Raw genomic sequence first — 110,296 nt, 5'->3', positions numbered from 1 at the left:
TCATATGAACACTTTCCCTCACAATATAAATTCATCTAGATTAAAAAAAGGTTCAAATGGAAAAACAGTCTCCTAAGACATCCACTTACAAGCTTGGCAGTAAAGATAATCTGAGAATCATTGTGGCCAAATAAAATCAATTTTACAGCCTTCACAGCCTTCTATTCGATTAGACAAAGGAAGACAAGTTCTGATCAAAAGAGGTGGATGGAGAGCAGCCAGAAAAGCAGATGCAGAGGGGAGCTCTGCAAAGAAGAGAATTAAAACTAAATGGAAAGACTGGGAGAGTGTGAAATCAGACAGAAGCAGACTCTGAGGGGGTGTAGGTCAGGCTGACTGAGTGTTGAAGTGTGGAAGAGTCTAACCCTCCCAGAGGGACTGGTGCAGTAGTTAAAGATGGAAGATTGTGGTATAGCTTCTGGAAACAAGTGTGTATGGGTGAAAGAATGCAGGTTGTAGGACAGGTGTCTCTTTTACTCAGCAAATAAATGTATTTGGCAGTTAGGCTCATTAAACATTTGATGACTAACAAAAAATCCTTAAGTTTTAAATATGATATATCTATAATAAATATGATATATACAGATGCAGCCATTCAAAGTGCGCGCTACAGACACGTACCGGAGGTAATTGGCTACGGCTTCGCGCATTGTGACGCAAGATGACGCGCAGTACCGCAGTACGTGATTGGTTGACCAACAGGGGCACTCGTGGTCTGTTGTTCTGTCGTAGAAAGACTTACAGTAAACGTCTTTGCTGTGCCCATTGTAGATATTGAATTTTACCACTGAAGGGAAATCTTAGTAGCTGAGCATAAAAAGAATAGGAGCATACTGTAACGCGTGTGAAGGCCATAAACGATATTAATTTTGGAACATAAACATACAGTATATGGCTGGTCTTGGTACTTTAAAGAAAAAATACACACCAGTATTCCATTTCTCCCTAAACATTTTAAGCATCGAACTCTTTAACTAAAGAGATACCGGAGTCAACAAGCATACTTTTAGAATTTGATTAAAAGGGAATATAATATGGAATCGCGTATCTAACGAAATTAATAACGATATAATTATATTCATATACCGCAACACAAGAATAGTACACGCTGTACATTGTCTGTCGATAATGTTTCTGTAGTGCTTTTTCAGCACTCTGCATGTGATTGGGTTAGGTTCCTGACTCCCATGTCACACGGTCTGTGATTGAATCCCACTGGAACTATGAGTTTTTTTTTAACAAACATTTCTTTGAAAAAATGAAACGTTTCCCTTGGTCAGAGATTAAATAAAACCTCACTCGCACCAAACAAATTTATATTTCTAAATATCACAACATGATCGGATTTAAGTCTTTTTAATAACAATGAATAGTCACCTATGCATTACAAAATAAACATTTATATTGATTTGAATCGCGTTTTGATTTAAATCGTAAACGCGTGTTTAAATATATGTGTTTAAAGGCGATATATAAAAGCGCTGATTCTTATGGAATGTGTTCCGCCGGGGATTCAAAAAAATTATTTTTTTTAATCGCGTATCTAAGGAAAATAACAGTATAACTTTGTTCATGCACATCATTATACAGTATCTCATTTTGTATTTCTATAAAAAAAATCGTTTGCCCAGCCACTATTGTTGTTATTGTTTTTATCCTGTAAAGCGCTTTGAGGAGCACAGCTTTCTCACCACTTAGATTACTTTTTGACACCATCCTTACACAAAGCAGAAACTGATTGTATTTTCTGATGACATACTGTACAAGTGCAAAGATTACAGATTTTAATGGTCTTTTTTCTGAACCAGGGAAAATCTGATCATGTTTCTCTATAACAATAATAAAAAACTTTATTTTACATATCACCTTTAAAAGTGGCATCTCAAAACAATACAGTAGATGTAAACCACAGATTACAAAATAAATACCCAGACAAACGCAAACGCGTTTTTAATAAAATGCTTTCATTCATTCAACAGAGAGAGAGCGTAAAACCTGGGTGTAACAGCTGTTCCTTTTTCTGATCACTCGCTCTCTGAGATACATGAGAATCCAGGCCTTTTTATCAACGCTTTCTTTTCCGTATACCAGATCTTATGGAACCACTTCAGAAGGGTGTCAGCCAGTCAGATTCCAGGAATCGGTACTTTAAAGGAAAAATACACACTGGTATTCCATTTCTCCCTAAACATTTTAAGCATCGAAGTATTTAACTGACATGTGAAATAGCGTGTGAAAAAGTGATAGTTTTAAGCTTTTCTGCTAATATAATATGGAATCGCATATCTAAAGAATTTAATAACGATATGATTATATTCGTGTATATTTTGATATTTACACCCGGCGCGGCACCGAGGGAGCGTCTGCATTTATAACTTAGTTTTTAAAATTAGTCAAGCAATATGAAGCATCTCCTTTTACTTTTAAGTCTCTTAAATACATTGAGCACAGCTTTCTCACCACTTAAGATTACTTTTTAATACCATCCTTACACAAAGCAGAAACTTTCCGATGACATACAGTACAAGTGGAAAGATTACGGATTTTAATCGTCTTTAATTTTGTTACATTATGCGTTTTAGGAACGTTTCATCTAAACAAACACCACAAAACTATTCTCGATTGTATTTCTGAATGTTATGTTACACCTACAGTAGTTCACTGCTTTAAATACATCAAATTAAGAAAGTAAGGTGTAGCACTTTAGATCTTTTTTTCTGAACCAGGGAAAATCTGATCATGTTTCTCTATAACAATAATAAAAAACTTTATTTTACATATCACCTTTAAAAGTGGCATCTCAAAGCAATACAGTAGATCGAAAAACAGTTAAAAGGGACCAAAGTAAATACCAGACAAACGCAAACGCGTTTTTAATAAAATGCTTTTATTCATTCAGCATTCAGATTTTCCCTGGTTCAGAAAAAAGACGATTAAAATCTGTAATCTTTCCACTTGTATGTCATCGGACATTAACGAGTACAACCCCCCTCTCTGCCGGAGTGCTGGCTGTGACGAATTAAACCGGTTTCACAGGTATTTTCAAAGTAGGAAGTACAGTACTTACTAGTTAAAAAGCTAGGCTCCTCAATGGAATCGCTTTAACATGCTAATGCGTTGGTATAACAGTCTGGGCGTGGCAAGCTTCCAATGTCAACTCGACTCGATTGGAAGACAATGAACGTATTTTAGCCCTAAATGAATTAATAGCAAACATGGTTTACATAAAAGACATTTTTCCAAGAAAGTTTATAATAATACGATCTATAGTTGAAATCTGAGCCTAAATATAAAGGAAAAGCATTTTCAGAGAGCAATCACGCTGTGTTTATGTAGAAAAAGCGATTAGGTTTATGAGCAATCTAATTACCTATTCGCTTAAAACGCTATATAAAATAAAGTTTATTTAAAGATGAATGATAAGTGTCGCAGTTTAAATAATTTTCTAAGCTATAAAATAATGTAATTAGGCACAGAACAAGTTTACAGCACAGTACAATAATAAATGCTGACCATGACTTTAGAAGCATAAATTACCTTACACTCAATTTAAACACAAGCTGTCTTTAGCCCTCTAAGCTGGTTCATACAGAAATGTAGAGAACCGGGCTCAGAACACACAGCTTCATTAGCGAATACATATGCAGTACCGTTTCGCGCTTCTTATTAGTTGCTCAAAAGTAATTTGACCGTATGAAATGCATAATATAAACCTAGAAACATATACGTGAGCAGTATTTACGTAGTATTGGTGTCAAGACATACCTCTCAAATACTGTAAATCAAGTTAAAAATATCTCAAGACCGATTCTGGACATAATGAAACCATGTTTCGTGTATGTTTTCTTTAAAGTACCGAGAACAGCCATATACTGTATGTTTATGTTCCAAAATTAATATCGTTTATGGCCTTCACACGCGTTGCAGTATGCTCCTATTCTTTTTATGCTCAGGCACTAAGATTTCCCTTCAGTGGTAAAATTCCATATAAATATTCAATACTTAAACAGGCACAGTTAAGACATTAAATATACATATACATACTGTATACAGTACAGATTGCATACGGTAATATGTTTATGTTCCTAAATCAATCTCTTTTATGAGCATGTGTAAGGCATGGTGAATCGATTCTCAAAAATTACTGTACTTTGCATGATTGGAAAAAAATGCGTGATTGCGAAATGCTGTGGTGTTACTTTTACAAAGACGGTAAATGAAAAAAAGAATGTGGACCAGGGCAATACTTTGAGTTTACAGCTTGTCCAAGGTCATTTATTATTAATACTATTAGTAATATCTTCGTTAAAGACTTTGATGGCTACAGCTCAAACATGAGAGGTTGAGCTTTATTAGCGCCACCTTGCGGAAATTCCGGATACTATTATTTTGCTAGCGGTATTTACCGGTAATTCGCGGTAGACTGCGTACAGCGTACCGGAAAATAATGCGGTATCGCCCGCGCATTTTGAATGGCTGCATCTGTATATATATGAAATATGAAGTATGAAGCATGTCTGTCTAGACATGTCACTTACTGTATGTATTCACTTTTTATGTTATGTGTTAGGAATATACTTTTCCCTCAGAATCAGAATTGCACCTGAACTGAAAGGGGGGAGATTTACAATACATGCATTTTCAACCTCAGCAGTGAGGAGCGGATGGGGAACTCCACAGCCCTCTTAAGTATATTAGAGAGAATTTTAGAATACCATTATTCAAAACCCATGGATGGAAAGCAGCCAGAAAGTGGACTCTGACACCAAAAGAGTACCAACCCACCAGAAAGGCAAATTTCAGACATAATTTAACACTGTTTCCTATTGCAAAAGAACAGGTGTGTATAAGTCAGAGAATGCATACTGTAGCTTGTTCCAACTTGCTCTACCAGAGCCCAACTGTAGTGATTCTGAAGATTTCAGAATAAAATAATCTTCTAGGTCTCCTCTGCTAGGTTGTGTCTCTCAAAGTAAAGAGTGTACTATGAGCAACAAGAAGAAATCAGAAAACCTCAAGCATAATGTTCTGTAAAGGCACAGAAAAGGATATATATTGAATATATACAGTATATTGATATAAAATGATTTAAAGGTCTCAAATATCATTTGGAACAGTCAAGACTATTTGTTTAACTGTACTTATTTTACTGTAATGTGTTCAACTGTAATGTGACTACTTTGACATTTATGAAATGGTTTCACAAAACATTATGAGACAATAGTACAAGACTGTATTAGAGAGATGAGCTGGCAAAGACAAGAAATCAAGACAGCGTCCACACAGTCATGATGGAACACAATCAGCAGTTTGCTTCTGAATTTCTCTGTCTGACACACCCTGCTGATGGACCACACAGATCAGCACACTGGCTGCTCAGACACTCATCACTTATTGTTTCCAGAATGGAATGAACCTGAACTTTTTTTACTTGCAGGCCCCACACTGATAACTCATTTCAGAATATGATGCTTCTCAGAAGTATTCACCCCACTTCCAACTGTCCGTCCCATCAATTTTCTGACCACTTCATCCAGTACAAGGTTATGAGGATGCTGGACCCTATCCTGGCAGAAATGAGCACAAGGCAGAGTACACCCTGGATTAAATGCCCTGAGTTGAGCTGAGCCAGGCGGGGGGGATAACAGTCAGATGATGCTGTTTTTTTATCTGAATACTTAAAATTATAATGTGAATCTCTAATATCGTAAGCAGGGAAATGTTGCACAAATGAAAAAAAAATGCTGATTGCATTAGCATTCACCCTCCTGAGGAAATATTTGATGGAAGCACATTCAATAGCTATTGCATCTTTGAAACCTCAGAGAGAAAAAAAAATGAAATGCTTCAGCTACGCTAATTTTTTTTTCTTTCATTACTTCAAGCAATTTGCATTTAACAAAGCCACTGCTATGATCTATGATCCAGGAACTATGATATAAATCTGTGGGAAACTTGACAGGTGCACTTTCACTGAAATCAGGTTAAACCAGTTATGATTATACATAGAATTTGTGTCCATGACTGGTAATTATTATTTTTCAGGTGGGTAGCTGCGTCAGCATGCGTAGGCTGCAAAGGAACAAGTAATAGGTTTATTCCAGGCTGAAAAAAAGAAGAAAGAGAACACAACGTTTCGGCCGTGGAGCCTTCTTCAGGTGTGAGAGAGACAGGGCAGTAGGCAAAGGTAAAGTAGCAGGAGAACAAAGGTTGGGAGGGAGGAGGAGTGAGAGGCGGGAGCAGGGGACAGAAAGAGAGGCCAATCAAGAGGTGTGAAGTCAGAATGGGTGCAGAGAGGTGTGAAATGAAACTTCCAATGAATGGAGAAAATTTAAAAGAACAGTAGTCTGTCGTTAAGGGAAGGGAGAATGTGTGATCCTAGCTGCAGAATAATTTTAGTTTCGGTGGTCTTTCTGATGTATGAGTTCGGAAAACCGTCTTTGAGAACACAGACGGAGAGATTAGAGTGGTCGTGGCCGTCAGAGGTGAAATGAGAAACAATGGGCTTGGAGAGATCTTTAATCTTCACAGCCCTGACGTGTTCTCTGAAGCGGTCTCCGAGTCTCCTTCCTGTTTCTCCAATGTAGATGGCTGGGCATTTACTACAAGAGATACAGTAAATAAGGTTGCTGGAGGTACAAGATGCTGTCTGGGTGATCCGGAATTGTCCTGAGGGGCCTTGAATGAGTGTGGTCGTGGCTGTGTACTTGCAGGTGATACAGCGAGCTCTGTTGCAAGGGAAAGTGCCTGGTGTGGATGGTTGTTGAGGGCGGTCAAGGGAGCTGTGAACAAGGAGGTTACGCAGATTAGGTAGTCGGCGATATGAGATGATAGGGCGATCAGAAAAGAGGGCCCCAATGGAGGGATCATCCTGTAGGATGGAAAAGTTGTGGTTAATGGTCCTGGGGATAGGAAGTGTGTTAGGGTGGTAAGGAAGCACCAAAGGAATGCGGTTGTTATGGCGGGAGTTCCTGATCGGGTTGATGGTCCGGGGGGTGTTTTTGGCTCGGGCAAGGGCCCTGTCAATCACACTGCTGGGGTATCCTCTGTTGATGAAAAATGAGTACATTTCGAGGGCTTGGTTCTCGAAGTCGATGTCGTCGCTGCATAATCGTCGTAACCTAAGGAACTGTGAAAAAGGAAGAGAGTTTTTAGTGTGGTTGGGGTGAAATGAGCTGTACAGGAGGTTACGACGATTATGCAGCGACGACATCGACTTCGAGAACCAAGCCCTCGAAATGTACTCATTTTTCATCAACAGAGGATACCCCAGCAGTGTGATTGACAGGGTCCTTGCCCGAGCCAAACACACCCCCCGGACCATCAACCCGATCAGGAACTCCCGCCGTAACAACCGCATTCCTTTGGTGCTTCCTTACCACCCTAACACACTTCCTATCCCCAGGACCATTAACCACAACTTTTCCATCCTACAGGATGATCCCTCCATTGGGGCCCTCTTTTCTGATCGCCCTATCATCTCATATCGCCGACCACCTAATCTGCGTAACCTCCTTGTTCACAGCTCCCTTGACCGCCCTCAACAACCATCCACACCAGGCACTTTCCCTTGCAACAGAGCTCGCTGTATCACCTGCAAGTACACAGCCACGACCACACTCATTCAAGGCCCCTCAGGACAATTCCGGATCACCCAGACAGCATCTTGTACCTCCAGCAACCTTATTTACTGTATCTCTTGTAGTAAATGCCCAGCCATCTACATTGGAGAAACAGGAAGGAGACTCGGAGACCGCTTCAGAGAACACGTCAGGGCTGTGAAGATTAAAGATCTCTCCAAGCCCATTGTTTCTCATTTCACCTCTGACAGCCACGACCACTCTAATCTCTCCGTCTGTGTTCTCAAAGACGGTTTTCCGAACTCATACATCAGAAAGACCACCGAAACTAAAATTATTCTGCAGCTAGGATCACACATTCTCCCTTCCCTTAACGACAGACTACTGTTCTTTTAAATTTTCTCCATTCATTGGAAGTTTCATTTCACACCTCTCTGCACCCATTCTGACTTCACACCTCTTGATTGGCCTCTCTTTCTGTCCCCTGCTCCCGCCTCTCACTCCTCCTCCCTCCCAACCTTTGTTCTCCCGCTACTTTACCTTTGCCTACTGCCCTGTCTCTCTCACACCTGAAGAAGGCTCCACGGCCGAAACATTATTATTTTTCTACTCTTCCACTGATTTTCAATGAAACTGCCACTGCTATGAAGAACAAATGCACTGTGGGACCTATCTGCTCGTTTTTGCGCAATGAGCCCTGAAGAGTCTCCACCCAGGTGATCACCAGAGGGAGGGGAATTGTTTAATCTTACATTTCATGAGTGGAGTACTATTACAGTCAAGTTATAAGAGCTCATTAACAAATATGGGCAGATAAGATGGCCATCTGTCCTGTGGTGGATATGTATAGCCAAAGTCAGGAATCTCAAACTCAATTCCTGTAAGACCTAGCAAGTCCTACTTTTTAGCCACCTTAGCTCTCAGTTGCATAATTGCCAGAAGCTATATCGCCCTGCAACTTACAGCTGGCAACCCACTGCAGCTAAGCAGGTATGATCCTGGTTAGTACCTGGATAGGAGACCTCCTGGGGAAAAACTAAGGTTGCTACTGGAAGAGGAGTTTGTGGGGCCAGCAGGGGGTGCTCACCCTGCATTCTGTGTGGGTCCTAATGCCCTATACACTATACTGAAAAAAAGACCGCTTTCAGATGAGATGTAAAACTGAGGTCCTGACTCTCTGTGGTCATTCCAAAGACCATGGTGTTTCTTGAAAAGAGTAGGGGTGTTACCCTGATATCCTGGCCATATTTTGGCTTTTACCAATCATGGCCTCCTGATAATCCTCATCTCTTCACTGACAATCAATCGTCAGAACAACTAGCAACGCATACAAACACGGGTTCAATACATGAGATACATTTATTAAACATTAATTGTGCACCAAACATATATCAGTCTGCCTGGATACAGGTGGCAGACCTTACTGTGAGGGTTATCAAAAATACAAAGTATATAATCTCGAAGAGATGCAAACACAAAGAGATACACAATAGAGAATATACTTCAATATACCGTTCGGCTATTTCATATCACTAATCAGTGTCATTACCCACTGTTACACTAGGTAAATACATTACTCATGAATTAAATTGATAACAACTTGTGTTGTCGACAAGGGTCCAACTGTAGGCTGCCGTTGATCAAGCGGAGCATTCATGTTGGTCGTTGCAGAATTCTCGGCCTCGCGCTTAGAACAAAGTCCAAGTCCCAGTGCAGACAACACTGGTTGTCATGTGATTGTCCCTGAGATTATGCAAAAATGGCCAAAGAGAGCAAAGACCTGAGCTTGTGCCAGTGTTTTAACCAAGACACAGATGTGCGATTGGTTTAGAGTTTAGCGGAAATTGATGACTTACGTGGGGTTACCAAACCCTGCAAGTCCCTCATTGGTTCACCAAGGTGAGAGATGTTAATGACCCCTGACACCTAGGACAGCAATCCAGATGTCCCTAGGGATGACCATTTATCATGATGACCAGGCATTGCTAAGTGCATCCCCATTTGGGAGCTGCTCCTTATCAGAAAGAAAACACCTTAAATCAGACTGCATGAATAGCTTCTCTGTGGCTGCACCACAGAGATGAAGAGAGAGAGATGGGGCCTTATTTAGGAAAGCACAGCAACGCTTAATTCTGTCTTATTAACAAGCATTGCCGCTACATAGTTCAAGTAGGTAGCTGCGTCGGCATGTGTAGGCTGCAAAGGAACAGGTAACAGGTTTATTATATGCTGAAAAGAAAGGAAACACAACGTTTCGGCTGTGGAGGTTTCTTCAGGTGTGAGAAAGACAGGGTACTTGGCAAAGATTAAATAGCACAGGAGAACAAAAGCTGGAAAGTGGAGGGAGAGGGGAGAGTCAGAGAGGCCACTCAGGAAGTGCAAAGTGGAGAAGGGTGAAGAAAGGTCTGAAGTCAAAACCTATATGAGAATAGAGAAGATTACACGAAAATAAGTCTTTCATTGAGAGAACGGGGAAGATGTGAACCTTGTTTCAGGATGAGTTTAGTTTTTGTTGTCTTTCTGCTGTGGGAGTTGAGAAACCCTTCTTTGAGAACAGACAGAGGGATCAGTGTGATCATAGCTATCTGGGGTGAAATGAGAAACTATGGGCTTAGAGAAATCTTTAATCTTCACAGCTCTAACATGTTTTCTGAAGCAATCTCCTTGTCTCCTTCCAGTTTCACCAACGTAGATAGCTGGGCATTTACCGCAAGAGATACATTGATGAGGTTGCTGGAGGTACAGGATGCAGTCTGAGTGATCCGGAATTGCCCTGAGGGACCCTGAATGAGTGTGGTGTTAGATATATATTTACAACTCTTTAAGGAAGAATTTTATTTTTTGAATCAAATCACAGAATCCTGCCAAAACAGCGAACATCAGTATGAAGAATCACATCAACTGTAATTACTTTCATCTCCAGGCATCATGAACAAAAAATTCAACCTCCCATGATGGAGCATTCAACACTTTGTTCACTTCACTTGCCATTTTCCAGAAATAAGAAATTGTAAGAATTAATATGTATTACCTACCAAGTCCTACATTTTGCCACCTGAGCTCTCAGTTCCTCCAGTTAGGAAGTGTGACGTTGCATCTAAGCAACTATCTTTAATGCTAAGATTTTGAACAATCAACTGTGCATGACCTCAAAAATATATTTGCATCTAAATGATAAAACAATAATACGTTTTGAATTGACTACTCAGGTTAGAACAAAGCTAAGAAAAATATTAGAAGAAAGGGTGAGACGAAGCTGTGTTCAGGGATGAAACCAGGAACTACTTTTCTGTCTGGGCTTGCCTTATTTGTCACACATTTTGATGAAATAAAGATTTAAAGGTTATGGTGCAAATCACAAACTGGCTTTCAGCCCAGGACTTCTGCCTTGTATCTCGTAACACATTGACGTCCACAGCTGGGAGTGTTTCAGCCTCCAGATCAGTATAAATGATCTGTGTGGAACAGTTGGACTACATCTCGCTCCTCAGGTACATCAGAGACAGGTGAGTATGTACTGCACACATTATTATAACCTGCTACTGTAAAACTGATCACATATGAACCTACTGGAGCAACATTTCTGAGATTGTCTGTGACTACTACTGTATTCTGTATGTAATTTCTATAGTTTTATAGGCCTATACTTTAACTTACTGATTAATCTTCTTGGCAATTAAAATCAATAATCTTCAATATAAATTGGGTGTTAAATACTGTCTGGTTCAAGGTCTTTTTTGCAATGTGCAATAATTCATGTCAGATATCTTAGTGGAATATATTAAAAATATTGCACAGGTTTTTAGGGAAACTGATTTAGAAGTGACATTCTAATGTGTCTTTAAATGTAATTCACAGTAACAATGTAAATATGCCAAATATACATTTAAATAAATGCAATTATTAAATACTTCAGAAATTGCAAGATGGCATTTTTTTTGTTGTCAAGCAATATTTTTTTAATATTTAAGATGAGAAAATGATCTTTTTAAAAACTGACACGGAGAACTAGGCAGTAAATTTCAGAAATGAATGCATCTAATGATTGAAGGTTCTGGTTTATCATTAATTTCATTAATTGATAAACTGCATTACGCTTCAGAGATGTAAAACAAAACATCATTTTTTTGTGAAAAGAAGTCAAATTGCCAGGAGACACTTTTCCTGCACCATGTTCAGTCCAGACTGAAAGCGAAAGAATATGACATGGAGGGCCATCTTTCAATTATGAGGCACTGGGAAGTACTGTATGTGGTTGAAAATCAGTGTCGGGAAGACTGTGTCTCTCTTTATTCTGGTCTAAACCAGCCTGTTCTTGGGTGCTTGTATCCCAGTGTCCTCTAGATGTGTAGAGTCGTCTCCTGACAAGTTGAATTTTTTCTTTGGCAGATCCAGTGAAGCAAGCAAACAGCACACTTTCTTCAAGAACAATATGGAACTCCACACGGTACATTAGTATTTATCATCTTAATTCCTAAAAGTTAATATTGGAAAAGATCTAGCAAAAAAGCAAGGGATCAACTTACTTTGGAGGCTTAGAATGTGATATTAAAATTATTACCTGATGCTTCAGCCTTCTACACTGATATGTACTTTTACTTTTTTAGAAGTACCCAGAAGTGCCCTTTAATTAGGCTTTGCACACAAGCAAGGATGTTATTTGCTTTTAAAAAATGAGTAACATGATACAACTCAAATTTGAAGGCTGATAAGAGTGCCTTGGTAATGTGTTTGGGGTCATTTTGTTTTCTTGGACAGTCCGATGAAAGCAAACAAAAACCAGCGATTCTGAAAAGCACTTGCACCTTCCAGAGCTACTCAGACACTGTGGTAACAGGGTCTAATAATAATAATAATAATAATAATAATAATAATAATAATAATAATAATAGGGTCTGATAATGTGTACAGTACAAACACACAGTGAAAGACACACGAAATGAACCACAACTTGCATTTCTCTCCCTCTGACCTAGCAGTGCTGAACTCCCTGCATCCAACCTGCCTTTAAAGAGTTTTATTTTTTTAAGTTACCTTTTAAAAATTCACTGCAGTATAAGGACCACATATCAAAAAGGAAACCCAAAAAGCAATGAAAAATGGCATCAGATGCAGGATATAAATGTACAGCATATCCATGAACACTCCACTCCACTGATTGAGTGTGGATGTACAGTATATCCATCCACACTCAATCAGCAGAACAACAGGACTGCAGAAAAGCTGTTTTCGTTGTGGAAATAAGAACTATGCAATGTTATGCACCCATTTCTCTCCTATCCTTTAATACAGAAGCACAATTACGATTCCACACACACAACTGTATGTTTTGCTCTCTGTATTTAGTTTGTTATAGTCAGTCATAAGTGAAAACTACACAGAATTACATACATTTAAAATTGAGAACAGGAGTCATTTCTGTACACAAAGTGAGTATGGGACAAGCTACAGATCCATGTATTTGAGGCCAATAGCCTGACTTCATTTGAGACACGGCAGAATAAGATCCCCCAATCAAAGAACTACTGACTATGACATGGTAGATGGGCTTGACTCCTCTGATTTCTTACCTTAAAAATGAAATTTGTTATCTAATTTTTAACTTTTCTGATTATCTTGTGTCAATGAAAGACTCTCTGCTCCTCTAACTGGTACTAACCTGTGATTGCCAAATCTATTTGACACCCTACCTGTAAGCAGGGTGTGAAATACCTCTGACAAGTGGACAAGTCAGAACAGTGAGTCTGCAGGTTCTCATTTTCCCAGTGTGAAACAGAGGTTGAATTACGAAAGTCAGAAGTAACTGTCAATCAACACAGGTAGGGGAGAAAAAATTAAAATATACATAACCATATACATTTTTTTCCAAAAAAATAATATTTAATAAATATAGAAACTGCAGAAAGTCGAACACCTTAACTCTCCACTGAGGTCTGGAAATAAGATTAAGAACTGTAATAATAAGATAAGATCACTTTATTGCCCATATACAAGTTCTTCTATTAGGAAATTGCCTTTTCACATACCTCAACTTGCTCTTCATGAGATACACAGACACGGGGAGAAGCTTGGGGTCAGCCATTTATACAACAACGCTGGAGCAGTTGGGATTAAGGGCCTTGGTCAGGGGTCCAACAGAGTAGGATTCCTCTGCTGGCCGCAGGATATGAACCAGCAACGTCCTAGCCACAATCTGGGAATAATAATATGGAATAATAAGAACTGCTTCTTTATTTGTGTACCATTACAGGCAATGAGAAGGGAAACCACACCAGTTGAAAAGTAAGTTTCTTTAAATTTAGCAAAAATATAGGAAACTGTTACCTGGCAGTAGGGCACTTACCTGTATATGTATCAATTTGTTCACTGTGTGTGTGGAGTTTATCACAGTGATGTCACTGTGTTTATGTTCAGTGCTGTACAGTATATCACAGAGATGTCATTGTGTCCATTACAGTATATCAACAGTGAGGTGGAAGGGGGGTTTGTGTGTCACACATGTGACAGTCATGTTTCCACAGTATCTTCTCACTGTCACTTCACTCATTGTTTCAGTGCTTCTTACATCCGAGTTGCTCACACTCTCTGTGAGGGGGAGAGCAAAGCCATTAAAAAGAGAAAACTCAAAATTCAGAAAGCCCTGAGCAGCCTACAGATTGTTTGTGATGGGGTAAGGAGTTTTGATATTCCATTGTGATAGGTTTTTTTATCTGTATTGTACAGTACTTCTGTTTTACAGTGATTTAAATTGTGATGTGTAATGACTTGACATAATCTCATATATAGTTATTAGTCTCACAATATCTTGAAGTGCAAAGGCAGGAATGGTATGTTTTTTTAATATGGAATTAACCTACTGTATATTTATTCCTATACAGTATTCAAATTCTAATAATATTTCAAGTAAGATGATTTGATAGATTCCAATAGAGTTCAGTGTCATGAAATGTGATAGATGGGCAACGTGGGAGTCAGGCTGATACAGAAGAATGTACAGGAATTAATGTCAACATACAAGTAACATACAGATACTGTACATGTAGCTGATTTATTTGAACTCCTAATCAAATGTTTTTTTTGGCATTTGAAAATAAATGGTTTATGAGAACGTTGTAGAAAAATACCAACAAATATATACGTATATATTAATAATAAAGATACTAATTATTAATTATAATCCGCAATATGGTACAGCTACAGTATAAACCACAATGATACTACAAATCTTTACACATTACTCCAAACAACAACCTGAACTTCAGTCATATCAGCCCAAATAGAATACTGCCTTAACTACGCTCAAAGTAGTCAAATGAGCAGTTTAAGAAAATAAGGATGCACCTCGCTGCATGTCTAAAAATCATTTTACAATATTTGCTTCTTTAATCACTCCAGAATGTACAAATTCTGTCTTTAGACAATGTAAGCACTCTGTGTGTTATCTGAATAAATGTAAAAGAGACAGTCCATCCCAGAGCCACAGCAGCTCACTGGACCAGTTCTCATCCTGCTTTCTATAGCATCAAGCGGACTAGAAACTACATGACTCCCCTACAGGGAGGGTCAGCTGTGGGATGTTACCCACAGCAGTGCAGTGCTCAGAGTGAATGTACGACAGCAGTGTCTGCATAGAGGATTCAAACCCACAACCTGTCAGTAATCAGTCTAAGGGCTTACCCTCTACACTACACCACCCTATACTGTATGCGGTGAGATAAAGTTCCCACTCTAGTCTAACAGCTGCTCAGGCTCAAACTCCCCCTGGTATCCAGACTGATAGAAGGTCTGAAGGTTCTCCTCCTGGACTGGAAGCCAGTCTGCCGCAGGGTCACCCTCAGCAATGCTGCACCCATTTGTACAGCTGGGAGGACTGGAGCAGTACAGGTGAAGTATCCTGCTCACATATAGCAGCAGGACAGTGCAGTAATGGGACAGTGATCACACAACCCTCTGTTTGCAAGACCAGAGACTTTGCTGCACACTGACTGTGCGAGATATAGAGGCATACTGAAGCAGAACAGTAAGACTTCAATAATAACCAAAGTTTCTCCTGGTAGAAGTGTTTTTGGGAGAAAAAGAAAGATAAAGAGAAATCAGATTTTAAGGTTTACAATATATATTTTTTAATTATCAGTATTTTAACACAAAGCATCTATAAGAATCACAATGGGCTGCTATATCTGAAAACCTCAAACTGAAAGAGCGAGTAGCTAGCAAAAGAGCAGTCACTATCCTGGTCCACATAACCTCCCCTGTGTTAGATTCTGTCTTCACCTCTCTTCCTCAATCAGGCCTGTGTTCCCCCCATCGCTGTACTGGGCTCTGGGGGGGGTCTGCGCGCCATGGTGGCTCTCATGGGGACTTTAACTGAGCTGGGGGCTCAGAACCTGCTGGACACCATCATGTACCTGTGTGGAGTATCAGGATCCACCTGGTGAGTCTGAGACACTGGGCTGCGAGATCAGCTGTGAGCCTGTGAATTCAGCTCAGATTTAGTGTAATGTAACCAAGGATATTCAGAAGGTAATCCAGAATGTTTAAAGAGAACTATAGAATTAGCTGCACAGAGTGGATACCTTGGTGAAATGTTTTCAGTTTCTTTCCTAATCTGTGTGCTTGTGTGTCTAACTCTGCAGGTGTATGTCCTCTCTGTACCGTGACCCACAGTGGTCCTCTCACGTGGAGGAGGCAGAGACAAAGATGGTGGAAACACTCAGCACGGACAATTTCAGCTTTTTAAAAATGAGGCAAAAACTCCACGAAGCAACAGAGGATGAGAAGTTTTCCTTAACAGATGTATGGGCTGCAGGTTTTGTTTACAAAGTGGTGAAAGAGGTCAGTGTTGCTTCTTGTGTGTATCGGTCTCTATGTGAGTCCAGCTCTCATTCTTTTCTCATTCCTCAGTGTCTGTTTGTATCTGGCTGGTTGTGTTTGTGAACTGGCTTTACAGAAGTCCTTAGGTAATACAGCTTGTTGTAGGAGTCTATTGCCTATCTCTACTTCATCAATACTTCTTTTTCCTAAAAAAATTCACAAATTTGTCTGTGAAGGGAAGGGATTGATTAAGTAATCAATTGCATGTGTTCAGAGATAAAATGAACTAAATAAAATATCATTAATGATAAAATAACAATGAAAAAATGATGATTCCATAAAACACTGCAGCAAAGTAAGACATTTGGACAATGAGGGAAAGGGTGTTCAGTATAAGAGAGTGCAGTAAACCAGAATAGTCACTAGATGTCAGCATGAGACAGTTCTGTGTAGATCAGATTCTAGAGAGTTAATCATTCAAGAGAGATTTGGCTTGCAGGGAAGCTGGATTGAAAAATCGCAGTTTTGTGTCCCTCATTTACACCTTAAACAGATTACCTACCTGTAATCTAGCAAAACGGGATCTCTAGCTGAATTTGAAGTGTGAGAATCCCAGCTACCCTACAGATATCAGAAATCGTAGACACACAGTAGACACTGATTGCAAAATACACAACTGGAATTACTGGTAAAAATGTATATTCCCGTTAATGCAGAAAAATACAAAACTAATTTTCTGATAGAGACAGTTATTGTTCAGGAAACTGCTACAATTGCTATTATTGTATTAACAAACACAGCTCATACATTTTCAAGCTGTAACATCCATTAATTGGATGGATGCTAAATTCGAGTTGCATTTCTTGCACTTAATTAACAAGTTAAGATTCTCTTCAACCTCACTGTCATCGCTGTTCACCTCCTTGAATGTGTGCCTAAGCCAGACCAACACCTGCAGCATTGTGCTTTGAGAACTTCATCTGGTTTACAGTAAATACAGTGTTGTCATGTCAAACAAAATGGCAGGAATTCAGATGTCTATGTAGCAGAAGTCTTCTTTGTTACATATACATATGGGAGCCCAGCTCTTGCAATCCAGACTCAAAGAAAAACAGTGCAAAGGTGATCTTTTATACAGTGTAATCAAAACAAGTTAAAAAGCACTCCCACTACTTAAAGTATGGCTATGTATGGTCTTATTGTGTGAAACTTCTATGCAAAATTCTGTAATGTGGGATATTCAGTACACCTCCCATGTGATTGATGACAAGCTGCCTTTATGCTAGAGTTCCTTCGGTTAGCTAGGAGGATGAGTACAAGGCACAGTGACTCAGTCATGTCCCTGGGCATACAGCCAGGGTCAGGTACCGTCTTTCTGTTCTGAGCGCGTAGACACAGATAGGAAGCAGCTGCACTAAGCTATAGCAACAGGAAAAACACATTATAAAACAAAACGGGACAGGACAACCCTTTATCCCTTCAGTACTGTATATTCATGAGGACAGAATGAGACCAATATATAATAAGACACACAAATACTGTAAAATGACATTTACTTTGATGTTGTTTTAAGAACAAAGCTTTCTATAAACACATTGTTTTGTTAATAACTATCTTCAGTGCTCTTTAAGTTTTCCAAAGTTTAAAAAAAAACAGTAAGAAAAAAAAGAATGCAATGTGCGTATACAGTATAACCATTACATAACATATAGTTCGATGCTGGGATGCTTGCAACTTCTTCTGTATTTTAGGATCACACATGCCTTGTGTAGTTTGAGAAAAATACTACTCAAACTGTGAACTGTGAGATGTTTTGAGAATTATTAATATTGTGCCAAAACCAACCCAAGCAGCCATCATTTTGAAGTACTTGTCACTTTCAAGAACCAAAACACATAATAATAATAAACAATAATAATTATTATTATTATTATTATTATTATTAAGAGTGACAAACCTGATATAATGGCATGGTGGTAAAATGGTTACCACTGCTGTTTTGCAGTGCTGGGGTGCTGGGTTCAATTCTGGACCTGGGGTGCTATCTGCAAGAGGAAGGGAATGTTACTCTGACTTGTCTGAAGCGATGAGTATGGTGATGAGGAAGTAGTGTTACTTGGAGCTCCTGAGAGGAGCAAAAAGGAGAAAGGCCTGGTGTGTTTTTCTGTCAGTCTCCTTTCACTGTAAAGCGGTCTCCATCTCTAGGAGTTTCAAAACACATTGTATCCAAATCCCAATCAGGTCACGTGGCACCTTGTTGCAAAGTTGATTCTAGTTCTTCAGGACAGACAGCACCCTTACAGGCAGTTAAATCCAGATTTTTATCACCCACTGTCAGCAACATGTGGAATGTGTTTCTGGGTCTATAGGACGTAAGCCTTTTGAGACTCTTGTTTTGATAGTGTAGCTGGTGTTTGTGTTTTATTAGAGGGGTGTGAGAGCCAGCTGATAAACCACGTCACCCAGCTCACACTGAGCATATTGGTCTCCACCTTCATTGGCATATGTGTGTTTATGTCTCCATACCACCATTAAAATCTAATTTCTCAGAAAGCATATGCTGCATATTTGTAGTGTTAGTCCTCCGTAGCTCCTTCAGGCTTTTATCGTAACTGATCTTCAGACCTGGGACATGTCTTGTGGCTCATCTATGGACTTTAATGTTTATTCGCACATGCTCGTCTCTTCCCAGATGGATGACCGCAAACTTTCAAAGGAAGAAGATGTGGACATGACCAATCCCTACCCCATCTACGCAGCTGTGGACAAGTCACAAATGAAAAAGGAAAAACACAACAAAGGCACATATTTGTTCTAGAGGCCATAATTCTGTAATACTGTATATTTTATAGAATTATGATATTTTATTAGGATTAATCTAAGTTGCAAAGTAGACGCAACAATAGCAGTAGCGAGACATAACATCAATAGTAAATTGTTTTCCATAACATTTTGTGCTAATACAGCAGGGCACTGAAGAAACCTGAGTAAACTATCTTATTAAAGACACAGCTGCAGTGGCTCAGCTAGGATCTGAACTCCCAGTCTCCCTGAGAGAATTCCAGAGCACTAAACACTGCTCTACGCTTCCCTGGTAGTGCTTATAGAAGTGTTAGTAGCCAGTGCTTCAGAAGCAGCAGCAGTGAAGTAAGCTGTTTTGTGTTTGGGAAAGAAGGTGGATAGTTTTGAATTCACTATAAAACAGCCAACAGATTTCTTAGATCAGAGGAAGTGGCGTAACTTTACTTTAGTGAGAAGATTGCAGTGGACTGGTGATGTCTATCTTTAGAACTATTCTAGATTTGTCTGCCCCACTGCAACACAGTAAGGCGTTTTGCAGCTGCAGCGGCGGGCGGCCACATCTCCGCTCTGCCTGGAACGCTGAAGAGACAGGATATTGCAGAGCACCTGGCTGTAGTGAGAAGTCACACGGTACCAGGTGCTCTGGGCCATTACAACCTTTTCTGTCTCTCCTTGGAAATGATCTTTACAACAGTTCACTTCTGAGTTATCTTCCAGCTTCCCAGGTGGAGCCCTTCCTGTTCCTAGTTTCCAGTTCTCCTGGGCTCTGCTTGGGAGCTCTGCTTACAGCTATGATGTCCAGGGCTCCTCCTGGCTGCTGACTGTGGACCAGAGGTCTTGACCCAGCTTTGTACTGGACCTCAGCAGGTGAACCTTGGCCCAGCCTGACAGCATGCGCTGGCCTGGTCTCTGGAGAAGAGCCCGAAAGAGCGTGTGTCCTGGTCAGCCCAGCAATCAGCCTTGTGGATGACCTCCCTGACTGGGAGTATCCTGCCCAGCCCAAGGGTTGGACCCCTCAGATCTAAACTGTGCCCTGGAACAAAAAACAGTTCCAGGATCTGGTGGCCTTCCTGCACCTGCTTTCCCTACACTCCTTTCCTACATCCAGTTTCATCCCCTTTCCTGGGCAGTCCCAATGGACTATTCGATATCCGAGCGATCCCTGCTCCTGGAGCCTAGTTGTTAGGAATCCGGACAATGTAGAGTCTCCGATGAGTCAGGTGGTCCCTGCTCCTGGAGCATGGTCGCTAGCAACAGATCCACATCAGGCTGTCACTGCTCTGCGTGAGCCTGTCTACCACTCAAGGTGCAGTGACCAGCCACTCCCCCTGAACTGTTATGCCCTTAATCGTGGGTCCATTACACCTCCACATCATCCCCCGTTTCCTGGGGAGGGGGGGTGCGTGGTCATAACAATTCTAAGGAGTTTCTCTAATTCTGTTTCTCTGTCTTCCTTTCCTTCCTGTCTTTTCCCTTTGCAGGGATTTGGTTTGAAATAACCCGTCATGAAGCAGGGTACACTGAGTATGGAGCCTTTGTAGACACCAGTGTCCTTGGGAGTCTGTTCAGTGGAGGAAACAAGATAAAACACAAAGATGAGATGGACATTCTATACTTGCAAGGTCTCTGTCTCTTCCTTCTTGAAACACTGTGTCCTCTCAAACAGCTCATCTGTGAGATTTAGAGACAGAAATCTTACTGTCGGGCAGCTGATTCTGAGAGAGGTTTAGACAGAGTAGTGTCATGCCAAACAGATGGAAACTGTGTTTCACTTTATGGCTCTAGAGAGAATCTCCAGCTTTGAGTTCCGTGTTATTTCAATATCATGGTTTAGAGGGCATGTTCCGTCTGTCAGGAAAGTGCTTCTGGTGGGTTTGTAGATTATACTGGAGCAGTGGCTCTGTGGCTAAGGATCTGCACTTGAGGCTGGAAGGTTGCCGGTTTGTATCCCGTAGCTAGCAGCAGAGTACTATGCTGTTGGGCCCCTGAGCAAGGACCTTAACCCCAACTGCTCCAGGGATGCTGTATAAATGGCTGAACCTACATTCTAACCCCAAGCTTCTCTCCCTGTCTGTGTGTCTCATGGAGAGCAAGTTGGGGAGTGTGAAAAGACAAGTTCCTAATACAAGAAATTGTATATAGCCAATAAAGTGATCTTATCTTATATTGTTTACGTGACCTATTTTCAGAATGTTTTTTGTATAGGATGCCAGGCATAATGACATCTATGTGATGAACATTTAATAATAATAATATCAGGGTTTATTGTTTATTTATTAACCCTTTACAATTTCTTGCATTAGGAATTGTCTTCTCACATACCCCAGCTTGCTCTCCATGAGACACACAGAGAGGGAGAGAGCCTGGGGTCAGAGTGCAGGGTCTGCCATTGTACAGTGCCCCTGGAGCAGTTGGGGTTAAGGGCCTTGCTCAGGAGCCCAACAGAGTAGGATTCCTCTGCTGGCTGTGAGATTTGAACTGGTAACCTTCCAGCCACAGGCGCAGATCCTTAGCCACAGAGCCACTGCTCCGCCCCAAAATTTATAGTCATTGTCTATATTTTTATATTAAAAACTGATACTTACACTATTATTTAAAAATGTGACAGATACACACAATACAAATTTATAAGTTAAAGAGTTTTTATATATTTGAAATCTGTTCTGGACCTTTTCATTTGCTGCATCAAATTGAAATCCAGGGATTTATTGATTGGTGGTTAAATACATTTCCTCATTATGTATGTACAGTAAAGTGGCCTGCTGTTTTAAGAAGATTAGAATATAGAGGTGTTTAGTGCTTTATAAATACTTAGTAATATATCAGTAAATATAAGTGACACATTTCTCATGGGAAAAACCTATGAAATGATATAGCTAATAAAACTGAAAAGTGTGCAAAAGAATGTGAACAAATCCAAGTATTTCTTTAGGAAGGACTTTACAGGTATAATTGAGTGACAGCTTCAAAACAAGTCACTGCTGACCGTCACGGATTGCTAGCATTCATGTGGGGTGAGGAAGTCGAAGTTAGTTCAACTCCAAACCATCTTTGTCACTCAGTTCGTACTGTTCTCTGTTTTTTTCAGGATTGTGTGGCAGTGCAATAGGCGATATGGAGCAGAACATAAAATTTGTTAAAGGTATTTTTATTTTTGTGCATTTTATTAAGCAAAGATCCATGGTTTGTTTAATGACCACCCAATTTGTAATTAACGTATGTTAGTCAGGCTGACACACTTCTAAATCCCTGGTAGCAGCACAGCAGAAAGAGGGACAGTGGGCTTTCTTCTAAGCCCCACTATGAGGACATACATGTATTACACACCCCAGTGTCCAATCCACTCCACAGCGATGCACAGGGTATGACAGGAGCGGTGGTGCTGCTCTCAATTAAGAGCACAAGAACAGCTACAGTGGAGGCAACTGGCCCCTCCAGCCTGTTTGGCAGTTAGTAGCTACAGTATAGTATTTAATCCAGGAAACTCATCCAGCTTTTTCTTGAAAAAAACAGGGTATCAGCTTCAACACCATGGCTGATACCTCACTCCATACTTCCTGAATAGCAATGTTGTGGAGGCCTGTACCCCAGATTCCCTAAGGAAATAGCTGGATGAGAACGCTGGATCATTTAGAACAGAACACTGCAAACTTTCAGACACAAGGCAAATTCTAGTACCCTGCTATATCACTCTGCAACTCACAACTGGCAACCCACTGAAGCTAAGCAGGTGTGAGCCTGGTTAGTACCTGGATAGGAGACCTCCTGGGGAAAACCTAAGGTTGCTGCTGGAAGAGATGTTAGTGGGGCCAGCAGGGGGCGCTCTCCCTGCTGCCTAGGTGGGTCCTAATGCCCCAGTATAGTGATGGGGACACTGTACTGTATACAAATATGTGCCGTCCTTTGGACGAGACGTAAAACTGAGGTCCTGTCTCTCTGTGGTCATTAAAAATCCTAGGGCATTTCTTGAAAAGAGTAGGGGTGTTACCCTGGCTTCCTGGCCAAATTTCCAATTGGCCCTTACCAATCACAATCTCCTAATAATCCCCATCTATGAATTGGCTTCATTACTCTGTTCTCCTCTCCACTAATAGCTAATGTGTGGTGAGTGTTCTGGCTCACTATGGCTGCTGTTACATCACCCAGGTGGGGCTGCACATTGGTGGTGGAGGGGGAGTCCCCATGATCTGTAAAGTGCTTTGAGTGGAGCATCCAGAAAAGTGCTATATAAGTGTAAGCTATTATTATTATAAAATAGAGCAAGCTGAGGCTAACCTAGTAAATTCACTTATTTCTTCCAGTATCGCATCTGATTTGATTTTCCAGTAAAGCTCAAGGAATTCCTGGTCATATGTGGCAGACGACACAGACCTGATGGAAACTGGAACATCTGGAACACTGGATCAGACCTTGAAGTCTAATCAGAAGCTCTTTTTGTTCCAGATACAATATTCAGCTTCTTATCCTTCCATTCTGAAACCAGGGCGATGGCACGTACAAGATGCGCAGAGATTCCTGCAGGTGAGATGCTCTTATTTTCTGTTGCTTTTCCACAATTAGTGACCTGATTGCTTTTACAGTGGTACTGTAGCCTTTACATATTGCAGCAGGTGTTGGAGTTACAGTAGGTATTCAGTGATGTGGAGGGAAATGAGGATGACCGTGCTCCAGGTAAAGGGGGCTTAGTGCAGGTGTTGTTGTTTAGGGGAAGGTCTTCAGATAACCCTGAGCAATCCTTCACCGAGCCTCTCTCATTCAAGACCAGACTCCTTAGCAGTGGCTCCCACTCTTGTCTGTCCAGCAGGGTCAATACTAGCCAATAAAGACAGAATCTAGACTGGTACAAGGTTTGACCTAATATCCTTCCGAAATGTAAATCCACCCAGTGCCAGGCCCAAACAATCCTAAGTTAAAAGTATATTCTTCTGGATTCTGATTGATCTGCCTGTCCCTGAATCCTGAGATCTACATGTTGGCCCAGTGGTTCCTATTCCTGGTCACCTGCACTGAAGTCTTCACACCTGGATCAGCTACTGATCAATTCTGCTGGTTTGAAGACTGGAGTTCCTAGGTTACCTAGAATCCTAAGGGCCCTGTAATGATATTCTGTGGAGCAAGAAAGAATGCCAGTGAGGCTACAGTGCTATTAAAGCTGTTCTTATGTATTATGTAAGGTTTTTAAAATAAGCTGCTGTTTTTTATTTCCATTGACCAACTGGGACAAAACATGATAATTAACTGAAGAAGCTTAAGTAACTTTCACTGTCCAACAATCCACAAAATTCCAGAACACCACGGTTGTTTTGCTGGAATTTGTTTAGAAATCACCCTACAAGAGAAGAAGCCACTACCAGGGTTCGCAAATGCCTGGTCTTCTCCAAACACCCCATTAATATTGTGTTTTCTCTGGGACAGATCTGTACTTCATAATTTGCAGGCCCTAACCTGTTCCCAGATCTTTCTGGGAATCTTTTTTTTACCACATCAAGGCTAATTTATTTGAGAATAGGTCTGCTGTATCTAACATAACTGTAACTTAAACTCAATCTCCCTACTAATACTGTATTTCCCTTACAAATAATATTTTGTTCTGCCTACCCTAAACAATTGCAATCTTTTCAACCACCTCAGTTACCTCCTCAACACATGCCCAACATCTCTCTGTGTAAAATGTTGGAAACAGCAAGAGTGACAGTAGTCAAGTCAGCAGTAAGACATAGAAGACACTCTTAATGCAACTCCATAGGGAATTAATGTATTTGCTGCTTCTTATAACCAAATTTTTAAACATAAGTAATGAACTGACAGATTTAATTTAAATTGTGATAATTTGCAATTGCTTGCACATTTCATAATTTCATTATTTGCTTTGGAATTGTCAGGCCTATGTGTAGGTAGGCAGAACACTGACATTTCTTTTTAACTAGTCACTTTTTAGCTCTCCAGGAAAGTACACAAAATGTGACCTTTTCCTTTTCCATTCTAAAATTGTACCTTTTTGTCCTGGACGGTGGGTCTCATTCACAGGTGAACAGTGTAAATGTAAAAGGTGCAGTACCCTGCTTTGCCTGCTAGACCTCCATGAGAACCTCTACTGTGGCAAAGACTGCAAACCCATTCTCAACTCTATGAAGATCATTTTTAAAGGTACAATAAGCCATTTGTACATGTGAAATACTGCAACTTCAGAATATAAGGAGGATTACAAATCGAAGGGAGTCTTTTCCTCCATCTGACTCTTACAGTATTCTTGGCTCTTACCTCTTGTTTCGTCTTGATTTCTCTGCCTCCCAGATGAAAAGGTGGTATACGAGTTGATCTCGCAGTTGTACGATACATGGGACACTGATGGAAAGGATGTCCAGCAGATGAAGATTTCAGCTCTTTCAGATATTATCCTTCAACTTTTCCAAGGTACAGTAATTGGATCTCACTGGAAATACAGATTCCAGTTTCTGTAACACTGTCAGAGTTCTGAATCACAAAGTGTTTTTTAGAAGGTACAGTGCTGAGTAAATGCATGTAAATCCCTCAACCCTCTACGGGAGTAATTATTTGAATGTGTTTTTTTTCTTTTAAAGTGTACTTTTGCTTCTGTCATTTCTAAATGACAAAGTCCCATAGAGGGTATTTTCATGTATTTTACATATTTGAAAGCATTAAGTGTTATTAGAGCTCTGAATCTAAGTAACAGATAAAGTTAACCTGATTAAACAAATGATGCAAAATAAGATTTTCTTTCAACCTTTATTTATTCTCAAACTACAGTATGTAATATTTAATACCCAATAAAGGATGTGAACCTTTTGATTCAGTAACTGGTGGCACTCTCTTGAGCAGCAATGACTGTGACAATTTTTTTCCTGTAAATGTAGTTCAGTCTCTCACATCATAATTGTCCCATTCTTCCTTACTGTACTCCTTTAATTCTGTTACATTTGAGGGTTGCCTTGCATGGACAGATAATTTCAGATTCTGCCACAACGTGGAATTTCTTCTTCTGCAGAACCTAATATTTCTCTTTGAGGCCAAAAACTTATATCTTTGACTCATTTGTCCAGAGAACATGGTTTCAGATGCCTTGGGTATATAATCTTTGACGAACTTGGACAACAGTGTTCTTTTTGGAGAGCCAGTGGTTTTCTCCAGCTGTAAATGGCCTGCAGTTTCTTTGTTGTAACTCTGGGGTTCTTTGTGACTTCCTTGTTGATTTTCTGGTTTGTTCTTGGAGAGATTTGAAAGGATGGGTAGGGTGAAGATGGTCTTAAGAGAAGATCACAAAATTGGCCATATACAATTTCTTGTATTAGAAATTTGTCACTTCACATACCCCAACTTGCTCTCCATGAGACACACAGACAGGGAGAGAAGCTTCGGGTCACAGTGCAGGGTCAGTCATTTATACGGTGCCCCTGAAGCAGTTGGGGTTAAGGGCTTTGCTCAGGGTTCCAACGGAGTAGGCCAAGGGGATATGAACCAGAAACCTTCCAGCCACTGGCACAGATTGTTAGCCAAAGAGCCACTGCACCGCCTTTGGTCTTTCTCCATTTATAGAGTATCTGCTTGACATTGGATGAGTGGAGACGCAAATCCTTTGAAATGGTTTTATAACTCTTTTCCAGGCCGATGAGCATCAACAACTCTTTTTGTGAGGTCCTCAGAGATTTGCTTAGATTGGTGTATGGTGAAGACCAAACTCACAACTTTTCTGAATTTTACTTAAGTTGGAATCTTCGAGACTCAGTCCCCAAGATCTAATTATATAGGTATATAGGCACCTGATTCTATAATTCTCTTAATTCAGCTACTGAAAATAGGAGTTCCCTTACTTTTTCACATCCCCTGTACTTTATGTATTCATTGTTTGCTCAATTCATACATTATTTTGTTTCAAAAGGCACAGAACTAGTTAATATAATCCCTATTGGATATTTTAAGACTGTGAGGGATTTTAATTCAAGAAGGCTATTATGGCAATTTTAAATATTTATCTTTGGGGTTCACAAACTTTTTCTCAGCACTGTAAATCATTGTATAACACTTTCACACCTGTATTTCACATCTATATTCTGAGTTGGTGTTAGTGGAGATCACATGAAACTAGTCTGCCCACAGAGAAATCAGGTTGAGTTTTTGTTATTCTTTATAAAATAGAATATGTCATGTACAGTACTTTACCACATTAAGAACATAACTCCCAAATACACAAAAATGTGCAAAAGAGATAAAAAAAACATTCTCTTCCATTTCCTTATACATCAGATATATTTAGTTTTACCCCTCTTTTGATTTACAGTAAGATAAAACTAAGAGAAGAGACATTAAGAGAAAGAAGTTCTTATTTTATTATTTTAATATTTCCTATTGCAGACAGCTGGATCACCTAGGAGAAACTGACCAGGGTTTAAATGCAACAGTGTCAAGCTCCACTGAGGTGTATAGAGGGGGCAGGCATAGCAATGAGTATAACACAAATCTTATGACCTTTGAGAATCTCCATGGAGCTACCACAAGACACTTTAACACAGGAAGAATTGAATCTCAACAGCTAAAATACAATTATCTATACAGATAGATATTTTGCACACAGCTTACATTCAGAAAATAAATCATGAATAATCCTGACTGCATTTCTTTACATGAAACATGTTTGACCAGTCTTGAGTTTAATTTACAAACAGTATTTTGACATTTCATTTATTCCTTCTTCAGCATGATCTAATCAATAGAATAGTGGTACAGATTCAGCAATTCAGTTTCACTTGTGTCCTCTGATCACTGTTTATTCTGAAGAAATGTAATGAGTTGACTTTGCCCTTTAAAAATTCTGAATACTTGATCCAAGTTCCCTTTAAATTCTCGTGTGCTCAAGACTAAAGAGGTCCACATTCTTCAGCCTGCCAGTACAGGGCATTCCTTTAAGCTCTGGACTTGCATCTGGTTACTCTTTTCTGGACTGTTTCTATCACATAATGTGTTCGACTTTCCCTGTTCCAGGAAATCAATAATTCAGTCTCACATAGACACATACTGTATGCGGCAACATGTTTAGTCACTTTGTTAAAATTTCTTTGTTAAAACATCTTGCTGTTCTTTCTCGTCTTCAGACTGTGTTTGGAGTTTCTGACACTCAAAAGGTTCAAATCTTGCCTCACTGATCGCTGTCACTTTGTCTCTCTTAAGGGGTACAGGTCTGGTGTTCCTCTGGGCCCCTTGCTCTTCAGCATTTACATGTTTCCACTTGGTCAGCTTTTAAGATCACATGGCCTCAGCTTTCATTTTTAAGCTGAGGATACTCAAATATACATCCATACCAAACCTGACACTGATGTGGATGTCTCTATTCTATCTAATTGCATCTCTGACATAAAAATTGACTCAAAACTCCCTTCATCTTAACTGTGACAAGACTGAAGTCATGCTTATTGGCACCTCCCATCAACTTTGTGAAGCCAGTCCTGTAACAGTATCTGTAGATGGTTCTGTACTTGAGCTTCAATCTAAATTGAAAAACCTTGGGGTTAAATTCGATTCTGTCTTAACATTTGATGCACATGTATAGCATATTGTCAAAACATCTTTTTTTCACCTCAGAAATATCACTAGACTACGCCCTATGATAACACTAACTGTGGCTGAAAAGCTGATCAACACAGTTGTGTTCTCACGAATTGACTACTGGAATGCCCTACTCGCTAGGGTATCTAAATCTACTTTGAACAAACTGCAGTATGTCCAAAATTCAGCAGCCAGAATCCTGACCAGGTCTAGTGCAAGTAATCACATCCTATCCTGGAGTCCTTGCACTGGCTTCCGGTCAAATTCCATGTAGACTTTAAAATCCTCATGCTCACCTATAAGGCTCTGCATGGCTTGGTACCTGTCTCAGTACCTGTCTGAACTATTATTGCCCTACTCCCCACCTCGCAACCTTCACTCTTCTAACTCTGGTCTCCTTACTGTCCCCCAAGCCCATCTACATTGTATGGGTGACAGGGCCTTCTCCTGTTATGCTCCCAAGCTCTGGAACTCTCACCCCAAGTATTTTAGAGAGTCACCTTCTCTAAACTCCTTCAAATCCAGACTCAAAACCTTCTTCTTCAGAAAAGCCTTTACTTAACTGTTCCATTCTTCACCCCTCTGTTTTTCTTAGTACCACCATCCATGGTCTCCTCTGTATATTGTAATTGTGTTTTATCTTGTGCATTTTTTTATTTATTGTTGTTGTCATTCTGTAAAGCATTTTGAGAAGCCACCTTTAAAGGTGCTTTATAAAATAAAGTTTATTATTATTATTTCATGTTCATGTGTTTGCATATATATTATACAGGTAAATACAGTACATATACTATGTGTATATAGTTGGTACCAAATTGCAATAGTTAAAATGCCATTATTTAGGACTTTTTTGTATTTTTGTTATCAATTATTGAGTGTCTCATATTTTTCAGGTTTTCATTTCAGCAGTGTACACGTTTTGCTGTAAATTTTGCTGTTAAAAACAACTTTCAGGTTGCAGTCATATGTTTGTATGAAAAGTAGCACAGCAGAGAATTTTTTGTTTACAAAAAGTCAAATTCTGAAATTGCACCGATATTTCCCTTTGGTGTTTCCAGAGGTCTGTTGGAGAAAGTCCATTTTCAGAATCAAAATCAACATATTTTTTTCTGCTTTTTTCAAGCAACTGCTGATACACATTTGGAGGGAATAACTCTACCATGTAAGTGATTCCACAGAGAGTTTATCATGTATACACTCCCAAATGGACTGGGGTATTTCGGTTCAGCTTGCATCAGTACAGTTTGAGGTGCAGGACATTCTGGCTGAGAAAGAGGCTCTGATGATGTTTATTTGACAAAATGGCCATGTGTCTCAAAGAGTTTTCAAACAGATGTCTATCATGCAATGAGTAAACACAGTTAAGACAGGTAAGGTGTTGTATGAGTTAATTTCAAGGTCAATTTTCAGCGAGGCAGACATATACTTTATTAGCTTAAATGCCAATTGTCCTTATAGGTTGAAGTGAATGCTGCATTTTACTCACAGAGAAAAGGCTGCAGGTTAGAGGTCCTTATTGGTTGCACCAATAATTGGGCTTTAATGTCAAAATCAGACATTAAGAAGATTAAGAGACCAAGAGATTAAAAATTCCATTGGGAATAGTAATTGGTTACCACAGCAATACTGTGTACCGGATTAAAGCACTCACATTTTTTTCTCTTCTTCCAGATAATCCTGAATCTAGGGTGCTCCCATTCTTCAATTTCAATGCACATGCTAAACTATTAAAGGCCTCTTCTTCCTGGACCTGGGGATCCAGGTACAACTTCCTGTACAAGCACCCCAATACAGGTGAGAGTCCAGTACAGTGCAGCTGCACAGACGATGCAATACCTGTAAGAGTCCAATATAAAGTAGATGTTAACTTGTTGGCCTCCTAAGGCTCTGTACCTTTAATAGTGTTCGCTTAGTCCCCTCTGATCCAGTCATCATCATCCAGTGATTCAGGATTAGAGAAGCGGTGACAGCAGGACACAACTGGCCAGGGGCCCATGAAGTTGGATGGACTAGTTGGTTTAGGTTTCCATTGGGTTTCCATTTGTCTTTGGCTCAACAGCTACTCAAGACCTACAAGGCACCTCACAGAGAAACTCTTCTCCTCCCATCAGCTCAAACTATACTGTAAGGCACTGTGGAAAACTAGTTAAATTAGTGAATGGCCCCAAGGGATGGACATGTTAGAGGAGCTTGTCCATTGATCTTTATTCAACTCATTGGAGAGGAGATGATGGCTGAAACCCTGAACTGAATAAAATATATATATATATTTAACACCCCATAATATGACACAGTATTATGATTATTATTGTGGAATATGAAAATGTCATATGATGGTGAATTTATCCAGGACTGTCATTCAGTTACTATAAAATTGAGCAGGGAAATGTTGTACATCATAGGGTGGTATAGTCAGAGAACTCAACACAAATATAATAACAGACCAACCTGCAACATTATACTGAATAGTGTTAAACTGTTTTTCTTAATAAATTGTCTTGATACCAACCTTTTCTGTTTTTCAAAGTGTGAGACCCTTCACTCTGTATGTTTTTGTTTGTCTGTGTGGTTTTGAATTGAATAACGTCTTGTGTCATTATAACAGATCATGTGATTCCTTCTTGCCATCTCCTGAAAACTTTCTTGTTTACACATTCCCCAGATAACAGCCTCCCCAGTGAATTGCTCAGTGAGGACACAATCTACCTCCTAGATGCTGGTCTGTCCATCAACAGTGCCTACCCTCTGGTCCTGAGAAGAGACAGGGGAGTGCAGCTCATTTTGTCCTTTGATTTCAGCGCTGGAGACCCATTCTTGGTAAAGTACATAAAACTACGGTGAAGTCTAGCCAGTGCATTGCATGATATTAGCATGAATTTAAATTGTGCACTATTACCTGCATATGCAAACATTTGGTTGGTGTTTTAGTAACTGCCTTCAAAGCGGATCACACAGCCATGGGTCAGGCTCAGACTGCTTTGTAGGAGGTCCTGTGATCTACAGAGTTATTCCCTCAGTGAAGTGGGCCAGTGCCAGATCTGTATGTCACATTGCTTTAAACAGGGATTCACGCAGCCTGATTGTCTAATATTGGGTACTGGGATACTGAAGTACCTATTGCTAAGCTGTGTTGCCCACATGAGTGGCGAGGGCGGGCAAGGAGGAGATACGGGCCCAAGAGCAAGAGCTTCACAATTCCATGTAGGGGTAGAAGCCAGGGACTCTGAGTTGCTGGAAGGAGTGCAGGGAGGAGATTCAGGGACAAGACTGGGCTGGGTGCACCAGGAACCAGGCTGAACTGGGCAAGTGGTATCAGGACTGTGCTAAGAACATACTATCAAGGAGGTACTGAAGAGAGTGTGCCTGGGACTGGGCTAATCTGTGTGCACATTGATGATCGGAATCAGTGCAGAGTTCCACAGGCAGGTCAGGACAACGACAGATGGAGGGGCTGGCAGGCTGAGGCAGAGACGAAAAGGTAGTGTCCATGTGGTAAGCAGGTTGGTGGGTTGGTGGGTAAGAGGGCTAAAATGCAGGCAGAGAACAAGGCTGGAGTGCAGAAGAGCTGAAGGAATGAAGAATCACCAGGACCATAAGATGTCCTGTAATCCTGCGTGCAGGGCTGAAGATCTCAGCGATTGGGCCCACAGACAACAATAGCATCACACCGGGACTGTGGGTCTGACGCAACACCGGGGGAACTGAAGTGTGTGTCAGGGGACAGAAGTGTTAATTGCGGGCAGCTGCCACACCAAACCCACAGAGAAATGTGGAGCCGCAGCCATCTTGAGACCCAACCACACTGCCACATTCAGCAGGCAGGATCAGATCAGGGGAACACAACATCAGACAGTACAATCCTGGCAGGTCAGGAAGCAGACAAGCAAAGGGGGAAATCCAGACAGGCAGGGGAGTAGTATAAAACGGGCTACATGAGGGATTCAGGGAGAAAAGGAACAGGAAAAAAGCAAGAAGAACTCTGCTGGGAACTATGGTGGTTTGTAAGTGACACAGTCCCGAATTTCTGAGCAGAAACTTAGCAGGACTTACATAACCAGACCACCAGATGCAATATGACTTCTAGGTGAAACAGGCCCTGAGGAAATAACACCCATCTTTTATGTTTTTGCCAGATACACATTTAAACATCAATCTCTGATAAACATGAGTATAATTTGTAAATATACTCTTTTATTCAAATCATGTTAATGCAGTACATATAGTACATACAGTACATTCCTTATGGTAACTTAACATTGAGTCTTTGCATTCATTTTGTTTCATATGAGGATTTCCACTATTTGCCAGGATAATAAGTGAGAAATAGTTTTTTTCCTTTTATTGGGATGTAATGAGACAAACAGATACTGTAGATTGATAGGTTGAGGACAATGAGGGTGGACTTTAATTTTTTTCTGTTCTCTTCACCTTTCCACTCCCATCTCAGACTGTCACTGAGACAGCTGAGTACTGTAAGAAGAACAATATTCCCTTCCCACCCATCCCACCAGTGAGTAACAAGGAGAAGAACTGTCCCTCAAGCTGCTACATCTTCCAGGGTGAAAACACTCCCACTGTCATGCACTTCCCTCTCTTCAACAAGGACAACTGTGGAGGCAAGTGAACCACAGCCAGCAGGCATTTTAGATTCCAGCTACAGGATTTGTGTCACCTTTGGTTGGTGAAGAATGCAAGGCGCTGGCAAGGTGGCACTGTGGGTTTACATATGGTTCATTGAGACTACTCAAAATGGGCACTGAGAGCTACCAAAGAAAAGTAGCTTGAGTCTGGAGTCCGACTGCACTCACTTAGACGTTTTGGGAATTACATGATGTAAGGAACTGGCAATGCTGTCCAAATTTCTGTGAAATGACTGAAGAACTCTTAGATACTGACACTCAGAGCCCTTTGCAAGATCATTGGATCAGGAGTCAATCTCAGCAGACTCTCAGCCAGTCTCCACTTCATCTTATTTTCTCATTTCATTTTCTAACTGAGGATCATGGTGGTGACAGGCTGAGTAGGGCAGACCAGACTTCCCTTTCCCCAGCAACAGTCTCCAAGGCCTCCTGGTGCTCCCAGGACCTCTGAGAGATACAATCCCTCCTTTGTATCTGAAGTCTGCCCTGATGTCTCTTCCCAATGATCCATGCTTGGTATGTCTCCAGCATGAGGTACTCTGGGGACAACATTCTCACTAGATACTACTCACCCTGTAACAGAAAGTAAGCCCAACAGCCCTACAGAGAAACCTCATTTCTGCTGCTTATAGCCATGATGTCATTCTTGTGGTCACTTCCAATATACTATATTCCAAAAGAGCATCCACAGATGAAGACATGGCCAGATTGAGTAGAAAACTGACAAGTTTATGCAAAAACTCAGCTTTCTTTTGCCACTGCATTATTGCTGCCACTAAACTCAAGAGCCACTCACAATCTCCTCTTCCCTCACCTGTGAGCAGCAGAGGAGGCAACAACATATACTGTATAAACAACAGAGATACAAACCGCAGCTCCCCAAACTTCCAAACTTTCAATCCTGCTGTTTCACTAATCCATACAGTCACCAGCCCTCCTGTCCATTCCTTCAGTAGATAGGTGTAATTAAAAAACAAAGGACTCTTAGTCTAAGACTATCCTCCAAACCTGTTCACTTATCACAGAGTGCATCAACTGTAATATCAAATTTTGCAACAAAATAGTACACACACATACCCCTATTCCCAAGGCATGGTCATGCTTTTGTTTTGGAAATTAATATGCTACAAACACTTAACCCATTATATATAGACATTAATTCACCATTGATTGTCATGGGTTAAAGTATATAAAAGCAAACAGTGTCAAAGACTTGATACATTTAAGGTATGACTTTCACCTTCATGTAAATATTGAATGACAGCAAACAGGACAACACCATTCTAACATTCTATTGAGACTACCTTCCAACCTTGTCCATAGCCCTGAAGAGATAGGAAAACAGACCTGTCTTAACTAATGATCTGCTAAGCTTCTAAAGTCAGTGCAGACTGTCAAATTAGACTACAGAGCAATGATGTCTGTGTGTAACTTTTGGGTCAAGATAGAAGATCCTCAGTCTTCTAACCATCAACATTCTTCTCACAGGTGAGGAAAAGGTCAAAGAGATGAGGAAGACCTACACAACCAGCAATACATCCTACAGCAAACAGGAGCTCCAGGACCTCCTGAAAGCAGCTAAGGAGAATGTCAGGATCAACAGAGATAAGATCATCGCCAAGATGCAAAACGCTGTGGATACTGAAACCAAAGATTCAGTGATTCGCTTGAACCAGTAGTCTAGAAGAGGCTGGGGTGCTAGGGGATGTTCAACATGCTGTATGGTATCATAACATGTAAGTCACTGAATTATTATTTTTCAAAACATTTAATATTTTTTCCAGCAATAAAGACAAAACACACAAAACACTACAAAACACAGCAGATAGTGAAATATAATGAATCAATTGCTGAACTGAGAATATTCTAAAGATTTTTAAAAGACAAGGAATCTGCATTTAACACAGATACCAGAAAATCTTTTTGCACACAAAAAATGATAAAAAAACAGAACTGGTTTCTGGACCATGTTGTAGAGAATGAGACACTCAAGCTGGTGCCACACAGAGATGGAATAACTAAGTGTAAGGAGATCCCAATGAAGAGATATGTGGATCCTGTGCAGACGTAGGAGTAGGTAATGTCGAGGTAGGCAAACAATCCAGAACGTCAGGCAAGATCGTGGTCAAAAGGAGAAAGGTGATTCGAAATCCGGGAAGTACAAATAGAGGCAAACAATCCGAATCGAAAGGCAAGGTCCAAGGTCAAGTGGCAAAAGGGGAGTCCAGTATTCAGAAGAATGCAAAGTACAGAATAAACGCTAGGTAGAGCTCTCAAACAGTAGACTCAATACCGAACAGCAAGAAGCGGGTTTGAATGGCTTAAATACTGCAGCCTGCCGCACGGTGGGGCATCTGGTGCTGAGTTAACACATGCGGCGGCACTTGCAATTATCGCCCCACTCCTGGCACTGGTTAGCTCTATGGCTGGTCTGGGCAGGTTGGCAGTTGTGACAGTACCTCCCCCCCTCACGGGCGGCTCCCGACGCACGAGACGTCCGCTGGGGAAAGTCACTGTGAAAGGCGTCGATGAGTGCAGGGTCCAGAATATCTCTCTCTGGGACCCAAGATCTCTCTTCTGGGCCATAACCTTCCCAGTCCACAAGATACTGGAGGGTACCACGGTGCCATCTTGAGTCGAGGATCTTGTGGACCATATACACCAGACAGAATAGTACGCGGGGGTGGTTGGCAAGTCTGGGGAGCCACGAGGGGCGAGCGGTGGAACGGTTTCAAGAGAGAGACATGGAAGGACAGGTGGATTTTGAGGGTGGCGGGAAGTGCGAGACGATAGGTGACCAGGGTGATCTGGGATAGGATCCAGAAGGGACCGATGTATCTAGGACCTAGCTTCTTGGAGAACAGGCATGGAGGTAGGTTCTTAGTGTCTAATCAGACAAACTTTTCTCTCCGAAAATGAGGGGCTGGTCCTAGCCACTTTCCAGGTCCTCCGTAGTTTTGAAATATATTGTCGCAGAGAAGGGATTGCCATAACCGGAGGGGTGTCGGGAATGAGAGAAGGTTGATATCCCAAAGAACATAGGAAGGGAGAGAGGGAGGGAGTTGTGGGCATAATCTGCCCAGGGGAGCAGCGACAACCAGTCATCCTGTGAAGAGGAGGTGAAGGCTCTGAGAAAGGAAAGGAGACTTTGGTTAGTTCTTTCTACCTGCCCATTGGCTTATTGGGTGATATCCAGATGAGGGTGGATCCAGAGGTTAGAGACACATGAGTCCCCAGGGCTTGACAGAAGGCTTTCCAAAAGGCCGAGACAAATTGTGGGCCCCTGTCGGAGACCACATCCCTGGAAAAACCGTGTATACGAAAGACCTGCTGAACAAACAATGCCGCCATTTCCTGGGCTGTGGTTAATGCTGGAAGAGGGACAAAATGGGCCGATTTGGAAAAGCCGTATTGCCTTGACTGTTGGGGAGATCCGTGATGAAGTCCACAGCGATATGAGACCAAGGGCGGTAGGGGATCCAGAAGGGGGTGAAGGAGACCAGTTTTCCTGGCCCAAGGAGTCTTGGTTCTGGTGCAGATCGGACATGCCCGAATATAATCAGCGACATCAGTTCTCATGGTAGGCAGGTTGGCGGTCATGACACTAAATAAACAGCACAACTGGAACATCTGTGTTCAATGTACTGTTATTTTACTTTTATTATGTCTTCTTGTGTTAGACATCTCACCAGTCTGTAAAATGTATAATGTGTGTGGGGTATTTGGATATACATTTTATCTGCATCTTCATTGTTTTCTTGTTTTTAATGTAAATTGGCTATACTGTGAGTGTGAGTGAGTTTGTGTGTGTCCTGCAATGTCCAGAGTGTATATTTCCTAATACTGTATGTTAATAGGCTATGACAATCATGGGCGAAGGTATCTTCTTTTTTTTGTTCTTCTGAACAAGCTAATTGACCTTACGTTTGTATGTACAGCATATTTAGAAACTGGCATTCAACTCTGAATGTTGAATGGAATCTGAAATTGTAATGGGTTTTGTCAAATGGGTTCTGGAATAGTTACAGAGTTTCAAAATATCCCCCTCCTGTTCACGTGGGTTTCCTTTCGGTGCTGCATTTTCTTCCCACAGTCCAAAGACATTCTGGTAGATAATTTGGTTTCTGGAAAAAAAATGGCCCTTTTGTGAATCTGTGTGCCCTGCGATGGACAGGTGTCACATCCAAGGTGTTCCCTATCTTGTGCCCGTTGCTCTCCAGCAACCCTGTACTGAAAAAGGGGTTTGATGATGGATGGGTGGATTGAATTATCTCTATCTAAGAATTTTCCGAACAGGACTAAATAGATTACAAATAATAATTAGATGTGTTCCAAATATGACATGATTAAAATGTGCCTGAAACATTAAAAATGGTTGGGACTCAACAATTCACAAAAATAAATTTACAAAAAGCAAATTAATGGCCCAATTCAAGCATTGCTTACTGCAATAAAAGACTGACATTTTTTTACTTACAGCTTATTTGAATTTGTTCAATGATTTTATGAACTGGCAAAAGTCATCCCATTGTTTCAAGAGAGTGGGATTCATGTCAGGAAATTAGCTCTGTTAAGTTGGTCCCCCACAAATGGCACAATCAATGAAACCAACCTCATTTCAGTTTTTGCTGTTGAAAGTAGCATCTACAAGTATTTCTAGTATTTGTAGTTATCATGTATTTTCAATTACTTTGCTTTCTCAGCCTGTCCAGAGGGGTGGTGGTGGATATTTTGCATTTGAATACCAGGATTTTTCATGCATTTGTGTAAAGAGTAAAATTAAATATGTCTCCGATATTTTAATGTCATCACAAGAGTTAAAGATTTAGCCTAAAAAAAGGAACATTAGCATACAATTGCATTTCCTTAAAAAAGAGCTTTAACTAGCATGTCACAATACTTAGCTGTGTCAATATTTTTTTAAATGAAGAACTAATCTAAGGAGTTCCTCATTGTATTATAGCAGGTAGTTAGTAGTAGTTAGTTATAGCAGGTACTTATTTAGTCAAGTTAATTGCATGTTCTGTTGAATTTGGTTACACTATTTTACATACACTGTAGCATGTCCTTGTAGTGTAGAGTCTGTTTTGTGTCATTTGCTTTTCCAGTGAAGCTAGAGAAGAAAATGATATGGCATAAGATCTTGGTCTTCCTCTGTGCCTCAATTGTATGAAAGTATGCCCTATTTCTGGCATAATACGCACTCGCTTGCTGTTATATGTGGATCTCATCGCATTCATTAAAATCCACACTAACAGTATCTTTTTTAAATAAATAGGCAATTCAAAGGACGTTTAAAGTTTCAATCCCTCTTTGGAGCTATGTGTTTTAATAGGTTAGTATGTGCAACTTCCTGCATTAAAAGACCATTGTTGTACTATCTGATGCAAAATAAACGTATAAATAAGGGAAACCACGAGGAAATTGGATTATAAGGTTTGTTATGGGCACTACTATATGTACTACATAATATTTGAAAGTATTTTTAGTATTTTTATTTGTCAACTAAACAGTTTTTTAAAGTATCTTCTGTATTGTATTTGAATGGGAAAGTTTTTACCATTATACATCCAGTTTAAAATCATGGAAAAGCTGGAAACTATCCCAGCTAGCAACAAGCACAAGGATACACCCATTTGTCCTCTTTTAAGACAAGACAGATGCATTCTTTATGTGAAATATACTGTAGCACAAAAAGGCTAAGTGCAGCTTTTGTCCTTATGTGTTACATAAAAATCATTTTTCAGGATTAGAAAAGTGGAAGTTACTGAGAGATAGAATGACTAAGCATTAGAAAACTGAAAATGCATGAAAGTTTTATGTTTATTTGCTCAATATTCAAAAGATTTTATACTATCGTTACCTAGCACAAGGCAATTGTGAGTAATGCCATTATAGGTATTCAGATTCTGAAAGTATTGGTATGTACCTATCGCTTGTTATGGACAGTGGGGAAGATCACCTGATCCTTAAGGAATTCTTCTGTGTGAGGAGCAGTGTAAGCCAGGTTTTGTAGTTGATCCAGTGATTTTCAAGAGTGCAAGTAGGTCTGTTACTGACAGGGTTCTGGTTGGCGAATTCAAAATGGAAGTATTAATTCCCAGCCTTCAGAATCTTTTATTGTTTTCATCAAGAGATCTTTGCAGAATGTTCAGTCTTTGTTAAAACCTGTAACTAACTGGGTAATTAGGAGGATCTGCTACTGAAGGACAACATGTACAAACCTCTTGTTTCATATGGTAAATTAGTTAATAGGCTGTGATTGGATCATCTCTGATGTTTCAAACCTTTCTTCCTGGTTTGTTCCTCAACCTACTGCCCATTCGCCTACCCTGTTCTCTGCTGGCTGATCCTGCTTTGCCAGGTACAGATATCAAATCTGAGATATTGTGGCCCCTGATATAACAACAGTCAGTAAGACAAATTACTATTCTAGACCTAGACAACATTTAGTTTAACTTTGAAAGCTGTATAGTTTATAACCAGTTGATTTCTCACCGGGAGGCATTTATAGTCCTGCATATACGGTAGATCAGACAACCTGGCTTGTGCACTAACCTCTGCTATAGCATGAACTCAGCTCATTGACAGATGAATCTGATTTCAGATGTCAAGATCTTTGTTGAAGCAAATGTGCATGTTCTTGTGCTTTTTGTATTGAAATTGAATCAATGTGCCTGATCATTTTAAACACCATATCAAAGTACATTGCAGGAGATTATTTCTCAAAAAGGAGGCTGTAGGAATTCAAGATAATACAGTATTTATTTTTGGAGTGACATCTAGTTAATGGATAGAACAGAATACAAATAAGGATGCTCAAATGCTTAAATTAAGGTGTAAATAGTGGGGTACCACAGGGATCTGGGTTAGGACCATTGGTCTCCTAATTTTTAGCATTGATTTAAATTCAATTATAGTTAAAAATAGTCCTGTTTGTGAATTTACCAAAATACAATGATCAGCAGAGAATGTGTAAACAGTAAAGGAAATTTCAAAAAAAGTTTGGTAGAATTCAAGTTTGGGAAAACATCTCACAGTTATCTTTCAGTATATCTATATAGCTATATTCATCTTTAAAAAACTGAACATTTACAGTGTTTACCAGAGTATTTAAAGAGAATATTTAAAGAGAATATCACAAGTACTTAAATTCCTGAGTATCAAACCTCTAACCAGAGAGGTCAGAGAAACTGGAAGCATATACAAACCATAGTAATATAATCAGTATACCCGATGTATTGTTTTCATTCCCTAGATTTATTTAGATAGGTATAACAGAAGTTGGGTTGAACAAAAAATGTATATAAGAACCAGAAACCAAGTACTCTACAGCAATTCTGCTGCAGTAGTTTGCTGGTTATAACTGTTCCAAATGACTTTTGGGGGATTTTCTACAAAAGTTGCAGGAAATTAAAAGAAGGTTTTTTGTATCCCTATATCCAGGAAGACATTTATTCTACTTCAAATAGTAATATACTGTATAATGCAACATACGCTTTATTAAGATCTCCGTATTCTTTAATTACTACATCAATTTCGCTACTGTGTGTGCACACCAGGAAAAAGATTATTAAATGGTTAACAGCAGTGGACTAAAGAGAGTTGGTAAATGTGAGTGCCAATACGAACCACTCTTTGGCTTAAAGTGTGTTTATGAAGAAAAGTTGAGACTGGGTGATTTAAATCTATCATTCACTTCAACTAATATAAACTAATATAAATAATAAACTAGCTTGTTTCTGTTGAATCTATCAGAATCAGTAATCAGAGTGTTTGCATTTTTTTCCTAGAGTAACTTCTATTCTCTGACTTCCACTTGAGGGGTTCAAGATTGCCAGAGACAAGTCGTCAATTGTCACGATTGTCATCACTCCTCTAGGGGGCGCTCCTACCCTTTTGTATTTTAGTTTAGTTATTACATGCACCTGCCCCCTGTTAGTCGATTACTATTTAAGTGTGGCATTTCCGTAGCTCTCGGCTCAGCATCTGGAAGTGACCCGACGGCATAGGTTTCAGAACGGCATCCTGACCATCTGGGTCCGGGGCTTGGAGTGCCTGGTCTCGTTATCCTTTTAACCTCTGTGTTCCTGATTGGGTTCCCCCTTCCCGGTGATTTTAATCGTCCTTGACTTGGATGGACATCCCGGTTTTGGATTATGGACTGCGCCCTGGCTTCCCTTTTTTGGACTGCGATGGACTTGTTTGCCTGCGCCACGCCCCCAGAGCACCGGATCACAGCCGTCACACCGTCATGCCCCCCTGTCTGTCATCCCATCCCGTTCCTGCTGATGTCAGGTCCAGTCACTTCCGGATTATACTGTCTGCAACAACCTTTTCTTTCAACCTTTTATTACTTCCAAAGACTCTGGGAAGCTTTTGCCAGAGTAATTCTTTGTTATTAAATAAATAAAATATATATATTTTCTTGGTCTATCATTATTTTCCATGTGTGCAGGCCTCACAAGAGCGGTAGGTGTGTCTCAGCGACTGTGAGAGCCACATACATCTCCAGCAGACTTGAAAGGTTTTGAGAAGAATCTGCATATGAACATTCCTGTTCATCGACATTCTTGAGAATTCCTGTAAAAGGAATGAACCTTCCTTTAAGCATCTCAACCAAGGTACACCCCCTCCCCCTGCACTTTTTTACAGAGTACAATAGTTTCACTTTCAGTCTCAGACACACTCCACCAGAGAGCACTAATTAGAAAAAGAGTCTGACCATTGATTTTACACACCTCTGCCAATGAGTCTACAATATATTCTCAAGACAGAATGCCTGTCCTACCTGCAGTTTTACACACCTCCCACCTGAGTGTCCACACTTTGCAAAGGAGAGTGCCAATCTGTCCTCATGCACTCCTTACAGGATAGTATGAACTTTTCACCAGAGATGACACTCAGGCTATCAATTTAACACACTTCACGGGAGAGTATACTGTCTGACCATCCCTCTGAACATTCCTCTCCCAAACTCAGATTAAAACTCAGTTCTTTAAACTAATCCCTAAACATTTTGGAATTCAATTCAATTGGAGGATATTTTTAATTGACAGGAATGTGTCAGCTGGTTTTTCTTAAACTTCCTGCTGATCATATACAGATTTTCTCTACTGATCCACTGCTTCGAAGTCTCTTTTAAAAAGTAGACTGGACGTTTTGACGTTTTTCTTCCACTTTGCAAACAGGGTGGTGTTAAGACAGACCATGACTGGTACTGAAAAATATTATTTATCTTGACTTTGTAAGATTAGGACAACAGAAATTTAGCAACACATTCGAGTTTGACAAGATATCCCTTTCTAAATTCATGTTGGCTGACAATATATACAGTGAGTGTAGAACATATTGACTCCCTTAGAACTTCTACCACATTTAGCTGTGTTGCAATTTGAAATTCCTAAACAATTGAACAGGATTTTCTGTATGATTAACAATATATGGATAATATTTTAATGGGGATTAAACTTTTTCATTGTAAAAAATTATGAAAGATAGAAAACTGAAATATCCAGCTTGGACATGTCTTCATCCCCCTGAGACCTTAAGCATTCAACATTTAGTTTTTACCCCTTTTGCAGCAATTACAGCCTGAAGTTTTTTGCAGTATGTTGTCATCAGCTTTTCACATCTTGTAGATTTCATTTTCACCCGCTCTTCCTTGTAAAAATTGCTCCAGCGGGTTGTAGGTTACTTGGGGAGCACTGTTACACAACAAACTTTAGGTCCTGTAACAGATTTTCTATGGGATACTAAATCTGGAACAGCCTATATTTTTTTCCATCCACTCTGCCCTCTATTTTGACAACCCTACCCGTCCTGGCTGATGAAAAGCAACCCCACAAGACCATGCTTTAATGTGGCAATATCGTTTTGTGAGTGATGATCAGCGCTCTTCTTTCACCAGGCATAACACTTGGCATTAAGGACAAATAACTCAATTTTTGTCTCATCAGACCACATTTATTTCTACATTGTTTCAAAGGCGCCAACATGCCTTTTTGCATATTTATGTGAGCTTTCATTCCAAATATGGCTTCCTCCTCACCACTAACATACAGGCCAAATTTTTGAAATACCTACACTATTGTTGATTTCTCCCCGTGATACAGTTTCTCCCCGTGTCTCAATCATGAGATATTGTAGGTCATTGATGGTTGTTTTCAGGCTTTTGACTGCTTCTCTGATAGTGTCCTTCTTGCACAGCTGCTGGGTTTTGGAGGACAACGTGATTGTTGAAGATTTTGAATTGTTTTATTTGTCCTGGGGTACTCAGTTTTTGAAATCTTTGGTATCCCTCACCTTCTGTCTGTCCACAATTCCTTAGTTCCTTAGTTGTTGAAGATGCTGGTTGGTCTTTATATCTTTATATTGCTTTCTTTGTAAGTTCCAGTTTAACCTTACAAAGAGAAGTGTGCTCAATCTGAATGATTAACCAGTTTTATTTCACACAGATGGATTCCAAACAACATTTGGTTGAGGCAGAGATTATTAAGGAGTGCCAAATGGGTGAATTATTTTCCCATGAAGAGTTTTATTTTATATCTAGATATTTTTTTAGCTCCAAACACATTGATATTGTAGTGGAAGTTGTATGGATCAAAAGGGGAAAGGATACGTACATCTGTCAAGTTTTCTGGTTGTAACACAACAAAATGTGGAAAAATCCAGCAGGGAACAATACCTTCTCCATATATTATAATTCAGCTACAACTACTGCATAAATGTCCATAATTTCAATAGTTGTGTAGGAAAAAGAGACATCCTATAATCAACAAATGAAGTGGCTTCTAACTGCAATTTCATTTTGCCATTTTATTAAAAACTCCTTAAACCAGCCCAAGGTTCTAAAATAATTTTAAATGCAGACCTTGAGAAAAATATAGTACTTTTAAAAACATAGTAAAAGATGAATGGAAGTTTTAAAGGACCACAAAGCATGAGAGGAAAATGGTGACTTTACACTGTTCTTTACAATTTCACAAAAATTCTCATGATTCTTTGCAAGATGTTGTTAAATATGCAAGGCAAGACAGAGAGAAACTATGTGAAAAATGAAAAGGCCTAGAAGATCAATTTTTACATGGCGTGTGATAACTATAACTCTGTTTATCTAACACAATGCTGCAGTAATTAAACATGTGGGATGAGTTCTGACTTCTTGCCTTGTGTGGAGCTGCTGGTTCTGTTTGCTCATGAGGAGGCATGACACTGGGAAGAGTCTCCAAGCACAAAGTTTGAGAGGAAAGATAAAGCGGTTCAACTCTGGCAAGAAAACATAGACATTTCAGTTCCTATACATCCTACAGTATTTACAAGACCACTGGGAGCAGTAATGGATTGACTGCAAGACAGAGGGGTTGCATCATGAGAAATCAATGAATTATAATCCACTATAGTACTATTAGTGTTTTCCACCACACACCATACTTATATAAAAAGAAATAATTAGTAAAAATGACATTGTTTCAGGAATATAGCCATCTTAACCAGTGGTCATGGTAGTAAATTGCAAGTATACTTTTGTAGCTACAATTGGAGAGTCAGACAACACAACAAGCAATATCTGTGCATGGATATATTGTATATAAAATACAATTTAATTACTATAATAACAAAACATGCATAGGAAGTTAACACTAGTAATGATACAGTATTTACTGTACATGAATCATCCTGCCTTGAGTCTAATGGCTGATCCTTCACTCAGGAATTGAAAAAGAGATTAACAACATGAGGGTTAAGCATACCCCTGACTATAACATTTGATATGGTTTAATTTGTAAACTAAATTTCATTTTATTAATGTGACTAAATGTGATTAATTAATATAATTCATTTGATTAATAAGCCTCATAATACGTCAGAATCGATATTCTCAGAACCCAATACTGTTACTTACTGTCACAAACTAACCTTTGTAAAACGTGATTGGACAAGCAGTCTAACTCTCGAGGGTTATGTTGTGGACATACATTTTATTCTCATCTAAGCTACTCTTAGCGAGGCCAGTGTGTGAAGTTGAAAGTCCTGTGCCGAGAGTGAAACGATTGGCTTGGTTTATCAGGGTGGCATTGCATTTTCTCCCTTTGGCTGGACTCCAAAATCGTAATGCTGGTGTTGGGAAAAAGATAGAGAAGGCAGCTTAAGCCTCATCCTGGATGCAGAAGGGAAAGGAGGGATTTCTCACTAGCAACTTCTGGTGTTGCAAGGAAGCACTGAGTATCAGGCACTTCATCACTCGAGCTGATAAGACTGGCTAAGATTAGAACAATAGCAGGAGCTGTTGGAACACAAACATGCTTGTAATAGAGGCCTGTCACAAATAATAATAATAATTCCTTACACTTATATAGCACTTTTCTGAGCACTCCACTCCACTCAAAGCGCTTTACAGGTAATGGGGACTCCCCACCACCACCACTGTTCAAGCCCACCTTAATGATGTGACGGCAGTCATAATGCACCAGTACACTCACCACACACCAGCTATCAGTGGGGAGGAGCACAGAGTGATGAAGCCAGTTCATAGATGGGGATTTTTTGGGGGAGGCAATGATTGGTAAAGGCCAGTGGGAAATTTTAGCCAGGATGCTGGGGTAACACCTCTACTCTTTTTGAGAAATGCCCTGGGATTTTTAATGACCACAGAGAATCAGGACCTTAGTTTAATGTCACCTCCAAAGGACAGTGCCTATTTTTACAGTAAAGTGTCCCTGTCACTACACTGGGGCATTAGGATTCAGGTACTCAACAGGCTCGCACCCACTTAGTTTCAGTAGGTTATCAGTTGTAAGTTGTAGGCTGCTGGCTATTCTTTTATTATACAGATGCATTCTTAAGACTTGAAGCAGTGGAGCTCTGTGCTCTGGGTTTAATTGCAACTCAAGGCAATACTTGAAAAAGTATTCTGACAATTTTTTACATTTTGTTAGTTTAAAGCTTGCAGTCATATCACTTTGAAGTAGTATAAATATTTGTTATATGGTACAAACTACTTACTCCATACATTCAAAACATAAAACAAGAAGAAAGAAGTAAATAATAATAGGAAAGAAAAGGGGAAAATTCCTGATTTCATAAATATTCAAATTCTCTTTTGTTGCAATACAATTAAGTGTGTGTTTTAATATTGCTTCCCTAGATTTCCATAGACACTCCTGTATCTGTGAGATTCCTTGGTCAGGCAGTAACTTTTTGATCAACGACTTAAACAAATCCAGTATCTCAACATTGAAGCTCTATTGGATCTCAAAATAACAGTGTGTTTTGATGGAACAAATCATACAATCAGATATACAGTATGTGCATTGAAAAGGTGTCAATTTCCAGAACACTTAGTAACATTCACAATATTTTTTTCTAGAGAGAGAGGCTTTCTGGATATTCTATCAAGAAGTGATATCAGTGGAGTTTCTGTCTAAACCCCAACTGTACTGTTTCAAACAGTATGCAAAATAAATATACTGTTCAGACACAACCAGCATTTCCATAATTTCTGCACGAAAGACCAGGGTAAAAATCAATTAGTAGTTACTGATCAGGTTTCAACAATGGGATCAATTTACTGTAGTCATTCACTTCATGATTAAAATATAAAGTGAAAAACTTCATAGCTAAGGCAATATAAAAATATATTGAGTTACACTGAACAGACTTCTGACTTTTTTCTTAAATCTGAGATTTCAATTTTAAAATTGTCACTCATTTCAGAGTTGTAGTAAGTGTTTTTTCTTTCCCTGGTTGTGGACCACAGTGCCAGATGGAGACCCTTGTGAATGATGCTTGACTTGAACTTGTCTTGTCTGTGGTGCACAGAAGAAGATATTTCAATTTTCAGACCTGTCATAGTCCATTCATTTTGTTTTGATTTGGCCACACTGTTCTGATCACCAACATGCCGACAGAAGAGAAACAAGCAGAACAGGATGTGATTACCTTGGCTAACAAATCAAACTGCAGATTGTACCCAGCTTCCTTAATTTTTGTTCTTTATAATCTTCATATGATTTCCTTGTGCAGTTGTTGTCTGGTGTCGAAGGAGTGAAAGGCCAAGAGTTGTTGCTCAATTTGTTACAGTAGGTGAGTAATTCTGGTTGAAAATTGTTCCATTCATAAAGATTTAAGTTCAGGTCCTGGTTATAGAATAGAAACAGAACAAAAAATGATGTGTTTTAACAAAAAGAAGACTGGAAATAGCACAGTTTAAGTAATATGTCAAGTAATGCATTTTAACTGGTTTATCAGGTTATTAAATGTGGTCATCAATCTTATTACTTTTAACCTTAAATACTGTTAAACAGTTATCTAAACTATTTAAAAAATGCAATTGGATAAATTACACTTTTGGCATTAATAGGTCACTTCAAATTTAAAAATGAAGACATTAATTTCAGGCTGTTTGAAGAATTTACATGTAAAGCAGTTATCTGACAGTCACGGTGCTTTTCAAATTAAAACTTCTCTGCTGTCCAAAAATGAAGACGCTTGAGAAAGTAGTTCTTCTGCAATCTTCTGCAATCTGAAAAGAAAGGTTATAAGATGAATCTACATACAGTATAAAATTCCTGTTCCATTCCTGTTCATCTAGTTTCTCGAGACTTTCTGTATGCGCTGTTCACTTGCTTTTGAATCCAGCCTTCAGACATTGACTGCTGCACATTTACTAGTAAGTTCAGTGGCATTACCAATTCCTTCTGGATAGCTGTTGCCTTCTTAGTAGCTTGTCAAATCATTCCCTGCTATTTCAAGCAATCCAGAAACTGGCCTCCATCTCTCGCACAAAAATCTAATAACGATATTCTTCAACAAGCATTCCTCCATCCATAGTTCACTAGTGTTAGAATTCAGAATTTGTTTTCTCAGCTTTTTTCTGTGTTTTTTCCTGTATTATAATTTTGGGTGGTTTGTAGTTCTACTTTTAAGCCAAATCTTACAATGATTGAACACTCAACAAAAACTTTTCAAAACTTTTAATTCTTTGGTACTATTATTCTATACAAAACAATGTCTATAACAAACATTCAGGAGGGATGACATCAGCCATGTTCAATATGTCACTGCTGCTCTAACTCAATCATTTCTGATCTCATATTTTAAATGTATAAAGTGTATAAAGTGTATGCTCAAGCCGTTTCTCCTCCAAGCTAACTCCACCTTTGCAATGAGATTTTGTGCCAAAATGGATTATATCCATGGTTAAGACAATACATGCTGTATATGGAAGCAGCATACAGTACTTGCCATTGGTCTGAAGATTCCTAATGTTTAAGTGATAAAACTTCTATTTATTTGTAAATATATTATTGTGTTTGTGTCTGTGTTTTATTGTGTTGGTTAGTGTGCGGGGTAGCATAAGAGGAAGTAAGAACCATGACTAAGATCAAAGGTGTCTGATAAAGGAGACCTTCAGTTCAGTACCTGAATAGTCAATAATCTGGGATAACGTACAGTAGGTATCCTGACCGAGGATTTAAAGATAAGAAAAAAAAGGAAAGAAAAAATGTGTATATACATATATTTGTAATGGGTGGTGAAGTGAGGTTAAAATAAATAGTTTTTGTTTTACTAGACCTTTAAGCATTATTTGACTCAAGGAGACAGAACTGTTGAATGCTGTCTTTTTTGTTTTTTTATAAATTTTGCACAGACTCATGACTATGATTGGTTTTTAAACTCCTGACTACTCTGTTCAGAAAAATCAAAGCAGCTTTCCTTTGAAAAAGGTGGACTCAGGGTTTATTGTTGCACTCAGCAGACAAGCTTCCCAGCTACAAGGAAGTGATTCTAGCCTACTTGCCCAGGCGAGTTGAGCCAAATCATGCAACGACTGAATACTCTTTCAACACATGTAATTCCTAGGTGTCATTATTCCTCTTTAACTATGAGTTTTAGTACCATTTATGTTCTTCTGTTTAAGTATAAAGGTTTGGAATAAAGTATCTAGTTTCAAAACATGTATATGCATTTTTAGCTTCATAAACTGGGACATCCAAGGAAGAGTGTGAATAGATTTGCAAAACACTGTAGATCAGGACCATCATGGATCTCAGATGAATTGTTTACATGCATACAATCAGAGGCTCCTGACTTTTAAGATGGCATGCTGTTTCCAGTTCTAAGTAAATGTAAAGACTTCAGTCTGGATGACAGTTCATACAGTTTGGAAATCTATTGCCATTTCAAGTGCTTATTAGAATATTATAGAATATTAACAATAATGCTGCTGTATGGTAGTTTTCTATTCACCTGGTAGTCACAGTTTGGGATTTTTACTGTGCATACATCAGTCTGTTGCACTATGTTTTTAATTACTAACTTTCGAAATCCAGTTATTTTAGTTGTGTGTGAGAGTGTGTCAGTGTTGTGGTGCAGTACAATGTGTCAGTGTTGTTAATGTGCAGTACAGCGTGTGAGAGTGTGTCAGTGGTGTTAATGTGCAGTACAGTGCGTGAGAGTGTGTCAGTGCTGTTAATGTGCAGTACAGTGTGTGAGAGTGCATTGTTGTTAATGTGAGAGTTTCTCACTCTCTGTTGTGTGTTGGCAGGTTTTGCTCGTCTGGATCAGATATCTGTCCTTGAGTCCCTCTGCTGATCCTCAGGAGGGGAGCAGCTTCTGAAATGAGTCTGTCTTGGAGGTATGAGGATGAAAATGAAGTCATGGTCCCTGAAATTGAGAGGTAGGGTTTGAGGAACTGACTCTGTCAGAGTGTCTTTCTGGTTTGGTAGCTGTGGGGGTGTGACTGGGTAAAATAACACAGTCCTCTACTGTGTCATAATGTGTGGAATGCTGTTTATACTGTAATCAAATACAGTTTGTTAACACATATACTCTGTGTGATATTGTGTTCAATGGACAAAATAAAACAAGGGACAGACTGCCCGACACTCTGACGGAAGTCCATAGCCTTGGTGATACATGCCACTGATATTGTAGATGTAGGTAAACACTTAACACTGCCATTGCATAAAAAAATATAATTTAATTCTTCTAGGCCACGTGGGGAAACAAAAAGGCAAATGGAATGTTTGGTTACAAAGTTAAAAATAAAGAACTAATTCATGAATGTTCTGTTAAAATTGCATAACACACCAGTGAGGCTGCATTTATAATTCTTTACATTTTTAGTTATAGTTTGGTCATTGCATATAATTTTTTGGTTACAGGCACAGATTAGGTAATTATGGTACAAGCCTGTGTTCAAAGGAATGTTTAATACTGACATGTGAAAAGACCTTTCTGTTCTCATAAGAGTGATTAAGAGAAGTCTGATTCAAGTTCACAGACACTGGCATAGTCAACCCAGTGAACTGAATCAATATCAGTAGTAATACACAAACTGAGAGACATGAGTAGAAACTACACAGAATCAATTAGCTATTGCAGATCAATTAGCTTCTATTTACAAAAGGTAGTATATGCTGAATGGCCTTCTCTTACAACTGTAGATGACAGAAAATCTGGAACACTTTTTGCACCTGTTGGATTGCAAGATTTTTAGATTCAGGCTGTTTTGAAGACCAAACTACACACAAACTATGCTTTGTGTATATTGTGTATTTGTTTGCACAAACTATACTTGAAGTGGACCAGAGAAAGATTTTAATAGTCACCTTAACTGAATACATGATCTGACCAATGGAAGGTCCAGTAAGAGATGGAGAAGATCCCAGGTAAAATACATTACTGATTCATCACTTAGATCTACAACAGCAGCAGCAATATGATCAATGTGTGACTTCAGCTGAACAGCTCTGACTCTCCAGTAGAAAAGTGACTCCAGACACTCTGAGCTGCTCCAGTCTGGAAACAAGCAGAAACTCCCTGGAGTTCAGGCTCATGTTCACACACTGGGACTGTGTGCTGCCCCCTCTTTCCTTCAGCTCATGAAGAGGGAAAGGGGATGTGAGGACTGGAGGCGAAGAGAGAGATCAACCCCAATACCAGCACAGTCACACATGAACATAACAGCAGCAAAGAGACCCTTGAGCACTGAGCAAGTGTGACTGAAGGGTGTGACAGTGGGAAGGGATATCCCCCTAATCACCACTAGAGGGCCCTCTAATCTGTTCTCTCTCTACAGATGCAGCCATTCAAAACGGGTGGGGTATTTCGCGGTATACCCCGGTGGGCGTGTCACAGTATCACGCAGTATCACGGGGTTAATCGCGTCATTTGACGTCATGCCGGAAAGTATCCGGCATCACCTTGTAAAACCGCCAGGAGGAGCCAATAAAGCTTAACCTCTCATGTACAGCATTTGAGCTTTTAAATTTAAACTGTGTATTACAGCATGTTAATCATCAGTCATTAAAAAGCTGGTATATTTTATGAAAGCAAGATTGCTCAGTTTGACAAAAGTACACAACCTACCTTTATCAGAAATATTTATGCATCAAAGCCTTTACCGAAGATATTACTAACAGTATTAATAATGAATGACTTTGTACAAGCTGTAAACTCAAAGTATAATTTCTTTAGCACATTTGTACAAGCACTTGGAATCTGTCCAAGCCCTACTTTGTCAGGCATTTTCTTTTACTGCAACGGACATAAAAACTCCCTTGCTTTTAACAGAGCGTTTCAGAATTTCTAACTACAAAAATTATTTAAACTGCGACACTTATCATTCAACCAGAGCTCAAAATATCACAAGGATCCTCAAGAGCACAGCAAAGACTGTATTAAAAGATACTTGTATCAGATACATGAGAATCCAGGCTTTTTTATCAATGCTTTCTTTTCCGTATACCAGATATTATGGAACCACTTCAGAAGGGTGTCAGCCAGTCAGATTCCAGGAATTGGTACTTTAAAGAATACACCGGTATTCCATTTCTCCCTAAACATTTTAAGCATCGAAGTCTTTAACTAACATGTGAAATAGCGTGTAAAAAAGTGGTAGTTTTAAGCTTTTCTGCTAATACAATATGGAATCGTGTATCTAAAGAAATTAATAACGATATGATTATATTCACGTACTGCAACATTTCTTTGAAAAAATAGAATAGCAATATTATGGACAATTAATTGACTTTTATATTTCTAAATATCACAACATGATTGAATTTAAGTCATTTTAATAACAATGAATAGTCAACTATGCGTTACAATATAAGCATTTATATTGATTTAAATCACGTTTTGATTTAAATCGCAAACGTGTGTTTAAATACAGCATATGTGTTTTTTTATTCACAATCAGACAAATGCAACATAAATTGATATCTTTATCTTCTAAGTATCTTAATAAACTTTCAGCATAGCTTTCTCCCCGTTTAGATTTATTTTTCTTGGGATCTTGGGATCAAACGTGGAAAGATTAGATTGTCATCGTTTTTATTTTTTAAATACATTTTAGAAAAGTGTAATCTATACTAAAAAGCTGTACACCACCTGCTATAAAGATACATATTTAATACTTTTGGCCGTAGCCAATTACCTCCTGTACTGTCTGTACCGCGCACTTTGAATGGCTGCATCTGTAGGGTCCCTTATCACTATACTGGGGCATTAGGACCCACATAGACAGCCTGGTCCCACTAACACCTCTTCCAGCAGCAACCTTAGTTTTTTCCAGAAGGTCTCCCATCCAGTTACTAACCAGGCTCACACCAGCTTCAGAGGGTTGTCAATTGTGCGTTGCAGTGTGATATAGCTTCTACTTTTGTAATGTAAAAACGTTTCCATAAGTGTCTGCTTTTGAATTTTGAGAATTGTTGGTGAGGCAGCAGATTTTGTCACTGTTATTCTCCTGTTCTGCAAGGTGAATAAGACAAAGTTTGTTGAACTCTCTTTCTTAAGGCTCTGATTTCTGCTTTAGATCCTAAAATTGTTTTTCCATTAACCCCCTCTCTCAACACCTGAACACTAGGATAAAGTACTGTGACTATGTGTGTCCCCTGTGTGGATTTCTGGGCTGCCTTTTCACTGGCAGGAGTTCGATACTATGGGATGAGGTAGAGAGCTGGTGTGTAGTCACTCTGAGCTAAGTTTTTCAGTCTGTGAAACAGAATGAACGGTGTGGTTCTAAGCAAGTATAGTTTCTCTAAAGACATTTTAGAGGAGAAAGGGCTTCTTGTAGCTTTTCAGCTGATGCCGTTGTAGTGTTTCATAGCCGTTCAGGGACGCCAAATATGTAATCATAGTGGCTCTCTGAAGGCACCAGTTCTGTAGGGATTGGGCATTTACTGTGACAATTATCAATTGTAGCAGTAAATCACAAAGTTGATTCTTTTGATGGCTTTAGAATCCAACCATGCGACATAACTCAAACAACGCACACACACGGGTACTAATACACGAGGATACATTTATTAATACATAGAATATGCATGTAAACCTAACAGATCTTATCGAGAGGGTTATCAGAATACAAAAGATATATATTCAATCAGTTACGAAGAGTTACACATATCAAGAGGACATACGTTCAGTATATCATTCATTAAGACCGTTTCGTAAAGTGAACTTGGTTACAACTTCTACATTAGATACTCAAAACAAGTACATAACTCTTAGGAATTAAATTGATATCAACTGGTTGGGATAACAATTGAATTCTCGAGCTGTAATGCATTGAAGTTGAATACTCATCCAATTTCTGGGGATTCAGATCTCCTGCAGGCACAAACAATCAGCTGCAGGCTTGTTGCTGTCCAATCCGCGCTCTCTGGCTCCGTGCCAGGCTGTGCTGTGCGGCTTGCGATGGTGCGCTGCTGATGCTCACTGACCGGCTAGTTAGTGTTGGCTTTAACTAGCAAAGTTTGTGCACAGGAGAAAAGATGACTGTGGATCCCAGCAAGTCAGGAAGAGGACCGGTTCGTTCCTGATGAAGAGCTAGTTCTGAATAGTGATTCAGCTGTCCACAGTTCCGACCTGTTCACGAGGCCTGCTGCTGGTTACTCTCTGGCAACCTCCACTCTAGACTCTTAGAACAAAGGAAAGTTCTGGCACTCGGACACACTGGCCGTTCCGTGGTTGTCCGGGCTGAGTCTCAGGATGGTCAGGAGGCGCGCTGCGAGAATGTCCTGCCCTTGGGAGCCTTCTGCTCCTGGGCCGTCCTGCCCTGGAATTCTCCTTTGAATTCCCTTTAGAACAGTCCACAGAATCCTCTCCAGAATCTTGCTGAATCTCCCGAATCTGAATCTTGTTGAATCTGAATCTCCCCTTCTGAATCTCGTTGAATCTGAATCTCCAGGCCTGTGTTGCCTGTTTTTACCTGGAGGAACTTCAGCTCGTTGATTGGCTGAAAGTTCCATGGGCATCAGAGTCCCACGTGGGTTACTCGGCCCTACCAGTCCCTGATTGGTTGATCAAGGTGAGATATGAGTCACTTAGTCCTGACACTTAGTAATGCAGTCCAGATGTCCATCCGGCACTCCCTAGACTGATAGGCGCCAGTGGATGACCATTGATCATGATAGCCAGACTTAGCTAAGTGCTTCCCCCTTTGGGAGCTGTCCTAGGAAACCTTAAATCACCCTGCACTAATGGTCTCTCTGTGGCTGCACCACAGAGATGAACAGAGAAATGGGGCCTCATTTGGGAAGCTCAGAAACACTTAATTCTGCCTTATTATTAAGCCTCGCCGCTACACCGTGTTTCTATGGCAAACACAGGGAAATACAAGAGAATGTAATATAGGGTTTCTAAAAAAGAACTTATGTGGTGCTGATATACATTCTCACACGGTAGTTAGGTACAGATGCAGCCATTCAAAGTGCGCGTTACAGACACGTACCGCAGGTGGCGTCGCGCATTGTGACGCAAGATGACGCTCGGTACCGCGGTACGTGATTGGCTGACCGACAGGGGCACTCGTGGTCCGTTGGTCTGTCGTAGAAAGACTTACAGTAAACGTCTTTGCTGTGCCCGTTGTAAATATTGAATTTTACCACTGAAGGGAAATCTTAGTAGCTGAGCATAAAAAGAATAGGAGCATACTGTAACACGTGTGAAGGCCATAAACGATATTAATTTTGGAACATAAACATACAGTATATGGCTGGTCTTGGTACTTTAAAGAAAAAATACACACCAGTATTCCATTTCTCCCTAAACATTTTAAGCATCGAAGTCTTTAACTAAAGAGATACCGGAGTCAACAAGCATACTTTTAGAATTTGATTAAAAGGGAATATAATATGGAATCGCGTATCTAACGAAATTAATAACGATATAATTATATTCATGTACCGCAACACAAGAATAGTACACGCTGTACATTGTCTGTCGATAATGTTTCTGTAGTGCTTTTTCAGCATTCTCCATGTGACTGCACCGGTGGCGCTGTGGGTTAGGTTCCTGACTCCCATGTCACACGGTCTGTGATTGAATCCCACTGGAACTATGAGTTTTTTTTTAACAAACATTTCTTTGAAAAAATGAAACGTTTCCCTTGGTCAGAGATTAAATAAAACCTCACTCGCACCAAACAAATTTATATTTCTAAATATCACAACATGATCGGATTTAAGTCTTTTTAATAACAATGAATAGTCACCTATGCGTTACAAAATAAACATTTATATTGATTTGAATCGCGTTTTGATTTAAATCGTAAACGCGTGTTTAAATATATGTGTTTAAAGGTGATATACTGTATAAAAGCGCTGATTCTTATGGAATGTGTTCCGCCGGGGATTCAAAAAATTTATTTTTTTTAATCGCGTATCTAAGGAAAATAGCAGTATAACTTTGTTCATGCACATCATTATACAGTATCTCATTTTGTATTTCTATAAAAAAAAATCGTTTGCCCAGCCACTATTGTTGTTATTGTTTTTATCCTGTAAAGCGCTTTGAGGAGCACAGCTTTTTCACCACTTAGATTACTTTTTGACACCATCCTTACACAAAGCAGAAACTGATTGTATTTTCCGATGACATACTGTACAAGTGCAAAGATTACAGATTTTAATGTTCTTTTTTCTGAACCAGGGAAAATCTGATCATGTTTCTCTATAACAATAATAAAAAACTTTATTTTACATATCACCTTTAAAAGTGGTATCTCAAAACAATACAGTAGATGTAAACCACAGATTACAAAGTAAATACCCAGACAAACGCAAACGCGTTTTTAATAAAATGCTTTCATTCATTCAACAGAGAGAGAGCGTAAAACCTGGGTGTAACAGCTGTTCCTTTTTCTGATCACTCGCTCTCTGAGATACATGAGAATCCAGGCCTTTTTATCAACGCTTTCTTTTCCGTATACAAGATCTTATGGAACCACTTCAGAAGGGTGTCAGCCAGTCAGATTCCAGGAATCGGTACTTTAAAGGAAAAATACACACCGGTATTCCATTTCTCCCTAAACATTTTAAGCATCGAAGTATTTAACTGACATGTGAAATAGCGTGTGAAAAAGTGGTAGTTTTAAGCTTTTCTGCTAATATAATATGGAATCGCGTATCTAAAGAATTTAATAACGATATAACTATATTCGTGTATATTTTTATAATTACACCCGGCGCGGCACCGAGGGAGCGTCTGCATTTATAACTTAGTTTTTAAAATTAGTCAAGCAATATGAAGCATCTCCTTTTACTTTTAAGTCTCTTAAATACATTGAGCACAGCTTTCTCACCACTTAAGATTACTTTTTAATACCATCCTTACACAAAGCAGAAACTTTCCGATGACATACAGTACAAGTGGAAAACACCACAAAACTATTCTCGATTGTATTTCTGAATGTTATGTTACACCTACAGTAGTTCACTGCTTTAAATACATCAAATTAAGAAAGTAAGGTGTAGCACTTTAGATCTTTTTTTCTGAACCAGGGAAAATCTGATCATGTTTCTCTATAACAATAATAAAAAACTTTATTTTAAATATCGCCTTTAAAAGTGGCACCTCAAAGCAATACAGTAGATCGAAAAACAGTTAAAAGGGACCAAAGTAAATACCAGACAAACGCAAACGCGTTTTTAATAAAATGCTTTTATTCATTCAGCATTCAGATTTTCCCTGGTTCAGAAAAAAGACGATTAAAATCTGTAATCTTTCCACTTGTATGTCATCGGACATTAACGAGTACAACCCCCCTCTCTGCCGGAGTGCTGGCTGTGATGAATTAAACCGGTTTCACAGGTACTTCAAAGTAGGAAGTACAGTACTTACTAGTTAAAAAGCTAGGCTCCTCAATGAAATTGCTTTAACATGCTAATGCGTTGGTGTAACAGTCCGGGCGTGGCACGCTTCCAATATCAACCCGACTCGATTGGAAGACAATGAACGTATTTTAGCCCTAAATGAATTAATAGCAAACATGGTTTACATAAAAGACATTTTTCCAAGAAAGTTTATAATAATATGATCTATAGTTGAAATCTGAGCCTAAATATAAAGGACAAGCATTTTCAGAGAGCAATCACGCTGTGTTTATGTAGAAAAAGCGATTAGGTTTATGAGCAATCTAATTACCTATTCGCTTAAAACGCTATATAAAATAAAGTTTATTTAAAGATGAATGATCAGTGTCGCAGTTTAAATAATTTTCGTAGTAGGGCTTGGACAGATTCCAAGTGCTTTTTTGCAATTTACGTTGCATTGTCCAATGTGCTGCTGTAATACAGTTTAGAATACAGTAAGTCTAAACAGCTTTATTTATGGGTTGCAATTTAGAAAAAGTCAAAAACCGCACTCAAAATGCAATTTAGAGCTTTCTGGCAAGAGGAGACACCCAAATTAATAATGTAACATGCCACTGTTTGTGCATGAACAAAGTTATACTGCAGTTTTCCTTAGATACGCGATTAAAAAAAATAATTTTTTTGAATCCCCGGCGGAACACATTCCATAAGAATCAGTGCTTTTATACAGTATATCGCCTTTAAACATATATTTAAACACGCGTTTACGATTTAAATCAAAACGCGATTCAAATCAATATAAACGTTTATTTTGTAACGCATAGGTGACTATTCATTGTTATTAAAAAGACTTAAATCCGATCATGTTGTGATATTTAGAAATATAAATTTGTTTGGTGCGAGTGAGGTTTTATTTAACCTCTGACCAAGGGAAACGTTTCATTTTTTCAAAGAAATGTTTGTTAAAAAATAAAGTCATAGTTACATGGGATTCGATCACAGACCGTGTGAGATGGGAGTCAAGAAACTAACCCACAGCGCCACCGGCACAGTCACATGCAGAGTGCTGAAAAAGCACTACAGAAACATTATCGACAGACAATGTACAGATTTGATAAAGCTATAAAATAATGTAATTAGGCACAGAACAAGTTTACAGCACAGTACAATAATAAATGCTGACCATGACTTTAGAAGCATAAATTACCTTACACTCAATTTAAACACAAGCTGTCTTTAGCCCTCTAAGCTGGTTCATACAGAAATGTAGAGAACCAGGCTCAGAACACACAGCTTCATTAGCGAATACATATGCAGGACAACTAGAGAAGACGTTTTACAGAGGATGGATTTTTAGAAACATCCCATCAGTGACATCACTGAAGTCAACTCCTACTGTAGGTAACTGTCGTGTGGATAGTTTCACAAGAATCAGACAAAGGTTTAAGCATCGCTTGTTCTAGATAAAACTGCAAAAAAAAAAACAACAACCGATAATGTACTTCTTTGCGGCTCTGTTTGCCCAAATCATATATTCACAATGTGAAATTAGAAAATAATATTACGTAACCAAAATCCGCAATATGGAAACAGAACCTGTGTAATTGTTGACAGATGATGTTCTCGTAACATTTTTACAAGACGAACTACAACATTTAAAAATGACTTGTATGTACTTGATATCTCTAATCAATCCACTGCACTGCATTAAAACAAAACGAAAACTAAAACGCCCTGGGCATACCGTTTCGCGCTTCTTATCAGTTGCTCAAAAGTAATTTGACCGTATGAAATGCATAATATAAACCTAGAAACATATACAGTACGTGAGCAGTATTTACGTAGTATCGGTGTCAAGACATACCTCTCAAATACTGTAAATCAAGTTAAAAATATCTCAAGACCGATTCTGGTCATAATGAAACCATGTTTCGTGTATGTTTTCTTTAAAGTACCGAGAACAGCCATATACTGTATGTTTATGTTCCAAAATTAATATCGTTTATGGCCTTCACACGCGTTGCAGTATGCTCCTATTCTTTTTATGCTCAGGCATTAAGATTTCCCTTCAGTGGTAAAATTCCATATAAATATTCAATACTTAAACGGGCACAGTTAAGACATTAAATATACATATACATACTGTATACAGTACAGTTTGCATACGGTAATATGTTTATGTTCCTAAATCAATCTCTTTTATGAGCATGTGAAAGGCATGGTGAATCGATTCTCAAAAATTACTGTACTTTGCATGATTGGAAAAAAATGCGTGATTGCGAAATGCTGTGGTGTTACTTTTACAAAGACGGTCAATGAAAAAAATAATGTGGACCAGGGCAATACTTTGAGTTTACAGCTTGTCCAAAGTCATTTATTATTAATACTATTAGTAATATCTTCGTTAAAGACTTTGATGGCTACAGCTCAAACATGAGAGGTTGAGCTTTATTAGCTCCACCTTGCGGAAATTCCGGATACTATTATTTTGCTAGCGGTATTTACCGTTAACTTGCGGTATTTACCGGTAACTCGCGGTAGACTGCGTACAGGGTACCGGAAAATAATGCGGTATCGCCCGTGCATTTTGAATGGCTGCATCTGTATAATGGTAGTATTGGAATTAAAAACAAGATCAAGACTAGTCTTCCTTCCCGACTAGAGTAGAATCAGGAAAACTTAAAAAACCAGCACGTTCAATGTGTCATTGAAAATAAGTATGTAACATGTACCATGAACAACGTCAATGGAAAACAACCCTTAATATTACAACAACCGTACCACATGGATTGGTAAAGGAGTATTTGATTATAATTTATATTTATATATATTATATATATAGGAACAAGTAATAGGTTTATTCCATGCTGAAAAAAAGAAGAAAGAGAACACAACGTTTCGGCCGTGCAGCCTTCTTCAGGTGTCGTGCCTTCTTCAGGAGCCTTCTTCAGGTGCTGACACCTGAAGAAGGCTCCACGGCCGAAACGTTGTGTTCTCTTTCTTCTTTTTTTCAGCATGGAATAAACCTATTACTTGTTCCTTTGCAGCCTGCGCATGCTGACGCAGCTACCCACCTGAACTATTATATATATATATTATGATTATAATTTTCTCTGATTCTCCATACAAATATAGGTATACTCTTAGAAACTAGAATTGCCTCAGCAATACAACTCTAACGGATAACCAGATGTTTTTCAGGAGAAATAAGAACAATAATCCCAGTGTGATCATCAAATACTCCTTTCGGCGTGATTTCCGAAATCACATCATATTTCTAAATGAAATTAGCTAATGATATGCAGGAAATACCTTTAATATGACTTTTTTTACTCACACTTTTAAAGTTAACGACATTTTTATCACAGTCATTTTGTTCTTTGAATCAAATTTGATTTGATTAATGTAAACAGTAGAAAATCTTTCTTAAAATCGAAAAAATAAAACCCACTGATAGAAATTACCTAGTGTACCGGTATGGTCTAAAATGTACCACTGTACATACTGCTTGACTAAAGAACCACAGTTTACCAGTATACTGGTTTTACCGCGCACCCCTAATGACCTTGCATCTGTCCAGGGTGTACCCCAGCTTGCACTCAATGCTTGCTGGGATCCAAGCCACCATGACCCTGAACTGGATAAGCAATTATTGAAAGTGATCTGATGATGCTATTCCAAATCCGAACCACATGGATTTAGGGTCTCACTTGAAAGAATGAGTGATCCATCTACTGGTTAAATAAAGTACAACAACCCCAATTGCATGTAGAGTGAAATACAAATTAAATCAAAGACAAGATCACCCAGAATTGTTTATATTAAAAGATTGACTTGAAATACTGAAAATTGCCTTATATCACCATATTAAATAAATACAATATCATGTTCTATATTTATTCAAGAAAGAACCACAAATGCAGTCATCTAGAATGATTGTCAAAACTAGCATCAATAGTAAGAAAACTGATGTATACTGTGGTGTTTTTTGGATGTATAGAAGAGGTACTTGTAGTGCGTTAGATGGTAGAGAAATGGTTGCTTCCTTTAATCAGTTATACTAATTCTTAAATCCAGCTAATAAGAAATATTAATATGAAATGATGTAACTTAAGGTAAATTTGGGTTGCTGCAAATAAAAATAACCAAAGTATAATAAAATTTCTGAACATCATTAATAATATTGATTTGTAAATGTATATATAGGCAATATTGGTAACTGAAAATTTAGAATAAAGTACACATCAGTATTCCACCTTCTCCATAAATATTTTCTGCATTGTATTATTTAACTATGTCATTGTCTGTGATTATTTTGGAAAAGTTTTGATGTGCTATAACCTAATTTCCCCATGAATACTTGCTGTCATTATTATTGCAAAGATTTAACGTGCTTGTTTTAACTACATTTCCCATGGACACTTACAAGGTTCAAATTACACATAATTAATAACATTTCTTGAACAAACACAAGTTATACTGTATAGCTACTTATAAACCAATAAGGCTGAGTGGGCCTTTGCATGAACCAATGAAGCTTATTTCATGATGTTTTTTCCATTAAGTTTCTACTGGTTTTCTCCCATGTAATGTAAATTCCATATTTACATAAAAGTATGTAAATTCCATAATTTTGGAATTATCTGTTCCTTTTCTGATTGATTAACTTCTTACTTACATGTAAGTAATCTAATGAAAAATTAAACAAGAAAAATTAAAGATTCAATCCTGAAGCAAATGTATAAATCCTGCAATAGGTGGAATAAAGAAAAACAGTTTTACCATCAGACCAATCTCCAGGATGTTAGGAAAGAGTAAGGGAATTTAAAGATGCCCTTAAACAGAAATCACTATTTTTTGTGTATTTATATCTACAGTAATTACAGTATTAAAAAATAAAAACAGGTGTTGGCTGTTACCATACACTGTAATACGGCATATTCTTTGAGGTAGATTATGGCTAGAGCTTTCTGAATGGCTGTATCTGTATAATTAACCAAGATATTATATGGATTGTTACTAATATTAGAAATATCAGGAATAGGCTGAGCAGATAAATCAATAATTAAAATTAAAAAATGTCATCCTCAACTTATAACGATTTTGTAAAAAATATACCCACTTGGATGGTAGTAATTAGACGCACCTTTGTTCTTTGGTGAAAAGAGTCACAATTCAGGCACACTGGGTTCAACAAAGATTTATTAACAGTGACGATGACACACTAAACACCAGACTGCTACCAAGTATTCAACTCCCATAACATCTGCAAAAGTCAAAAGAAGAGATTAGAGCTGCATGGGAACCTAACTCCCTATTCAAATAATGCACCTACTAAGTAAAAGAATCAATTTATACCAGGAGATTCTCTATAGTTTCTCAAACCAACAGAATGGCCAGCTCTCTTAACAAGGTTCAGATACTGAATTCGTCTGTACAAGCCTGGTTTCTGCTGTGTTGTTAGACAGTTAATGACACTCTTAGTCATCAACCCAGAACTTAATCAACTAAGGTAAAACAAGGTAAACTTTAATAATAATTATTATGATAATTTCTTACACTTATATAGTGCTTTTCTGCACACTCAACTCAAAGCACTTTACAGGTCATAAGGATCCCCTCCACCACCACCAATGTGCAGCCCCACCTGAATGATGCGATGGCAGCCATAGTGCACCAGTTCGCTCACCACACACCAGCACTCAGTGGGGAGGAGAGCAGAGTGATGAAACCAATTCAGAGATGGGGATTATTAGGAGGCCATGATTGGTAAAGGCCAATGGAGGAAATTTGGCCAGGATGCTGGGGTTTACAAAGCAAACTTTATAATTGCTTTGATCACTGAAGTGAGCAGTTTAACATCAACACTCCCAGGATAACAGGACTAGATAGAGAGCAGCTCTATAAGGAGCAGGGGATGAGACACAATCAGCTGAGCCCCTATTGCACTGAACACAGCTGGAATGGAGTGAAGTGTGGAGAGTCTAGTTAACTCACCTTACAGTGAGCCCAGGCAGAATCCTTGACATAACATGACAATAATCGCACCCCAGGTCCAGATTTGATCCTGAATCCCAGCACTGCAAAAGTAATCACTGTGTCACTGTATTGGCTAAATGTTTATATATTTGTAATAAAATTAATTTGTAGATTAATGTTAGTGTTTATCAATTTCATGTAAATATGTTGTTAGTGGCGGGCTGTTACCAACACATCAGTGCTCCCCAGCTAGTGGGTCTTTTTGCTATCAGTGAGCCTTTTCAATCCAAACTGTTGTAAAGTCTCATGAATAACATTTTAAAATTCTTATTCTTTATGGTTTTGGCAACACTATCATTTTTTTTAGTTTTAGAGAGTTGATATAGACATGCTGACACTGCCAAAGTGACTTACTGTAGTTGAGGGCTAAACAGACACACTGATAGTGACAAAGAGAGGGATTAACTGAGAAACTAAGTGAGACAAAAACCTTGCTAAGCCTGTTTGAAAATACACCTACAGTATTCTTACACAGCACTGGGTGGTATAACAGGTGCTCACACAGGTAAAGCATACTTGAAGTGAAATATTGGAAGTATGAAAGATTTTTTCTGATGAAAACTGCAATGTGAACAATGTTTGTAATCTTGTATGAAAAGGGTGTTAGTGCAAAAGTACAAGAATTTTGTTTTTACAGATTCCAAAATGAAATGCCCCTGTCTACCCATCAGTCCTGTGCACAAAACATATACCTGATACTTCACCTGAAAAACCACTTCAGTTCCTGCATCTATTTCCCATTGTTTTCTCTTTTGTAAAAATATTTGTACATTTTAAAGAAACAAAAACAATTTAAAAATGCAAATCACACAATCTCCACATTTCTATAGCGACCTTCATGCCAAAACAGACTTAAAACCAAGCAGAGATAGGCAGATTCCCTGTGCTTGAGGAATAAATGTGTCTTAATTTGTAATTTTTATAGTTTCTATTATAGTTCTAGCAATGGAAATGACAGCATTTAAAAACTTTGACTTTCATTTAATGTAAGATGGATTTGATTAGGAAGAAATGCAACACTTTGTGTTATGCTTTTGGACTAGTAGAGAGTTTGGAAGTACTGTATATTGTAATGGATGTGGCCTTAAGTGGTCAATTTCAGAATTAAATTTCAATTTTTCAATGGATTGAAAAATGACAGCAACAAATTAAGTTTAATATATTAACCATACGGGGGACTTTACATTCCCTAATCACTGTGGTTTTCATACAGACATTATTTCCCTTGGCAACCTATAGAAAAAAAATTGCTTTTGTCATGTCTAATGACACACTAAACTATAAGGTATGTACCTTATGAGTTAGCTTTGTTGGAATACTCTGTTATCCATACCACTATAGAAAAAACTTTTTTTTTAAAAAGAAGAGTGAGCTACCCAGCTTTGTTACTGAAGTCAAGTTGTCTTTAATCTGGTGTCTTTCAAGAAACAGTTATATGAGTTTCTATAATTCACTACTATAAAAATTGACCTCATAGTCATCGTATGAGTCTTTTCTAATAAGAACATCATTTCTGGCACTGTTAATAATAATTTACTATAGTAACCTATCTCGTACTTACCAGATAGTACATTATTACTGTTGTAACAGAAAGAATAAGGTTCTGGATCCCGAGATGAAGTTAAACAGATGAGTTTATTGCATGCAAGGAACAATAAAGCCGAAGTCTTGTTTCCCGCAAGAAACAACAAAACCGAAATATTGTTCAAAGTGCTGGAACAAACTTTAGGTTTATATATCCTTTCCTTTCCGCTTCTGAAGTCACTGTTATTATGGTAAAGGGGGGAGGTCACGTGTCTTGCCAGTTTACAGCTTTTTGGCCAAATGGTCAGGGATTAAGTCCCCAGGGGGTTCCGTAGCTCTCCTAGCTCACATCTGGAATCCTTATCAGTTAACCCCCTTCCTGCCATAAACTCCAGCCTTAGAAGTCTAATCTTCATGCAGAAAGGACTTAAAATTAACCCCGTCTTCACATCTTACTTCATTCCACCCTTATAAAATATGGCATATGTCAGTATTGCCTATTTTTTACACATACAATGTCAGGGCAGATCTTTCCTTTCTAGATGTACAGGCATGCATTAACCATGACATTGTGCATTCCACTTTTACAACGAGATGTGATTGATGTTTTTATACAAGTGATAGTTACAATTATACATATAAAACAATCCTAATCCTACAAATACATAAAGTCCTACCCCAGGACCCAAACACAGACCTCAGCCATGTGGAGATCTATCGTCAGGATCTTGGAATAGCAATATTGACCCAACTCTGATTATCATTTTTTGGCCGATACAAATGCCAACACCTGGAATGTATTGATACCATATCCCCAATAATGCTCCTCAGCCCTAACAAGCACACTGTTGGTCCACCTTAGGAAGCATCAGACACAGAAACGGTAACAACATCCTTCTTTCTGTTCACTCAGTCTCTGGTGCAGTGGCTCGGTGAGAGTGCGATGCGTAGATCCATCGATCTCATCCTGTCACTCAGATGGCACAGTCAGTAGTTAGTGGCACTTGATATGGTCCCTCCCAGCAGGATTGCAACATCTGGCAGGGTATCTCTTCTTCACCTACACCCACTCGCCAGGTATCCGGTTGTGTCTCCCCTCTACTGGAGGACCCCAAGCGTCCAGCACCTGTTCACGAGCCCTGTGCACCGCTTCAGTTAACAAACCTACAATACTTTAATAGAGAGTTAGTAAATTCATCAGTGCATTAGCCAAACTTGGCCTCCAGGGAGTTTCTTTGGCTGCCCGTGATGATCTCAAATGGGCTCAGTCTCACAGTTCCGTTTGCTCCAGCCCGCAAACTGCACAGGACCGCAGGTAGAGCATCTACCCACAGTGTTCCTTCAGTTGATATTTCCTTTGTTGGTCTTTTAGACTGTGGGTGATGGGGGCAATGTGACTTCCACCTCACCCCTAGTGAGGGGATTACAGCCTGTCACACCTTCCCAGTGTAGTATGCCCCTAGATCAGTATCCAAGGGGCAGGGCAGTCCGCTCCACGGGATCATCTTTGCCATACACCTGGGTATCCGCCAGCATGAATTTCTGGCTACAAAATGTCATTGGGCTGTGAGAGCATGCAGGGCATCTGGTGTGCTGACGGCCCCACACCCCATCATCATAACACCCCACATTCTTTTCACATTTTTTCTAACCCCATCTATTAGAGGCCTGAACCTGAATTCTCCCTTTTCCCCAATAGAGGTTTCACAGGGGTCTCAGACTCCTGCTCTCCCAGTGCCTCTCGCCTGGCATCTGCATCTGCACGGTTGTTACCTTGAGTTACTGGAATTCTTTATTTATTGTGTTATTTACACCTTACTACAGCTACTTCAGTCGGCAGCTGCAAAACTACAAATCAGTTCAGAGAAAAGCCCAGTATTCTTAAATGGAGTCCCTGCCGTTGTGAGAGAATCCTATTTCTCCATAGCCATCCAGAATTGTGGCCTACATGCAACAAATACATACATTATATACATATACACTAACCCTTTAACACCTTTCTTTTTATAATCTTCCATCAGGGCTCTAAACTGGATTGCTGTGCTGAGGCAGTGGAGGGGCATTTTCTGGTCATTTGCACCTCGAATTCTGTTGTAACAGCTCAGCCTGTTCTCTGTTCTCCCTCATGCACCAGAAAGGACCCATCAGTAAACAGTATTACATTTTCTTAAATTTTAACGATCCCCCACCCTTTGGCTACAGCATCTAATGGTATAATAGTGCCTACCTCCATGCTCCTGCGTCAGCACAGCTGCCCAGAACCCTTTTTCCACACTTACATACAAAGGAATGGTTGATCCATCTGAGGAAACCCCAGTCTCAGCACCTGTAAGAGAGCTTATTTCAAATTATTACAGGCGGTTTTTGCTGCTGGAACCAAGGCAATCTTGTCCTTGTACTGCACTCCCCCCTTAAGCAGATCTGTTAAAAGTTGTGCTCACCCCGTAAAAACATTGCACCCAGGCCCTGTTAAAATTACACAATGCTAGACACAAAAGGGCCTTATCATAACTGCTTACTATTAGACAGTCTAAACCTGAAGCAACTCAGACTTGTGGGTTTCCTCGTCAGGGGAAGCACTCAGAATACCATCAACATACTGAGTGATCACAGTCAGTTGAAGCCATGTGATACCCTGTTCTGGATAGTCATTCCTTGTAATGCATAATATTCCAACCCAATAGATCTGGGATAAAACCACTACATTCGCGTGATAAGTGCACGTGAATGTTAAAATCTGGTACTCAGCAAGTAAAACTTGCTGCCCCAATACTCCTGTGGCCTCCTGCCGTCTCCCCATATACATTACTCTATAGCACACTGTTGAACAGAGGAGTGAAACAAGCATGACATTAGTGTTCCAGTATCCCATAACAGAGAAACCGACACCCCATTTACAGTACATTTTAGGTTTAACTATTTTTACGCACTGGACTGGGACAGACTACAAGGGATTTACAGGATCTAATCGTTAGGTAAACCGATCTCTCACAAGACTGTTTATTCTCCCCAGACAGAGCTCTTAGAAGGGTGATACATTTTTCACTGTTCTTCCCTGTCAGTTGAACCACAGGGCAGGTCCCTGCTTCCTTCATCCTGCATGTGCCCTCTGCAGTATCTGGTTTCAAGCCATTCAAATAAATTCAACTTTTGGTTAACCTACTACAACTAATTGTATATAAATACAAAAACTTGATCTAACTCCTTTTTAAGTCCACCTGTACTGTACTTATACGTTTCAGACGCTTTCATATTTTCCAATCTCTTTAAATTGATTTTCGTCAAGTCTCTTTAGTTACGTCTCTAGCTAGTCCGGCTGGCTAAACACCCTCATTTAGTATACCAAAACTCACAGTTACACACATACATGCCGGCACACAAATTCATAAAACACACATACACATCGAGAATATTTTTTCTCTTCGTACTACAATGCACTGTATTCTCGTTTCACTTCTACATGAATCCTTTTTCCTTTTAACAGCGTAACTTCTCATAAAACTTGACATCGCTAATTATCCGTCTGTTTGTTTTTTTTTACCACTGCTCAGACACTTTCCGACAGTCCTGCTCAGACCAAACACCCGTCTGACAGTCTGTACCCCTTTTTCAGCTTTCGATCCTCCTGCACAATCTCTTTTTGCTTTTGTTCATACTTTGTAGCGAGTAAAGTATCTTTTCTTTTGGGGTTTTTTTTCTCCCGTAAACACACTTTTTAGTAATCGCATTCCAATTTCTCTTTGGAAAATGGTCAGGGATTAAGTCCCCAGGGGGTTCACTAGCTCTCCTAGCTCGCATCTGGAATCCTTATCAGTTAACCCCCTTCCTGCCATTTCTTCACATCTTACTTCATTACATACCTTATGTAATAAATACCAATAACAACAATTGTCATACAATACCTACATTATCACTAATTTGATTCCACACACTCTGAGTTGTTCAAAGATGAACTTAAGTATCATCATGGTTATAATGATTGTGTTCACATGAAGTACATATTGTACCATTTCATTCCAAATAAACCCCAGTCTAAAGTACGTCCGTGTACAGCCTGCAGCATTGGACGTTGTCACGAACACTTACCCCAAAGCTGCAGTTGAGATATCAGTAGCTTCTAAGTGCTGTCTGTTATGTTGCAGCTGCACACTTGCCACAGCCACAGTCGGCCTTGATCAGAATCCAATCACAAGGAACCGGAGAGTTACGGAGTCACACCAAGGCCAGACTGCATGGAACACGCATTCTTTGGGAGTCTCCTCCCGAGCCCAGACCAGCTCATGCTGTAAGAGCTTCAGAGGCATGCCACAGACCAAGCAGGGAGTGTCAACTGCTGGGACCAGGTCCAAAACATGGTCTCTATTCCTCTTACTACTCTATTCCTCTTAAAACTCTCTTACAGCTACCTGAGATTACCCTGCACAGCACAGTCAGGGGCAGAACTCGCAGATGGAATCAGGGAACAGAATCCCAAAAACGAAGAGGGCTCCACTGGAAAACTGGAAAGTCCAGGACAGAGAGAGAACAGAAGAGGACAGGGCCAGCGGTACAAGTGGAAGGCTAGGGAAGTCAGAGCAGAGGCAATCAAAAATAAGGGCCAGGATTGTGCAGAGTGACAGCCAGGACAGCAAGTGGGTGGAGGCAGTCCAGGGTGAGCGCTGGGACTGCACAGAGCCAGCAGTTGGGTGGAGACGGTCCAGAGTGAGTGCTGGCACAGCGTGGAGGGACTGCTGTCTCAGTAGTTAGGTGGAGCCAGTCCAGGGTGAGCACTGGAACTGCTCGGTGTGTAATATGCTTATAGCAGGGATAAGGTCACCTGGACAGGGTGGAGGATTCCAAGGCTGATTGGACTGCACAGACGGAGAGCACTGAGATCTAGTCAGAGGAAAAGGTGGAGTGGTATGAAGGGAGCACAGTTCTAAATCCACTCTGCATGGTTAATGGTGAAGTGCAACAATAGGGACATTTCTGAAGTATTTAGGGGAAAGGTATAATAGAATAATTGGAATCTTGATTAGTGATGAAGGCCAAAAAAGAAATCCAGTGGTCGCAGAAGTGAACCATGTCAAAACAGTGAGCCCTCATGGGTTCAGTTTCCCAGGGCAATGGCACACTGACTTAGAACAGCGGATGTAACACTGTCATTGTGCAATGGAATGGGATGTTCATACACTCAAATTATCACTGGTACAGTATCTCCTAACTATGAGATAATACTGTATACTATCTTGCATTAACAATATATTTTTCTCGTATGATATACAGTATCACATGAAATATTTTTTTTCCCTTGATGGCAGCAAAGTGCTTCTGTACTACAGAATGTTGAATTCTGATAATACATTTTTTGGTTAAATAAACAGCTACAGTAGCTACACATTCAAACTAAATGACATAAATATTACTTATAATGTAGTTGCAGTTGTGACGATTACTCGTACCACTGGACCCAGGATTCTGAGGTCGGTCAAGAGAGTGGGACTGCCCCAGTACAATGGCTTTCCCATTTAAAATAAGCTCCGGTCGCAGTCATCGTCTGACACGACGGACTGCTGACCACGTGACGTTTTAAAATATTTTTTTGTGGTTTGAGAGTCATATATTAAATACTGCCAGACTCTAGGTTATTTCTTCCAGCTGAAAGCATGGAAAACTGCAAGAAAGTATTTACCAGTTCCCCATGGTTTTTCCTACTCCAGACACTCTAGTTTTAATCTTTAATCTAATTAGGACAATGTATACATCTTATTGGTTATCTGTGTGCCAATCAATGAACACACAATAAGGGTTCATGACGTGAGATGTGGAAAAGACGGACTTTAAATGAGGAACCAGTTCAAAATATGAGATAAAAGGAAAAAATGGCCAATTATCACACAGAGGTTTCTGGTTGAATTGAAATTGAAATTGAAATTTATGGTGAACAAAGTGTGTCAAAGTTCATTATCGTATCGAGTTTTAGTCAAACATCTTATTTTGTCTTGTCTTAATTTACTCGATCAAAAATGGAAAGCCACTTAGTCTTCGTTGTCATCATTGTGGATTATTTCTTTGCGTGTGTCATCATCTTTGACTGAAATGAAAAAAAGTTTTATTTTTTTTTGTTGACAGAATGAACAGTTGGGGACAGGAACTCTTCTTCCCTCGCCTCCAAGGAACTCCAGCATCTACGTCCTGTATCATTCAGACATTGACTGAAAAGAGCTCCCTGCAAGGCTTTACCATATTCTTCTGTTTATATAGTGGCTCACCAATAGGTTTCACTATACTCAATAAACTCCTCAAGAAGGCTGGCTCTGTTTTGGGGCTGAGCCTTGACCACCTGCAGGTGGTGGTGGAGAGGAGAATGCTGACCAAGCTCACAGCCGTCATGAATAACGCCCCTCATCCGCTACATGGGACTGTTACTAGACACTAGACCACTTTTAGTAACACACTACTCCAGCTACGGTGTTCAAGGGAACGTTTCCGAAGGTCCTTACTTCCGGCAGATGTCTGGGTGTATAATAAAAATAATAATTGCTTACACTTATATAGCACTTTTCTGGACACTACACTTAAAGCACTTTACAGGTAATGGGGATCCCCTTCACCACCACCAATGTGAAGCATCCACCTGTATTATGCAACGGCAGCTCGTACACCACAACGCTCACCACACATCAGCTATCATGTGTTAAATCTATCAGCTATCAGTTTTTAAAAAGACCAATCCAAGCAAGGCTCCTGGCCCTGATGCCATCCCTGGCCGCCTTCTGAAGGCATGTGCAGACCAGCTGGCAGATGTCTTCTCTGACATATTCAATCTCTCCCTAGCTCAGTCTATAGTTCCTTCCTGCTTTAAGAAAACCACCATTGTCCCTGTTCCTAAAAAATCCAGAGTCAGCTGCCTAAATGACTACCGCCCTGTTGCACTCACATCAGTTATCATGAAGTGCTTCAAGCGGTTGGTCAAAGCATACATCACCTCCTCACTGCCTGACATCCTAGACCCACTGCAATTTGCATACTGCCAGAACAGGTCAACAGAAGATGCTATTGCCACTGCCATCCATACTGCCCTCTCACACCTGGATAATAAAGGAACATATGTGAGAATGCTGTTTGTTGATTACAGCTCAGCATTCAACACCATAGTGCCCTCAAAGCTCGTCATCAAGCTCCAGGACCTGGGACTGAACACCTCCCTCTGTAATTGGATCCTGGACTTCACCACTTCTGCAGGTGGTGAAGGTGGGCACCAACATATCCTCTACCCTGACTCTAAACACTGGAGCCCCCCAAGGCTACGTGCCTAGTCCTGTCCTCTACTCCTTATTTACCCATGACTGTGTCACCAGGCATAACTCAAACTCCATCATCAAGTTTGCGGACGATACAACAGTCATTGGCATACAGGAAGGAGGTTGAAACCCTGGCAGTATGGTGCCAGGAGAACAACCTCTCTCTGAACATCAGTAAGACTAAGGAGATGATTGTGGACTATAGGAAACATCAGGGTGAAAACCACACACCTATTCACATCAACGGGACTGCAGTGGAGAGGGTCAGCAGCTTTAAGTTCCTGGGAGTCAACATCTCAGAGGATTTAACCTGGACCCACCAGACCAACACCGTGATCAAGACAGCACAGCAATGCCTGTTCTTTCTCCGCAGGCTAAAGAAGTTTGGCATGCCATCACATATCCAGGCCAACTTCTACAGGTGCACTATTGAGAGCATCCTGACTGGTTGCATCACTGCCTGGTATGGGAGCTGCTCCGCACAGGATCGCAAAGTATTGCAGAGGGTGGTAAAGTCAGCGTAGCTTATCACCAGCTATGAGCTAATAAGCATCCAGGAGTTCTACTGAGCTAGATGTCTGAAGAAGGCCAGGTCCATTCTCAAGGACCCCAGTCATCCCAGTCACAAACTGTTTTCCCTCCTACCATCCGGTAAATGGTACCAAAGCATTCAGTCCAAATCCAACAGACTATGGAACAGCTTCTACCTCCAGGCAATAAGACTGCTAAATAGCCAACCTGTAGCTCCTTAGCAAATCACTTGTAATGGCTACATGGACACACAATTTTCACTATATTCAGCATAACTGCACTACATGTATATATTGCATACACCATGGACACATAACAGCTCTAGTCACATTGAGTTTTATTCAATTGAAAAAATGTAACCTCAATTTTGTGATTTTTGTGTTTTTGTGAATTTTTGTGATTTTTGTGATTCTTGTAATTTTTGTGAGCTTGCTTGATATCAGTGGGGAGGGGAGCAGAGTAATGAAGCCAATTCATAGATGGGTGTTATTGGGATGCCATGATTGGTAAAGGCCAGGATATCAGGGTAACACCTCTACTCTTTTCGAGAGACGCCCTGGTATTTTTAATGACCATGCAGGACACAGTCAGGACCTCGGTTTTACGTCTCATCCGAAGGATGGTGCCTTTTTACAGTATAGTGTCCTCGTCAATATACTGGGGCATTAGGACCCACACAGACCACAGGCCCCACTAACATCTCTTCCAGCAGCAACCTTAGTTTTTCCCAAGAGTCTGAGTTGCAGGGTGATATGGCTGCTGGCAAGTGTAACACTACCCTAGGCTAGGCCTCTTAGCCCTTCATCTGCTCATCTATGGACAGCATGTTGCACTCATGTACTTTTTGGACACTGCATTAATATACGGTTTATACTGTGATACTTTCAATCTGTATATACCCATGCTCATTTTGCACATTTTTATTGTTTTACAGTGAACGTTAGCATATTTTGCACACACCAATTTTTTCTTAACTCTATTTTATTTTTGTATTCTATATACACTATAATTACTCTAATGTTGTAGTTATTTTAATTTTAGTCTATTCTGATGTCTGTCTTGCTTTTGTTGGGCCAGGCTGCTGTAACGTCTCAATTTCTCTTTGGGATCAATAAAGTCTTATCTTATTTTATTGCTCACACTTTGGAAATACTTAGAACTGAGAGTCCTCTACCTTTTTTAGTTTTACCAACAGCCTAGCTTTTCTGATGTGATCTGGCCAAGAATATTCTGTACTTTATACTGGAATTCATAGGTACTTACTCTTTGTACTCTGAGGAAAACATATGTCAAAATGTCCGTAAAGCCACTCTCATCTCTCTCTGCCACTGGGCCAACAAGTATTTCACAACTTCTTCCTTCATGATGAACCATAAAGCATACCTCATACTTCACTGGCTTCCAAGCTTTTCAAAAAAGGATTGATCATAGTTCCTTCGTTTATTTATCACCTCCAACAGGGCCTCTGTAGAGAGAACCCTTTTCTCCAGCTGTTTCTTCTCTGGAACAGCTTGGTTGACCTGGGACTGGAGACTGGCTGTCATTCACCTCCTTTTCTATACTGGACCCTTTGGACTGGAGCTCGGGGAGGGCAGCCATACCCTGCTCATTTCCAACCCTACCTGAAAGCTGTCACGGCTGATCTTGGATTAAACTGTGGTGTCTAACCTGCTTAACAACAATCAAACTATTCTGATGGCAACTAACTGCCTAAGGATAGTTATGACTCCTTTGTCTAAGTCCATGGAATAGATGTGTGAGTGAAGGAATGCAGATTTAATGGAACTGTTGAACATCTTTGACTCAGTCGCTTAGGAATGCTGCCAAGTAGGCACATGTCCTCTTTCTCAAACTGAAACCAAACTGAAACCATAAATTGTTTAGTTGAGATTCTGACATCTTGAGTGATGAAAGGCCAACTTCTACAGCATCGACATGGAGGCACACCAGTCTCTAGACCTCTTCTGTTATAAATCCACTGACAGGGCCAGAGGGATCCTGCAGTGAGGACGTCATGACCAATCAACACCTGCGCAAGCAGCTGACAATTTATCAAGTACTCTAATCCCGATCACCACTGTCCAAACCACCACAACAAGCAATTGCTGGGCTCAGAGAACATACATCAACCAGAATTCTACCTAAGGGTCCTCTCCAACAAGGAGACTTTGTGATTTTGTCTGATAATAATACTGTCACAAATCAGAGAGGATGGGGTCAAAATAAAGATTATTCTTTCAATTTAAATTAAAAGTTCCATCCCCTAAAGTTAGGGATTACACAGCTTGTGTTTTTATTCTCCGTACAACTTGATACTAGAGTAATAATCAGGTGTAATTTTAACTAAGACTAAAGCTCATAATGATAATCAACACATTTACTGTATATAATTAAAGAAAGCTTCACAATAAACACCTGATACACTATTGCCAGATATTTAAAACTCTACACATCTGTGGGCTTCTATAGATATAGAAAACCAGAATTCTTCAGACTTCCTCTTGGCTCACATCCAGCAATTGAAAACTGACAAGCTATGGCAGAGATCCAGCTGAACTTCTCTGCATTTTAAATCCACATTAGAACTCTGCCTGGCCAAGCATTTTCAGTGCTGATGAGAATGCATGCGATTTTCACATTTCACAATCAAGAATTCGACTCTTATTCCAAATAACACTCTCTCTGTGCATGTTTATTAAAGATTGAGTTATGTTAATAAAATATTTATTTTAAAATATTGCAAATAAATACATTGTGTTTTCCCACAAGAGATGAACAAAGGCATATTGACGTGCAGTAATTCCTAAAGGTTCTCAAGACTGATCTATGGAATTATTACAAAGCTATAATAGAATTCAGGAGGAAGGTTAAGCAAAGCTCATGTCTGCAACAGATGCCCTTTCTCTTGAACTCCACGCTATAGCAAACTTCTTTCAGCACATCTTTCACAGTGATGCATGTGAAATCAGGAGGTGGGAGCCCATACCACATTATGGCACTCCAGTGGCTCATATCGCCGCACACACAGCATAGCAAATTCCACATTGCCAAGATCTGTTAACTCGGGTGGAAAGCTGCTTCCTGAACACCACAGACTAGTTGTCCAAGGTCTGTCAGATGTTGAAGTCTCTCTACTTTTTGGCCACTGGATTCCATGTCCATGCAATTCTTTGCCCTAAAGACAGCCTTGTCATTGGCTATCACATCTGCACACTGCATGAGTCCTCCCTCTGCATGGTCTCAGAATTGTAATGGCACTGAATGGAACTCCACCAGGCTTTTCTACTGCTTGATGACTCAATGTTCATCCTCTTCGGAAATAAAACATCTGGATCAGTGCTTTCTAAACAGCACCTGCCACATTTGATGACAGACACAATTCTGCTGTCTAATGAAATTCGGAACCCTGGACTTCTCCAGGAACACTCATCACTGACTCTCTTTCACTGCGAACTACAGTACATATACAGTACCATATGAAACTTTTTCTATTGTAATGATCTAATAAGAAGAACACCTGAGTGACAGAAAAACCTGAGTGACACAAGTATTATGAACTAGTTTAGCCACATTTGCAGTTCACATCCTGATTGCAATACTCAAGACATCTGAGGATTTTCTTTACCATAATGAAGGTCAGACATTAATGAAAGCATTCATACAAAGAGACAGGAGAGACCAAAGAAGGAAGAAAAAAAGAGAGAATGACAGCAATGCTAACCACTGCGGCTCCCTGATTTATTTGTGATAATAGTCATCACAACAGGAAATATCACTAAAATATTTATTGGTAGAAAATTATTTCTAAAACCAAATTTACATTTACTTGGGAAACCTTTGGAAGGCTTTAGCTCAAACTGACTTACTTTCCTTTAGATTAATTCCTGTGCTCATGGAAAGCTTCACATTGCTGTAATGTGCCCCAGTCTTACAAGAATGGAAAGGGGAAAAAAAGTCCTGTCAAATATTAAACTTAGTATTTCATTCAGAATTAAAATGTCCCACATAATGTTTTCACCAAGCACCATGTATATGACTAAAAATACAAGAAATTAATTAAAATCTCAATGCACAATTTTTATTTTATATTCTTCTGTTTCTGGTTTCCATGACTTTGATTGTTTGAATAAATCACAGTTTATAACTTTAAATGTGGGTATACTGGCTTGTTAGTGGAAATTTCACATGTATTTCCTGCTTTCCTTTCCAGAAGTTATTTCTTATGGTTTTATGCCTTATTATCAAAAGGACATTCAATTTAATCCTGTATAAATTAATGTTATAATTACACATTAGGGGGTTAATTTTTTTTTCCATTCAGAGAATTTCCATTCAGCCACACCTTGTTTCTTTATGTGGGTTGAAATTCCATCCAGCTGGTTTCCCCTGACAGACATGCCACCGTGTTCCCTTGGCTTTATAAAGTGAGCCCTCAAAGCAAAGCCAGCATCTGTCTCTTAGTCAGACTGCAAGAAAAACTTCACAAGCAGCATTCTGGTGAGACTTTTACTTTTCTTTGACCTTATTCCTATATAACCATTGTACTTGAATATACCATATATATTATACATATTTAGATTCCATTTCTACTTATTAATATTATTTAAATGAAGAGTTTTAAAGGTTTGTTTTTGGCCGTGCATATTTTGAATTTGTTCTTCTTTAACTGAAATTAAACTTCAGAACAAAGAGATTTTTTTCAATACATTGTGAAGACTGAACTTCCGGTTATTTTATATTATTTGTCATTTGTTATATACAAATAGAATTATCCTACTTTAAATTAATTTTTAATTGTAATTCAGCAACCAAATGAGTTTATTTCTTAATATTTCTCCGTATTTTGAGTCAACATACATCAGTGCTGTTTATATTCCATACTTGTACAGAAAAGTATAATGTTTAGAAATCTGATCACTTTAAGACGTAACTAGAATACATGTAGGACAGGATTTTGGTTTTCTTGTTTAGGATGCAGACATAATGTAAAACATATCAATAAGTAGTTGTTTTTTTAGGTTTGCTTTATTCAGCAGCTCCCAGAAATGGCTCAGTATGATGGTGACACATACAAAAAAGACTCGTACAAGCTGTATGAAGCTGTCGCTCAGGTTGCCAGTGACTCTCATGTCCCAAACATCGCCTACTGCACTGTGGCTGTGGTGGCTGCTCTTGGCAAGTTGAACCTGCTCAGGGTAAGAAATTCATTCGTTTTCCAGCTTCAGTCCATTTAAGAAGCTGGAGCTGAACACATCCTACTGTTCTAGATTGTCCCTGAACTATCATTACTGTATAAACAGTGATGAATGAGGTAATGGGCTCAAGTAAAAAAATGCCTCATCAAGATCATTAAATGCTGCTTAATCCCACAGCTAAGTAAAGTATGATTCACTTTGGCCGAAAATACCATGTGGCCTCAGTGCTGTTCCAAACAGAAAACAAATATGGCACACTCCCCCTAATCATATGAAGCAGCTTTGAAAAATATAATGTCAGAAATCACATTACCTTTCAAACACTAAAAAAACAAGAAGAGCACTGAAAACTGAAGACCAAGAGTGACTATAATCTCAGGGGATCTTTGCTTTGAGGAATGTTGCTGTCCCGGTGAGAATGAATATTTTGCTCTGCACTGACATGACGTTTTTCAAATGCATGTGAAAGTGTCAGACATTAAATCACTCTGTTTTAGCCCTCTTTTAAAATCTGCTGCTTAATTTTAGTCAAAAAGGTTTGGTGCAAATGTTTCTGTCACTGCTATTGGTAAAGATTATGTCTTAATCTAGAGCCACTCCAGCGTCTGCCCTGTTTCCTCACATCTTTTCATGATTTGGTTCTCCTACTGTTCATCCAGCAGCTGGATCTGAACATGGCTTCACTGACTGTTTGTGCCCATCCCTTGGGTGACATTGGAGTGTTTAATGCAGTGCTCATGGGCTGGAGAAACTCTTAAAATGCATAGCTGCCAATGACCAAGAACAGATTGGCCATCCAAAAGCTTTTCCTGGTAAGGGTGACAGGAGCCTGGAGTCTAACCCATACATTCTGGGTGAAAGGCAGGACGGAGAGCACATGACAGCTCTCTCCCAGGGAGGGTCAGTCAAAACAGTCAAACTTAACCAGCCTGTCTCTGGGACATGGAAACAAACCCCGGCACCTGGAGAAAGCCCATATGAACATGGGGAGAACATGAGGAGAACAGAATTCGCATAGAAGGTGCCTCCGCCCAGAATCAGTCCCAGGACCCAACAGCTGAGATACAGCAGCAAGACCCTACTTGCTACTACCACGTGGCTTCAATGATTAATTTAGCTGCTTTATTAATAAAATCATGAAAACCAGATGAAACCCCATGATATTCAAGGACAAGAAGAATTCCCATTTCTCTCTATGCTCCAGTAGACCCCAACACTGCAGCAGTTAAAAAGAGGGTTTCCATTTATTCTGTCTAGTTCACATATAATAAACACATATAATATATAATATAATAAACGCATATAATAATCCTATTTATTTCACAGTTATATTAAAGCTTTCTGTCTATCTGAGCAGTCTGAACTGGAATATGGAACAATTTACGTATCCTGGAGCTGTGTTTGTTAGGTCAGTATAAGATTAATGAAATCCATAATGGGTCAGATTACAGCACCTACCCTTCTTAATTCCATAATTCTTAATCACTTGTTATAAACATTCAGTAGATGACTGATCACACGTTTTTATTTTAATTAATATTCTTTAAACCATTTAAACATGGTCTTGCTGGAGACCCTAGAAACCATGGATCTCAATGTTTTTCTTTTAAAAGGACATTTTAGAATGGGAATATTAATTAAAATGTCTATTTTTCTCTTTAAGTGGGATGTGAAATCCACAAGGTGTAAAGAAATGGGAAATAAAGCCAACCGTTTTGACTTTGCCTTCAAAACGGCTATCAAAGACAGCAAGGTGGACATCAAAAAGGCAGAATTCCAGTGTTACGATGAGAATTTCCAACCATCAAGTGTACGCAAGTTGCATTATTCTTTTAAAGACTTTTCTAACATCCAACATGATTGGATATAGGATTTGTCAAAAAGTGCAACAACATTAATAACTTTCTAAACAAAACAGAATTAATACAAACGTTCTCAGATGATGTGTCTGAGTTTATTGTTTTCAAGGGAAGATGTTTGATTAAATGATGGGACCTAAGACTAATTCTTGCTTCATATGATTTACATTAGCTCTAAAGTCATACAGTGCAACATTACATTTCTCTCAACCTTTTAGCATATACATACGTATAACATTTTAACTAAATCAAGACAAGAAGTCAGGGTCTTATTTTGAAGAGCATCCCATTCAATCTAACACATACCTGGGAATGCACTTCATTTGGAAAGGAAACTTTGTGTATTCGGATCATAATCTTACAAATTACTTTGTGGAAGACTGGATTCAATAATGCCCTTCTCCTAAAACTCCAATATTCCAGTACTTTGTTTTTTTGTTTTTGGTTTTGTACCTCATTTTTCTGCTCACACATACAGTAGAAAATAATATAATTACCTCTATTTGTTCTTTGTTACCTCAGGGTTACAAGAATCTACTGAAGCAGCAGAATATTGACCTCATACCTTTGAAGTTTGATGACCCAGTGAAGACAGCAGAGCTTATTAATATAATGGTGAAAGAGAGGACAAAGGGTAAATTCTGAGATGTTTCTCCTCAAGGCTTCTTGACATGTATTATATCTTCAGACAAAAACATAAGAAGCAATAACTGTTTATTACACATTTCCAGGGGCAATTGAACAAGCTGTGACTCCCCGCAATATTGAAGAGAGTTTTTTGATCACTGTTGCCGGAGTTTGCATGAAGACAGCCTGGGATTTTCCACTACAAGATTCATCACTGCAGAAATTTCATACAACAGAGAGGGTATGATTACTTACTTTTAACTAATTACTGCATTGTCATAATTAGTATTTAATCAAAGAAAATTGCATAATTATTTTCACTGCTCTGTATTAGCTCATGAAATCTTTTGCACATCTAATTGAAATAAGAGGTGTTGTAATTATTAGGGTTTTTTTTCTTCCGTATTGAAAATATCTTGGATCCTCTGTGAGATTACTATTAGCTCCCACAGATACCAAGCATTTTGAAAAAAACAAACAAACATTTATTTATTAATTAAACATATTAATTTATATTACTTCTCATACATGAAGAGTGAGTTAAATGAAAACATATTGTCTCCCTAGTTTCAAGCAGCACTATAGAACAAGATAACTAGCATGGCCATCTCATATCAAAATTACAACATATTCATATAGCTGTCAAACTTATATCTTAGCCTTAGACTTTGAAATCCATTAAAAAGTATAGATGTTAAATTAAAGGTCAGGCTTTGTCCCTGACCTCTACAAGCGATACATTGATGACTGCTTCGGTGCCGCCACATGCTCTAAGGACCAGCTCGAGCACTTTCTGCATCGCTTCACCAACTTCCACCCGTCCCTCAAATATAAAGGTAACATATCTTCCACTACTCTTCCGTTTCTAGACCTCAACTTCTCCATTAACTACCCTCGACTCTCTACTTTGGTCTATTACAAACCCACTGATTCACACAACTATGTCCTGTATAGCTCATTTCACCCCAAACACACTAAAAACCCTCGCTTTTTCATAGTTCCTTCGGCCACGATGACATCGATTTCCAGAACCAAGCCCTCAAAATGTACTCTTTTTTCATCAACAGAGGATACCCTAGGAGTGTTATTGACAGGGCCCTTGCCCAAGCCAAAACCACCCTTCGGACCATCAACTTGAGCAGGAACTCCCTCCATAACAACCGCATTCCTTTGGTGCTTCCCCACCAGCCCAACACACTTTCTATCCCCAGGACTATTAACAACTTTTCCATCCTACAGGATAATCCCTCCATTGGGGCCCTCTTTTCTGACCGCCCCATCATCTCATATCGCTGACCATCTAATCTCATAACCTTCTTGGTCACAGCTCCCTTGACCACCTCAGCAACCATCCACACCAGGCACTTTCCCCTGCAACAGAACCTCTCTGCATCACCTGCAAGCACATGTCTAACACCACACTCATTCAAGGCCTCTCAGGGCAATTCTGGATCACTCAGAAGACATCTTGTACCTCAAGCAACCTTATTTACTGTATCTCTCGCAGTAAATGCCCAGCCATCTACAGTACATTGGGAAAAAAGGAAGGAGACTCAGAGACTGCTTCAGAGAACATGTTAGGGCTATGAAGATTAAATATTTCTCCAAGCCCATTGTTTCTCACTTCACCTCTGATGGCCATGATCACACTTTATCTCTCCGTCTGTGTTCTCAAAGATGGTTTTCTTAACTCCCACATTAGAAAGACTACAGAAACTAAAATTATCCTGCAGGTAGAATCACATCTTCCCCCTTCTCTCACTGACAGACTAATTTTCTTCTAAATTCTCTCTACTCATTGTTGGTTTCATTTCACACCTCCCTTCACCTATCCTGACTTCACACTACCTGATTAGCCACTCTGTCCCCTGCTCCTGCCTCCCGCCTCCCACCCCTCCTCTCTGCCAGTTTTTGTTCTACCACTACATTACCTTTGCTTACTGCCCTGTCTTTCTTACACCTGAAGAAGGCTCCACGGCTGAAACGTTGTGTTTTCTTTTTTTTTCTTTTCAGCATGGAATAAACCTATTACTTGTTCCTTTGCAGCCTATGCATGCTGACGCTGCTACCCACCTGCTGTTAAATTAATACATTCAGTTTGTGTTGTTTGTTAACTTCACACACAGATATGGTTATATAATGCAGTATGGTCTTAACTGTCTTGTTCATACCCTGCCTGTCTCTGAACGCTTCTCCCCTAGTCAAGAAGTTGCCAATATAGCAGTACTGGGAATTCAACAGGGGTACAGCAGGGAATCTTTCCCAGGAATTATTTTTATTACATACTAACAATATACTGAAAGACTATGTTTGTGACTTCTTAAAAACCTGATTAAAGACATAAACTGTAATGTAGCTTTATTAATATAATTTTGTCTTACTGTTGTTTTCACTGTCAGGTACTCATTAAGGTACTGTGTTTTCCCTTGTATTGTGTCCACTGCTATATACTGCTTTCAGTTTTGAAAATGGCTATACCTTATTATTCCATTTAAATAGGAATATAAAAAGAATATGATGAAAGGCACAGGCTTGTTTCGAACCAAGAAGATTAAAATCGCTGGCTGTGCTGTCACAGCCCTGGGACTGCCATTAAATAGAGATGCGCTTGGATTCTACATTTTGATGCCTGATGTTGCCAACCAGGTAGGGTCCTGCCCTTCTAATAATAAAGACACACTTTGTTCCTCTAAACTTAATACTGATGAAGTTGGGAGACATGGAATGTAATACCCTTATTGCATTTCATCTACATACATAATATATGATGCATGATATAAATAAACATCCAATATTTTACCAATGCTTCATATTCTATGAAATAATTCATCAGTCTGCAACTGTTAATTACAGGAGTGACACTGTGTTCAGTAGCAATCATATACAATATGTCCACTGTAGTCTCCAGGAGGAGATCATTTGATCCATCTGATTTTGGTGCCAATGTTTCTGATTTTCATTCATCCTGCATCATTAGTAAGATCCAACTGTGTCTCAAAGTCTCTTTCCTTTTTGTATTTAGTGTTAAAGGATTAACATTGTCACATCACTGAGGACAGATAGGGACATTATGTATTGTAATTTCAAACAATGCTTATATTTAAAGAATTCTAATTGGATTTGGTTTCACATAAATCAATTATACTCCTAAGCATTTTGTGGTTTGTCAAATAAAGATTTGCTATTCAAAACATGTACCTGCAAATTTTTGTATATGACCACCATTTTGAAATCTATATATTTTCAGTGTCCCCAGATACTATGTCGTACATTTAATTTTTTTAGCTGCAAGTCTTGGATAAGAACCTGCATGAAATCAATCTGGAAGAGATCCTGAAAGAGACTGTGCAAACGATGGACGTCATAATGCCAGCCTTCATCACTGGGACAGATTTTGTGTGTCCACTGACTACTACTCACATAGACCCTGGGAAAACTTTTTCTCGTAAGTTATCAGAGCAACATCATAGTCTAATGCCTTTTAAGACCTTAGCACCCTTTGCCTCACTGAGCATGTAATACCTAATACCACCATTACTGAACTCTAAGGAGGTCAAATGGTCACGTAAGAACATAAGAATGGAAACAACAGGCCATTTGGCTCATGTAGCCTGTTTGATACTTGGTAGTTTATTGATCTATGGATCCCGTCCAGCTATTTTGGAAGCATGTCGGCTTTAATAACAAGGCTGGGCAGCTTGTTCCAGGCTCCCATCTTTAATTTATTATTTAATTTAACAGTGTGGGAGTGGGAGAGCTCGTAAAAGTCAATGCCCCATTTGAGGGGGCAGAGGCACCGGTGTGAGGCTAGCGAAAAACAAAAAAAAGAAAAGGTCTGGATTATTCCTATCCAACCGGGTCCAGTCTGGGGGAAAAAAGAAAGCTGAAAGCAAAAGAAAATTCAGCCTGTCCTGGTGAGTCATCACAGCGGGACGGGAGAAAAGAAAAAGAAGCAAAAATGTGGCCTTGAGACTACCTCCACAAACCCCTCTGGGACTGTCGTATTCTCCCCTTATGGGATTATCAAGACTCCACAGCTGCAGCTCATCCTAAATTTGCCAGGGCACCTATGGTTGCTAAGGCAATGCGTCACCCTTAATCCAGGTCTCCGCCTCCACGCTGAACACACCCCCGCGTTGCAGCACAAAAGGAACACCAACATTTTTGTTATGGTGATACTGGCAAAAATAATCTTTGTAAGATCAACATGTGTTCCAGGAAGCTTCACCAGCTGTGTGAGAGTGAGTTTATATGAAGACAACCGTGTTGGGAAAACTGTGACACAAAAGCAGTAAACTGCTGAGCAAAGGGTGGTGGAATGAGCACATTCCTATAAACAACAGCTATTAAGCAATTTGCCTGCTTCGAGTAGACTGTGGATTACATGTGTATTGTAGTGTGCTTCAGATCCGGTATCCGGGGTCTTATTTCTCTCTGTTTCAAACTGCTAGGAGGCATCTGTGACATAATTCAGTTGTTTCAGTTGCCTTCTAACGTCCTATTTGTGCAGCATGCATAGTTCATGAAAGATAGAGAAGAATGACGTGAATTATGCATTTAATTTATATTCATTTTTGTTTTCTCAGCGCCCCCTGATCCAAAGTATAAGCCAAAAGTTACAACATGTGCCTCAATAACTGTTGCAGCTTCTGGAATATTTTGTGAATCTGTATCAGTGGCTGGAAATATTACCATAGATCCAATGATAAGGGGAGGTGCAGTTCGAGCAAAGAAAGAAGAGAGCCTGCATCCCTGCATCATAATCGACCGTCCATTTGTTTTCATACTGGCTGTGAACAGAGTCCCTCTGGAACAGGGGTCCAATGTTATTCCCTTTTTCATTGGTCGCTATGAAGATCCTACAAAAGAGATCGATCCAGCGAGCCTTGTTGTTCCACTGGATGACAGCCTATTGGAATAAGGGAATCCTGGTTGATTCCATGTTCTATCTATTCAGTTACAGAAGTAATAGAAACCAATATTGACCTAAATAGTCTTAAAATGTTCTTCTATACTGTAATTCCAGTCTACACTGCTGAAAAAATGTCTGTGCATCCTCATTATGGTTATGGGAATTATAATTTCTTATGAGGAAATATTTTTTTTTTCAAATAACTAGAAGGTTTTGCAAATGCAATGTTTTTTTATGATCTCATGGTGTAAGAAGTAAAAAAAATGAATAATTAAGAACCAGTGCAGGTGAAATAATAAGTGAATCCCCAGATGACTTAGAATTATTGGGATGGTAATAAAGAATTTAAAAAATATTGAAATAAAATCTACTTTAAGTGAATCAGCTCGTCATAGTCAATGTAGTTTTACATTAGTGTTGAAATATACCCTTCTTTCATCCATTTATCATTTACAATAGAGCAATTTCACCAGAGTTTAAAATGTATTATAAACCATTTTTACCTCAAAAGTTTACAAATACACATTGTGACAAGAAAACCAAGAATAGCATTGCATTAAAGGGACTGCACCATTCACAGATTTAAGCAGTTTTTATAATTTGTTCTCTTATCACAGAAACAGGGTGAAGGTTTATATGTGTTGTACCATGTAATACACATCTTGTGATTTAATTAAATAATACTGGATATATTGTTTTCCAAGCATTTGCTGTGAATAAAAGTTATACCAATGTAATCCATGAAAAAAATACTGTTTGGAAACAGCATCAGTTATTGGTGTTCACTGTTTTTCTCTTGAAAGTGAAGAGATAAGAACATTTATGTTTTCTTCTCTAATATTAATCATACATTTAGCTTTTATTAGATTTTAAATGGGGAGGGTTGATGTTTTATAATGGGCTCATTTTATTCAAGGGTTTTTTGTTCATTCTGTGCCTTTCTTCTGAACTGCAAATTAAAAGCCATTTGCTACACTGAAAACCAAACCTTTCTTTTCATTCAATTGCTATGTTTATTGCTTTTTTCTTATTTTATTTTAAACATGAGAATTGACTGAAAAAAAATCTAAACAAAACCCCTTCCCCCAGTCTCAGCACATTCTGAGGTCAGGTTTCGTAGTGTCCAGCCAGCCAGATTGACAGCATTTGTGTTGTTGTAAGTGAGTAGTTGTCAGTAATTTTTTAAGAAGCATGGTAATTGCAAGAAATAATTAATAAAAGCACAGCCTGTCTGTGGTAACCAGTTTCAAGGTGTTTTACCCAGCATTTCCAGTTCTTTCTCAATGTCCATACTGTGCCAGACACATGGAAGTTATCTATGGTTGTACCTATCCCAAAAAGCCAGGGGCTATATCATTCAAAGATTGTACACCTGTGGCTCTTACCTCTCTTTTAGCCAAATTTATGGAAAGAGTTGTAAGTAACCACCTTTTGCCATCAGTAATTTATGTCTTGGATCCACTACGATTTTCTTACAGAGCACGCAGGGGGACAGAGGACACATTCCATAGCCAAGCTCCTTCAACACTCAAATTATTTTGTACGAGCTCTCTTCGTTGATTTAATCTCTGCCTTTAACAACCATGCAAATTCATACTCTTTTACAACGTCATAGTGACTTGAATTTGAATGAGAATGTCAATGATTTCCTTATAGTTCAACCTCAGAAAGTCCATATGAATGGTGTACTCTCAGATGAACTAGTTTTAAATACAGGTGCTCCCCAGGGTTGTGTATTGTGACCTCTTCTGTTCTCAATATATACTAATGGGATGCAGATTCAGAGTAGCACAGCCAGTCTGATTAAATATGCAGATGACATGGTTCTTGTGGGACTCTGTTTAAAGGACCAACCTCTGGGTGAGCAACCTTACTTTAAAAACATCATCCTTGAAAACCAGTGCTAATCCAGTGCATTGGAAACAAATGTGACCAAGACTAAAAACCTTACAATAGTACAAGAGCAAACAATAGTACTCAATGGTCTGTCTTTAGAGGTTGTGGAGAGTTTAATATATCTGGAACACATATCAGAGGCTTAGTTATACTGAGAATATAGAAACCATTTTTAAGAAAGCAAATCAGACACTGTTTTTAATTCAAAGACTCAAGAACTTTATTGTTAGTCAAAATGTCCTAGAGATGCCATATAAAAGCCTTGTTGAGAGCATCTTGACATTTAACATGACAGTTTGGTTTGGAAACCTGGGGTTGAAAAGCAAAACCAACCTGGATTGTGAAAATGGCATGAAAAATAATTGGGAAAACAGCAACCCCAGCTCTGCGATTTATATCATAATACAGTTCAGAATGGCCAGGAACATCACAGCTGATTCCACACATCCACTCCATTCTCAATTCATAATATTCCCATCAGGAAGACGGTATAGGGGACCCAATTCACATTTAAATATTTTTAAGAAATCCTTTGTCCCCCTTCCAATAAAATTACTTGTACACTAGAATATTGTGTACAATTTCAGGCATCATGTTATACAAAATATATTACTGTTTTGTAGTCAGTCCAGAAAAGAGCATCCGAATACATTCTAGGGCTTAAGGCAGTTGTTCTCAACCTTTTTATCAACTGGTCCACAACCATGACTAAAAGCAAGTCTCGTCGGCCGCATATATTAATTACTACTAGGCCTATCTTATCTGCGTGCATAATAGCTATTAACCATGGGTATGTATATATACAGTATAGAGAGAGAGGGTGGAAAAGTTATGGTGTAGTGCACAAGGTTTCTTGAGAAACAGGACATTTTTGGGGCACCTTTGCTTGCACAGCTGATGAAGGACTTCCTCTCGAAACATCCTGTTTCTCAAGCAACCTTGTGCACTACACCACTTTTCCAACCTCTACATTTCAGTTACTGAAATGTAGAGTTACTCCCTGGATTTTCTTATATATTGTAACGCTTACGGCCGACAGACACTGTGTAAGAGCCGGCGTACCAGAGCAGGTGACGTCACCGCCCTTCCCTGTGATAGCAGGACTACAGCTACTGGGCTGTAGGGAGATCTCTCTTTAGCTCACGGGGTTGGGTCGCTGCAGAGAGACGCGGAAGTCCCGGGTTCGAGCCACCTATACTTTGGGCCGACCAGATGCGGCAAGGGCGCCCGCGGAGCCCCCGTTGCGTTACATTGGTGTCAGAAGTGGGATGGGATAGCCCTTCGCCGGGGACGGCGATTTAAGCGGGGGAGAGTGTAACGCTTACGGCCGTCAGGTACTGTATAAGAGCCGGCGTACCAGAGCAGGTGACGTCACCGCCCTTCCCTATGATAGCAGGACTACAGCTACTGGGCTGGATAGAGATCTCTCTTTAGCTCACGGGGCTAGGTCGCTGCAGAGAGACGCGGAAGTCGCGGGTTCGAGCCCCGGACGGTGTGGGGCCGACCAGATGCGGCAAGGGCGCCCGCAGGAGCCCCCGTTGCGTTACATTGGTGTCAGAAGCGGGGTGGGATAGCCCTTCGCCGGGGACGGCGATTTAAGCGGGGGAGAGTGTAACGCTTACGGCCGTCAGGTACTGTGTAAGAGCCGGCGTACCAGAGCAGGTGACGTCACCGCCCTTCCCTATGATAGCAGGACTACAGCTACTGGGCTGGATAGAGATCTCTCTTTAGCTCACGGGGCTGGGTCGCTGCAGAGAGACGCGGAAGTCCCGGGTTCGAGCCTCCAGTCGGGATGGGGCCGACCAGATGCGGCAAGGGCGCCCGCCTGAGCCCCCGTTGCGTTACATTGGTGTCAGAAGCGGGGTGGGATAGCCCTTCGCCGGGGACGGCGATTTAAGCGGGGGAGAGTGTAACGCTTACGGCCGACAGACACTGTGTAAGAGCCGGCGTACCAGAGCAGGTGACGTCACCGCCCTTCCCTGTGATAGCAGGACTACAGCTACTGGGCTGTAGGGAGATCTCTCTTTAGCTCACGGGGTTGGGTCGCTGCAGAGAGACGCGGAAGTCCCGGGTTCGAGCCACCTATACTTTGGGCCGACCAGATGCGGCAAGGGCGCCCGCGGAGCCCCCGTTGCGTTACAATATATAATCTTAACATTCTTAACTCTGACAGTATAGTACTCACATTAATGGGATACTTGATGCTATCTGGAGGAGACCAAACACATGTAGTTGGGCTCTAATTGTGTGACTGCACAACAAAGTTGAAATTCCAGGTGGAGACTCACAAACGTGCATGGATACATGACTTGATACAACAGATTCTGTAGAAATGTATGTCGATGCAGATATGGACAGTATTTTTTCACTTTCTGCCACAATTCTGGAATGGAAAACAAGGTTGGGCGGCATAGGACCTCCCTCTAGCTTGTACATCTGTTAGTTCATCCTCAAGTGCATGGCGGGGAAAATCAAAAGTTTCAGCCAGTTGCTTCATTTTTTCCACAGAGAAAGTGAATGTTTCTCTGATAAAATGTCCGGCAGATTTAAATTTTTCCAAATCTGTAAAACGGGAGAGGAAATTTGATTCCACCTGACTCACTGCTGCCCCGAATCGTTCTCGGTCTTCTGTTTCTAAAACCCTTTTTTATATGAACTAGCAGGCTACTAGGCTAGACAACCCTGCTGTTAAGGCAATATGAAAGTGTGTCTACTGACACGCGTTATAGCCTACGTGCAGCACTTTAATGAAATTGAAGATTAATGAAAATTAATCTGATCACAAGCAAATCTATTCAGAAATGGTTTTATGTGACTAGAACACACTCTTAGTGGGGCTGCGAGTTCTACCTATTTTTTTATTATTTTGTATCGAAGGAATCGACTGCAAACAAATGTAATTTATTAAAAGGGGTCGGACATTGCCGGCCGCACAATCGTGTGTGGCAGGACGCAGGTTGAGAACCACTGGCCTTACCTTGAAGAAACTGAATCTGTTTCAAGATTATGAGGGGAACTGATCATTTCAAAATGATCAATGACACATTAAAAGGAAACCATGTGGAAGTGCAATGAAACTGAGAGCAGGAGGTACTCATTTTCCAAAGGGTTGTGGGATTGTGGAATAAGAAGCTGATATCCTGAATGAGTTTCTTGCATCAGTTAGTTACTTACTGTGACAAATTTGTTCTTCAAAGATATTGATAAGGGATTATCGCATATTAAAATACTCCTGTGCCCTTAGAGGAGGTGGGCCTTCCCCCAATAAATAAAGAGCATGGAGATGTTTAAATCAAAGTAGACTCTTCACTGTGTGTAAATTAGATATCTCAGGCATAGCCTTTGCCTAAAAGTTGTAAAACTAAATGTTAGACTTAATCTAAATGAAAATGAAATGATCATGTCTCTTCATTCTACTAAAAACTTACTGATAAAACAGCAAATTTGCTCTTCTAAGTAATGAAAAATGGGTTCAGATCCATGTATCTCTTGTTTGGGTGATACCAAAGTATTCCACATGATGGCACTATGGATCTACAGTAAATCTACTTTAGGTGTTGGGGTTTTAACATGATAAACATGTATTATACAATAACAACTCTCAGTAATGCAATAGCAACAAAATTGCAGTATTAGCAGACAATTAGAAGTTATATAAAAATAATTTGACACTTATTTAGTCATTTTTTGTTCCACTCTTTTTGTATGTGTTTCTGTTTTTTTTAGTAGATGTAAAAAATAGTATAAGCATCGACACCACTACAATAAAGTATTAAAAAAAATTACTTTCTCTCCAGTCCTGCTGTCATGGGAGTTAAGAAGCTAAACTGCTCATCTTGCTCTGTCACATCACACAACACCAAACCTGTGTTCCCACTGACTGGCTACAAGTGCTGCTGAACTCAGGAAGACGATTTGCATAGAAGAGACACTTTGCATTGGCAGCACATGCTTCAGTGCTCTGGGAGTGTTTATAGCCCTGTGAGTTTAACACTTCATGACTGAGAGCTGCCCTTCATGACAACAGAACCCACAGCAACAATGACTTTCATCACCATCTTCCTCTGGACACTCCTCATCTCTGCTCAGGGTAGGAATGTATTTGATATATTCCACAAGGATTTTATTAAAAGAGAGAAAAAAAATGTGTTTTCTAATATTTTATCCCCATGTGTGTTTGATTTATTTTAAATTTTTCAGAATCCAGTGGACAGGTTACTGTGGTTCAAACTCCAGTGAAATCTACTGCTCCAGGACAGACAGTCACTGTCAGCTGTACAACCAGTCCTGCAGTGTATAATAACAACTTCCTCGGCTGGTACCAACAGAAAGCTGGAGAAGCTCCTAAACTCCTGATCTATGGAGCAACTACCCGTCAGCCTGGGATCCCAGAGCGTTTCAGTGGCAGTGGATCTGGGACTGACTTCACTCTGACCATCACAGGAGTCCAGGCTGAAGATGGTGCAGATTATTACTGTCAGAGTCATCATAACCTCAACAGCAGAGCTCTGTCCACACAGTGTTACACACTGGTACAAAAACCTCCCTCAGCAGGACTGCACAGCGACTGCACTGCTGCAGCTGGGACCTACTGCAGGTGCCGAGGGTGAAGGCAGAGACACAGGGCACAGCCTGTGGAGGAGCTCAACTGTACACAAACACTGATGTGAGGCTGTTGTAGATAATCTGCAATTTTCCCATTTATGCTTCTTTTATATATAATTTAGACTCTTTTACTTAACCATTATTACAGTTTAGTGCCATGTTGATATTCTCAGGTGGGATTGTTCTCTTTGACTGGTGCTAAGCTGGTGGTGATCTGGGCTCCTCAGTTGTTTGACAGCCCCTAATGGAGGAAGGGCTCTGCTGTGATAGGCGTCAGTCTGGAGAGGAGCTCTTGTGAGGATAAAGGGTTAGTTTCCCTGTGGAAAGAGCACTGGATTTAATGGATCTCTTTATCACAACAGGACATGCTAGAGGTCTGAGGTACTGTACCATATTAAAAAGCAGGAAAGTGCAGCAGGATGGACTAAGAGGAAGTGGAAGTGAAACAGCACAGCTAGAGAAGGTGAAGACAGGATCTTCACAATTCACAGTGTTCAAGCAGAAGTGGACGCATTAATATAGCCTGCTGTTTTATCACCCTGCTACACAGAACTGGCAACTAACTGAAGATCAGCAGTTGTGAGCCTGGCCAGTACCTGCATGGGAGGATAAGGTTGCTGATGGAAGATGTGTTAGTGGAAACAGTGGGGGGGGGGGGCTAACTCTGCGGTCTGTGTTAATGCCCCAGTATAGTGATGAGGACACTTTAATGTAAATGAGACAAATGAGACATAAAACAGAAACTCTGTGTTGTTTCAACTCTCTCACTAGCCCTGCATGATGCTGACGTGACAAGAGCTTCAAAATAAAACACACGACACAAACTCTTCATCAAATCTGTCCTGATGTTACCTGCTGTTCAAGCCATTTCTGAAGGATCTTCTCCCATCTCCCAGTCTGCAGATAACCTGCTCCTGGTTTCATACCCTCACTTCACTCATACCTGTAGTGATCACTGGACTGGTCAGGTGGAAGAGGTCAATGGGTCATGTCAGTCCCCAAAGCTACTGAGACCACTATCTGTCACTGGATCTCCATCTACACCTCCTGCACTCTCCAATGGCCAAAGGCAATGGATTCACAGTCATTCCAATGTCAATCCTCCCTCCATCTGAAGCAAAACAACTGTCAAGGAGGAGAAACTGGGAGCCTTTCAACCTCAGTCCTGGGTCTTTTACTAGGTGAGTTTTCTGCTTCACTCATTCTCAGAGCACAGTTCCAAGACAGCAGCTCAGTCCCTTATCTCTGGTATATTTCTGCTCCATATTCTGGTGCTAAAACTCAGGGCCCCCACCCCCTCTCTAGAACAGGGGACATTGGCACCAGCTGCCCCTCTCTCCTAACTAATAGAACACACATACCAGTTACACTACTTACTGTATATAACTAGACATCTCAGAGGCCTGCGTTCTATAGATCCAGAAACCAAGACTCCTATCTCCTTTCCTAAGAAACACTATCTGACACTCTGACAGACCAACAAGAGTGATACCTACATCCTAAATAAAATAATACGATTCAGCACTAAATCTCCCTTCTTATTACCCTATCTATCTAAGAATCTATCTCCTTATTCTAAAGATGCATCACCAAATCAGGAGAGACTGTCTGTAGCCTAAAGATTCTGTCACGGATGTCGGAAGGGACAAACCGTGGGGAGGCAGGAGAGCGAAAAAGACCCTATGCGAAGCGGCGGAATGGGGAGTTAGCCCAGGTTCTGGAGTTCTGGAGTGCCGTATAGAAACCTATGCCCTCAGGCCACGGACGGAGCGGCAACCTGGTGCTAGGCAGGTCTCAGGACATCCGAACGTTAATGCTGAGCCAAGCAGAATAAGTGACCTGGAAATATATAGCCCCAGAGAGAGAGACACCGGAAGGAGAGCAAAGCACAGGAAACTAGGGGTGGGACAGAGCAGGAGCGTCCTCTGGCTACAGAGGGTGTGACAGATTCCACAATACAGGAGATCAGAGTTTCATAAAATTTTTTTTTTTTAAAGCAGTACCCCTTTTTACATGATGAATTACTTTCCTTAGTGCACTCTTGTACTTGTGACAGTGTAGTAATTTCTTATCATGCCCCACTTATTTTGGAGATGAATCTATCAGTTGAAAATCCTGCATGCAACTCCTGCAATTTTAGCCTTTTGCTGCACTCTGATGCACATTTTATCTCATTTATTGCTTCCCAGATAAAAATATTTTTAGAGACTATATACAAATACATTCCCACTTTACCCTGTCACTTGGCTAGATGGTACTTCAGAACAAAATGTAGTTATGACGGAGGTGTTAGAGTTACATCATGAAAAGATCTGAACAAGATTTTCTCATCTTTTCTCATATCTTACTGTACATTGAAGTTTAAACTGGTGTTCATTGTGCTCTGGGAGCATTAGAGCATTAGAAATACCCCAAAACTTCAGCTTTAATTAGTTACATTTACAGTTTATGTTCTTTAATTGGGACACTGTAAGGGGAATTTTGGGGCTCAACTTCACACTTTGGAGTGAGGAAGACTTGTGCTTTTAATAATAGTGAGGATTCTTACTAACTTCATGCTCGACACCACCGAGTAAAAATATTTAAAGTAAATAAACAACACCAGTGTTATCTTCTCTTTAAATTCAATTAAATTCAATTCAGTTTTATGTAGCGCCTTTCACAACAGGGTTAACCCAAGGCACTTAACAATGCAGGTAACCATACATTTTGTGAATACAGATCAGAAGACCAGAAGACAATGGAGGAGAGGAACCAAAAACTCCTTAGTAAAGAGAAAAAAAACCTCTAGAGGTCCAAGGTTAACTGCCCTTTGGGCATGCTAACATTATATAATTTAAAAAAACATAACATTTAAACATAGGCTGAACACAACAGGCTGAAGCTGTAGATGATTATTACTGGCAAGAGTGAATACTTCATCGGCGTGAAATGGGGTGAAAAAGACTAATGAGAAGGATGGTATAATTTTCAACTTGTGGATATCTATCTATATCATGATGACCAAAATTGTACACGATATTCTAAAAGAGGTCCTACTAGTTCACTACACAACTTTGACATAAAATCCCTTGATTTAAATTCTATCCTTTCAACATCATATCCCAACATCGTTTTACCTTTCTAATTGTATGGCTTCCCCATATTTTCTGAAGATATAAATGGTGTGTCAACATAAACACTTCTTGCTACTTGCGTGCAAAACTCTGCACTTGTCTCTGTCACATTCCAGACAACATGCAGGTCATCTAGGTGACTCCGCCACCCAGCAGTGATAAAGGTGCTTGGACATTTCTCCTCACACAGGCACCACCTGTGCATCACAGACCAGCCCAAGACAGGTAGATTCCACACTGGAAATCATTTTCTGCAACCTCACTCAAACACAGGAGGGTCAGCCAAGATTAGTTCATACGAAAGTCCCCACTGCTCCTCGCTGCTCTGGATTGGTCTATTAGAAAGAAGAGGTGGATACCAAGCCAAAAAGAAGAAAAAAATATTTAGAATAAGGCGCTGCGCAATTCCTGGACATCTCAGCGATTTTGTGATGTAAATTAGAGGTTTTACAAGGTACCTTTTTCATTTTACGTTTGTTGTTGTTGTTTGATATTGTAACGCTTACGGCCGACAGGTACTGTGTAAGAGCCGGCGTACCAGAGCAGGTGACGTCACCGCCCTTCCCTGTGATAGTAGGACTACAGCTACTGGGCTGTAGAGAGATCTCTCTTTAGCTCACAGGGCTAGGTCGCTGCAGAGAGACGCGGAAGTCCCGGGTTCAAGCCCCGGACGGTGTGGGGCCGACCTGATGCGGCAAGGGCGCCCGCCTGAGCCCCCGTTGCGTTACATTGGTGTCAGAGTGGGATGGGATAGCCCTTCGCCGGGGCCGGCGATTTAAGCGGGGGAGAGTGTAACGCTTACGGCCGACAGGTACTGTATAAGAGCCGGCGTACCAGAGCAGGTGACGTCACCGCCCTTCCCTGTGATAGCAGGACTACAGCTACTGGGCTGTAGAGAGATCTCTCTTTAGCTCACAGGGCTAGGTCGCTGCCGAGAGACGCGGAAGTCCCGGGTTCGAGCCCCGGACGGTGTGGGGCCAACCTGATGCGGCAAGGGCGCCCGCCTGAGCCCCCGTTGCGTTACAATATGCAATTACCAATGCCGATTCGTTCTAAGCCCGACATATACAAATAGCGTTGCAGTTGCCCTTTAAGCTATCTTGTCCACGTAAGACGCATATGAATAATTTAATATGAAAAACATAACGTATTCCCGAGATGGAAGGGGAGAGAATGTGCGCAGGGGTGTATACATTTCCAGGGTATACTGAAATAGATACGACGCCGATAAATACATACTATTTTATGGGACATTAATATTTTGGTGGAATGTATTATTTTCTTTCGGATGCCCAATTCTAATTTCATAACCCCTCAGTAACACTGTTTGTACCGTACACGATCTTCCCTGATATTGAATTGTGAGCTATTCCGATACCCAAGAGCACCGGTTTTGCAAGCTTACGTTTCAGCGTACGCACACTCACAGCAACAAAAAAATAACGCCCTTAAAGTAAACTGTCTATACATCTAAGTGAGATACGTCTCAAATAACGAAGCTAACAGCCTGCAGTTGAACACTTGCTCTTGGGACTGCTTGTGTTGAAGGAACAGCCAAGATCACATCTGTCGCGTACTCAAGGGCACAAGAGACTCGTGTCCCAGCACTTTACTTAGAAGGTATTTGAACGCGGTCCGAGAGCTTTGCATCATTTACATACCGCTCTGTTAGATCTCATTCATCCCGCATTTTTCTGCTCTTTTCACTCAATGCTTTTCTTTCTCCGTGAAAAAAAACAAAACAGTTCTGCTATAATCTGTCACTGAAACTTCAGCCATTGTGGTCCAAGGCTCTGATTGGTGTCAGTAACACAGTAAAATCGACTTTGCCCTCTTGGGTGTATCCGAGACTGGAAACTCCCATTACCAGCACAGACGCACTCAACAGGATATACACACATGCATACAGGTAAAAAAGTCACTTCTCTTGGTTAAAACCGCGGTCATTACTTACTAAACTGGGGCCGTATACTGTATAAACTTTGAGATTACCCGGCAAACTTTCAGGGTGCATACACTACAGTAGGTAAAGCAAAGACGTTCACAAGCTGTAAAACTCATACAGTTAGATAGCCTTATTCTTTATAAAAGATGAAGTGAATCGTCAGGAGGTCAGTTTAAATATTTCATTTATTGAACTTATGCGCATAAAGTAGATGCTTTTTGGTGATGCACCGGTACGAATACATTCTCCCTCTTAGGAACAAGACCCAAACATAAGCACACCCCCTCAGGATATCAGGCCATGTCTCAGTCCTGATCCGTGAGTCCTGCCTCCTGCCTCCAAGTCCGAACTTCTGTGACGTAGCTCCAGCGTGACTCCAAGTGCGCTGGGATTGCTAGGACAACCTCGCATGACGTCATTCGGTTGCTACACGGCTCTGTTTCCTGTTGTTGCTGCTTCTTTTCCAGTGACTAAGTGCAAGTCGGCAGATTTTTTTTTTTCAAAAAGAATTTTACATTTTCCGCTGGCATTTAAATTTCATTTTGTCTATGCCTGCACAAAAATAGTGACACATCGTGTTTGTGCTGAGCAGGCTTGACTCAAAACAGGCGAAGTGAACTAAGGAAATATTGGCAATACCACTGTCTTTTTATTCAAAGATTTGTACAACTACAGTACATATATTTCATATTTTCTGCCCCAGTACGAAATGACAGTACGAGGAATATAACGCGTTCATTCACGTCCATTCAATGCAAACTAAATAAAGTAAACATGGCAATACCTCAAAGCTAAATACTATTAAATACATGTACTATTAAATATTCCGTGTACAAAACATAATGCAGGAAGACAAATATTCATCAGTCGAAATAACGTAATAAAAACGTTATATCAAAACTTCGTACCTCATAACATTTTATTTTTACATAACAATTAGTTTTTAAACGGTAATAAGTGACGTTTTACTAAGCACGTTAATGTTTTATTCTCCATGGCAATTTGTCTCTGCTTTGATAGGTTAGAAAGTGAAAAGAATTGTGTGTAATTCCCTTCAGTGGAGGCTGCTCTTTTTATTTTATTTGGTTTTTTTTATATTTTCTTTATGCTAGTAGCCATATCACTCTGCAACTCATAACTGCCAAACCACTGAAGTTCAGCAGGTGTGAGCCTGGTCCGTACCTGGATGGGAGACCTCCTGGGAAAAACTAAGGTTGCTGCTGGAAGAGGTGTTAGTGGAGCCGGCAGGGGTGCTCACCCTGCAGTCCATGTGGGTCCTAATGCCCCAGTATAGTGACTGGGACACTATACTGTAAACAGGCGTTGTCCTTCGGCTGAAACGTAAAACCGAGGTCCTGACTCTCTGTGGTCATTAAAAATTCAAGGGTGTTTCTTGAAAAGAGTAGGGGTGTAACCCCAGCATCCTGGCCAAATTTCCTATTGCCCTCTACCAATCATGGCCTCCTAATAATCCCTGTCTATGAATTGGGTTCATTACTCTGCTCTCCTGCCCACTGATAGCGTGTGGTGTGGTGTGTGGTGCGTGTATGGTGCACTAGGGCTGCTGTCACCTCATCCAGGTGGAGGGGAGTCCCCATTACCTGTAAAACGCTTTGAGTGGAGTGTCCAGAAAAGCGCTATATAAGTGTAAGCAATTATTGTTATTATTATATATACAAAAAGGGAAAATATAACAAACAAGGGTATACACTTGCAAATGTCACAACATGACAGAACAAAGGTAACATCAAATGAATGAGACAGAAAAAAGCACTTTGTCAACAGTACAGAGTTATATGGTGTTAGGGGTCACATAAAGTTTATATGCTAAAAGATTTTGAATTGGGTCTATGAATCGGCTTCATTACTCTCTGCTCTCCTCCCCACTAATAGCTGATGTGTGGTGAGCATTCTGGCGCACTATGGCTGCCGTCACATTACCTGTAAAGCGCTTTGAGTGGAGTGTCCAGAAAAGCGCTATATAAGTGTAAGCAATTATTTTTATTATTATTATTATTATTATTGTAAACCAACTAGCCAAGCTTATTTTTTAATATTTTTAGTGAATTTGAGTATAGCTTAAATGAGTTAGAAAATTATTTAAAGAACATTGGAGTTTTTTTTACTCTAAACATATGTATGTAAAATTTTGCTAACATGAGAATGACATTTACAGATCCAGCCATTCAAAAAGAGCGAGGTATACCTCATTAAAATGCGGTTGACGTTCCGCAACAAACCGTATGTTTCAAATAGGATAATTTCATTTTATAGGATAATTTCCAGAAGTACCTTGTAAAACCGGCAGGTGGAGCTAATAAGGCTTAACGTCTTATGTACAGCATTTGAGCTGTCACCAGAAAACGCCCGGTTTCGAATCCTGGACACTGCTGTAGGACAAATCTTTTTCCAATTAAGAATTTAAGTTGTATACTGTTTAGACTTTTTTTAATTTTAAACTGTGTATTACAGCATGTTAAACATTAAACATTAAAAAGTGGGTATATTTTATAAAAGCAAGATTGCAGACAAATTGCAGACAGATTGAGACAAAAGTACTCAACCTTCCACCTTCTTCATAAATAATTTAATTATGCATAAATATTTTATGCATCTAAGTCTTTAACTTCATAACTTACAGTGGGTTCTGGTTTTAACGTGCTTGTTCTAACATTATTTAGCTTATATACTGTACTTCATAAAAAATATAATGTATTATCCTTTTCTAAGAATTCATAGTAAGAACATCACTTTTATTGTAAAAAGATAAATGTTGTAATAATTTAACATCACTTGATAGCTATATTAATATGGAATCATGTACTGTAACTAAGCAGCTAAAGTATCACAAGTGGATGTTTTGGAAACATTTTGACATTTGTTTCTTTAAAAAAAAAACTTCTGTTGTCCTTGTGGTATATAGTGGTAATGAGCACTTTAATGTAGCGAGTTGCACCCAGGCAGTTCAAAGCACGATCAGAGCATTACTTTTGGTCTGTTTCTCATAGAGCCAGTTGCATAAAAATTGTCCACTATTATAGCTTATTGTGAACATGATGTGTCTTTTTCAGGTTTACATCCAAATGGAGAAAATCTATATTTTGTCTTAATCAAAATGTCAGCAGCCATTAATCAGCAAACAATTTAACTTGAAATTAAAAAAAAAAGTTTAAACTGTACTATATAGTACACCACCTGGAATTGAACCTGGTCCGTCAGCGTCATTCAACAGGGAAACAGCTGGATGAATTATTATACGTGATGGTTTTGTTTTTAAGGATTTCTTTTTTTAAGTAAATCTTTAAAATTTAACGAGGGAGGGGGAAAGGGTGATTTTGTAAAATTGCCAGTAATCGGAGAACAGCTTATCAACGCTATGGGCAAACGATTTTTAATTTTTTTTAAAAACAAAATAAAAAATAAGATACAATTTTCTGCCAAGCTTAAACAATACATGACTATAAGCTGTAAAAAACTGGTTTAGATAGTTAAAAAACACTTTTTATGTGCGAACAATGGGTGATTTTTCTTCCTTGTGATCAGCTTAGAATCTTTGTGTACGCTGTAAGGTTTTTACTTTTTAATTAAACATTTAAAATAATTGAATTTCATAAACGCAACACATGTTTCATACAGAAAAAATTCACATTCTCTTCTCTTCCTGTTGTGTAAGACAGATCAGCAGGTCTTTTTTCCACCAATCAGAGGCTGATGTCAAAATAGCGCACCGCCCACTGCGCTCAATCAGATGGGGGCGGCACCGAGAGAGGGAAGAGGAGCACAGAGCTTTCTATAGCGCGCAGTGGGAGTGGCACCAATTGCGTCTACATTCATCACATAAAATTAAACAACGTACATCATTATCTTTGTTTTCTAAGTCCCTTAATTAACTTTAAGCATATCTTTCTCGCCATTTAGATGTATTTTTCATACCATCATTAAACAAAGCAGGAGCGTATAGTACTTCCTAATGTCATCACACGTGGAAAGATTAGATTTTAATCGTTTTTCTTTTTTGAAATACATTTTAGCAAAGTGTCATCTGTATAAATGATACAAAACTATTCTCAATTGTATTTCTGAATGTTATGCCACACTTAGTTCAACTTCTACATAGGAGATTCAGGTGTGAACATAAACCATTAGTAATCAATAATATTAAAACTAGCACTTATAAATTGTAGCACTTTTTCTGCATCTTGTAAAAATATTAATTTACAAATCATTGTTTAAATGTATGTTAAATATGACTATCAAGAAAAAATAGGGTAAAATATCATTTAAAATATTTTGCTAACAATAAAAAATTAATAACAATTTTATCTGTTTATAAAAAACAAATATGTTAACTAAGGAATTGGATGGCACAGTGTTTAGCATGCCTTTTGTATGCTTTTTCATAAATGCAACAGTAGCACCAGATGTCTCAGAGGCTTTCAAAATTAAATTATGCATGGAAATCTTTTAACTAGAAAGATGACTAAGATATCCATACATTTTCAATGGTTGTCAAGTGATTAGCTTTGCTAACTTGCCATGCTGAGGCCCTAGGTTCAATTCCTGAGGAATTGTATGTGTGGAGTTTGCATGTTCTCTCTGGGTTCATGTGGGTTTTCTCCAGGTAATCTAATTTCCTCTTGCAGTCCAAACTATACTGGTAGCTTACTTAGCTTTTGGGAATATTGACCCTGGTGTGAGTGTGTGTGTTTGTGTCTGTTTGTCTGCCCTGTGATGGACTGACACTATGTCCAGGGTGTATTCTGCCTTGCATCTGTTTCTTTACTCCTTAAAAGGTAAAGATATTAGAACATATTAGGCTATAGCTGGAAAGGACAGGCAAAATGTAATCATGAGTGAATGAGTCATATTGATGCAGATGTCTACAAAGAAGGTGGTAATACTTAGAGCTACAGTATATTAATATATTTAGATCTTAAAATTTATATTGTTAATTTCTTTTGATACGCGATTCCATATTATATTCCCTATTAAGCAGATTTTAAAAAGTATGTGGTTTTTTACTGTGATAACGAGCGCAAGTATTCATGGCTTTTTATAAAAAAATAAACTTAAAATAGAATGGGCACGCCAAAACTTTCCCAAAATAACTACAGTAAGTGAACGAGTGAAAGAATTTGATGCTTAAACTGTTTGTGTTTATGAAGAAAGTGGAATACTGTTGTATTTTTTTTATTAAAACTATCACTACCAGCCATATACAATTTGATAATGTATTTATATTCCTAAATTAATATTGTTTATGATGTTCAGAGACGTTATGCTCCTCTTATTTCTATGCTCAGCTACTGAAATTTCCCTTTAGTTGTAAAATTCCACATAAATATTCAATACTAAGCAGATTAAAACATGCACAGTAAATAGATTAAATGAAGGAGTCGTTCCACTAACAACCAATGCAGCACGAGTGCCCCTGTTGGTCATTTTGTCCAGCCAAATCATGTACCGCGATACAACGTAGTGAACTGTGGGCAATTGCATGCGGTACGGGGTTGTACTGTGCATTTTGAATGGATGCATCTGTACCATTATACGATCTTCTTTGTTTACACCAAGAACAATATCCTTAAAAATTACACGGATAGTAGTATTATTTAGCCAAGAACATACAGAGTGCCAGAAAGATGTTGAATTATAAGAAAAAAATGTGTTCAGTTGTTTCAATATCTGATTCGCAAAAGGTGCACGTGTTATAGTCGAAGATAAACTGTTTTCTCAGAAAAGTGTTGTGTCATACAAATGACAAAGTTCAGGTGTCTGTGTAGTAGAAGTCTCTTTATTTCATATGCATATGGAAGAATGGCTTGCAACCACCAGACTCAAAAATAAGTAACTAAAGATGGTCTATTATACCGCGAAACAAACAAGTTACCACGACACATTCTAAACGAATGATAAGACAACAACACATGCCAATATTGTTATTAATCATATCTAAGTTGCAGACTAGAAAAAAGTTAGTTCCTTTCATATTATCTGGGCACACAGCCAGCTTACCTAATACATGCCCTTTATCTTACTGACCAAGGACAGGCAGCACATTTATATATTTGGGTGCAAAGCCAACTTCAAGCCACTAGACTACATACAGTAGTTTGCAAAACTATGAAAATGATATTATTATCCCACTTCCCAGGTGTCTCCCTTATCTCTTCAGATGGATATATGTTATTCAGTATTTTAAAATTAATGTCTTTAGTCTTTGGTGGCGTGGGGAGAGTAATGTGTTCTGTTCTAGCAGAGATAAGAGAAATATCATTTATATAATTAAAAATGACTTTCGCCTTGATGACTGGGAAGAATCTCTCAGCCATAATTGTCCGGATGTATTTGATATTACACTTTTTTTCTAAAATATTGTAAATACCTATTTTGATCTCAGGCAGTAGGGGAATTATATTGCTATGGATTGTGGAATTGTTTACCAAAGCCAGAAGAGCAGGTGGAATTGCATCTATAATTTCTTTAAATTGCTTTGGGTTACATTCAATGTAATATTTTTTAACAAAATCACAATACTCATAAACTGCTCCAATAGCTTTTAATAGATGCACAACTGACCAAATACCTTTATTTAACCAGGATTCATAAAAATATGCTATTTTTTTGCAGGATATATGTGTTGTTCTATATAATAGAATTATGAGGGGTGAAGTTATGGTTATATAATAATTCCCAATATAACAGTACTTGTTGATGAAAAGCGGAGAGTCTTATCACATCTCAACAAGAGGTCAACTTTCCTAGGAATAGCAAACCAAAAGCTCTCTTTATCATTCATAAAAGAACGCAACCATTTTATCTTTATGGTACCATTCATGATATCAAAGTCAGTCATATTGTCACCACCCTCTTCATGTGATTTAATTATTTTACTTTTTCTTATATAATGTTTTCTTTTTCCAGATGTAGGAGAAATTTAATTTATTTATATTTTTAATTATTGCAGTGGGGATGGAGATCGACGCTACTAGGTATATAAATCTGGAGAAACTTTCTGTTTTAACCAAAATAATTCTACCAAATAAGGAGATATCTCTTTGTAACCGGCTATTAAGTCTTGCCTGAGTTTTGGAAATGTTGTTAGGTAGAGAATGTTTAATCCTATCCTCTACATTTTTCTTTATACAAATCCAAAGTATTTGTACAAATCAAAGTATTTGACTTCAGACTTAATTGGTATAATTAGAATTTCTATAAGATCATGAATCGTCGTTAGTTCACGTTTGTTAATGTTTAAAGATAATCCTGAAGCATTTGAAAATGTCTTAATAGTTTCAATTGCCAATGATCTCTGATCTTGATCTTTTAGAAATAATGTTGTATCATCTGCCATTTGGCTGATAATAATATGAGTGCCCAATGCATTTAACGGCTTAATGTAACTGTTTTTGATTAGGATTGCTAATGTTTCTGCAGCCAATATAAATAATAATGGAGAAATGGGGCAACCTTGCCTAACTCCTCGATCGATTAGGAAGCATGGTGACTTTCGATTTGTAAGAGATACCAAATTGTTAATGTTATTATATAGTAGTTTAATTATTGTAATACATTTAGAGTCAAAACCAAAATTTTGTAAGGTTTGAGCAATGAACGAATTCCAGTCTGTCAAAAGCCTTGTAGAAGTCTAAAATAATATTAAACCATCATCAAATATTAAATTTAGAAAATCTAACAAATGCAGTACTAAATGTATATTATTTTGTCTATTCCTTCCTTTTATAAATCCTGATTGTGCCTCACTTACTTGCGATAAGCCATTTTTAATCTGTTTGCATAAACGTGAGAAAATCCTATAATCTATATTTAATAATGAAGCCTCCAGTTCTAAAACTTTTTACCTGTTTGAGGGATTAATGTAATGACTCCTTGTTTCATATTAGTAGACAAAGTATTATTGCATATGCACTCCAAAACGATTAGATATAAAAAGTCTCTTAAGTCTTTCCAATTCATAAAATTAGAAAGAATTCATAAAATTCTATAGTTATTCCATCTGTGTCTGGAGCTTTGCCACTTGCTAGCTTCTTAAATGCCAGATCAACTTCTTCAATTGTTATTTCTGAATCACACCTAGCTCTGAATTCTGAGGTTATTTTTGGTACCTTTGTCTCAGTTGTGTTAAAAAAGAGCTAAGAAGATTTTTTTTTTAGAATTCTGATTTGTATAGTTCTGAAAAGAATTTATATACTTCCATAGAAATATGTCTGTGGTCAGATACAGTTTCTCCATCTATTATTAATTCTTTGAGACTGTTTTTGCTCTGTATGTCAAGTTCCAATTTGAAGAAATTGTGTTTTTCTCCCCCTCTTTAATCCAGTCGTATTTGGATGGATCTCTGCCAAGGCATTCATCAGGACATATATTAAATATATATTCATATATTAAAGTTTTTCAGAAGGAAATTTTATTTTTAGTTGGTTAATTATTTCTCGGATTTCATCCATCAAATTATTGTTCTGTTTTAGATTATTATAACCATATAAATTGGCCATAATAAGAAAGCAATCATCTAAAGCTAAAGTAATTACAGCCCATGACCATTTTTATCTGTCCTACAGTATACAAATTTACATAAATCTTAAAATCACTCCAAAATGCTCCAAAATGAAACAACCTCTGTTGTAGAGTGAGACTTGTACGAATATGATATTTGCAGAACAGAAACATGGCTTTACGTTTAATAGCATTTGTAAACCCCTAACGTTTAAGGACATAAAAAGAAACGTTTGAACAATAACGAACACAGAAATCTTTGACTTAGTATTGCGAAGTATTAGAATAAAGTGGAATTAAGTGTCTTTTTTTAACATCCTCAGTTATATAAATTTCGATAATAAACAAAGTGACGACATTATGGTTTAACCGAAACAGGGCGACCATTTATATAAACCACAGGGCTGCGGAAATAAGCCCTCTCACCTTTCGTCCTCAACTGCTCCAGCTGTGGCCAGAGTTTAGCATTTGTTTCGTGATTAATTGCAGTTGAGTATTGAATTCATAGTTACGTATCCCTATTTGGCATATTTTAGCATAAATGCAGTTCTTAAAAAAAACTAGCTTTGAATTGTCAGGGACATTCAGTTATATATAAACACGAGAAAAGGTGATAATTCTATACTAATGTGGCTTAAATTAATTTAATTTAATTAATTAATCATCAGATTAATTGAAATTGATTCAGAGCCCCTGCAGTTTGTGCTAATTAGAACCTCAACAATGCTGAGCCCTCAGCACCGCACAAGGTCTCCAACTTTGTTCGTCATATTTTCGCCTTGCAATTGAGCTCAAAGCTAGAGATGATGTCCAGATAGTACCGTATTAACTAGTCCGCAGCTTAGTACACAGCTGGAGCTAAATATAAATGTTTGTTGCAGTTGACCCTCTGTGATCTGAATTATAGAAGAGAGTAGGAAAGACATCTTGTGCAGTATTTTTGTTTTGTTGTTGTGTGTTCATACAATAAGTAAGAAATAACTACTGGGTGGAAATATGTTTTTGTAGATGGTGTTTTACTCTTTTGTGGTGGAGATTTTACATGGATTGGCACTGTTTGGAAATGGTCCGCAAATAAATCTTTTTCTTTACAGTTCTTTGCTATAGTGGCTGTGCCATCATTTTTCCCGCAGCTATGCTTTCTCACATGCCTCTAGCCACGGGTGTGTAACGATATGAACGTGAGATGGGCCCCATGCCCTCAACTCATTTGCAACTGTTCTCATGTTCAAGGTTTATTTGAGTAGAGGTGAAAGAGGAAAAACATGCTAGCTGGGGATATTTACATATTAATATGTGCTTAAGGATCAGAATGGCACCATACTGTGTCAGACACATCCTACATTTACTTACCCCCTTCAGTGTATCTTGTAATTGGTTACATTTTTCAGACTTATGTGACACAACTATTATTTTCAATGCCACCCATCCTATTCTGCACAGATAACCTGCTAGTTCAAGTTCTGTTTAATTCTGGCAAATCTAGTATCACAATTTTGGTATTATTGTGAATCTTGGGGTCTCAAACCCAGCAACAGAATCCCTGAGCATTGCAAGTTCGTTTTGTCAGTAAAGTAGAGATATTCATTTTTGGAGAAAGGGAACAATTTTGAGGGTGGCACAGTGGTGCAATAGCTAGCCTTGCTGCCTAGAAGTGCTGGTGCTCTGAGTTCAATTCCAGATCTGGGGTGTGATCTGCATGGAGTTTGCATGTTCTCCTGTTTGGTGCTCCAGTTTCCTCCCACAGTCAACAGACATGCTGGGAGCTAAACTGGGCCTGGTGTGAGTGTGTGTTTCTTTGTCTGTGTGTGCCCTGTGATGGACTGGTATCCTGTTGAGGGTTGTGCCCCTTGCTTGCCTGGATTGGCTATGGCTGTTCTGCAACCCTTGATAAAGTTAAAACTTGATAAAGAAGTTAAAGAATTACAAAGCGCTAAAAAATCTTTGAATGTACTTACTATACATTTATTCCAGCATTTTTACATTTATAACATATACATTACCCAGAACCTTCTTAAGAAACAGCCTTTACTTAACGGGTTCCATTCTTTACCCCTCTGCTCCTACTATACTTATTACCACCTTCCATGGTCTCCTCTGTGTATTGTAATTGTGTAAAAAAATATTTTTATTTATTGATGTTATCATTCTGTAAAGTGTTTTGAGAAGTCACCTTTAAAGGCACTTTATAAAATAAAGTTTTTTATAACATGTTCTCTTTTCTCCACAGGACTGTTCAGTGCTACTGAATGGGGAGAATAAACATACTGAAACACATAACCCTAATCATGTGGGTTGTTTGTATAAGGTATTGCCATTCACTTGTTCACTAGAGGTTTTTAGAATTTGAAAGCTCAACGTACTATGTAAATAGCTGCTGTTCTGTAGGGCTTGCTAGCATGGGTGTGGCAGCTGGACTTTGCTCCACCCACAGCCACCTGTCACTCAGCGCTGGCTGTCATGGACACCCATTGACAGGAGGCCCAGATCACCTGGAGGCAGTTATCTTCTCTCTTATCCACATGATGGAGAAATGTTTAAGGGCTACGCAGACTCTGGTCAGAGCTCTGATATAGAATTTGAACTCTGAGTCTCTTGTTTATTCCTTGACTTTGTCTCTTTGTGCTTTGCTTTGGATTCCTGACCTTTGTCTTGCGACCACAATTCCTGAATCTCCCTCTTGCTTTGATACTGTACGTTACCTGTGTACAACAAGGACTGCCTGATTCCTGATCCTTTCTCCAGCACTACAACTGGACTCCATGCCTGCCCATCCATCTCACTTGGTTTGCACCTCAGGTGTTTTCGCTTTTCTCCACCTTGGTGGCGTGGTTACAACTCCACGACCTATGCATGGTTGACCTGGCTGTGCAGCTCGGTAACTCTGCCTCTTACACTGCCAACCTGCCTGCGGCTTCGAACCTCTGTCTGTTTGCAGCACCACACGGCTTCTAATGTCAGCATGCCGCCTGCATATCCCTCAGGTTCCTGTGCAACTCATGATTCTCTGCTAGCCCATCTGAGCAGCAGGATCATTAGAACAACAGATAAATATGTTGTTATTGTCTGTTTTTTGGGATTGTTTTGGGGAAGGAAAACTTCTAGCAATATAAATTTTATACTTTTGGGTAGACTAGAACTAGATCTATATTCTCCAAAGAACTTGTCTTTTGTTAAAAGAAATTAGAAAGGATCATATCCAGTGATGCCCAAACTAATAGACCATTGATGCCTTTCCCTCTTTCCCAGGTTCATAATAGGGACTCAATGTTTCTGGTGCTGTTTTCTGCTGCTACTGATCCTCATCATCTCCTATCCAACTCAGTTAAAAGAAATTCGAAGTCTAAACACTATAGAAGATTTAAATGATGTGAAATTTGGCCTCAGCCCCCCAAGACATGGACTTAAACTCCTGCACTGGTTTGCGCATAATATTCAATTTATTAATAATAGCAACATGTTTGTACAGTTCAATCCCAGGAGAGGAGATTATGGATTTCATTACTTTGTAAACTATCCCAGGAGAGGACCTCTTCTCCCTGAGCTGCCCGATCGGAACAGATATAAGTACTACACAGTGGGAAACCTGAACTCCGAGGAACATCACAATGCTAATGCCTTGCCTGAATACATCACAAGAGACTATTACAACTTCCCAAATTCAGATCAGCGTAATATTGACAGACTCATCATCAGACTAAATTCCTATAATATCATTGATCACATCTACATCAGTGAGCACTACATTCCAGAACATACTTACCGCATCAACCCACAACTCATCAGAGCTATACAATCACTGGAATTGTCTGCTTTTTTGTGTTGCATTGGATATGGCCAGAAAAACACATGTTTAGTGAAAGACCTTTTCCAATCCTTTTTCTTCCAAGTCTCTAATGACCAATGTCACACTTCTCTTGGTAATGATGGCTCAGTGCCAAAAAGAGGTCCAAAACTCCGAGTTAAAACCACAGGGAGGGGATTTGCCAAGATCACCTGGGACAACCTGTCCACTGAAGATTTGAACAGCTGGGCATGGGTTGGGCTGTACCGAAATGAAAGACAGCCGGATGGTAACTATCTGTCTGGTGGATGGGACTGGATCAGCGGAAGACGATTAGGCTCTTATGAAACCTCAGTTCCTCTAAACCATGGTCTGCAAGTGAGGCTGTTCAGAAATCCCTGGGGGACTTCCCTGTGCAGAGGACTGGAGTTTGACGATTCCTGTCAAAAATGTCCTGTTAAGATACCAGGCTACAAGGCCAGTCTCCAGCTCTACACTAAACATGGCTACGCTTGTGTGCGACTTTACATTGATAAGTCCTTCACTGACTGGAAAAACAAGTTTTATTATTCATGGGTGGGGTTATATTCCTCGCAATACGATGGGACAAGGCAATGGAAAACATGGGACTGGGCTACAAACTTCAAGAAAAAGGAACATTTGTCTGAGTCTGGAGATCTTCCTGAATATGATGTGTACACTTGTGATCTTGGTTGCCTGCTTCATACATTCCTAACTCTTAACCACAGCATTGCCCCTGGTGTGCAAGCCCGTTTCTTCATTGACTGGAACTATGATAAAATGATTGCATGTACTGAGCCCTGGGAGTCTTGACATCAATAGGGACAAACCAAAGCTTGAAGAGTCAACACTGCACATAAAAAAGAAACATTTTTTCTGTATCAGATTTTTTCCATTAGGAATGTATTATATAAATTAAAATAATAAGCAAATGCTGAGAC

At 39.4% G+C, this 110,296-nt stretch overlaps 2 protein-coding genes and 1 long non-coding RNA gene across 5 annotated transcripts; all 3 read left to right on the top strand.

Moving 5' to 3' along the window:
• Window positions 1-11,018: 11,018 nt before the first annotated feature.
• Window positions 11,019-41,818, top strand: LOC148815807 (cytosolic phospholipase A2 gamma-like). 2 transcript variants are annotated; one of them, XM_088904820.1, is made up of 18 exons: window positions 11,019-11,086; window positions 11,970-12,027; window positions 13,831-13,862; window positions 14,136-14,250; window positions 15,872-16,014; window positions 16,217-16,415; window positions 19,087-19,195; window positions 20,678-20,818; window positions 22,285-22,338; window positions 23,640-23,717; window positions 25,224-25,343; window positions 25,491-25,610; window positions 29,878-29,916; window positions 30,426-30,548; window positions 31,417-31,571; window positions 33,202-33,370; window positions 34,883-35,130; window positions 41,188-41,818. In XM_088904820.1, the coding sequence occupies exons 1-17, from the start codon at window positions 11,031-11,033 to the stop codon at window positions 35,071-35,073; spliced, it is 1,902 nt and encodes a 633-aa protein (XP_088760946.1). In that variant the 5' UTR covers window positions 11,019-11,030; the 3' UTR covers window positions 35,074-35,130; window positions 41,188-41,818. The 2 variants fall into 2 exon arrangements, with proteins under 2 accessions (XP_088760946.1, XP_088760947.1); XM_088904821.1 differs by having other exon boundaries at window positions 41,621-41,691.
• A 5,593-nt stretch (window positions 41,819-47,411) lies between these two features.
• On the top strand, window positions 47,412-74,010 carry LOC148815806 (uncharacterized). Its single transcript, XR_016086054.1, has 3 exons — window positions 47,412-47,479; window positions 49,944-50,075; window positions 71,176-74,010. It is a non-coding gene; the product is annotated as an uncharacterized LOC148815806 (long non-coding RNA).
• A 3,299-nt stretch (window positions 74,011-77,309) lies between these two features.
• LOC148815805 (uncharacterized) lies at window positions 77,310-86,453 on the top strand. 2 transcript variants are annotated; one of them, XM_088904878.1, is made up of 8 exons: window positions 77,310-77,375; window positions 77,897-78,073; window positions 79,737-79,883; window positions 80,455-80,566; window positions 80,664-80,800; window positions 83,059-83,205; window positions 83,845-84,004; window positions 85,146-86,453. In XM_088904878.1, exons 2-8 carry the CDS (start codon window positions 77,924-77,926, stop codon window positions 85,478-85,480), a joined length of 1,188 nt encoding a protein of 395 aa, XP_088761004.1. In that variant the 5' UTR covers window positions 77,310-77,375; window positions 77,897-77,923; the 3' UTR covers window positions 85,481-86,453. The 2 variants fall into 2 exon arrangements, with proteins under 2 accessions (XP_088761004.1, XP_088761005.1); XM_088904879.1 differs by having other exon boundaries at window positions 77,321-77,375; window positions 77,915-78,073.
• Window positions 86,454-110,296: the final 23,843 nt, after the last annotated feature.

Source organism: Atractosteus spatula, chromosome 24 (genome assembly GCF_055471065.1).
Source record: "Atractosteus spatula isolate fAtrSpa1 chromosome 24, fAtrSpa1.hap1, whole genome shotgun sequence".
Classification (NCBI taxonomy): Eukaryota; Metazoa; Chordata; class Actinopteri; order Semionotiformes; family Lepisosteidae; genus Atractosteus; species Atractosteus spatula.
The sequence above is the reverse complement of the archived record's forward strand: the minus strand, read 5'-3'. Positions and strand labels throughout refer to the sequence as shown.

Bases quoted from the DNA above. Each gene is read 5' to 3' on its own strand.
- LOC148815807 (XM_088904820.1), top strand. From the start codon at position 11,031: ATGATCTGTGTGGAACAGTTGGACTACATCTCGCTCCTCAGGTACATC. The intron at 16,416-19,086 runs GTCAGTGTTGCT...GTCTCTTCCCAG, and splicing joins TTTACAAAGTGGTGAAAGAG to ATGGATGACCGCAAACTTTC. The intron at 23,718-25,223 runs GTGAGATGCTCT...TCTCATTCACAG, and splicing joins ATGCGCAGAGATTCCTGCAG to GTGAACAGTGTAAATGTAAA.
- LOC148815805 (XM_088904878.1), top strand. From the start codon at position 77,924: ATGGCTCAGTATGATGGTGACACATACAAAAAAGACTCGTACAAGCTG. The intron at 80,801-83,058 runs GTATGATTACTT...CCATTTAAATAG, and splicing joins AATTTCATACAACAGAGAGG to GAATATAAAAAGAATATGAT. The intron at 83,206-83,844 runs GTAGGGTCCTGC...TAATTTTTTTAG, and splicing joins TGCCTGATGTTGCCAACCAG to CTGCAAGTCTTGGATAAGAA.